The sequence below is a fragment of the Solanum stenotomum genome, chromosome 8 (assembly GCF_019186545.1).
Source record: "Solanum stenotomum isolate F172 chromosome 8, ASM1918654v1, whole genome shotgun sequence".
Taxonomy (NCBI): domain Eukaryota; kingdom Viridiplantae; phylum Streptophyta; class Magnoliopsida; order Solanales; family Solanaceae; genus Solanum; species Solanum stenotomum.
In genome coordinates this window covers 4,107,376-4,230,808 of record NC_064289.1, presented here as the reverse complement: position 1 = coordinate 4,230,808, position 123,433 = coordinate 4,107,376, and the positions used below count along the sequence as shown (strand labels likewise).

Genomic DNA, 123,433 nt, shown 5'->3' with positions numbered 1-123,433 from the left:
CAAACGGGCTCTTAAAGGTTGGTTTTATCAAAAAAATATTGTGATACTAAATGAAATATGGGCATAACTAAAGATTAAAATTAAGTTAAAAATGTTGGTTATCCAAAATCATATAAAGATATCGTATTGCCAAAAAAAAATGTGGTTTAGTGAATGGATTTGTTTATTCTTTAATTAGATTTGAGTTCTAAGTATAGAAAAATATTTGAAAAAACCTTATAAGACACCAATTCAAATATAATTGGACTTTAATGTGGATACTGAACACTAAATAATACCTTAAACTAAAGGATCGTTTGGTTGGAAACAAGTTATCTCAGGATTAATTATCCTGAAATTAATTATCATAGGATAACTTATTCGACCATGTATAAATAACTTATTCCATCACTATAATATAAATGGTGGGATAAATTATCCTAAACATAACAACCAAATAAAACATCAATTTTTTTCCCTACAACTATTTATTTTTATTCCACACACGAAACGACTCCTTGGTTGACTTGAAAAGGACAATCTTTTACGCAGAATTCTCAAATGTGCAAGTCAGTGTTGAGACATCACGAATCTTCCAATCACATTTGTCCATTTTAATATGACATGGCAAATGGATGCCACCCTACTTTACTTTTATAATGACCCCCCCCTATTATATATAATATAATTACAGTACTAGTTCTTTATTTATAGGCGGAATGACCTGAAAGACTCTTGTACTTGACTCATTTTGTCAGTTGAACCCTCATACTCATCACTTTGCCAACTAGACCCTTAAACCCATCAGAAAACAACATTTTAAACCCTTTTCTACTCCGGTCAGAGTGCGTGTAATGGACGCGATTACACGTGAAATTCCACATCATTTTTAGTGCCACATGCGAAATTAAGTGCTAAAAAATTCTTAAAAATCAAATAAATCAATTTTTTAATTTCTTTAACTTTTCAAATAGTCATCTTCTTCATATTTGGTCACAAATTGAGCACTAGATTCATACCCATCAGATCAAATTCTTCTTGATTTAACTTGTAAATTCATCTACAAGTTCACCAACACAAACTCAATGAACCCCAATCAAAAAAATTTAAGTAATTTTACAAATTCACAAGACCCATTTATTATTTTTTAAGCTTTTTCAAACTTATCAATGGAGTTTTAAAATTTTCAATAGTCACAATCATTCTTCACATTATCTGCATCTCCTCGTTGAAACCAACTAATAAAAGAATGATACTAATATTTTTCAAACCTAAAAAACGAAAATTTTAGAAGAAGTTAAGGCTACTGATTTGTATTAAAAAAAAGAAGAAGAAGAGGCGGAGAAGAGTGAATGTGGGGGTGGAGAAAGAAGAATGGGCTGGAGAAAGAAGAAAGGTGAGGGATGTGGTGAGGGGTAGAGGAGAGAGGGCTGGTGGAGAAGAAGAAAGGGTGGGTGTGGGTGAAGGAGGGTTGAAGAAGATGATTTTTTTTTTAAATTTTGTTAAATTATTTTTTTTTAAAAGAAAAATATTGTTTTAACTCGCTTTTAAGCGTGTGTAATTACGCATATTTTCAACTCACCAATATTAATGTCACATAAGCTCGGTCAATGGTCAGAGGGGTTTAAAATATTGTGTTTTGATGAGTTTAAGGGTTTGATTGGCAAAGTGATGAGTAGGAGGGTCCAACTGACAAAAGGAGCCAAATACAGAGGTCTTCCAGGTCATTCCGCCTTATTTATATTAGGCTTGAAATGGTAACTTTAAAAAAGTACATAATCTGTTATATTTAAATCAAATTGATAGAGTCAAGTTCTATGCACTATATGTGCACATTCGAGTTTTGTGGATTCTACCTACAAGTTCAATCTCTCTTAAGGTTTTTAGAGGTTAATAGAAGCAAATCTAAACTTACATTTATGAAATGAGACATATTTTTTGAAAAAAGTTATCTCAAATATTCCATAATTTTTTTAAGCATTCATAAAAAAACATATTAAACTATTAAATAGCTAGCTATTTAACTCAAGTCATTAGATTTTCAAATATTTCATAAACTCTTAGATATTCCTAAAGAGATCATGACATAAAAGATAATCCTCCTCAAAACGGAAGGAAAAATGAACTACATATTCCTTTGAAAAAAACATCTTGAATATCTCTTAAATCATTGGGATAGTTATACTGAGATCAAGAATATATGACCAGATCCTAATTCTTACAATCGTATATTTCAAGAAAAATCACAAAATTCTCATTTCATGAAAATAAAATATATCCCAACAAGGTCCACACCATTCTACTATCAAAAGATACTTGTTTTACCCCTCGGATCACGAAGATAATCAAAATAATAAATAAAATTGTACCTATATTATTTATTAATAAAATTTTATTTCTTAATATTTTATGTGTAATTATTTTTTCTTATCATTTTAAAATTTATTACTTAGCGCTATCAAATTTACATACAAAACCATTAACCATATTATAATTAGCTAGCATGACATATTCTCTTCTTCGAAAGAGCCGAGCCGCCCAACGCGAAATGACGACCAAAAATTAATCTTTATTTAATATCAATACAAATTCTTTTTAAGATATAAAATTATCTATTATAACATATTAAATTATTTTTTTAGAAACCATCGATTAATATATATGTTAAGGAAATAAAAATTATGTTGACCTTCTAAATGACAAGTACATAAAACAAAATTAAATAGAGTGAATTTAATAAACAAAGTAGTTTTAATTATCCAACATAAGTAATCTGAAATGCACTTGCGGAAATAACAAGTTTATGTACGAGGCGGCCTTCGGTCTATTTTTTTTATATTTTTTACGCATTTATTAAAGAAATATTAATTAAAAAATAATTTGATTAAATTACTTTTATTTAACATTTAATTTAAATTTTAATATTTCACACATTAATTTCTTCTCATGTACACAATTATAATTATAAACATGTACTCATACTTATAAAAATTAAACTTATAACACAAATTCGATAGAATTCAATAATTTTAAATTAAAATTATACATTGAGTAAACAAACTTATTTAATATATATATATATATATATATATATATATATTATTTGTCTAAAATCTAAACTCAAACTCAAAATTCTAGATTCATTTACATTCAACACTAGAGTATTAATACCCAAAGAAGAACATTCAGTTTTTTGGTGGACTCGAACCCAAAACCTCTTGTTAAGGATGAATGAGTATTTACCATTCGATCACAATCTTTTTTTTTGGTTTCCCACTTGATATTCGGTTTTCGGTACCCATATTGAAGCCCCACTAAATTCAAATTTACATTGAAACATGAATTCGAGACCTCTAATCAAAGATGAAGGAGTATTTACCACTGCACCAGAACTCTTGATGATATGTAACATTCATTTCTTTCTAATTAACCCAAAATGATACTCCTCTCCACATTTATTTAAGTTGGCATTATTTCGATTTTTAAAAAATTAAATTAAATTAATTCAAAAATTAAATAAAATACTATAAATTATAAATTATAAATAATAATTTGATTAAAAAAATCAAAATATTTATCAAAATGTATACATTAACTCTTACGTAAGTGACAAATAAAAATAAACATAATATAACATAGAGCAACATATATTATACTCGTAAAAAGGTTAAGATAGGAGTAGGAAGAAAAGGCAGAAGAATCGGGTCCGCAGTTTCTTGTTTCTATTAACTCTCACTTCTCTCTCTCTAGTTTTCACAATTTATTTTTAGCGACTTTTCGTTAGAGAGGTCCGAAAAGGTACCTCTAAAACTTTTGAATTCGATCGGTAAAACAAAGCAACAAAAATGGGTACCGATCGAAATTGTTTTGCTTCTTCATCTTCTTTATGTAGCGAAACGCAACGTGTTAATTGTTCAAAAGCGCAGAATTGTCTCTTAAAGATTCTCAAAATTATCTCCACTGTACCACCACACAACAACAATACTCCACCTTCACAAAATCTCAACGGATTTGCTGTTGACTTGAACATTGGGTTTAATTTAACGCCGCTGGAGATGGTGGAGGAATCTGGGTCTCCGGTTGACGGCGGTTTTGTTAACAGTCCCGTTGTGGCGGAGTGCGGCAGTGTTGATTTTGGGAAATGCTCTGATATCGATGACGGTGGAGAGGAATCGTGTAAAATTGATACTTGTGTAGAAATTTTGCAGCTTGAGAATAATGGGGGTTTTGAGACGAGTGAATTGAAAGAAGAAATTGGGGAAGTGAAAGAGCAACAAGGATTTATGGGTTTACTAATTGAAGCAGCAACATTGATATTTGGAGACTTTAAAGACGAAAATCCATTTAAACTTGATGAGAAATTAAAAATGGATGAACATCACTACAACAACGACAACGACGCTACTGCTGCTAAAAAACAGCTTAAACGAAGAGTTAACGAGTATACAGAGGAAGTTATTGAGGATAAATCTTCATATCCATTGGTTCGATCAAAAAGGGGAAGAATTCAAGTTTTACCCAACAAATACAGAGACTCCATTCTCGAGCCATTAACGCCCTTCTCAAGAATCCGATCAACCATTGTACCTACTAATAGACAGCGGTCCAAGTAGTAAGTAAGATCGATCACTCAATTTTCCGGTGAAGTTTGTACTTTTTGTTTTGTTACTGTAATTTTAAGCTATGTAGTAGTAAGGGGAACTGGTTTACAATCCTATAAACACTTGTTTCAAATTCATTTCGTTCATTTTGTACTTTGGAGATTAATTTTGCTAGCGCGAGTTCGCTCACATTATCGATCCCAATTATATGGTAGGCATTGACAAGTTAATTTGTTAATGAATTCTTACAATACAGAATATGTTGGGACATGTTCACCTAGACACGTGTTAAGAAATAAGAAAAGCTAAAGTAGAGCGATAATTGACAATGAAGATTCATATAACTGAGTCCAATTTGGTTTGGATGGTTTATTTGTTGTTTTGTGTTATGAAGAATGATATGCGTGGAAAATAGTTAGTTTTTAGGGTTAAGATGTTAAAGAATGACAAAAGTCTCACATTGATGGTTAATGAGATGAGTGGATTCCCTAAAAGACTTGGACAATCCTCCTCCCTTTGAACAAACTTTTGGGGTGTGAGTTGGACCTAAGATCTAATTTAACATAAGATTCATTTCTTTACAATATGGTAGGTGATTTTTGTTGTTATTAAATGTCGAATTGATTTTACAAACCAAGTTCATTGTGTTACAAGTTGGAATATTTGAAAACGCTTATATTTATTGGTCAAAATAGGTTCTAGTTTAATGTTGGACAAGGCAAAAAGGACATTCAAAGTTGAAATTTTTTGTACTCTTGATTGGGGGCATAAAGGGGGCATAAAAGTAGAGTATGTTTGGTGCTTAGTTTTTACTACGGTGAGGGCATTGCGTTGGATTTAAGTAGACTTAAAAAAGTACTAAATTGTGGTAGCATAGTACCATAAAATGATAGAAATTTATGAAAAAGATACACGCTAAATAGTGAAACATTTCATTTTAGTTTTACTTGCAACAAAATTTTAAAAGTTAAATTTCCTTTTATCATATATTTTTGTTAAAATAAAAATGTGTGCAATGTACCCCTATGCCCTTTGAATTTTGAAATTTTAATCATTTCAGGTAGAATATTGTATTCAAAGAATTATTGAATATAGAAAGTAATATTTTCTTAAATAGACAACAAAAAGTAAAATATGTTAAAGAAGAATATGATAGAGAGGAGAAAGAAACTTCTTACTTCTCTCGAGGGGTGTTCTATAATATATAATAGATGAAAACTTTTTTATTTATCGGATAAAATTAACTTGGTCTTAAAGTAAATGATCTTAATTTAATTTTCTCCAATGAATAAAATAAATATTCATTATAACACAATAAATATATTTATTACAAAATATAATTGAAATAGCAAGGATAATAAATAGGAAATAATTCTACTAGCAAATCTGCATCGCAATGATCAAGCTTAGGCAACTGTTTACCAAAAATACAAAAATATCAGAGTCAAATTTTGAAATAGCAAGATAAAGGTGATGTAAGCATTGTAGTCCATATTAATTTATTTGGAGTGTAGCTAGGTTTTTTCCACTTCTCTTTGCTCCCCCTTTCGTATCCAATGACTTGAACTTTCAATGTACATTCTTAATTAGGTCTAATGTCATATATTATTGGGATAGAGCTAGAAGTTCAAGTACGAGTTCGACCAAAAATTCAAGCATTCAAAAGTTTATTAAATATATATAAATATTAAGTTTTGAATACAGTTATTCATACTTAAAATTATCGTTATAAAATTCAGAATCTATAAATTCAGATTCTGACTTCACATCTCTATATACTAAAATTTATAAAATAAAAAAAAATAAAAATCTCTGACTATTTTTCGAAGTAAATTAAACACAAGGAGCAGCCTTTGGACCAAAAAAGATAACGTGTCCATGGAAGACTTTGACGGGAAAATTGATTGATTAGGTCGTCAAAACTACGAGTCAATTCTCTAAATGGTCACCCAAGTTTAGGGAATTGCCATGAAATATCATTTATGTTTCATTTAAGACTAAAATATCACTCAACTATCACTATTTTCCTCCAAATATACTTGACACTCCAAAAGCCTCACTCTCTCCTAATTGGCATGACATGTCATTAAAGTTTTTTTTTTAATAATAGACTAATTTAATTCATTAAACTCATTTAACTAAAATAATGATCATATTATTTTTTAAAAAAGATATATTAGTTTATTAAGAATAATTTTTCATACTTAAAAATCTTTTATCATAATTATTTTTTTATTTTTTATGCAATGAAGAATATTTTTTTAAAACTTACCATAATATCATCAATTTTGAATAATTATAAACACATATATTCAAAAAGATATTGATATATAAACCACTTATGAATGTCAACTTACATCAATTAATCATATATTATATAATGGATCAATAATATTAAAGGTCAATTTACTATTAAAAAATAATTGATTTGGTCCTTTGAAATCCATTATACTTACAATATCTTTTTTTGAAAAGAAAATAGAAAGTGAATAATATTTATATTAGAAAATAAAATTTTGATCTTTATTTATCACTATATTAATCTCATATAATATGAATATTATTGAATTAAAATAGTCAATTCAATTAATTATTACTTGTATTTCATAAATTTGGGATGAGATAAGAATATATATTGGTGTTTAATTGTATGAGAAGTTAAAATATAATATAATATAGACTAAAAAATAAAAATAAAAATAAAATAAAATTAAAAAAAGTTAAATAATAATTTTCTCTTTCATACCAACTTTTTTGTCAACCTTAGAAATTTATTGGAATACTTTAATGAAAAAAATTGCTTAAAAATTTCAAATAATTTATTAAGAAATTTTAAAAATTACCAGGTAATAATTGCACACAGAAGTTTTTTCATTGAATTTTGTTTGGAAAAATATATAAAGGAATTAGTTTTTTTTTTATAATCTTCATAAATTCTCATGTAATTTATATATTTGTTTTGTAGAGACATAAGTTTAGTGAATTAAATAGGTCTATTATTTTTTAAAATGATGATTTAATGACATGACTAGAATAGAAGGAGACTTTTGAGGTATTTAATACTGTTTTTTAGATTAAAAAAAATATAATATTATTCACTTTCTATTTTTTCAAAAAAATAAAAATTGTAAGCATTAATTTCAAAATACACAATTAATATTATTGTAATAGTTAATTTACCTTTAATATTATTGATTCATTATACAATTTATGATTAATTGATGTAATTTAGTATTTATGAGTGATTTGTATATCAATATTTTTTTGAATGTATGTGCTTATAAGTATTCAAAATTGATGATTTTATAGTACGTTTTAAAAACCTATTCTTCATAACATAAAAAAAATAAAAAGTTTAATTATGATAAAAGATTCTTAAGTATGAAAATTTATTTTTAATAAACTAATATATCTTTTAAAAAAAATAATATGATCATTATTTTAGTTAAATGAGTTTAATGAATTAAATTAGTCTATTATTAAAAAAAGGGAAAAGGGTCTGATATACCCCTCAACTTTGTCATTTAGAGCTGATATACCCCTCATTATGAAAGTGGCTCATATATACCCTTACTTATATACAAATGGTTCACATATACCCTTTTCCTCTAACGGAAATGAAAAAATAATAATTTTAGTTTAATTTTTTATTATTTTTAAAGAAAAAAAACTATAATCCCATACGGGTATATTTAATCTTCCTCAAACATATTTTTTTTTTGTTTCAATGACTAATTTAGATTTATTATTTTGATGGTCAAATTTATTTATGTTTCACTAATATTCTTGTAAAACTTATTATAGATGACCAATTTTTTTTTCTTCAAATACAAAAATTAAATTACAGTATAGACAAAAAAAAAAATTGTTTTAAATTATAATATAGCCACAAAATAATAGTTTTAAATTTTTTTCTTTACACTAAGGAATGAAAGAAAAAAATAAAATAAGAATAAGAAACTAAAATAATGAAAATCAAAGAAGTCAAAAAATAATTTATGTATGAAAAAAATTGAAATATACCTTGAACTTTGATAGAAGAATCCTATATACCCCTAAATGATTTTTAAAAAAAAATTAAAAGTCAAAAATATAAGTTTAAAATTAATTTTTTCACTTCCGTTAAATGAAGGGCATATGTGAGCTCATTTTGTAACTGTAGGGATATATGTGAGCCGTTTGTATAACGGTAAGGGTATATATGAGCCACTTTCATAACGAGGGGCATATCAGCTCCAAATATCAAAGTTGAGGGGTATATCAGACCCTTTTCCCTTAAAAAAAAGACTTTAATGACATGTCATGCCAACTAGGAGAGGGTGGGGCTTTTGGAATGTCAAATATATTTGGAGGAAAAAAGTGATAGTTAAGTGATATTTTGGTCCTAAATGAAACATAAATGATATTTTAAGGCAATTCCCTAAACTTGAGTGACCATTTAGGGAATTTACTCTCAAAACTACCGTCTTCACTTTTTTAATTTTACCTTTTCCTATTTTGTCATCCTTTCCAAATAAACAAATATAGCCTATAGGCCAAGGTTGAAAAAATAAAAATACACTTCTTCTACCCATCATTCATGAATTTTTAATAAACAAAGCAATGTTATGTGAGTTGGTTTGCTTATTGAGTTTGCTAGAGTTTTGTAATCTGCATTATCGCTATTATAAAAAACGTTTTTTTCATTCTATTTTGAGAAGAAGTAACCCAAGTCCTTGACAACAATGAGAAAATTTTAATTTCTTAAGAACTGTTTGAAATATTTTTCTATTTATTGGTTTGAACACAAATACCAACCAGGGTGGAGCTAGAAGTCCGAGTACGGATCAATTATTAACACTTGAAATAGTCCTTCATGAGTTAATAACAACTAGTTAGTACGAACTATGAATAAAGTATATTCTTTGTGTTTGTACTAATGTAAACTGGAGACCAATTATTATGTAAATTTAGTTGTACGTTGGTTGTTGTTCGCAGCAGTTAACCATTGCTACTATAAAGGAAGAGTGCTGAGGTACGTTAAAACTATTGTTTTTATTAAAGTTTTTTTCTTACAAAATCACGCCCATAAGGTGTTTGCTTAAAGCTTTTTTAGGGACAAAAGATCACATTTTGGTATCTTATAGGCTGACCAGATTGCTGTCAGCTAACATTATGCTTAAAATTCATTGCCAACTTAGGCAAGATAATGTGGGATTACAGTTCATGACATGCCTTGATTTAGATAAATGTTGTATTAATAATTACTTCAACTTCTTGCTAGCTTAGCTTGCCTACTTGTTTACAAATTATATGACAGACTTGTCTGATATTCCGGGCTCAAAAGCTTGCTGAACTGAAAGGCCTGTGCCAGTTTGAAGTTTCACTGATACTTGGTTACGATTCCTCAAGAATAAGTTTGTATATAAGTCATATAATCTCTTAACGGTTCCTGAGGTGTAAGGTCTTGCAATAGTGCAATCCTTTTTACTTTAATAGCTCAGAGGCTAGCTAGTTCCCAATGGATGTCTCCACTTTTTTCATTCATTCATTCTACTTTTTTGACATGATATTCATTTGCACCAAATCATAGTGGATACACATTATCAACAATGTCGTCATCAGAATAGGAACAATTAATAGTTTGGTAACATTTTGCATTTTCAGTTTGTAACAACTCCAATTTCACAATAGAAACATTCAAATATTATAATCACTAAACTCGAAGTTACAACGGAAAATGGAACTAACAAAGAAAACTATTGTAGAAGATAACTAAAGGGAGATGAGATGCATAGACTCAAAGAAAGGGGATGAGAGGACTAGACATTTTTCTCAACAATTTGCATAATCCCTAAATCACATATCACTACCCTTTTTGATGGAACGTTTCATGCCCACTACTCAACCCTGATCCCAAATTAATCTGGCCCTATTGCTCGTTCTTGGCCCAATAACAACTTGTATGACATTAGTATCTACATTGGGCTGGACTTGATTCATAACAATACCCTCATCCCAATTAAGAACCTTGTCCTCAAGGTTCAAGTCATGAAATCTATCCATAACTTTCTCAATTATCTGAAGAGTAGCAATTTCCAGTTGCTGCAATGTCTCAAGTGTAAAGTTGGACAAAACTCCTCCATCCAACAATAAAAGCCAAAGAAAATGATCCGATGCAAAGTGCAACTCTATGCTGTCTTCCAAGAGTAGTAAGGAAATTGGCATTACTCCTATTTCCTCTGTAATAACTTGTCCAACTTTAACCAGAATCATAACACATCTAAAGTGGCAGATGTCTACATAAGCAAATTATCTGTGATCTGAAGTCTGAACACATTGTATTTGGTTTTCTTTTAATTAATTTAAGGTGTTACTGGACAAGGTGCTCGAGATTGTTCATCTTAAGTGTAAATGTAATAAGAATAATCCATTTAAGAGGAGGCCACTATGGTATTAATACATAGGCTAACATTTTCAATTGCTCAGATATATAATACAATGAAACACATGAAATTATTTGCTATTATATCTACCTTCACAGTGTTCCTCTTCCCATCTTTCAGCGCGTCTACATTCTCTTGTATAATTCTTCTCAATTTGTCGACTTGCAGGTGGCAGAGTCCAAAACCCTGTATTTTTCACTGTGTTAGAGAACGTTTATTATATATGCTCCTGAAACATAACGTGTATTTCACTGTTATGTTTTGTTTAAGCTTCAGATAACATGTATTGATGATTAGGGTAAACAATGACATAATCTTCACTCTCAGGGTGACAATCATGAAACAAAATGAATATTCTTCGTTCGTAGCTATCTGAAAAATTGTTCGTTAAATGTTTGACCTCTAATTTGCCCCCACCAAGTCACATTTTTCGACACTAATAAATTCAACTGTACCATTTTAAGGGAAAACAGTTTGGTTGTCCCCCGCACTCTTCCTAGAAGGCGCTACTCATTTGTTGGTATGTGGTAATATTAATAGTAGTTTATTGGGAAAAAAAATTGTATTTATTTATTTAAAAAAGAGATGAGTTGTTTTGACTGATTCTTTATTTCGAATATTACCTTTTAATTATAAATAACAGCGTCCTCATTAATTATTTTACCCTATTCCCAATCAAACGAGATCAACAATGGTACTCCACTAACCACCCATATCGTGTCTTCATTTTTTTTTTTAAATGTTATTAAATGAACTGAAAAGAAAATACTACTTAATTTCACCCATGTTTTTTTCTTCTCGTTTAAGTATTCTGTTTTGACGAGTATGGAACTTGTCAATGATATGTTAGATGAAGTAATATATATCCCTTTATGGAGTATAATTGAAGCATGCGACTTTCTTGCTGTTTTTAAGGCCAGAAAATGAGAAAATGGTCGAACTAATTCCATCTTAAATACATCTAAAATCATGTAAAATAAAAAAGTCTCAAGTTATAAATGAGATAAGTAAGAATATTCAATGAATTAGAATATTTTATGAGATCATATAATTTTATCTTCTATATGAAATAAATCGATGCCTAATTTAATACAAATGGTGGGGATTGTCTTTTTTAGAATATTTTTATTTAGATATTAACTACGTAACAGAATGCTCCAATCGTTAAAATCAATAAAAATATCATGAACCAAAAGGACATGAAGTTTTTGCTCCATACAATAGCATTTTGTCGTTGATAAGATTAGTATTTTAATCACTCAAAGATAATGTGATAAGATAGATGACATTTCTTGATATGGAATAATTATATTGATGAATTTATTTTTAAATTTTCTAAAGAGCTCATTGGCTTATTAACAGTGCAAGCGTGTCACCAAATGTGTGCTGTCCCACTAACGTCTCAGTCACGTCGTCTCTCGACTCTCGAGCCGCAACGTACAAACACTACGGTCGTCGTTAATATTAACTGGTAACCGGTAGTTAATCGGTACGCGTTTTGCTATTTAAAGAATACCTTGACTCTGGCGACCGACCTACTCGGTTATAGGTTGACTCATCCACACCAAAATAAATAGGCCTATGCATCCGCCAACATTTTCTTCATTTCTTCTCCACGCTGAACCATGAACTCTACATTTGGCCCTTTGTTCCTTCCTTAATTACGATTCTACCACTCTGGTTATGGTCACCGCCGCTTCACTTGTCCATCTATAAACAAACCGATATTTCTACACTGTGATGGCATCTCCGAGAAGTCATCGGAGAGTAATCGAGGAGAGGAATCGGAAGGGGAAGTTATCGGAGAAATCCATGTCGTTTCAAGGATATAGCCTAGGGAGCACTTCAGAGATATCACGAAGAACTAGGACTGTTCCGGACTTGTTCTCCGGCAAGGGATCTGCCGCCGGTTCTATGCCGGATTTACAGGTTAGGCCGAAGTTGACGAAGTTGCTATTGAATGTGACGATTCAGCGGAGTCCAGGCCCTGTACAGGTGCTAATATCACCGGAATCAACCGTTCATGATCTCATCGCCGCCGCTGTACGGCAATACTCGAAGGAAGGAAGACGTCCGGCACTCTGTTCCACGGATTTCTCCGATTACGATCTTCACTACTCGCAGTTCAGCTTAGCCAGTAAGCACCGTTTGATTACACTTCCTGGTTGAATCTGAGCCGTCCTAATTACTGCAATTTGATTGGACAATAAATTGATTAAATACCATTACCATTGTCATTTGAATAATCTTATTCCACTAATTTCACGGGATACTGATTATTTGATTGGTGGATACAGGCTTGGACAGGGCAGAGAAGTTGATGGCGTTGGGAACAAGAAACTTCTTTTTGTGCCCAAAAAAGTTAGGCTGTGACTTAACGGCGTCGTCTTCAAGATGTAAAAAAGAAGCTCAAACTGAAATCAGTATAGATTTGCCTTGGCCTAAATTCATGGATTTCATGCTCTGAATAATATTTACAGCTTCACAACTTGGTGACTTTTTTTTTTTTTTTACTCCCATGAGTTCTCTAAGTTGATCAATCTCGCCATAGTTATTTTTAAAAAGGTTGAGATTGTTGTGTTGTACATAAATCACTAGTAGTATTTATTTTGGATAGTTATTTTGTAAATATCTCAAGTCGTATGTAATATATATACATATATATACTCATTATTAAGAAGTATAGTGGATTTAAAGGAGTTTATTTTTACTTGAAGTTTTGAATTTGAGTTATAAGGGGAAATTAAACAAACCTCTTGTGTTTGAGTAATAAGTATTGGACAAGCATCCATAAGCGATAGAGAACGCTTTTTTTTAAGATCCATATGATGCAAATTGAATTTAGTCAGGCTAATGGATGTTTCAAAAGTCGTATACTAGGATCCAGTTGTTTTTTTCCCAGATTATTTGCATACATATATATAGTGGTTGGCTCATCGAATTCAACTAATGGATTTGTTTTGGATACCTTGAAAAGGCAGAGAATATAGAAATGGTCATCTTTCAATATGTATCCAATGGATTACTTCTCCATTTCATTTTTACTTAATCCTTGTATCGAAATACATGTTTCGTTTTACTCTTTCAAATTTAGCAAATTAGAGAGTTTACTACTTCCTCCGTTACTATTTATATGTCGTCCTTATTAAAAATAAACTATCTTCAATATTTGTCATTTCACAAAATCCAATGCATAAATGGCAGTATTCTTTATGGGTTTTTTACCCTTGATAGTTAATAGTATGAATTTGACCAACATAAGAAATCTAAATGATTAATTCATGTTCATTGGTCAATTTAATTAGTCAAAATAAATTAATTTATGTTCATTTATTGAAACTTGACTTCAAGAGAATACGGAATCAGAATACAATGGTAATTGGAAAGCTTACATAATATTTAAGGGATATGAAATCTAAAATGGTGACATATAAATAGGAATGAATATTCTTTTCTCATATTATCCTTAAGATTAAATAACTGCATAAAGTAATAGTAATCAAATTTAGAGTTTCAAAACATCATTAATAATGTTAGTTTAATAAACTACACCTTTGATTAAAGTTTTTTTCTCGAAACGTATCAAGTCAACAAGGGTCAAGTAATATGAAACAGATACAAGTATAAAACAAACCAAACAAGAAAATAATAAGAATCGAAATTTTAAACTGCTCTATGATTAGACGAAGAAATTGACTTATCTCAACACAAAAATTTGATATTGCAACTTGCAATTGGAAACGTTCCTAACAAGTCGTTCTCCACTTGTCTAATTTAAATCATTATATACCACTCTTCATGGGAAGTATAAACACCTTTATTTCTTGAAACAGCAACCAGATTTATTTATTTTTAAAAAAAATGGATCACTTAAGTTTCCTTATACATAAAGTTGCACATTTTACCATGAACTATTTCTTTTTTTTTTTCTTTTTTACTTTTACCCCTTAGCAATCGAACTTATGACTAGTAAGGTAGTAGGGTAAATGTTCTTTAGGAATTTAAGTCATGCATAAACATAACTTATGGAATATTATAATACTAAAATATAAACTCATAAGATACGAAAAAGTCAAATACCAGCAATACAAATAGGGACAAAAGTGGTAGTGACCCTACCTTATACCCAATCAAAACAGAAGCCCAATTCCACTTTTAGGACTTTTTAGTCTATGTGTATGCTGAGCTGCAATTTTGATTAACTATAATTAGCAAATTAAATTTGACACTAAGGTGGTTTGCCCGAGTGGTTAAGGGGGAAGACTTAAGATCTTCTGCACATAAGTGCGCGTGGGTTCGAACCCCACAGCCACCAAAGTTTTCTTTTTCTTTTCATTCCTTCTCTTAATTTATCGTTTCGAAAAATAAATAAATTATTTCAATCACTCTTTTTCAAATCTAAATCAGTTTATATTTTGTACCCTCCCCACTTGAGCTGAAGATTATCATGTTCTTTCTAATCTCTTCTACTCAATTATTTTTCGGTCTAACTCTATTTTTGGATAGTCGCTCGGCTCTCAAACCGAATCATTTGGCCATCTATGTGCTTCTCCAACTATTGCATCCTCGCTCTCGCATATTGTCCACCGCTCCAACTATTGCATCCTCGCTCTCGCATATTGTCCACCACTCCAACTATTGCATCCTCGGTCTCGCATATTGTCCACCATGAAGGTCACTCCTACCTTGTCCATATACATATCTTCATTTTCAATCTTATCTCTCTTAGTATATGCATTCATCTAAGCATCAACATTCTTAACATGAGGATTTACCATTAAGTCTCAATGACACATTCTTATTATATAAAACATTAGACTAGCCTTCATTTCATCCATTCCACTCCAATGATAGTTTCAATGTTTTCTTAAAGAAAAACAAAAACCAGGAGGATACAATAGCAAGATGATTGACAATGCATAAAAAAAATTAAAAATTGCGTCTGCCGGGAGTCGAACCCGGGTCTATTGCTTGGAAGGCAATTATCCTAACCGTTGGACTACAAACGCTGTTGCTGTTCCATTGTATACAATTTATTTATAAATAGACTATGAATAACTAATGCTTCTCTATTGTGTATTGAGGAGTGTATTTCTAATACCATAGATTTTTAGGTATTAGTAATGCAACGAGATTTAATACATGCATTAGCATGGTTAAAGACCCAATTAACCCTCACTTTTACATCTTTTCCACCATAATTGTGGAGGATACTTTTATAAATAAATATTTTTATACAATGCCAACTATTTTTAATACACCAAACCATGCATAAGAAAGAATCTATGTATAACTTATACAAGCATTATTAATACATTCTATTGAGCATTATTTTTATACACTCTATCAAACGATCCCTTAGTGTTCGATACGTGCAATCTTATTTTCTCTTTTTCCACTCTAATAGAGAAGAATTAATCCAAAAAAACACTCTTACAATTTCATTCGTAGTTACAGATTACAACTTTTACTTCTTTTTGTATCTTATAGTTTATTTTGTTACCATTAACGCCGTATATTATGAAACTTCGTATAACAATGTGGACGACTGGACGCAATGAAAATCTAGACATTCGTACAACTTTTAAACCTGATTTTTGGTTATCCTAGTTTTCTTTCCTGTACACTTTTTTTTTAGTAAACTCATGTATATAACATGGTGTAAATCAGTGTTCTAAAAGGTGGAGGTGCGAGGCGAGACATTATATACGGTATAGGGCTAGACATAAATCCGAGACACGGGACGTAAGTCTTTTGAATTTACGGGGCGTAGTCTCATATATATTAAATTTTATAATTTTATTACAAAGAAAATAAGCAAAAGTAAAACTTTCAATTATTTTACAAATAAATTTTAATAAATAACCTATAATATATAGAAAAAAAATATATTATGATTACTATTTGAGAAATATCATTACAGCAATAGTAAAAAATATAATTTAAAGCCAAAAAGGTAAAAAAAAAAAAAAAAAAAAGCCTAGGGTGTACGTTTTTACACCTAGGACCTACGTTTTTACGCTTGGAGCTTATGTCCCAAATTCTAGGACCTACACCCTATGAATCTACGTCTTCAATTTGTGCCCCAGAGCGTTTTTGGTATGCCCCACCCAGGGACTCGCCCAAAAAAACATTTTTGGAAACACCATTGTACATTATCAAAAAGTCTAAAATAACAATTTTTTGAGATTATATTTTTTCACCTTTAGTAAAAAATATTTATATAAAAAATTTAGATGTTGAAATTGAAAAATCTATTCACACACGCATTTGATTGAATCAAATTTATATTTGGTATTTCTTAACATCAATGACCATTTCATCTTAATAAAATATACGTCAACTTTAATTTTTGTGTACACATTAAAATAATTATACAAAAAGTGGACAGTAAAATCTTATATTTCAAACAAACTCAATAACTTTTACATAGAACATTTCCTCTTTTGCTTGATTTATTATTAGACATAGGGGAGAATTTATATGCTAAAAATAAAATATTTGAATTCGTGATGTTTTCATAGAACTAATTGTTTTATATGTATATTTTTTTTATAATTAATATATTATTGTCTGATGACATCCATGTTACAAGAAAGCTAAAGAATTTAACTGATTGAGTGTATGAGATATTTATCTAAAGGACTAAGGGATCAATTCACTCTTCACACATTTTTTCCTTCTATTTTTAAGGGTACGCCCATATACTAAAATTTTTAGATCCACCTTTAAATTCAGATTGACACAAAGGAGGAAACATATTTTCCCTTCATCAAAATATTTCATTTTGGATGAAAAGCCCATTAGAGAGCCCAATATAGATATGGGTAATTCGTTGTGGAACTAATTTCTTTTGGGCCAACTTTTAGGCCCAAGACTTGTAGAGGTATATTTTTTTGAGAAAATTTCAGAAATAACAAATATAATAGAAATAGTAAGGTATAGTTATAGTTTCGATAATTGTACTCTATAGTTATAGTTTTATTTGCAATGGAGGCTACGGTTGTATGTTTCTGCCCATTTGTATATTTCGCTTGTGAATATACAAATAGGGTAAGTATATACAAATTATGTATTTATACATTTAGAAATTTTTCAGAACTCTGTTTGTATATTTCACTTGCCAATATACAAACATGGTAATTTATTATGAATGTTTCATAAATCGTATACAAATAGCTAGGGTAAGCATAAACAAATCTAGATTTATATAATCACGAACCGTATTAGATAAATTCTGAAGTTATACAAATCTGCGAATTATACAAATCTGACTAATAGCAAAATTGGGCAAAACTGTAGCTGCGAATTAGAATTTTTCCTAAATAGTAGCTATAGCATTTAATATGGTTTAAATATTTGCTATTCTGCACAATTTCCCCTACTTTTAAATGAGTTCAGGTTTACTTCAAGCTAATAACAGGATTTTTAATTTTGTATGTTATTTAATTTTTATCTTTTATAACTTGTGAATTCAGCACATATAAATCCAATGTCAATGAATTAAAAATTAACATAAATAAAAAACATAAATTTTATTTCATTTCATATGATGTTAAACATATTGAAATATAAAATTAAAATCATAAATATGATTAGCAAGACCTAGTCGATCAAACATCAAAACTTAACGAAAAATTTTACTCATCCTTTGCAGGAGCCAAATCACTCCCAAGGATTTCATATGGAAAAACAGCACCACGCTCCTTCTGTTGCTTCGCCTTGGCTTCAACTTTCTCCTTTGCCGCTATCAAGAACCTTTTCAGTTGTTGAAGCTCATGAAGCTTCAGTTCTTCCATGGGAGTTTTTAGCAACCTTTCAAAGCTGGTAGGCTCCATCTTGGTTTCCACAGCTAAACTTTACTTTGAGGAAGTAAGAAAATGTGATATAGAATATCAATATCATGGGGGTATTTATAGTGTTAGAAAGCCATATTATTTGGTAAAAATGAACTCATGAACAATAATTATGTTGCCATAATCGGTAGTAGAATATCTTAGATTCCTTCTTATTTGTTTTTAGTTGTGAAAAATTTATGTATAGTAATTTAGTGCATTTCCAAGTTTAGATCTTTTGTATAAGTTATTTGACCCTCAATTTCGGACCTTCATATTTTCAATTAATTGGTCAACCTTCTTCAATTGAAAATATAGTAAAATAAATATTTATAAAGGTCAAAAAAATTGAAAATCATTTTGACTTTTATTTTGTCGTTTTAAGTATAATATTCTAATATATATATATATATATATATATATATATATATATTTAACATATAATTTTAAGTAATAATTATGTCAATCTTATTGATTTGAAAAATCAATTTATATTCAAAACAAATGTTTCATCTTGTCAAATAATGTCATTCACTACTTAATTAATGATAAGTTCATTATTGCGAATGATTAGTTACCTTGTTGAGCCAAGAAGTTTAATCATTAATTAAAATTTTAATTTGCGCCAATTTTATCTCAATTTGAATTTAATTTGACTAATATATCTGAAATTTGGTTAAAATTAAAATATAAAAGCTATTAATTATATCAAATATAGAAGTTTTTTCCTCCTATTTTCTCCTCTTTTTAAATCCTAAGAGTTTTTTTATCGACGCCGCACCCCCTTTTACTCAAAACCCTAGCACGATTTGATCATTTTGATTGAAATCTTGTAGACTTTCATTATCTTTAGTAATGATTTGTCCATTTGGGGTAATATCCTTAAGTTGTTTCTCTTCTTCATCAATTAAATGATAACTTCTTCTTCTTTTCGTTTCACTTATAGGTACAAGATTATTAATATTAGTCTTCACTAATCAAAATTTTGAATATTCTTTAAAGAAATAAAATTCAATTTCAAATTCCGCATTCATCGTTGTTTTTCAATTAAAATCCTATCCATTTGGAATTTAATTATAGAACCTCAATTTCATATGTGCAAGTAACAGTTGAATGCACAAAAATAGTGTTCTCTACTTAGATGAACTTGAAAAGGGAAATTTAAAATCCTGAATTCTTATTAGTGTAATGTTCTAAAACCTAACTTCTTGTTATGATTTTTCTCATCTCTTGGCTTTTTAGTTCGAAATAAATTAGGCGATGTGAAAAGAAACCTCAATCCATCGCTTCAACTTGCTATGCTACAAAAGATGGTTTTCTATAATATTTTGATACTTTCTTCATCCATTTGTTTAAGATTTGGTATTAGTCATTTGACAATTAACTATTTTTATGTCGCGATTTAAATGATCGTGAGTGACACTCACACTAATATTCCCGTGGGAGAACCAATCGAATTCAAGTCTTAACCTACTTAAGACCATTCAGAAATAATATAATAGTTGAATTCAATTGAGTTTTTATAAATAAATGTCAAATTCTAAATTAAAGTACGATTAATTCAATATCTAATAACTCCCTCAAGAACTAAATGTCGTCATACAAGAACTTCTAACTAAAGAAAGTCTATAGAAATGTCCAATATCTAACTAAGATAAGGTGTCTCAACATCCGAAAGGATTGACAAGAGTTGTTATAATGATCCACGATAGCTTGAATACAGAGTGCATACTCTTGAATCAAAAACTACTTCTCACGTAGAATTTAGGTCTCGAAGGAATCTTTAGAATATGATTTGCGCTCAACCAAAAAAAGTACAAGATATTATCATTACAAAGTACAAACCATTATATAACAGTAGACATCATAGACCGACTCAAATTAAAAACAAACAACACATAAGCCAACAACAAGCAGACTAGACTTCAGCATATAGAACAACTCACCATCAACAAATATAAACCAAAAGGTAACCATTTAATATAGTCATCTAATCACTCAAATACATCATGAACTCTCACAATCAGAGGCGAACCTTGAATTTGAAGACTTCGAGTGCAGCAAATATGATATCTAAGCTAAACTTTAAATAAAACTAATAAAAAAGGCTCTAGTTGGATTCAAATCGTGATCTCGTGGGTGAAACATCTAGCGTGTACCAACAACACAAAGACATTTTTATGCTTCTCATGGGTGCACTATTAATTATATACTAATTTCTGCCAATTTCTCAAGATAAATATACATATATACACAAAAAAATTTATGAAGTTAACGGATGCACGTGCTCCCCACCCTAACATATGGGTCCGCCTCTGCTCACAACAATAATTTAAATTGTACATACATGTTAAAGGTCTTATTTATTTCAATAGCCATGACATGCAAGGATTCAACTTTGTCCACATACCATAGCTTATAAGTTTCCATTGTGTCAATGTTTCACTATGACTATTTTATGACACCAATTTTTACCGTACCTCTCACAATGACTATTTCAACAAATTTTGATCAAATTTTTTATTTGAGGTCTGATTTTGTGGAATTTTCTAACTATAGTGAATCGACAATTTTTTAAGCGTAGCAGTGATATCTGAGCCTGAAATTGCATTAGATTTTGTCTATAAAGTTTAGATCAGAAAACTTTATATCATGTTGAGAAAAAGGGTGAAGAGAAATACCTCTCTACTTCTATTATAACTGATTATGTTTTTGGAGAAAGAGAAAGTGTAAATAATTCCTTTCTTAGCATTCCATGCCAAAAGAGCATAGGGAAAACAATCCCAGGATTATTTTGGGCTTTCACTCTAAATTACACCGTAGAATGAATATGCACAAAGGCCTGAGACTACCAAACAAGTGTAGCCCAAATAATGTCACAAATTGGATTAAGGCCCACATGATACACTACGTTGCTAACTTACATGATTAAACTCGTATGCTAAAATCTTTACCGACAATAGTTAATTGACTCTGGATCCAATGTCGCTAAAAACCTTAGAGATATTTACAAATCAAAGAGTGTTAATTGTCGCTAAAGATCATTTTTGGTGTAGTGAAGGTTGATGCATCAAGTACAAATCGATTAATACGTGGCTAGAAATGAGTCTTTATATCCATATAATAACTTCAATAATTTATTTAATTTCATATGCATACACTATATTTGATTTATTAAGGAGAGTTATATGTTGTAACATGTTGGTGTGTAGAAAAAAAAAAGGTTATAAGTCAGCCTGGCCATGAAAGTTGTTCTCTTGAGGCATGGATGTAAATCAGTTGGAAGTTAATAAAGTATGGAAATCATGTTAAATTAAAATTAGAAAGAGAATATTCTGTGGGGATATTGTATATATAGACAACAAAAAGTGACCCTTTGAGCCAGCATTGATGGGGTTGGGGGGGGTTAATTAAAGCACTTAGAATTGGAGCTATCATGACATTAAATGAAGGAAGTATATACTAGCTAGCTAGTACTTGTAATATTGCAAATTATCAATAAGAAGAAAAAAGACAGCAAAATGAGGGAGACCTCTCAACCAACAAATTAGGTCTTCCTTAAAAGTTTTAGTTTTCTTGTTGAGTTGTGATTTATGGTCTTGGATCCCACCTCACTATACTTGTCATTTGTCAATGTTTCTTGTAAGTTAGGGTTAAAATAACTTAAATGCATCTATCTTTAATATGGTGTGATATTGTTCATTTTAGATCAAGACCGTGCAATTTTTTAGAAAAGGCCTCAAATCAATAACAAATTATGTAACAAAAGAAATTGAGTTATTGCAAAGCTCATGCCACCCTTTAAAAGTGATTTCGATCCGACTAAAAGATAAATTGTTATGGCTGATCGCTTTCCAAGATTTTACAATATTTTCAAACACATGCACTTGTGACTGAAAATTTAGAGAGGTTGCATAAAATACTGTATAAGCAAAAATGGACGGAGAGAGTATTTTTTCTAAATGAAATATCAAGTCATTAACCTGAGTCAAATAAAATAAAACGGAAAGAATATATGTATATGGTGGACCATTCTAGATAGGGATTTTTGCGAATTGTGGCCATTCATGATCAATCTGAGGGTGAGGGTGAGGCAGCAGACAGAACCTCCAGAAAACATGTTATCAAAGAGAACTCCATAAACTTGTGAGTTGTGAGTGTGACTTAACCTTTGTAGCTACACCTAAGGAAGTCATCAAAGAATCCACTAAATATAGGAACCCCTTCTAAATTTATTAATTATAGTGCTTTTTAGACAAAGTCAAGTGATTTTTCTTTGTTATACAAGAAAATAATTTAATTAACTTTTAAAATAAAAATTGAATGATCATATATAAAATTTCACCTACTTAATTTTAATTGTTATTTAGGGGAATTTCGTGCATAAAGTCTCTCTTTAGCCATGTGGGGATCAGATTTGCCATTTTTCCCATTGAGGTATAAGATATGATTATCTCAAGATAAAATGTAGGAATATTTTATATTATATTTTGTTGGAAATATTAGATAGTCTTGAGACTATTTATTTCATAATTTATACCATAATAATGAAATAAGTTATTTTATATATATAATAAAATAACTTAATTCAAAATAATTAATCTCAAAATAACTTATTTCTAAGTAAACGATGCGTCTCTCTATACTTTTCTGTTTCTGACCTTGTCAGACGAGTGGCTATGCATGTTACTTGTACCCAACAAGAATTTTAGTAGGCGTATGCATGTTATGCCAAACCTTGCGTTTGGCGCCGACAAGTGGATTACCTAGTGGTATAAATATTTCTAGTAACTGCTCAAACCCTGTATAAACTACAAGTCTTAAGAATAAATCATAAATAAATGATGATATAATGAGTGAGAAAAAATAACAGAAAAAAGTATCATTACTCATAGAGAGACCCAAAAAAAAGTAAAACTAATCTAGGTCTACATCATTCTACCGACAAAGATAAATCTTCCTTTTTTATTTCTTAGAAAAAAAATAAAATTGTATCGTAATTTTTGTTTCATTCAATAGTAAAGTTATTATGTTAGTCTTTAAGTTTCATTCAATATTCAGTATTTGAGTTAAAGTTTAGTGATTCGATTTTTAAAGATTTGTAGATATATTAAGAAATTAAATCAGTATAAAAATACATCAAACTCGCACCACATAACGAACATTAAAAAAGAAAGCGCTTTCGGTCGAAATTCTTTCTATTAACAAACCTTGAACATGAAATCTTTGTGATGGCCTAATATCTTTTGCTTCAAACGTGATAATGCTGACATATAAAAAGATAAAGCACCTTGTCTCAAATTACCACAAGACATGCAATAATTTGAGGGTCCTAGGATTTTGATGAATATTAGTACTAAATATTTGTCTCCATCATCAATGTTTTGATTAGAACTTGGAAAGCGACTATTAAATTAAGAAAAATTAAATTCATGTAGGCAACATTTTGCACTGTGTAACTTTATTTAAGTGGACACCTGAGAGAAAGAAATTTACCCGCTTATGTGGCAATTTAAAATGATTATTTATTTGAATGCGTGGTCGAGTTGATTGAGCAGATGATCTCCAAATGAGAATCAATAATTCAAAAACTCTGCATGTTTTTCAATCGAGCTTGTTACACAGGACTTGTCTGGTATGATTCTCTTCTATGTGATGCACGCTATTACATAAAAGCGGGATATATTATGCGCACCCAAAAAATAGCGTGTCAATAACAACAAAAAGGTATAGATTATTTCAAGTCCAAAGTTTTAATTAAAATATTACAAATAAATGGAAAATACAAAAATATCAAAAAATCCCACCATCATGAAAAAAAGTGAAGCTCTTTTGAGAATAAATTGTGTATAGTGAAGGTGATTTTCTTGAGCATGAAGCTTAACTAATGGAAGACTTTTAATTTATAGGTTAATTAAACATATATATATATATATATATATATATATATATAATTGAAAAATAGTAATAGGAAAAGGCAAAGACAATGAAACTTCATTGTGACCCCAATAGCTAAAAATAATGTACTCTATTTAAGTATATATATCTGCCGAAAGCATAAAATAATTGCATGCACTAACAAAGTAGCAGGCTAGCGGCCTTATATATGACACATTGAGTTTGCTTATAGAAGTTTCCAAAATCTCAAATCAACTAATGATTCAACTGCTGTCATACCAAAATCTTTTCTCTTTTTTACTATTATGTGGTAGGACAATCTTACATTAAAATAACAACTTTTGATTCCTTATGCATAAAAGCTATTAGCAAAAGTTAAAGATTCTACTCATGTGCTGATGACAGTACTCTCTTGTTATAGAAGAAAAGCACATCAATCAATTTATAATATCAACAATCTGCTGGATAAAGAAGGGGCATAATACCTTGTGTAAGCTACTGTACATATTAGGAATTCTCTTTTCACGTTAGCCAAAAACAAAAATATATATAAAGGGAAGGTAAAAAATACTCTTAATTATAATTTCTACGGTAATATATACTTATAAGAAGAAATAATAATTTAAAGGGGATAAAGCTAGGTACAAATTTGCCTCAGAACTTTGCGAAATGGTCCAAATTTACCCCGTTAATAGTTAGGGTTAAATTCTCCCTTGAAGAGAAAAGGGTTCAAATTTACCCTTAAACTATGCGAAATTGTCCAGACTTGCCTCAAAACAATCACGGCTAGAAGTCTACAGTTTTTTTCACAGACGTTCATGTTGGAACACCATCAGAAATTCCGTGGTAAGACGGAAAGAGACTCATTAAGTTGAAATACCAAGTAATAGCCAATATGTGAGATGTTCCTGGCTAAAGTGCAGAAACTTCACCTTAAAGTTAAGGGAAAACTCTGTTTTTGCCCCAAGTGTGGCTCATTCATCACATATTGGTGAAGCAGAATTGTGATCGAACTCACGAAGATGTTCAATTTCTACCAGAAAAAACTTTCTGACAACAGTAATTTACTGAAGCTGACATATTATATAAAATACTAGCTCCTGTTATATGCATATACGTGGATTCTTAATGATACAATGAACCTCAAAAGAAAAGAATTGAAACTAGAATGACAAAAACTTGATTACAAGTTTCGTCCTTTACGCAATATCCTGAACTTTTGTCCCCTCTTGAAAGACAGAGACAAAGGGAACAAGAACAGAAAGAAAAATTCCTTGCAAGCTAATGAATTACAATGTCACACAACTAAAGAGCTTCTATAGAAGAAAAATACAAACTATCTATTCACTAATTCATCTGTTTTATCTTCTTCTGTGTTCTGTGCTAATACAGATATCTCTTTGCTCTTCGTTCCTCTTTATCAGCACAGTATCTCTAAGAAAATTCTCCAAAGATTTTGAGTTTGGCATCCTCTGAAAATGGTTGCACGAAAGCACTCAAACATTTATTTTAGTGTACACGAGTCAATACAGGACGATTTTTTTTTTAAGTTTCTGCTATTACGAGGGGACGATGATGCCAATGTAGCCAAATCCAGCAATTGTGAAAGTGATGACTTGGAGGAAGATGTAAAGGAAGTACTGGCTTTTCCCATAGAAGACATCATAGCATCCACAAAAGAAAAGGAAAACTGCGAATCCCAATTCTTGTGGAAGAATCCTGTACAATTAGACCAACCGATAATGCATGGTTAACAAACTGATGCAATATTCTAATGGTTCAATGATATCAAGAACATGAAAATAAAGCTTCATTCAAGAGAGTTTCTCACCTGTCTCCAAATAGAGATCCTCGGGGTTTCTTGGTTTGTTTTGTTTTTTCTTTGTTCTTGAGAGCATCACCTAATTTCTCCGTGACAACCCATTCGTTGGCTCTTTTTGCTTCTAGCAAACCGATAAATGTAGCCTTGGTTCGTTGGAAAGCCATAACGTTCTCAAAGAGAATCCAGTAGAAGAGTAGATGAATTGACCTGTCAAATTACATAATCAAATTAGAAAACTTCGGGAGGAAAAAATTCAGCTGAGAAGTAAACAAAAGAACTTGTTAGGCATATTTATTATATAGACCTTGGAGTTCCAACAGAATTCAATGCGGTGATAATGCAGGGGATGTAGATGGCACCCCATGTAGGGATTTCAACTTCAGGAACTAAAAGGCTCAACGGAAGAACAACACAGAAAAAGAAAAATGTGACCATGTGAGCTATGATCTTTCGGACGAAGAAGAAGCTGTAGATCACGTAAAACTTCTTCCAAATATTCACTCTCTGCAAACACGAAAATGAAACAATTCAGAATCTTTATTCAAACAAATTTAACTCTGATACCATGTAAAAAATGAATCTTGAACCTAACTCAACCCCAAAAGCTAGCTCATAAGGGGAGGTTTACTCAAGTCGATATAAGCAGACTAATTAACCTCATCCCACCCAATATGGTACTCAACAACATTTCTACATTGCATACCTTATTCCTAACTATCTCCATCACCATTTTCCTGAACAAATTGGCGGGACCACACGACCAACGATGCTGCTGAAAACGAAAGGCTTTGAATGTACTAGGTAGTTCACTTTTCACCTAGAGTTACAAAATTCAGTTTAGTAACTAGATAAATCTTCAAGTAAAATAAGGCAAAATCAGAGTTCTTTTATGAGGAATTTTATCAAACACCTGGAGATCACCAAGATAAAGAAACTTCCAGCCTTTAAGACTAGCTCTAACTGCAAGGTCCATATCCTCTACAGTTGTTCTGTCTTTCCATCCACCAGCTTCATTAATTGCTGCTATTCTCCACACCCCTCCTGTTCCTATAAAATTGAACGAGGTTCACTATCAGACCTCTTTATAACAACAATCATGCTATGTTCTTTTTTATGTTACTTTTAGCAATAAAAATATTTACAATAAATAACGTTGTTATAAAAAAGTGTGACGTTACCATTGAACCCAAAGAATGCATGAGTAGATGAACCCACTTCTTGCTCCACAGTGAAATGGTAATCTAATGACATCTCTTGCATTCTCGTTAATAAGCACTCATTTGCATTCACTGTAATAAACAGAAGGATTAGCTCAGTTAATTACAAGTTACCACATAATTATTACTATTTTTTAACTCTAACAATATTATAGTCACTTGGATGAAATGAATTAAAGTTTATATTCCATGTCATCAGACAGCCTGGAAATATCATTTTCAGTTTCGATTTTAATTATGTTGTCTCATTAAATTTTACTAATGTACACATCATACAACATGTTGTTCGAATGGAAGTGTCGGCGAGAATTGTAGATAGTATAATAGCACATGTAGACACTAAAAATGACGAATCTACCCTTCCATTGACCTCACAGTTGACAAAATGACAAACCTACCCCGGATATTTAGCAGTTCCCCGCCGGTAACTGCGGGGTCTATGACTCGGTCTCAATAAAGGGACAGGATAATAACGTCATTAGCAAATGTTGACGAGACTGATACTTTAAAATAAATAAACCTCTGACAAAGTCTTCACAAAAATCTTTTTAAATTTCCCAATATTAATTGCGTTTAGGAAATCTTAATTCGGACTAATCATTAAAGAATGAAACTAATCATAAACTATAATTCTTTGTTGCATGCTATATACGACCACACTTAACACTTTAAGTTCGCATGTTTTTATTCTTTTAAGGCGTCCTAAATCACTGGGCTTCATTATATTATTATGTCAAGGCTATTCAAAATATGTTATTTAATTATTTTATTTATCATTTTACTTATATATACAATATTCACTATGTTTTATTTTATGAGGTAGTTTTACTTAACACGAAATTTAAGAAAGAAAGCAAGACTTTTAAAATTTGTGGTTTTAAATAAACGATAGAAATTTGTGTAACTGTAAATCATTTCATTAAGGATAAAATAAATATTTTATAATTAAATTGTTACTTAGTATAAAAATGTGTCATTCTTTTTTGAACTGACTAAAAAAAAAAAAAAAATCACATAAAATAAAACGAAAGAAGTATAATTTTTCAAACAAAGGATGTACAATTGAACAATTTACATGAGTGTAGCTATGCCATGAGTTTAACAAATTTAATGAGAGTTGAATTGGAAAAAATAAATTAACCAATTCTTAATTATTGTTCCCACCACCGTGATTGATGGATTCTTCTTGGACCCACACAAAAATAATTAACCAATCTTCTTTAAATAATCCTAGTGTCACTTCCAGAAAAGAAATTGAGAAAAAAAAGTTTCCCCAACGGGCACGAATATGCGTAAGCATAAACGTACAGTAAAAGTAATTAGTAAGTAAACAGCAACAGTATGTGGAGTAAAAAGCACCGACACTTTGGTTTAGGAACATAATGTAATTTAATTAATTCAACTAATTGAGTAAATGATTAGCTTAATCATGATTAAAATTTGATCTTACCAAAACGCCAACGACCTTGAACGAGTGCAATTTCCGAGTTATGTACAAGAAAAGGGATAGATCGCCGGAGAAAATCCGGTTCAGGCCGGAAATCAGCGTCGAAAATGACGACGTATTCGCAATCTTTAACATAATCACGTTTTAATCCTTCTTTAAGAGCTCCAGCTTTGTAACCTCCTCTGTTCTCTCTAATTTGGTATCTAATGTTAATCCCTTTGTTTGCCCACCTTAAGCATTCTTTCTCTACCAAATCCTTTAACATTAATAAATAAGTCATTAATTATTTATTCATAAATAAGAAAGATAAAATAATAATAAAAAAGATAACAAAGGAAGGGTACCCATACTCATTTATTGAGTGTATACTACATGAAGAATTTGGAGGAAATATGTAGGTTGTGGTAGGTGAAAAATGAAATGTGTGTAGTAAAAGCTGGACATTCTTAAATAAATTATAATTAATAAAAATGACCCAATATTATGGAGCTTAGAATATATATGAAAAGAAAGAAACAGAGAATTTTAATTAATAAAACTTTTGCTTGTTTTCCACTAGGGTTAAGTATTTGTTTTGAGGGCTGACTAATTAAATTTTTCGTCTCAAGTACTTCCTATCATAATTTATTCTAACTAAAAATAGAGTGATCATATCCATCCCACCACGACTCTGATAATATATATGTTTAATGAGATACCTTAATGAGAGGATCAGTAGAATCATCAAGAACTTGAATGACAAGTCTATCAGATGGCCATGAAAGATTACATGCAGCTCCAATGGAGATCTTGTAAACCTGTCTCGAAACACCATAACTCAAATATTAGAACACTCTGTTTCTACAACTCAAAAACATAAAACAGAGCAAGAGAAATTTAGACCTCTTTTTCATTGAACATAGGGATTTGAACAAGAACCATAGGAAAACCTTCATTCCCAATCTCCAAATCATCTCCCATTGGTTCCCATTTATACCTTTTATCTGGTTTTTTCATGAAGATTTTAACAAGAACAATGACTATACCCATATAAAGCCTTTCAATGAAAAGCATGAGTTCCATAGCTAAACAAATGTACACAGCAGCCCTTAATAATGGAACAATTAATGGAGCTTTAATCAATTCCCACATTAACCCAATTTGCCCTGCTATATCTGGTGCTGTCCCCTGAAATGTCTCTGGAAACAGAGCATTTGTAGAAACCTCTGTCATATTTTACTTTCTTTAACTCAAAACAGAAACAAAATAGATATCTGTTTTAGCCAAAAAGCAATACTCCTCTAATCCTTTTCTTTTTCTATGTTAAGATAGAAGAGGATTGCTTCATTATGTAGAAAGAGAGAGAATATGTATGTGTGATTTGTTGAGTAACTGAGAGTGGGAGAAGGGGCCCTGTTTTATAGGCAAATTTTGAGCTTATTTTAGACTCGTCTACAGTACACTGACTTTAATTCAGTTTTTATAATATTTCATATGGTTACTCAACTTTCAATGGTTCTCTCAGAAAGTTACTCAACTTAAAATAGTTTACTTGGAAAGTCACCCAACTTTGTTTTATAACTCAAAAGTTACTCAATTATAAGTATTTCACTAAGAAAGTCACTCAACTATTGATATTTTACGTAGAAAGTCACTCAACTAATTTAAATATTTTTTAATTAAATTTTGTTAAAATCAATTTTTATTTAACGCTTGGGTTCGCTCAATACAAGAACTACAGCCCAACCTAGCTTAAGGCTAAAGCCGTGGACTACACCCCCGTGAGAGCCCTCTATTTGACTAACATAATTTTAAACTTATTTTTAGAAATTAATAAGATGCTAATTTTAATTATTTTATTAAATTTTGTTGAAATATATTTTTTGTTTTAAACTATTTTTTTAATAAAATAATAAGATTGCTACAGTTTTTTTTTTTTTTGGATTACTTTTTAACTTCTTGATTCCAACCTTTTAAAAAAACAAAAAAATTATTTTTCAGCATTAGTTCCAGTTAGACAATTGCTAGAATAGAAAAGAGAATTATTTTTTTGGCAGTCGCTACGGTACGTTTTTCACAAGAAAAATATAATTAAATAATTAGAGTGGGTGATAAGATAATTAAAATAGATATTTTATTTCAATAAAATTTAATGAAAAAAATATATTTAAATTGATTGGGTGACTTGATAAATGAAATATTAATAGTTGAGTGACTTTCTAAGTGAAATATCAATAGTTGAGTAACTTTTGAGTTATAAAACAAAGTTGAGTGACTTTTTAAGTGAACAAAGCCTAAGTTGAGTGACTTTCTAAGTGCAGTATTCAAAGTTGAGTGACCATATGAGATATTACCTCCTCTCCTAGTGTTTCTCTTCTCTCTTTTTTTAACAAGTGGTTTGTGATCTTTTGTGTTAATTACTTTTTTTTGTCTCAATTTATGTAGTATCTTTTGACCGGGCATAAAAATCTAAGAAATAGAGGACATCTTTATTATGTTTATCAAATTGTTCTTATGAAATCATTTTAGTTCTTACTTTTAGTTGATTTTTCTTCACAATAAAATGTTAAGTAGGATTACATAAGGGTAAAACGAAGATTGTGCCGTAAAATATTTACCAAATGAGGAAATGTGATTTCTTTAGACTGTAAAAGAGAGGATATCGCATAAATTGGGACAAATAGAGTAATAATTTAAAGTGTTAAGTAAAACTACTGATGAGAATGCTCCACATGGATTAGGACGAGAACTCTGGCCTCATGTAAGGTTCAAAAAACCTTATTTCTTTGAGCTAGATTTTAGGATGTGAATTAGGTCAAGACCTAATTTGATATGGTATCAGAGTCAAGTTCATTGTGTGTGATTGATGTGAGGCCATGGATCGTGTGGGGTTGTGAATATAGTATAGTCCTTGAATGTCATGCTCCCTATCAAATAAATAATATTTGGATTCGAGCATGTAGGAGTGTTGATGAGAATGATCTACATCGGATCGGGACAACAATCCTGGGCTCCTTTAAGTTAGCTTTGGCGTGAGTCAGACAAAAAACCTAATTTGATAAAAACTCATATATTCATTTTTTTTTCTCATTTGGTGTGCTTTGAACTCCCTACTAATTCAAATTTATCTTCATTGAAAGGGAAAATGCTCCCTGATAAAATAAAATAAAAAGTCAAGGCTCAAACTCGAAATCTTTGAGAGATTTTTATCTATCCTACCAATTTTTTCTTTACGTTCATGATCCATTGGAAGGTAAAAAGAAAAGAAAAATGAGGCACTAACTCTTTCAACCATTCCAATTTCTGGTGCTAACCTACCTTTCTACCAAAAACAAACTGAACCAATAACGAATAGGTCAACTTTTTGCTTTTGGTCATCTGAAACACCTTATGGGGTGAAATTGAACATTTTAATAGAAATAAGTACAAAACTTAATTCATTAATGATTTTTTACACAATTATTATACTTAAAACATATTAAATATATCAATGTACTTGCTAGTAAATCATGGTAATGTTACATCTTCACCTTTTTTCTTGATCTTACATTAATAAGTGCATATTACTTGCTATTTATGACAAGTTACTAATTGGAGCTAGCTATCATAGAATTATCTTCAATTAGCTTATAAATAGGTTAATTATGTAAACATTTTTTGTGTCATCAGTGTGTAGAGAACTTAAATTCATGTGAAGAGTAGTTTGATTGGATCAAGATTCATGTGAAAAACAGATAGACAAGTGCATATGAAGTTTTCCACAACCTACTATGCTGTCTCACCTTGTTTTTTTTTAATGTTAAGCCGCCAAATTTTTCTTTATGTGAACTACATGCGTCTGCGTATTTAATTTCCCTTTTCTTTGGGTACTTCTTTTATATCGGTTGAGGGTGATGTGATTAGGTATATTTATTATTTTATGATTTTTTTAAAAATAAAATAAAAATTGGAATTTGCAAGTCTGACACTCGTAAAGCTTTTTGGAAAATTAGAAGGTATACTAGTATATAATTTGGAGAATTTCTTAGCTAAATATTTGATAAAATATAAGTAATTCTAGTAGCGAAGACCATCCAAATATAATAAATCTTAATAAACAATGGATCTTGAATTGTCAAAATTACTTTCTAATAACAGTATTAAGCAGTTGAAAATTGATTGAAAAGACATGCTCAACCAATTTTATAAGCGTCAAAGATCGGTAATAATATTGTCATCATAAATGTGGCAAGTTGATTGTCTCATATAAATGGTGTTTTTTTTTTTGTTTTGTTTTATTAAATCATGAAAATGACTAATGCTTCTCCAACAAAGCAAAGGACGATGCTACGTAAAATGATTTAAGAAAAACTTTTAAGGAAGAAGGGAGAAAAGACAATGATACTATTTCCTTGAATTAAAATTCTGTCTCACCGGAAAATAGTACTAGAAGGTATTAATTATTATTGTCTATCTATTAAAAATTAAGGGATTGGCAAAATTTTACACAAATTAGCTTCTCCTAAACAATAGAGGCAGAAGTAATAATAGTGTTGCTTTTTTTTTTTTTTTTTTTTTTAATTCTGTAATAATTATTAAAAAGTTGAAAAATAAAAGTAGCAATAGACACCAATAGTATTGCCTTATATATATATATTCTATAATTAGTATATAAATATTGCATTTTTATCTTTGGCAAGAAATCATGACAAGGAAGGCCGCACTAGTTTGGGCGTAATTTAAGCATGGAGCTTTGTGTATGTGTCTCCCTCATGCATGCGCCTTATATTACTTGAAACTTATCCCATTAAATCCTGGAGAAATCATTGAAACTAAAAAATATACAAAAAAATAAAATAAAATTGACCAATTCTTTTGGCCCTACTCAAAATTCAAAATATAAAATACAATAGATGAATGTGAAGGAAAGATAACCAAAGTAGTTCAAAAAAGGTTTTGGATTCGAGCTTCTTAAAAAAATCTTGATAAGAATCAATATTCCTTTCAAAGATCTTATGCTACATAAGAATGTGAATTATTCACAACACCGAATGAAAAATGAAAAAAGTTTGACGGACCGTCAAAGTGGTAGACCAACGACCATAAAACCGTCCACTAAATTCCAATCACGTTTATTCATTTCCATGTAGTTATAATATAACTAATCTCATCGGCGGCACAGAAAAGCAAGACCTTAGGAACTGAAATTATGCAACAATTGATGTGTACAATAAAGTCTTCTATATATAGAAAGAAGATACGCATGTTTTACTTTTTCTTTTCGAAAATTGCTGAGTCAAAAGAAATAAAGGCCCAAATGTGTATGAACAACCGCAGGAATTGGCGCAATTTGCTCTAAAATTTTGGATACTCCACAGTACAATTTACTGTGCCCAATCAAGTTTTGTGCACCAAATTACATTTGACCTATAATTATTGAAAATACATCATTTCGAACTTAATATCATGAGTATATATATATATATATATATTTATTGTTTTTTTATTGCCTTGATTGTTGCTGTAATATATGCCCAACTGCTATATTATAAAATAGCATGGGAGGATCGTGGTTGAAGTATTCTATTTTTTGACTTAACCCTTTAACAAGATATGGCATGTCCGTTATGCCTGTAACATGAGTAGGGGTAAAGGGCTGCAGAATCTTTGAAAATTTAGTAAGTAGGAGTAGGAACATAAAAATATGGATAAAATATGGGTAATATGGGTAAAATATGGATTAGCCAAATGAGTTAATGTTCTAACTTTTATTCACTCAAAATTCATGATATTACCAAATATATTGTAACTTCTCTTCTTCTATAAAACTAATTATTTTTCTGTATAATTGAAAATGTGAAGTCTTTGGGCCTTCAAAAATATCTATTTTAAATGTACATTTCTTTTGTTAATTCTATTTTTTTTATTTGTTTAATTTTATATTGGATAATAAATAATAGTGTAAAATAAGCAAATCATGTACTAGTATTGACATTGCTTAAAGTGCATTAAGCATGTTTTAGGGTGTGTTTGCTATGAAGGAAAACATTTTCACCCCTACCCTCGACCCCCCCCCACCCCTTACCACCCCCCTTCCAAAAAAAAGTATAAGTTTATTTTTAAAAAATATTTTGAACTTCACATTTTTTCAACCCTATCCTCGACCCCCCACCCACCCACCGCCCTACCAGCCCCTCCATCCCCCCAAAAAAAATAATTTTAAGTTTGTTTTTAAAAAATATTTTCAACTTCAAAATTTCATTTTTTCATCCCTACCATCGACCCCCTACCAGCCCCCACCCACCCCCCAAATTTTTTTTTTAAGTTTGTTTTTAAAAAATATTGTGAACTTCAAAATTTTNTTTCAAAAATTATTTTCTACTAATAATTACTCATGAAAATATGGGTAAACTAGTATTTTACCCCAATTCATTTGTTACCCAATCCATTTTTACCCATATCAAATATGAGCGGATTGAATTATTACTCATTTTATGTTGACCCATTTTCAACCCACCCAAATTTGACCCAACCCGCCCATTTGCCACCACTAATCTGAATATGCACGAGAAATTAATCTGAATGCGCACAAGAATTCTACTTTTGTGAGGTAAATTTGATTATATGTGTTCAAGTGCATATTCTTAATTCGATCATAAAATTGAAAGTCTGACTTGATTATTCTTGATAACTTGTTACTTGTCAACGATTGTCCAAAGAAGAGTATTTGTGTAATCGAAACATTATGGATGGGTCATTAGATAGTAATGGAAAAGAAAGAAAGGATCAAAATATTTACTTAAGCATCTCCATTAAGCTTAATTAAGCTAATTAGGAAATCAATAAATGCTGACAAAGGAAAACCGAATATATACGAAAGGTTTGATAATATTTGGATTGATATTAACAATAGACAAGCTAGTGCCTAGTGATTATATTAAGGAACAAATCTCATATCTAATGTTAGTACTTGTTAGTTTAGTATTACAAGGTTTACATAATTGACTCAAGAGTCTATAATTGCCAGCATATTAATTATGTATAATGCTTATTTAGGGAGTAATAATTGTTAGTAATCCCATCTGTACAAGTAAAATAAAAATGTACCACTACCAGATACTAATACTATATGGCATTCACAAGACACCTAGCTCATATATATTATTACCAACAACTTTTGGTAACAAACAGATTAAGCAAACTACATATATGTAAATCTTATATCACTCCATGTCCAAAGAAGTAAAAAATATGTTTCAATTTTGATAAAGCAATTCTAGAGCACACTCCTCTTCCTCTAACAAAAAAAAAATTCACGTCTCTTGATACCTCAGGAGGTCGGTTTTTATAAAGAAAAATAAAAAATAAAAAGAGAAAAAAATGACGACGTCACTTTTTTCGACCTAAGGTTACTTATTTTTGGTCGATTTTGATTGTTTTATTAGTAGTGAATTTTGTTGGACAATATTTTTTTGTCTTTCTTACTAAACATCAGAAAATAAATTTAAAAATTATTTATTTATTATAGCAAATACTAAAGTTACACGTCTTTTCATTATTTTGTTAAAAAGAAACTCTTTAAGTTGCTAAGGTTACTAAGTCAAATTGATTCTCCTTTCTTACAAGAAAAACTTTTATTTTTTTAAAAAATAAAAAAATCCTTCACCATATTTTACCATCTAATAATACTAAATAAACCCATGAGCTATTTCAATGACATAAAAGGCTGTACTCTCATCTTATGTTTCTCATGAAGCTTTTTTCTTCTTTATGTCAATAATGTAATTATTAGTATATTACTAGTTGAGTTTAAGTTTATATACAAAATAAAAACATATTTATTGATTGGATCAAATTCATAAATTCATTTTTTTTCACTTATGGGTCCAAGTGTATGTCTAATCGCATGAAGAGCAAATGCTATCTTATGACTTTTGAAAATTAGAAGTCAAAGAAAATGTGAACATTTATAGATTGGAACATGAAAATAGAATTACAACTATAGCTATAATATATTAATGTTTTCTGAAATCCTAAATAAATTTGATGATAATGTCACTTAATTCTTTTTTTTTTCTTTTGCAAAGAAGGAACTAATTTTGGTATTTATAAAAGATACCCTAAAAAGAGGTTCAATTTTTCAGAGGCATTTGCACAAAATTAATGGACACAGAATTCAAAAGGTTGCCTAAAGAGGCCGTTAGATGCAAATAACCAACTTTTCTTTAGCCCTCTTGCTGGGCTTGACTTACTTCTTACTTAGGCCCAATGGACATGATTAAGAGAATCAAATCACGTTGTTGGGTTTAGACTTGGGTCATGCTTTCGCTAACCTTTTCAATCTTTGGTATCGAATAGTGGCGAAGTTAGAAATTTCATCAAGTGTATTCACGATTAATATATACATATAAAAATAATCTTGGTATTATCACTACATAAAAAATGGTCATTAGCGGAAATAGCTTAATTGCCGCTAAATATGTATTTTTAGCGGCAATTAGCATTCTTTGTATATGTCCCTAAAACCTTTAGCCACATTGGTTCTAACGACACTTAACTAATGTCGATAAAGACTTTAACACTCTTTATTAATGGTTATGTTTAATGCCGCTAAAAGTTATTTTTGTTGTAGTGTATATACATTGTGCAAACTTTTTGATGAAGGGGGTAAGCAGGTCATCCTGCACTACATGTGGCTACCTACGCCACTTATGATCAAGGTGAAAACCACAAATGTTAGTACACTATACAAAGTGTCATATATTTGATTTTTTTAAGGTATTAAACGTTTTGTTAAATCATGTAAAATTATTATATTTGAGTAATTTTATAAAGTGAACATCCAATTTGACTAACCATGGTCAACTAATAAGAAATTATAGGTAAATACCTATCATCTATTTATTGATTTTATTTAAACAGCTTGTGTGGATAATAGTATGAAAAGAGAAGAAAAAAAATATAAAATATGAATAATACTTTTTTTTCTCATTCCTTTGAGCACTAATGCATAATCGTAAATCTTTCTCGCCAACATTTTTTCTTTAATCTTTTTCCTTGTCTACCATAATTCTTCTTCATATCATGTTATTCTTTCATATTCTTTGAATATATTTGGTATTTCTTTTAGTATTAGTATCATTTATATGATACAATTAAATAGTTTTATATGTAATTATGAAATCTTTAGTTGTAAATTTTATAATGTTTTCATACTTTTATAATGGATTATAGGGGTTCAATTTTTTTTAAAAAAATGATCTTATATTATTTAATAGCTTGCTTTCATAAATTTGTAAAATACATTATAGTTAATTATACTTTAATAATTAATTATTAGTATAATATTTCTTGTACTAATTCATAAGATATGAATAGATACATATAAATTATTGTACGTTATATAACATAACAAATGTTTATATTTAAGTTTTTTTATTATAGTTTTGAAAACCTTTTTCGATTGAATTAATTGTTATACAAACAAACAAAAAAAACTAGAAGTGGTAGAAGTATTTAAAATAGAAAATTAAGGCATCACCTGTTTGAGCATGCCAGCTAGAATATATTTTTTTACTTGTATAATATTTTGTATTAGTATAAAATAGGTCTAAATCATCAATATTAGAGTGATTGTTACGATTCAAAAGACATTCAAAGTTAAAACAATATCCTTTTAAATTTAATTATTTGATATAGTTGAATTTGAAATGTTTGAGAAGATGACTCAAATAATTGAAGATGGTTTTACAATGCCAATGTTAAAACATGATTGATTCAAATTGAAGTTAACAAATTGAATCTTGCTCAAAAGCAAATATACCTTTTGAAATGGGAAAATTACGCGGAAAAACAAACATATACTAGTTAATTAGCTAACATAACTATAGTTTGAATTAATTACAACTCACAACTTAAATTTAGTTGTAATTACGTCTCATGTTCTCTTTTATACATATACAAATTATACACACATATATACAATGATATGATAGATATAGAAATACAATTAGCCTCTCTCCACTTTCTGCCCTTTCTCACTCGCCCCTCTCCTCTCTCTCCCATTCTCGCTCGCGTCTCTCCTCCCTCTCCCAATCTCGCTCGCCAGATATACAAATACATAAGTATATCAGTTATATATACAATTATCTGACAAATATACATATACAATTCGTCTCTCTGCCCTCTCTCCTCCCTCTCCCAATCTCGTTCGTCAGATATACAAATACATATGTATCTCAGTTACATATATATAATTATTTGACAGATATACTTATACAATTCGACAGATATACATTTACAATTTGCCTCTCTCCCCTCTCTCGCCTCCCTCTCCCAATCTCGATCGCTTCTCTCCTCGCTCTAACATGTAGCTACAAATCGTAATTAGCAAACTATAGCAATGGAGCATAATTAAATTATTTTTGGGTGACTATATGCAAAAGTTCCTCCTTTAAAATAGTTGAGAGTTTGAGATAGTTAAAAATTAAAGTAGAACCAAACTCTAACTTTATATACCGAATGATATAAATATAATTTATGATCATGCAAGAAAAAATCTCAAACCATTAAAAATCAATAACCTGAATTTTTTTAAAGTTATTACCGAAATCTTCAAACCAATAACTAACTATTCATAAATTAATATTAAAAAATCAATTTAAATTATTAATTTCACTTCATTTTAACGAGAGGGAGTTGCTCGGATGGTAAACACCACTGTGAGTTCGAGTCACCAAGGGAGCAAAAGGATTAGGAGCTCCTAGGGAGGGTAAAAAAAAAAATTCACTTCATTTTTGAACCACTCTTAAGTTGGAAACAAAAGAATCATTTAAATGGATTGTCGATGAAAAAAAAGAAGAAGAAAAGAAGACAGTTAAAAAAATAGTAGAATTTCAATTTTTTTTTAATTTCTCGGGATTCAAATAGCCTCACACACCGCCAAATTCGCCCGAGTCACGAGTTTGAAACTCAGAAAAACTGAGTTACCATATATTTCTAAGCCCACTAAATATATAAATGGAGAACCCTATTCACTATAAACTCCTTGTAGCAGAGTGTGGTTTTTCCGTTTAGGGCAGAGAAGCCTCGTCACCGTTCACGTTACAACTCCTCTCATCGCCGGAACCGTTTCAGCTCTTCATCACTGGCGCTGCATCTTCTTTAACAAGGTATGTGTATGTGTGTGTGAATGTTCAATTTATATATCAGTGTAGTGCCTATGTATGTGTGGATGAACACATTATTTTTTCATTCGTATATAACGGTAGCCGGAGACTTATATGTTTAAGTTGAGTTCAAACCTTAATATCGACTTAAATATACAGATTGAATGCTTCATAATCTGCTGATTATTTTTTGTTGTTGTTTTGAGTTATTGCCATCTATGGAAAAAACCCTAACATATTCGTTGTATATGTGAAATAGGTGCAATCCAAACCAGTATAAGTAACAAGGTGATCATCACTGTGGTGAATAACTGTTTTGTGTTGTGTTTTAAAAACAAAATAAATTGGTTTATGGTGTGATTTGGATAGATTGTGATTTGATTGGTAGAATGAGGGCTTCCGTGGACAGATCAGTGAGGCGAGGCAGAAAAAGGCGTCAAAACTATGTTCAGAATGATCAGGTGGATCCGAATGGGAAGAAACAGGCTACAGTGTTGAGGCCTAAGGTATTTTTAGGAACATATGTTAGGAAGGAGTTTAAGGGCAGTGGGAAATACATGGGGAAGATCATATCTTATGATACTGGTTTGTATAAGATTGTTTATGAGGATGGAGATTTTGAAGATATGGATAGCAGTGAAGTGAGGGTGGTTTCGTTTGAAGATGATGAGTTGAATGGTCAATGGTTGAAAAGAAAGAAGAAGCTAGACAAATTAGTTGCTAGGATGGAGGCAACGAGTACTAAGTCTTGTGTTGAGAATCCAGCTGAGCCACTTAATGGCGTAATTGATAAGTTTGAGACAAAAGATCGGGGCATAGGTTGTACAGATAAACTTGAGGTCAACCACCAAGGACGTGATTCTGATTTCGTGAGTGATTTGTCTGAATATTATATGGAGCAGGATTTGAGTTCGGGGGTAGAAGTGCCTCTAATTCCTGCACCTCAACTGCCTCCTTCATCTGACAGTATTGGTATTCCAGAGGAGTATGTATCATACCTCTTGTCTGTCTATAGTTTTTTACGGTCGTTTAGTATCAGATTGTTTTTATATCCATTTGGACTTGAAGATTTTGTCGGAGCACTCAACTTCTCTGCTCCAAACACATTGTTCGACTCTGTTCATGTTGCCCTTATGTGTGCTTTGAGGCGCCACCTCAACAAGCTGTCGTCTGATGATTCTGTGCTTGCATCAAAATGCCTAAGGTAAGCATATCTAATTATTTCATGAAGGAGTTTTTCATCATGTGGTTGATTGTTTAAATGAAATTTTTGATTGTTGAATACTTCTAATGAAATTCTGTTTTCATACTTATTCCTTGAGTGCTGCCACCAGTCTTCCACAAAAATATATGAAATCAGAAGAATGTCTAGAGATCTGCTTGCAGAAAGAAACTAAAAGCTAGATAGTTAGACAGGGTTATCAAATTGACAAGCCCAATTTACCTATTGCATTTATGACACTATACAGTTTCATTTCTACTTGGTCTGCTGTCTGCCTGCACTTGCACAGGGTTGTTCTGCCGCTGATACCTACCTAAAGACATTGGAATGTCATGATTTTCTGATAGCCCTTTGGCTAAAAGTCAATCTACTCTAGATTGTGAATGAATAATTTCCACAATTCCACTGCAATCATGCAACTTTATTAGCAGAAGCCAATTGCCTTTTGGTAATGACATGATATTTCAACTGTCCTATGTTATTCTTATTGATTTACATTGCTCATATATCTTTCTATGGATGAGCAAAAGTCGGGGAACTTCCCTTTGCATTGCATATTTATGCTTATTATTCTTAGATTATTTCATATCAGGTGCATTGTTGAACACTGACCGATGAAAAGTCTGAATTAACTTATGCTGCTTGTTGATAGGGGCATTGATTGGGGCTTGCTTGATACAATGACTTGGCCAGTGTTTTTAGTTCATTATTTAACAGTAATGGGATACATAGAACAACCTGGTTGGAAAGGTTTTTATCCCCATACTTTGCAGAGGGAATATTACTTGTTATCTGCTGGAAGGAAGATCATGGTTTTGCAGATTTTGTGTGATGATGTTCTAGAATCTGAAGAAATAAGAACAGAAATCAACACGCGTGAAGAATCAAAGTTAGCTATTGAGTCAGATATACTTACAGATGTTGCTTGTGTCAGTGCACCAAGAATAGTGCATCCTAGATATGCTAAAACTTCTGCCTGTAAGGAACAAGATGCAACCGAGCTCTGTAAAGAAAATCATGAAAGAAAGCAGGGTTGTAGTACCGATAGTTTAGGACCCAAGGTTAGTAACCAAGATTATGTCTCTGGTGTAGTTCAAAACAGTAACAGTGATGAGTGCTGTCTCTGCGCTATGGAGGGGACTTTGCTTTGCTGTGATGGGTGTCCATCGTCTTACCATGCAAGGTGCATTGGAGTTAGCAAGACACATATACCAGAAGGGGAATGGTATTGTCCTGAATGTACAATCAACAAAATTGAACCAAAAATTACGAGGGGAACAACTCTGAAAGGAGCAGAGCTTTTTGGTGTTGATTCGTATGGACAGATCTTCATGGGTACTTGCAGTCATTTGCTTGTGTATGTCTCTATAACTTCTTCTCGGATAAACTCTGTTCAGTTTCCTTATTTGGCTGTTGGATGATCTTCTATTTGGAGATATAGAATGCACTTAATCCTTTGTAGTTTAGGCTGCAATCAGCTTTAGCCCTGTCTCTTTCTGAAACACATTCTGATCTTTGGTTGTAGGTTGAAGGCCTTGGCTGGCGCAGACTCTATTTTCAGATACTACAACGAGAAGGGCATTCCCAGAGTCCTGCTAGCACTTAATGCAAATGCGCAGCACAGTACTTTATATCTGGAGATATGCAAAGGAATAATGCAATACTGGAAAATTCTTGGCAATGTCTTTTTCCCTGATGGTGAACTGTCTGAAATTGGTTCCGACAGACCAAATGGAACAAAATGTACTAGTTTCTCTACATTGTCACTTAGTTCATTGATCAAGGGAAGTGCTGAACAAGCTGGAGTGGAATATATTGCACCTGGTGGTTGCTTTTACATGGGGTCATCCTTTAAACCTCAACAATACATAAATAGTTATCTGCATGGAGATTTTGCTGCATCTGCTGCTGCAAATCTAGCTGAACTTTCTCCCGGAGAAAACCAAGGTACTGAGAGTCATGCTTCAGACAATAGGCAGAAACTTTCTGCCAATGCTTTACTTCAAGCAAAAGCTTTCTCATCAGCAACAACACGCTTTTTTTGGCCGAATACTGAAAAGAAGGTTGTGGAAGTACCAAGGGAAAGATGTAGTTGGTGTCTTAATTGTAAGGCTGCTGTGACTAGTAAGAAAGGATGCTTGTTAAATGCTGCAGCATCAAATGCCATTAAGGGGGCAGTGAAGATACTTGCTGATCTTCGTTCTGCAAGTGTTGGGGAGGGAAATCTACGTGGTATTGCTACATATATTATATTGATGGAGGAGGGCTTATGTGGTCTGACAGTTGGTCCTTTTCTAAGTACAGCTTTTAGAAAAAAATGGCATAAACAGGCAGAAGAAGCTACTAGTTGCACGGTGATAAAGTCTCTTCTGCTTCAAGTAAGTTATTGAGGAAATTTTATTTTGTTGATTTTGTTAGCACTTTGTGTAAGTGTCTGTCACAACATGCTTTCTTCATCAATTTCAGTTTCTTGGTTGACTAGATGAAAACTAGGTTTGTTTCGAGGAAGGATGTGAACACCAAAGAAGGAAAAGTTGGTTAGTTCTCTTAGGGGTCAGAACTTGATGTGACCACAAATAAGGAAAAGTTGGTTTAGTTCTCTTAGGGGTCAGAACTTATAATTTCACATAATTTATTTTGTTATAAATGGCAGAGCTGTATACCTATCTAGTTTTATTCCTTCTACTTCCAAACTACAAGGGTAATATCAGTTATCCCCTCTTCTTACCTCCTCTCCTCTTGCCTCTCTTTTTTCACCTAATCCAAACATTATTCTTTTACTGGACTATAAACTAACCAGTATTAGACATTGTAGTGGTTTTTAAGATAAACAACATTAGCATTCATTGTAAACAATTTACATTTAATAATACAAGAAAATCTAATAAATTAATGTTATTGCTCAAGGAAGCGACTTGTTTAGTCTATGTTTTATATTATTAAGACAAATGTTGTTGGTATTAAATAATGAGAGAATCACATGGGAACTGAATGGAGGAAAAGTTACCATCAGGCATCAGCACTGAACAACTTCTAAAAAAATCTGTTGCTGGACGAAGTTCAGAGGTGCATCCACACTATTTGCACATGAAGCTTTTGCCCTCAACTTTGTGCTTGTTCATTGAGGAATTTTTATTTTACCGCAAGTGCAGTAGTGACAAACTAAATTTCAATAATGAATCTGGCATAATACTACATTGCAAAATCTAAATTTTCTTAAGTTGCACTCTTGATTTGATATTTTACGAATTTATGTGCTAAGAACTGAATACTTGTTATTTATAAACTGGTAGCTTTGCATATAAATAAGAAGCCTTATCCCAGTTTTAAACTTTTTCTATGAGTCCCCAACTGTTGATTTTCCAAAGTGCTATTGGATCCTACTGTATATTATAGCTATTATTTACATATGATATTACCTATACAAAGTATGTTCTTCATGCTCAAGAACATAGTGTATGCACTGCAGTTTGAGGAGAATATCCGGTTTGTTGCTTTTTCTGGGGACTGGTTTAAGCTTGTTGATTGTGGGACATCTGAATCTTCCATCACTCATTCAACTGCTGGTGTTGTGGAATCATCTCATAAGCATAAATCATGGAAGCGAGGTAGAAAACCATCGTTAATGGTTAAAGTAACAGCTGATGATTGCAAAAATAAACTGAAGGACTTCACTTGGTGGAGAGGAGGCATACTCTCGAAGCTTCTCTTCCATAAAGCAACTCTACCTCGATCAATGTTGAAGAAAGCAGCGCGTCATGGTACCTTGTGTACCCAATGAACTTATTTTTGTCCTTCATAGAAGATTTAATATTTTTTGTTTTCATAAATTCAGTGAAATACAAATTTTGGAGTGGGGAAGAATCCACTAACAACTTTTACTCGAGCAGGTGGTCTGAGAAATATACCTGGTATTTATGATGCTGAAGGGTCCAAGACTGCCAAAATAAGCAGGCAGCTTGCATGGCGAGCTGCAGTTGATCTGTGTAAGACAATATCACAACTTGCACTTCAGGTGATTTATGACATTGCAATAGATGATTTAATTCCTTTCGTTCTGCAGAAAAGTCTGAGTCAGGCTATGTATTCTGATAATGTTTGGTCATGTAACAGGTCAGGTACCTAGATATGCATGTGAGATGGAGTGATCTTGTTAGTCCTGAACAGAGCCTCCTGGATGGAAAAGGTCCCGAGTCAGAAGCATCTTCCTTTAGAAATGCTTCCATATGCCATAAAAGAATAGTTGAAAATGAGATTAGATATAGTGTTGCTTTTGGAAATCAGAAACATCTCCCATCTCGTGTCAAGAAGAGTATAATAGAAGTAGAGCAAAGTCAGGAGGAGGGAAAGGAAAAATATTGGTTTTCTGAGTCGCGGATTCCTTTGTATTTAATAAAAAATTATGAAGAAAACTTGGAAAAAGATCTCCCCTCAGCCAACAAGTTTGCTGATGCACTTCCCAAGTTGCAGAAAAGGTGCTTGGTGGCTTCTTGTAAAGATATATACTCTTATCTTGCACAGAAGAGAGATGGCAATGCTAAATATTATTATGCTTCATGTGAAGTGGATGTGTTACTTAGGTATCCATTTAATGTTTATTTCAAATTTCCTTTCAGCTCTTTTATACAATCCTTTATTGATGTGATCTCTCTTTTCCAGAAATGTAGTCAAGTGCAATACATGCCAAGGTACCAATTGATTAGCTACTTAATGTATTATTATTTTTGGCTTGCACGTCAGTCAGTGTATCAGCAATTGATCTATTAAACTTCTGAGAATTTTTCTTGTAGGTCTATGTCACAAGCAATGTACCATTAGTTCAACAGTTATTGCTAATGAGGAGACTGAGTTTATGACCTCCTGTAAACAGTGTTATCAGAATACAGCTTTAACACAAGCTGAAAGTAGTCATGAATCTCCTACTAGTCCTTTACTGATGCAAGGAAAAGACATTCCAATTCCCGTGTCAGCCAGAAAAGGAGGAAAAGTTGGTAGTTCTAGCAATCCATCTGCATCCACTGCGACTCTAAAGCATTCTTCTAAGGTGAAGCATGCTAGTTCAAATTTGGTGACACGATGGAAGCACCACTGGGGCGTTATTTGGAGAAAGAATAATGAGGATACTGGTGATTTTAGATTTAAACACATTCTTCTGAGGGGAAATCCAGATTGTGGTTCAGTAAGACCTAGTTGCCGCCTTTGCCGTAAGCCATATGATCCTTATCTAATGTACATCCATTGTGAAACATGCACATGTAAGTTTTTTCTATGCAGGAATCTTGTATGTTTGTCTTGAGTTTGTTGGTTACCTTTCTTTGGGTTGACAATTAATCTTGTGAGTCACAGATTGGTACCACGCTGAAGCTGTTGAACTTGAGGAGTCAAAGATTTTTGAAGTGGTGGGGTTCAAATGTTGCAAGTGTCGTAGGATTAAAATGCCCATCTGTCCTTACTTAGATCCAACAAGCAAAGAAAAGAGGATGTGCGCAAGGGCTTCAAAGATGGATAGACAAGGAATTGATTCTGGGTTCATTTCAGAGCTACAGAAAGATGAGAATATGGCCACTCCAGCTTTAGAGGATAATATGCCTCTTTCTGCTGTTGAAGAACTTACTGAGCACTTTCCAGTGGGTGATTGTGAACGGAATGTGGAAACAATGTCTGTGCCAGGTCAAAGAGAACAGTCAGTCAGAAGTCATATAGAGAATGAGACTGATTTGAAATCTTCTGAGTTATCCACTCCTCTTGGAGGAGGAAACATAGTGTTCCCTAAAGATGAAATGCCAACTCATGTTGAACCGGGTGCTAAGCAGCCAGTAAGAAGACATGTAAGACTTGAGAAGGATTCAGATACCCCTTTTGCAAGCGATCCCTTGAATGTTCTGAGGAATACTTCAAGGGAGAATTCTGAGGAATATGGTCATGGATGCAAGTATATGGAGTTTGAGCCTCAGACCTGTTTCTCTTTCAATGAATTACTTGCATCGGATGATCTTGGCCCATTGGATGGAGTTGACTCGTCTGCCACTTTAAACAAGGATGTTGACACATCATCAAGGTTTCTACCCAATAAGAATGCTGATACGTCTTATGTTGAGCACGAGCCTGCAGTTAGTACAATACCTACTGCCGCTTTTGCAGTACCATGTAAGATGTGTTCACGTAAAGAACCATGCCCTGATCTTTGTTGTGAAACATGTGAAATATGGATCCACCGTCATTGTTCACCTTGGAATGACGAGGAGTCTGGAGAAGATGATTGGAAGTGCGGCAACTGTAGGGAATGGAGATGATTGATGCTTAATCACTATGTAAGGTGGTGCATCTTGGGCATACACAATGGCTGATTGAAGGGGCTTACCATTGCTACTTTTCATCACAATTGGAGAATGAAACAAAATGAGAAAGCCCCTCGTGATGTCTGCCAAGTAAATTAGTCAGCTGCAACTTTTAATCAAGTTCCATCATTTGGTATCACTGATTTTGTCATAAAAAAAGGTATAATTTCCCCATGATACAGGAGTAACTGGGTTGATTCAGAAAGACTTCACCATGCACAGATTCTTCGAGAAAAGATTATTAGGAGGCTGTGGTAATTCGCTCCAGCCTTGATGGATAAGCAACCTTTCTCATTGGTGCTTATCTGATATTTTTTACTGTAAAAAGAGGCCCTTCAGTTACCAATTCTTTTCGTTATCATTGAAAGATCTAAACGTTTAAATAGAAAGAAGACATTATGATGGATATGATATATTTACCAGTTGTTGTCCTGCATTTTCATCCACTAGCCTTAATAGCTCAAGACAAGCAATAACGAAATGAAAAAAAATCCTACGCTGCTGAATTAACAAGCAGTCCGACAGGACAAGTTCAATTTAGATTATTGAGTGTTTATCATGTGAAACGCTTTTAACACATCTTCAAGACAACAATGGGCAAGAAATTCAATCAATGCTCTTTCTTTTTCCTAAGTATAATTGTAGGAAACTAAAATACATAGGGGCAAACCAATGTGTAAAGCCTGACTAAAGGCAAATATAAAATTTAAAGGAGAAGAAAGAAAAGAATTCACATCTAAAGACTACAGACCTCACAAAAGCACAAGATATATGTGCAAAAGAATCTCAAAACTCCGATTTAACGTCCCAGAAATCCAATGATATGCTATGCCGATCAGAAGTCTCACCCTCTCTTCCGCCAGCCCTGGCATCCCATTTCTCAATGTCCATCTTGCCTTTGGGACTGGTGGGTGTGCAATATAAACAAATTTTACAGCCGTCGTTTGTGGACAAAGTCCACCACAAATTGAAAACCACTTAAAGCAAACCAGCAAGCAGTGCCCCAGGGTCTGATACTGGTGGAGGTGGAGAGGTTGGCTGAGGAACTGGTGGTGCAGCAGCCGTGGGAGCAGTAGGGATAATAATCAATTGTTCCTTAATGAACTCCTTCAACCTACATAGTAAGAAGAAAGTTTGAAAGTTAATAATAAGTTGGTTATGAACACCAAAAAGTCACATTACAAATGCACATTTTGGTCGTACTCGAGTGTCAGAGTAGGATCTCCAGAAGCAACTGTCATACGCAGTTGAGTTCTATCAGCTGGATCTGTTTCTATTCTTACCTGTATACAACCATAGAAGTTAGATAATAATAACCATATGATACATTATACCACTGACATCCTATGTAAGGTACAACAATTACCACCTCCAACAGAAGGAAATGACAACTTTTGACTACAGGCTAATGTAAAAGTTTGTGAACAGCTCTAACCAGTCACAGTTACCATATCATACAAATACAAGTCATACAATATCCAATTGAATCACTTTCAGATTAAGGACATTTCACAGAACATTGATGCCCAGAAACCACAACCCTTAGCTTACCAAACACAACATGGCACGTGTACTGTCAGAGTAGAAAGTTGTGCTAGCAACCAAATTATTTGCATTTGGATCCTGAATAAGAAATCAGAAGGACAATTTAAGAAATAAATTCACATGGACTGAGCCAAACTAGAGGAATGATAAAAGATCAAAAACTTACAAGCCCTGGACAAACCATCAGGCGTAAACTGTTGAGCAGGTTTGTCATTTCCAGAAGTGACATTGGTCTTACACCTCTAACCTGGTCATATTAGCCAAATAAAGGGATGGTGATTGGGATTACAATAGAAACTACATACACACAGAAAGAGAGAAGTTCCGGATTTTACTAGTAACGTTCTTATTCTAGTACATACAGATTACAGAAAGATATGTATATTCTACTAGTCAAGCAAGAACTAAAAAAAGACGTACCACTTCTTGGAGCTTCAGTGGCGGCCCAGATAGTGATCTCCACTGCGGGAAAAACTCTTCGGCAGATACTGTAATAGGCTGAAGAAACTTATTCAAGATGGCAGGGAGTCGAAGTTTAACATTGACCTGTAAATGCAAAACTACGTCAATACACATAACTATAAGAACTGTGGATTGATGATCAGAAAATAAAAGTCTCATACCAACTGCACCCCAAAATTATATGAGAAGTCAAGAACCGCCACATCCCTACTTGGACGGAGGTTGACTACTTCAAGAGGACATTGAACCTGCAGGAGTTCATTTCACTAGGTAATCAAAAGGTGAAAAATGACTTACAAGAACAAAGTGCAGGAAGTCCAATCCTAATAGAAGCACAACAATAATCTAACCTGTGCACGAGGAGGAATTGTCTCGGGTACTAATGACAGTTCTATTCTCAGATGAGATGGGGGCAATATCAGAGCCTGAACTGAAACAAGCGGAGCCGTATTCTTGTTTCCCAAGAAGAGGATCAGTCGTCCATGATGTGCTCGCCACTCTGCTTTTGTGCCAATCTGGAATTGCATAAACAAACTAAGCTAAGAGCTGAAAAGCCCATCAGTGATAGTACCAAAAAAATGACAGAGCAAGTACCTGAATATAAGGATCCTCATACAGTATACCACTGTCTTTGAGGACCAAGGCTTGAAACCTTTCTGCAATATTTCCTATTGGCTACATCCATGAATCATAAAACAAGATGCTCAGAAGCATGAACTTAGAGGTGACAAGGAAACTGAAGCAAAATTATAAATGTGGCAAACAAGCTCTCTGAGTTTGGAATGTGGATCATGTCAGTCTTAGACTAAAATCAGTTAAAAGAACTTCCACTGGCCAGAGCCGTGTATTTGTGGTCATGGTAAGAATGCCCCTATTACTAGCCAAATACTATTTGGATCATATTTTGAATTTAGTTAAATTACCATGGGAACCACAGACAGAAGGAGAGGGCAGAATCTTTCTTTCACATAATTATAAGTCATCACATGAAAGCCAGAAGGTAAAGCAAAATTACCAAAGTTGGATGGAAGCAGTACCTGGACTGTTGCAGTCTGTTCTTCAATAGGTGCAAGTGCTAGCGCATCCTCTGCATTTGGAGCAATGCCGACACCGGAACTCAAGTTATGGGCAGGTTGAGGACCTTCAATAGCCAATGGACCTAAAAGATCTCCCAGGACATCAGGTGAAGGTACTGAAGGAGGTTGAGGATCCACAACAGTCAAAGTTCCATCTGGCTCAGTCTCCCCTTGATCTGCTAAGTTACGATCCTGACCATGTAGTAAATGTTAATTACGGTCTTATACTCACCGTTAAACAATTAAATCCACACTTCAGCATAATGGTGCAAGAAACATCTTACCGTGTTGGCCATGCTGGGAACCTTCACTAAACCAAGGTGACTGACTGGCGGAGTACCATTAGCAGAGGGTTGATCTGTTACTGCTAGAGCATTAGAGGTCTGCTGTTGTGTACGCAGCCTGATTGCGCTTTGTTCAGCAGTATCGGCCTCAGTATCTTCAGCCTTTTTAATTAATGAGGACTACATCCAAAGAGAATTTGTGGCTAAAATCAATGATAACTAAAAAAGGAAAAGAATAAAACAATATATTGTACTCTTGTGAGGGAATAACAATGTAGCTGAAGGCCATCCCTCAAACCAAAAAGGTCAATTATGCAAACACAGTGTAGATAATAATTAATCAAACGTAAAGTTGGTTTCATACCTGTCGCTCAGGGAACTTAGGCATTTCAGCTAAGACATCCATTAAAGCTGCCCCTTTCTTACTCAACTCTAAGTATTCCACAGCTCGTTGCTGTATTTCAGCATCGATGCAACTCTCATATCTAGGATATTTGTGCAATTTTATCCATTAGCTGAATATATTTGGATATATTGGCACACTGAATAACATAAAGGATGCACAAATTACATCACTCTTAAAACTTACTTTCTGAATATTGCCAATATCTGATTCTGTAGCTCCGGATCTGGTGGTTGTGTGTGCATCAAAATTTTTGCATATGTCGAAAGAAGAATAGGAATTGTTGAAGTCCTGAACAATATCACTGGTGTAAGATAACAGAAAAATGATGGCAAACTGAGATCAAATGTTAAAATGCCCTTACGAAACAGTAGGAAGCTTCTCATGAATGAGGCTGAAGATTTCCTTCGGACTACATCCTGGCCTTCTGGCAAGAAGATGGCTGTATTCTCCAAGGATATATGAACTTACCTGTTCCATCATACAACACCCAAATTAAATATTCCATTAGCTTCGCAATAATGTTTTGTTTCCATCATTGACATGAGGTAGGACCCGCACACATCAAGATTTAGAGTAGAAACATGTGGAAAAGAAATTTTGCTTGTTGGGAGTTCATGTTTGCACTATTGCAATTAGTCTGTAAAACTTGAAAAGAAACTGAACACTAGGCAAAACTCTATTGACACATTTTTTTGTTTGTTAAAATTACATGACAGGGTTAGATATTGTAGCCAACAATGAAATACAAGGCAACCCATGTTAGTTAGAGGAGGCCATGCAAACCTTTTTTTTAGGTGTTATATGCTTGAGCTGCAATCTTGAACAAGAAGAGGCCCATGCAGTGTTATTAAAAACCATCGCCTTTTCGTTTTAAGGCAAGTGTGCAAAGTGAGGTTATAGCTTCATGGATTAAGTCATGCGCTTCAAAGAAGTGTGCACTTCAAACAATGGCATGCAAAGTGAACCCTAATACGGTTCTATGAACTCTCAACTTCAATGAGTTGAATTAATACCGGCATTATTGTACATTGAATATAAATTAATTATTTTAATTGCAACTTGATAAAAAAAAAAATTTTATGACAAGGGAAACCCTCAGTCGCTACCCTTTGGGTGCGCACAGGGTAAAACCCCCGCTCCTATGCAATAGCTCACAAACCACATAGGAGAGGTAACCCGCACTAGGCAAGCCCAGTGCGACAAGCTCGACCCAGAAGGCAAACCCCTTGCTTTCGCTGGCAAGGGGTTTCGAACTTGAGACCTCCAACATGGAAGTCCCAAGCCCAAACCACTAGGCCACCCCGAAGGGTATTGCAACTTCATAATTATATCATTATAGTACTAAATTTATATATGTTTGGTTCTTTTAGATGTTGTAACAAAAAAGAATTGTGTTTCACATATCGCTTTTCACTTCAAGCCCCTTGACCTGGTCACTATTTGCACTTTTCCCTATTAAAAGCATTGGGCGCATTTAAAAGAGAGACATGCAAAATCGTAGCTAAAATTGATAAGGACATGGCTTAACTTTTGAATCTTCAAGAGAAAACTATTCCTGGTATAGGGTATGCACTAGACCAAGGTGAAGATCATAGAGAAGAAGTTGTTTACTTGTTTCCAGTGGTGTATTGACATCTTAGGGACATCTCAAGTCAACCTCTCTCTAAATTTTGTGGGAAGGGACACGTTCAGCTACTCTTCCACCTGGGAATCAAATATCTAAGACTTGGTTTTCACAACTAAGCATGTGTCTTCAGGTGATCGGAGCAACCTCTAGTATTTTATATGTCAATTGCCAATATTCAGATGTTCCGAGCGCTCATGAGTTCAAATAGGTAAAACAAAATGCAATCAAGCCTATGCAAACACAAACCCCTACATTAGATTAACCCCTTCAAACAGTTTACTCCAGTAGTTAGATTTCAACAATTTGAATTCCTGTCATAGTAGACACTGCACTGCAGTCTTAGTATAATGTGTTCTTACAGCTCATGCAAGTGTTCAGCGTATCAAATTACGGGGTTAGCCATTCCTATTTGCAGCTAGCAATGTATTGCATCACAATTACGCAGCCAAAATATCACAATTATGCAACAACAACATCCACAGGGTTTATAATTTATTATTTTGAGAAAGTAACATTTGTTGTATAATATTAACTGCAGCATATAATGTTTAGCTGTCCATAATTACAGAAGAAGAATATAGAAAGATGTTCTAATCTATTAACAACTTACAGAGAACATCAACAAAAGATTCTGACTTCCATATATTCATGTTTACACCAAAAATAGTAAAGGACTAAGCAATATCCTCAGCTTCTGGATGGTTTATAATTATTCATTAACATTAACAGGGTAAAGTGTTATTGCAAAAGAACGCACCTTGACCATTGTTTCATGAATGGCAGGCTTATCAAGATATTCTCTGGATTTCAAAGCTGCATAAGGCTGAGGAAAGAAGTTTGAAAATAAGACACAGAGAAGACTGACCTCCACCTATATAGAAGCTAAGACCACACTGCACCAATGGAAGGACAACTATAGTTACCTGAAGATCTTCATTGTTTGTAACAAACTGCACAACACGGAACCAAATGTCATCACTGACAAAATCGCCGGCCTTGTCAATTAATTGAAGGATGACATCGACATACCTGCATGTGAAACAGGAATACACTCTTAGATATCATCACATCATATACCAAGAAGGAAACACAGTTCGCAGAAACATCTAGATCTGAGTACTCAACAAAAACACGAGATCTTTGTATGAAACAATCTCTCAAGCATGACTTCACATAGTACATGAAAACAACGTGCATTTTCTGTTCCATATCAATTTCATACCATGACAGATCAGGAGCAAACTTCTCTGCAAGAATTGCTATTTTAAGTGACAGTTCTTCACGCATCACGAACTCCGCTGTACTGAGATACTGGAAAGACATAAAGTTAGTTGCATATTTTCTCTTAACCTTCTTCAACATTTTCATTCCATAGAGGAGAAATCCAAATACATTGAAAAGAAAAATACAGAAAAATTGAATATAACTCAGAGTCAGGTGGTTATATACCTGTAATAATTCTTCTACTATGTCCTTTGCATTAGAAACATCACACATTCCATAAAGTAAATCAAGGGCACGTCTCCTAATGCTGTATAGAGAGTAGTTAACATCAGTAAAGGAAGCAATTAAAACTCTGAGTTGGAGAACATGTGCTAAACTGAGTCGTAACGTAACAGGCGACAGGCTTTACAAGGAATCTCTTTCCCTGATTTTATCAAAAAAGGGAAACACAATTTGAACAAAGAACACTGCAGATAATCAAATAAGACTCCAGATGTATTATCAGACAAATGATAAGCAGCGATAGCCAACGTGATTTCTTTAAGAAGTTACCAATTTCCAAAAGAGTTCTACTTTTGCTTACACGCAGATGTCATAATATAAAAATCTTAAAAATAGAATACTTCCAACTTAATACCCATACTCCACCTGATATCAGGGTCCTTCAGTGAGGTAATAATTTGAGCTTGATGTCGTTTTATAATGTCCTGTACATCTGTAACCATCAACATCCGAGTCATATTCTCCTGCATTTTGGCAATAATAACATAAGGGGAATCAGACAGTCGTCTAGGCTGGCATGCTGTTAACTGGATTTATTTGCAAGTTAGTTTGTGAGAAATTTGGCATATATAGGACCAACGTATTACAACATGCCACTGATGAACTATAAAACCTCTTACACAGGCAAAAAAAATTAAAAATAATAGAAGAAATAACAAGAATAAACATGCTGCTACCACTTACCAAGCCAAGATAACGAATATTAGGTTCGCGGACAGCAATGAATTTCCCAAGCAATGCAACACACTGAGACATCATTTCCTTTTCGGCATCAAGATGCATGACCTACAGTAAAGCGCTTAGAATTCAACCCTCAAATGTTCCAAGAAAGCAGGAGAAACAAGAGAATTTAACCAGCAGTCAAGTTTTTGAAAATCTGAACAGTGCCATATAGCATGTCTTAGCACGTAATGTGCACAAAGGGTTAAGAGTGCAATTTTTTTTTGATGAACAAGCAGCAATTTGATAAAAGGAGCAGCTCTCAAAGTGGAAAGAAGAGAAGCACAAGATCAGTTTTGAGTTTTGACTTAGAGATAACCATGCATTATATAAGAAGAGAACTGTTCTCCATAAAGAACGAATTTACTAAAATGTCATTTGTCATAGCCAATAGCACTGAAATTCACAAAAAGCACGGAACTGTACCTCAAGAATGTGCAAGGATAAGGACTTGATAATTAGAAACTTACAAGAGCAAGGGCTTCAAATAGGACTGCATGTGACGCATTATTTTTGTTCACATTTTTCACCACATCAGTTCCCATCAATATCCGTTGTAAAACCTAATTGATTAAAATGAAAATGAAATGAGTTCTAGGACATCACTCCAGATTATTTTTTTTCCTGGCATGAACAAAAATATGATATTTTGCAGTAAAAAAACTTCTTATAGAGATGATTTACCTCAAACAATGATCTTCTAGTGCTTGGATCTTCAATAGTCGGGAAATATTGAAGAGACCTCATAGTCTTCACCTGAGATCAAAATTTAAGATGATATGTGAGCAGAGATGATGATCCTGTTCTTAAATTACTGGCATCGGTGCATCAAATTTGTGATTTACAGTACCAGTCCATCCATTCGCGCAATTTTCAATTTAACTATCATCCAATTGGGAAGCATAAGTGTATTTCAATGTTCATGGGATCAATAAGCAGTTTTTATCCACAGTAAATACTGGCTTCGGTATATTCAACAGTAACGAGTAAACAAACCTGAAGCCAGGGAGACGGTATCCCATAGTAAGTGTATTCTTGTGGAATATCTTGGTTCCTGGCAAGCCTTTCCAACACTTTAACACATTTTGGAAGACAACTCCAATATGCTTCATGGTTACTAGCCACTAATGCAACTAGAAGGCTCATGGAAGATGTCAAGACACCAAAATCCCGTTCATCTAGTAGTTGTGCCATCCTATCTGACCTGGAATATCACAAAAACTCCAATTGTTGAAGGACAAGTTAAGTCATCCCATAAACCATTCAAATACAAAATTACACGTACCAGCCATCAACATTCACAACATCAGGATTTTTCCTAAAAAGACGCAGGAGACATAGGGCAGCCTTCTTCCTCACAAGTGGCCTACAACTACTTGATATCTTGCAGCAAAAAAGGAAGGACAAAGAAGAGAGTCAACATCACTTTCAGACTCTGAAGTACCAGCTCAATGCTGCAAGTATCACTTACGAGTAACTTCTGAACATCAGGTGCCAGAGATTCAGCAAATTCCCTTCCCCCAATATTTCCAACCTGCGCATATACATGAAAATTTATAATTTGTAAAATATGATAAAAGAACCTCAAAGCTTCAATTCACTTAGCAATCAAAAAAATCCTTCTAGGAAAAGTAAATAACTGCATAAGATTTGCATATATGCAACTAAAGAACCACAAAACATTTGCAAGTCATACCAAAGTCAATGCTAGACACTGGAAAGTTTCGTTGCGACCTATTATGTCATTCCGTACTGTATTAATTGCTAATCTCAAAAAATCATGGTTCTCATTGAGCAAACATGATGTCACTATGTACCCAACCTGCAAACCATCAAAAAGAAAAAATCAGTTGAACCTTTAGGTCCTTGCTTCAAATATTTACACAAAACAGAAGCTGCAGCATAGGGAAGACTAGAACATGCACCTCCTCAGTCTTATAACCAACTATTTCAATCAAAACAATATCATGATTTCAATAGTTTTTAGAGAAAGTACAGCTGAATACATATCTCAACTTCTACAAAGAAATAGGATTACCTCATATTACCACAACATTCAAAGGTGATTAGTTATCCATGTGATTGGATGAAAGAAGAATGAGGAGATACCTGCTTCTCGGGATACTTTGGAGCAGATATCAGAGATACAGCTTCCATGTGACCAAAATCCACATCATAACCAAGCATATAAATGTAAAGCATTTTCCAGACATATTTCTTCTTCTCATAAGGTGTCAACCCCTGTTGGAAAATAAAGTACAGAATTCCATCAATAGGATTGAAGCCAATTAAATTTTGCAGACAAAACAGCTCTGACCACACCAAATAACAAATTAAGAAACACGGAAAGTAAATGAGAAAACAGAGTAAAGTATAACTAGAATGGAACAGATAAACAGCTCTAGCCACATTAACTAAACAAATTAAGAAACACAGAAATTAAATAAGCAAACAGAGCAAAGAACAACTGATGGAGCATCTGCCCCAGGTATTTAAGTGAGAAAGAAAGGAGCTATATGGAAAAACATTGTGATCTGTTGTCTGAATATTCAGAAAGAAAAGATGTTAGTTTTAAGGTCTGAACTTGATTTGTTTTGGTAATTCATAGAAAACAGTTCAAGTTATAATACAAGATTATGCTTTTATACATCTCAATATCCTTAGCAAGGTAAGGTGATGTACAACAACAGCAACAACGTTCCCAGTGTGGTCCCCGCAACGAGGGGTCTAGTGAGGGTAGAGTGTATATAGACCTTACCTCTACCTCAAAGGTGGAGAGTTTGTTTCTGATAGACCCTCATCTCTATTGTGACCAAATAAAGCTCTTGTTTAAATCCATATATTTGTGTTGGTACTATACTTTGGGTTTTTCCTATCTTAAAAGAGTGTTGTGGTCTACAATGGTTGTGAATGATGAACAATGGTATTTGTGTTGGTGGCAGGTGGCAGGTATCCTGTGGAATTAGTCGAGGTGCGCAAGTTGGCTTGGACACCATGATTATCAAAAAAATGGTTGTGAATGATCAAATTCACTAATTTCAGGGACAGCGAAGAAAATGAAAGTATAACTGCCTTTTCCATTTCCATGCAATTCAGATACAACATAATACCAAAATATGAAGACCACTACCTGCACACCAACCGTGTGTAGGGATCATATTGTTTCATTTGTCTCCAGTTTAGAAATCTCTTTTGTCTTTAATTTGAGCACTAATTAATTATATATCTATAGATTACTCAAATATATATATATATTGGACTATTTGTTGTCAGAACAACACATCCCAAATGGCGTGCATTTTCTTAGATTCTGTCAGTATGAAGTTGTTTTTGAAGATTATTAGTTCTCTATAGTGGTGGAATAACGTGACTATCATAGAAAAAGGGATGTTGTTTTTGCTGTACCAACTGAATAAAAGTCTCACCTTATCTTTTTTTTGAGAAGGATAAAAGTCTCACCTTATCAAGAGAAAAAAATGGCAGACACTTACTTTCATCCAAAAAAAGCTTCATTTCCTATTAAAAAAGTTTATTTTCTGATAAACCTAAATAGTTTTTAAGCTTTCTATATGAGTATATTGGTTTGGGCTTGGGACTTCCATGTTGGAGGTCTCAAGTTCGAAACCCCTTGCCAACGAAAGCAAGGGGTTTGCCTTCTGGGTCGAGCTCGTCGCACCGGGCTTGCCTAGTGCTGGTTACCTCTCCTATGTGGTTTGCAAGCTATTGCATAGGAGCGGGGGTTTTACCCTGTGCGCACCCAAAGGGTAGCGACTGCGGGTTTCCCTTGTTACCAAAAAATAATATCTAGTGAATAAAGACATGTTAATTCTAGTTCATAAGCACCTTTCATCCTATCAGAATTTTTTGGACTGATTAAAAGGATATACAAGAATATTTAATGAGGATATGCTACCGATCTTATTCAATACTTGACCTCTTAGCATCCTAAAGGGTTCTTTTCTTTTGGTTTTTGCTGACTAACTTTTTTTAGAACCAAGAAATTCCCGAGGACAAATGCGTATGGTTCAAAACTCAGTGAACATGGCCCACCTTCTCTACTCTTTCTGCTTAACAATACAGGCTTTTTTTCTTCGACAGAATTTGAACCATGCTCTTACCAGTAGACAGAATCCCTACGGATAAAGGATATACTGGCATTCTTATTCAATGCTTAGCCTCTTAGAATCCCTACAAGATTAGAAATGCATTCTTCTTATAGTTTTTCCTCGCTGTAATATTCAGCACCACCATAGTGCTGCTTTTATAATACACCTTTCTCTCTCTTAAGAGAAAAAAAAAAGAGATATACCAGCATTCTTATTTCTTGAAAAAATATTTTCATGTCGAGGATAAAGAATTCCACAAGTACTGACTACAACTTCCTATGACGTACAAACTTCTGGCATTAATATGCCCAAGCATAATGAAAAGGAAAAGTTTGTAAAGGGTTGAAATATTTGTCTTATTTCTTGAAAAAGAGAAGTTCGTAATGGGTTGTAATACTTGTCTTATTTTCCTGTCGAGGACAAAGAATTTCACAAGTACTGACTATAATTTCCTATGACGTACAAACTTCCGACATTAATATGCCAAGCATAATGAATTTTCAGTCGCCTAGAAGAGAAAACTCCCAATGTCTTGTACTAAAATCAGTTCTTTTTATCATAAGGATGGCCTAAAGAGCAGGTCAAAAGAAAAATACATTAAATAAACCATTCTAAGTATTTCTAGAATGTTGAACCTCTGTGAACATGAATTATGATACTAAGCATCAGTTATGACATTGACCAACTCAGGGAAATGAAACCCAGAAATTATTACACTACAAGGATCCAAATGTGTTGCCTAGTGATCAATGAAGTGGGAGGAGAACCATGAGGTTTCAATTGAAATCCAATTTCTTACCTTCTGTTCAAGCCTTGATAGACAGAGTTACCTAGTACGTGACCCTTCGGGGTGGCCCAGTGGTTTGGGCTTGGGACTTCCATGTTGGAGGTCTCAAGTTCAAAACCCCTTGCCAGCGAAAGCAAGGGGTTTGCCTTCTGGGTCGAGCTCGTCGCACCGGGCTTGCCTAGTGTGGGTTACCTCCCCTATGTGGTTTGCGAGCTATTGCATAGGAGCGGGGGTTTTACCCTGTGCGCACCCAAAGGGTAGCGGCTGCGGGTTTACCTTGTCATAAAAAAAAAAAAAAAANAAAAAAGAGTTACCTAGTACATGTGCTGGTGGAGGCAGCAGGAACCAGCAAACCCGGATACTACCGTCATAAAAATAATTAATTAACTAAATAAATAAGAAAAATATTACACTACAAAAAATTGACTTAGTTGATAAATTCAATCATTATAATTTCACTAATGCATTTGCCTTGTTTATAGCTAACTATTCTCCAATTCAACTACTATTTAAATAGAAGAGTATCAAACAACTATGAGCAAATTAGGCAGCTAAACTCCTTCCACTCTAATTTTTGCCCCCATCTGCCCGAGCCTTGGTGGGCAGAGTTACATGGTACCTATGTTGGGAGAGAGAGGTAGCAAGTAACCGATAAGAATAATCGAGATGCACATACATGAACACAAATATCACTGTTTGTGAGCTATTGCATAGAAGCGGGGTTTTACCCTGTGCGCACCCAAAGGGTAGCGGCTGCGAGTTTCCTTGTCATAAAAAAATTTTAAAAAAAATTCCACAGTACAAAAATTGAACAAATGGATAATTCATTCATTATAATTTCACTAATGCATTTGCCTTGTTTATATCTGATTGTGTCGACTGTCCTCCAGTTCCACTATTTGTTTAGAAGAGTATCAAACAACTATGAACAAATTAGGCATCTAAACTACTTCCAATCTTAGTTTTACCCCATTCTGTTTGTAATAAATAGCCATATGTTGTGTCACAAACATTAGCTCAAAAAGAGTTTCGTAATTCTTCTTTGTCAAAAAAAAATCCTCCCTCCATCCTCTAATATCCTCTTTGATTGAATAAGAAAAGGAGGCTTCACGAGATGTTTTATAGTCTAGAGACAATGCCTTTGAAGATAATCAATGCTTACGAAATTGCTAACCAGTTAACTCTTGCCCCTCCTTAGAATAGCACCTCAATGAATAAAGACTTTGAGAAATCTTCATTAAAAATCTAATTCTACATTTGACCTTTTACGATTTTATTCCAATTAAAAAGAAATCTAATTCTTCATCTTTCTTTGTGTTTAAGCTTGTTCAATGTCCCATATTTGAGGCATAGGATCTATGCTCAATACCTTACATATGCAAAAACAGAAGCAAAGATAGATTTTTTGGCTAGTACAATATTCTCAGTAGATGAATACATACTACCGTGCCCCTTAACAAACAATGTGGGCCTAGTGAGATCATTATCTTGTATCAACAACATAGTACAAAGACCTCGACACTGTCCTGGTTGTAAAATCCTGCTCATATCCCTTTTACCTTACACAATATTCTAGTAAAGGCTTATAATTGCAGAATCATTGCACCCTCGGTAAGCAATACTCCCTCCATCCCAATTTATGTGACACTCTTTCCACTGTTATTTTTAGTCCTAAATCCCAATAAGAACGATACATTTCTATATTTAGTAACAATTTAACTTTAAACTTCTCATTTTACCCTTAATGAGATGATTTATAGCCACACAAATGCCTATGACTTATTTTAGACTACAAGTTTAAAAAATCTTCCTTCCATTCTTAAATGTGTGCCCTGTCAAACACCATCACATAATTTTTTCTTTGAGAGTTTCAGAAATATCATCACATAAATTGAGGCAGAAAGAGTAACTATTTTAGATGCTACTTCAAAGTCTTTAACTACTCCCTCCGTTCATTTTTACTTGTCCACTATTCCAAAATTAGCTTTTCATTTCTTTTTTTTGACAAAGGTAATGTTGACATAGATTTTCACTTTTACTTGTGACTTTTAACATATCAAGAAAAGACAATTATTTTTTTCCATGTTTTACCCTTAGCATTAATTACCTTTTCCCCAAATCATTTTCCAAGAGCTAATACTAAACATCAATTAGTATGGGTATTCTAGTAAAACACTCATATCAATCATTATTTCTTAAGGGGCGTGCAAAGTCCAAAGTGAACAGAGGGAGTATGTTGCACGGTAAGAGAACACCATCTACCAGCTCGGATCGAAAAAGTTCTACAGCTTATACCTAGAGTTTGCTTTAAACTTCTTGACTTTACATGATAACGCATATAAGGAATTCGGATTTCACTCCAGTTTAAATAATAACAAGCGCTCAATATTTTTCCTTTTGTCGCCTAGGGGCTAGGTCCAGCTAATAGTGTTAGATACGTCTACGAGAACCATTTCAAAAGTTAAAGTGAATTATGTGGATATATAGATCCACATTTAGATAGGAACAGTCAGCTTTTGCATAGACGACAAAATTGTTCCATTTCCACAATCACCACAAAATGATTCCACACAACTCTAATTGTTAATCACGCTAATGAAATCATTACAATTCACTATCATCCGTTAGAAAATCTAAGATATGTCTTTTCCTGACAAGTGCCGTTACGATAGTGAATGAAGCTGGACAACAAGGCTCACGCTTCACACTTCTATCTTAACTAGCCTATCGGGGCATTATTTTCCTAACAAGCAAATAATTAAGCATCTCGCCAGTTCAAAACCGGAGTAAGCATCTCGCAGGTTCAAAACCCTTATACTGTAAAAGACAAGCATGAATTCAATAAATGCACTCTGCTTTCTAATTAACTACCAAATAAACCCATTCACTAGTGAACATTCAATTTAACCCTACAATACCCCCTTCCTAAGCAGTTTAAACCTAAACCCGAAATCAAACAACACCATTTACCATTTATATCATATAACCCACAGCATAGCTCATAATACCAAAAACCCAATAACCCTTCAACTGAAGCTAAAATCAAAGGAAAACAAATTAAAAGGCAAACACATCACATACATCTATCAACACATCTATAACAGCAAACAAATCCAACCCAAACTAGTTTAGGATATATTAGCTAAAGGGAGAAGGCGTAAAGTTGTTACCTTTTCGTTTTTGAAGCGAGTACGAACATTGCCAAGCTCTTTATCTACACGAAGACGTTCCTGTTCTTTGTTCTGGCAATTACGAACATCGCTGATGAAAACTGACAAACCTCTCATGCCGGATAACGCCATTTCCGTTCAGATCCAACCCGAGAGGCTTTTTGTAGATCCCTCAAATATTAGCACCGAGATCTTCTCCTATAAGATCGACCCTCACAATTCACCTAAATTCAAGTATAAATTCCTGTTTCGCCTATACATACAATATCTATGTATGTATATGTTGTACAGAAGGGGGGGTGGAGTGGGCGTGGGGTGAGCGCAGGAGGTGGACTGAGCAATTTAGAAAAGCCGTCAGGGCAGTGGAGGAAGACGACTTTTAGTTTAGTTTAGTTTAATTTGACGAAACACAAAGGCATAATTTCCATTTTCATTTCTGGCAATTTGAATTTCTAATTTTTACTTTTTCGTTTTTTGCATTGATTTTTCTTTCTTATTTTCTGTTTATTATATTTATTATTAGAATTAATTGCTCACTGTTCGTCATGTCAAAGTAATGTTTGCCCCCGCCGCTCTCCCTCCTTTTTTGAATTTTGCATGGAAATTTTCGGTTCTTTTCTTGACCCGAAAATAAAATGTGGATCCATAGATCCGGAGGGGCTGTAATTTGCTTTGTATGTAGCTTTGTTTTTGTGATTTATGATAGTTTCAACAATTAAAGTTTTGCTTTAGACATCAGTATATTGGAAGGTGGATAAAGTATTAGATAACATGAACGATAAGGTTTATCAAAAATGAATCTGAATTTATAAAAGATGGTCCCCGCCAATTACTTTTTTTTTTCCCTCGCATTCCACTAAAAATGATGCGTATGTTTTTTTCTCAACTCTACCATTGCTTTAGGATTATCTTCTCAGTCTCTTAGGGACTCGTGTATGTTCAATAGCAAGAACTTAGTTTTTATGTCATTCATTAAAACTTATTAGAGGTATCACAACACGACTTGAACTTTTTGCTCAATTCTTAAAAATGATAGAGATTTTTTCTTAAAATAATATTCTTATCTTCCGCCTATAAAATAATTTTTCACATATATAATAAGATAAAAATTTGTAAAGTGAAGTCGAATACAATACGAGACCTGAAGGATAAGTTTATAACGGTTAGCTTGTAACACTAAATATTAGATATCAGACATTTTGAGCTGAAAGGAGACAAATGAAGGGATGCCTTTGTATATGACAATAATAGTTAAAGGATATATATAGTATTTTATAAAATCTTTTAACCCAAATTGAGAATAATAAATTCACCAACTCTCTCAACATGTATCAGTGATTGCAAAGAACCTTGAAATGATTTAGATGGATGCCTAATAAAAGTATTGGCATGTGGTAGTTGGATCTGATAACACAATGTTTCTGGTGAAAGGTGCCAAATTAAATTTTAAAAAGAAAGGGAAAAGTAGCATAGCAATAGGAATTTAGAAAGGATGTGTGTCATGATTATTCTTCTATCAAAAATTCTTTATTAGCTGGCTAACTCCAGGATAAAAGACACCTAGATACCATTATTAAAATTTTGCCACTTCTTCCCTATTTTGGACATTTCATTTGGGTGTGATTCACATATTTTCTTTCTTTCTTTTATTATAAGTATATACATATTACATGTAAATAATAACATCTCCTTTATTTGTTTTAACATATAGTATTTGTTATTTTCTAAATTTCAAATCACAATATAAGAAGATTTAATGGTAAATGTCTTTTAAAATGATTTAAAACAAAAACATCACTATCGTAAGCTTCCTTTGGATTAAGACAAATATTGATCAAAGCAAACAAAATAAAAATGAAAAGCACACCCGGTGGGACTCGAACCCACAATCGCCTGATTAGAAGTCAGACGCCTTATCCATTAGGCCACGGGTGCTTTTTTGGCATTCTTAACAGTTTTAGTTATTTTATAAATTATAAAACTAATAAAAAATTGTCTTAATCAAAACAGTTCTTATTCCCTGACACTTAACTATTAGGCATAATATATAAATGTGTCATTCAACTTAGCTTGAGTTGACATCTATGTCGTCTAACTTTGGGTGTGCACAAGTAGACACTTATATTTGTACAAAATTAAACAAATACACACATCTATCTAACGTGGCATCCCATATATTGTCATACACGGCGTCCTACGTGTTTTATGCCATGTAGGACGTGTGTTTACTTGTTCAATTTTATCTTGAGTTTAAGTGTCTACTTTTGTGCACAACAAAAAGTCGAAAGGCATAGATACCAGCTGAAGTCAAGTTAAAAGACATTTATGTATTATGCCTAACTATTTAAGTAAATATGAAAAGGACACTAGTGCTGCTAGCAATCCGAATTGTGTGTATTAGGTGTGAATGTAATAGGGATATTAACGGGGCGGGTTAGAGGCTTAGAGCAGGTAAAAATTTTATTTTGCCTTGACTAATTTTATTTAGTATTTTAACTTTCAATTAATTAAATTTAACTACCATAATAACCAATTTAATATAGTCACGTACAAAAAATATTTAAGGATTAATCCAAAATAATATTAAGCATATTACTACAATCTAAGGAATAAGAAAAAGCATTCGAAGACTCACAGACCTAAATGTTATAAAAGTCACATCTTCAATACTCTTAATGTAATTCATAATAAAAAGCGAAAAAGAATGCAACATTTCCCATTTTCAGCTCCAACGACTAAGACCATCCAATGTCATATTTAGGGCCAATCATCTCACAATGCCATTTCAGATAGATATTATAAATCATTGTCATATATCTCTGACTCTCACCTATCAATTTTGGAGATTCAGAAATGGCTCAAAGTTACTTATTCTCCCTGCACCTAGCTAGTTTTACCCTCCAGTTCACCCAACACCCCCTGTAAAGAAACCAGATGCCGGTTTGTTCCTAAGGAATCAGTAAAGAGCGACACTTCAGCCATTAGTGCAACGAATCAGAAGGAAAGCCCAGTAGCCAATACAGCCATAAGCACTTCAAACCAACAAAATGCCAACCCCCCCGGTACAAATATCTCATTTCCAAACAAACTACCAGTAATATTTCCACACAAATCATTTTAAAAGGACAAACTGATATAGATGAAACAAATGACTACCGGAGACAGCAGGTCTAAAAAATTATACAAGATGCTTTCTCATACAGAAGAATCAAAAGAATGAACAACACAATACTAAAAGGACATTACTACAGGCTTTCCTTCATTTTAGTGCCTGATAACTGTTGTTAGCAAGTCTCTCTAGTAACAACATTACATCAACCTATGACACAATTCCCTAATGACTGCTGTCACGACTTACAACATAGGATACATGATGCTTACAACCATCAGCTATTATAGATTTTCAAAATGTGAGTGGCAAAAAGAAGTTAAACGTATATGAGGCAACTGCTCCACCTTCCCTCAATTTGCAGTTGACTTTGACATGGCCTGCTTGATAGCCTCAGCATATGTCCTGTGTTGGTAGGTGAGTGTTGATTCAAGCAAGTCCCATAGGGATGTTTTCGGGTTCCAAGCTGGTCAAACAACAATTCAAATGTCAGAATATTCTTAAAACCTGCAAAATGTATAAATTATTCAATAGATGAGAAAATACATGCATACCAAGCTGTTTGTTGATTATAGTCATATCCGGAATTCTCTTGTCACTGTCATCATACCCTTCTCCATAAAATTCTTTGGAACTTACATCAATGGTAGGCGTTTCAAGAGAAGATTCTCCACTCACCTTCGAATAGACCTGTTATGCAAGAATAGGAGCTGAGGAAATGGATGGACAGATGCCACACTGAAATGTAGAACTAAAAAAGCCACCACACCAAGAAATATCGAGGGAAAAACACAAAAGTAATCACTCAATTAACCTTAGTCATCATTTCAGCTAGCTGTCGCACAGTAACTTCATTGTTAGGATTGCCCACATTAAAAATATGACCATTGGCCCTCGCAGGATTTTCCTGATAGAAAAATAATTGAATCAGCATATAGTTTTATGCATCTGAAAAATTCACATGAAAGAAGATGGAGGGCAAACTAACAATCATCAAGAGAACAGCTTCAATAGCATCCTTGATATATATAAAAGTTCTCTGTGATTCCCCACCATCAACTAATTTCAGTGGTTCACGTCTTAAGAGGTTCTGAAAAGAGAGAATGAAATAATAGGAAGTGAGATTCAAGTGAACATATTTAAGTTTCAATTCAATTAAAATAAATCAGAAAACAAATCATTCGTACATTACTAAAGCAAGCTAACACTCTTGGAACACCTTCACTAGGACCATCAATGCCCGGAATGAAATCCATCCTGGGACCAATCCAATTGAACGGCCTTACAATTGTGAATTCTAAACCATTCTCAGCACCCTCAGCTGCAAAATAGTATGCATAAGAATTATAGGAGAGAGAATATTCAACTTTAAAAACAGGCAAAACTCCACATACCATATATCAACCTCTCAATCAATTGCTTTGCACAGGCATATGACCACCTCTGCTTCTCAATAGGTCCAAAAATGCAAGGGGAGGTGTCTTCCTTAAGCACATAGTATGCAGGATCCTAAGAGATAATCAGGAGAAAGAGTTAAAACATCTCCAAAATTTGAATAATACCAGAAGATGGTAAATGAATGAGTACTACAGCATCCATGATTCTACAACAAAAGTAACCATATAGTTAAAAATGCACAAGACTGAATGATTCCTCATCCATTATAATTCAATCTACATGATAATCCATGCAACATACAAAAAAAGAACACATTGTTGTCAGTTTTTAATCACTTAGTAATTACTCAAAACTCCCAAGAACTGTGTATCAGAGAGGATTACAAATATATAAGCACACAAATGTTAAGTATCAAACACTTCCTTAAGTTTTATTTTGATATTAGGAGGAAAAAGATGCTTTGTAGAACAAGTTAAATCTACCTAGAAGAACTATGGAACAAAGCAACTTAAACATTGTATACTAAAGTTGTAATAGTATAAACTAAGCCCAAGTAAAACCTAAGAAGAGCTCTGGGCAGGACCTATCAAGATCACCCCACACATAAACACAACTTCCTCAAGTCAGTGAATGTCAAACCGATGTTTATAACTGAAACTCTGTGACAACACAACTAGAACAACTTGAGCCAACTTTTCTCTAACTACTAAAATATCTTTGTCCACAATTTGCTGAATCAATCATCAAGCTTTACACAAGCTGTCATAGACAAAGATAACTGGCTTCATAAGCTTTTCCTATAATTGAACATTTTCAAGGTAATTCCTTAGTTTCTCCTCAACTGTACTCATTTAACAAATTCATGCAGTCCAAATATATCTTAAAATTCACAGAAATATCAATGTATGCCGAACATATTGCAAACATGGCTTAATCAGTAAACTAAATAAGCCAAAATCTCAATATTTATCATTGAACGAGAAAGGGGGAGGAAAAAAGGACCAACAAGAAAACAAGAACCAGAGGCAGACGATGTTTTTTATCAGGAAAGTAAGATTTCATTAGCAATTGCATCGAGAAGATGCTAAAATTACAAGTTGTAGCAAAAAAAATAGTTCCTGAAAACAAAAGAACTATTTGCCCTTTAACATTGAATAGTACTAAAAAGAGAAGAATGAGATAAGGAACTTCATTCCAAGTCATAATACCTAAATAGAAACAAACTTCCAAAACAACTTTACTTAATTAACATCACTAACACGTTTTGTTATAATAATACCAAATTCAGAACATCCAAGTATGCTATAGAAATATCAAATAACCTAGTGAACATTGATAGGACACAATCTCCCTGAAATGACATGATATATGAAGAAAACAACAAAGCAAGATTTACCTTAAGTTTTGCATTAAATATGGCAGAAATAAGATGTTAGTGAAGTTTCACCTGCCGCAGTGGGCTGTCTTTGGGTAAAAAGGCTCCTATTGTTTTCCCATAAATTTCACAGGTGGAAAAGTGAATAAGACGCTTTCCATTTTCTGAGCAGTACTTCACCTGTATTAATCAATTCACATAAAGTTCACACAGTAAATTCAAGAGAAAAGTAATATTCAACCGTCAAATATTAACCACCAGAATCAAAACTATCTATCTCAACTAGATTCATTTCCAGTAACAACCATCCGCTTCACTAAATATGAGCAATGAAAGGCTGCATGAAGTTAAAAGTGAGAGATGCATACCACTGGAAGAGCATCAATGAAGTTGCTGTAAATAGTATCAAGTGGACGAGTGTTGTAATCAGCTGGAGTGCAGATCGCAGCAAGATTGATGGTCTACATCACAAGAAAAGACAGAAGTCAGCAACAGTCAATGATTTGACCGGATCAGCATTTAAAAATTCAAGGAAAATGGGTCTAAAGATGTGTCGGTGCATAAAGTAGTCCATGATTACAGCAAGATCACACTAAAATGATAAAATAATCCAAACATACAGGATTAAACAATACATTCAAGGACATGATATTCATGGACACAAAAGCTTTAGAGACCAAAAATAGCCACATGAAAAAGCCTCTGGAAATTCTCTTTCATTTTGAGAAATCTGTGAAAATTGCCTTACGCAACACGACAATGACGAAACTCAGATCCAATAAGATCTCAAATTCACAAAGTAGATCCCAATAAATGAATATCCAATACTTATTTCAGAATGTTATGCATTAAGCTAGCTATGAACGCTGCACATAATAGTAAGAACAAAATTAACGAACAGAATTTCGTGATAACACGATTCCCTATTCACAAGGAATAGATCCATTTTCATGCAAATGAGAAGCAAACAAAATGCAGAAAACAAGAAGAAAAATAAAAATGCGCGGGGAAAAAAATAACAATAAGAAAGAGCGAAATGAAATTACCAGATCTGCCATCTTGATAAGGCCTTCAAGACGAGAATCGTTCTTAATGTTGATACGGTGGAACTCAATACGATCAGCCCAGGCGAGAGTAGCCGGTTCGAGGAGATGCTTGATCTTGTCATTGCTAACATCGACGGCGAGCACCTTGTGCGGCGTCTCCGACATCAATTTCTCACATAGATGCGAGCCAATAAAACCTCCGGCACCAATCATACATATTGTAATCGGCTTAATCGTATTTCCGTCCAGATCTACCCTTCCTGCCATTTCCAAAATTCTCTAGAACTGCTACTTCTTCGTTAACTTTCACTCTAAAAGATAGAAATTCGTTGCTTCTCTGAAGGGAAAATGGAAAAAATGACGGTGAAGAAGAGGAAATAATTTGAGGGGATGTATTTAAAGGAAGTAAAAGGAGGGAGTGTGTGGCTCCATTCATTGCTTGCCTATGTACGCGTTTAATAAAATACTGCACACGGAAAATGTTACTAGCCACTGGATTTTCTCTGCTTTTCTTCATCTCTCAACAATTCGTTATAACTTGCTATTGCTAGTAAGATATTTTTCCTCTTCACCTTCCAATTATTTATTCATCCTTATAAAAGTAAAATTGATTTTCTATCGATAATCGGATAAGAAATAACTTATTCACGTAAATATATTATGACTTATTATATCCCTTTTTATATATTATTTATAAATATATATAAATTTCATTCTTTGTTGAAGGTTATAAATTCAATTTTTCATCGAATTTAAACTGTTTAACTCTTAAAAAATAAAAAACGTCACATAAATTAGGCAAGGGAAAAAACATAAATACATTTTTTTAAAAATATTTAGTCATCATTATTATTGACTTATTAGATAAGTGAATTTTATCAGACTATATATATTTGAATGTTTGAAATAACATGCAATCACAAATTTATTTATAAAAAAATATGTAGAATTGTGATTTATTAATACGACATCTTAGAATATTTTAATAATTAATAACTTATTTATAAGCATGACGTGTTCATCTAATAATATTCCTGTTTGCATATAAATTGGAAAAGCTCTGATAATTTCATGAGAAAATATTTAACTTTTGAAAATAAAATTATACCGTTTAAATAAAATTTTAATTAATGTCTATTGAGCAAGACACGCCATAAAAAAGCTTCCAACTGTGTCATGTGATTGAGCAGCAGTCAACCAATGAGCTGTCCACTCTTCATGCTAACCTGTCCTACACGCAACCATAAATTTTTTAAAAATTATTATCATTTTATTTGTAATTTATAAAGTTAAAATTAAAGATTTAAGTTATAGATTTCTCAAGTTCATTATCTATTAAAGCTATCAAAATTAAATTTACAAATATAAATACACACGTGAATTCTGAAGTTGACACTAATATCTAGTTTTAATATCCAAATTAATGATTTTTTCTACTTATGCTTCATCTCTAATAAATATGTGCTTATAATTAAAAAAAAAACTTAATTGACAATTAGGTAAAAGGAGTATGATTCATATGTAAAAGATGTGGAAAATTGACGAATGGGTTGTAAGATAGTAGTAAAAAAATAATTAATATATTTTGAGATCAATAAATTATGATAGGATTTTAAATTTGAACTCATAAATCATAAATTTACTTTTAAATATAGTGTGAAAATACAAAATATATAACTAAGGACTAGACACTTCCCTATCCTTAAAAATAGTCTTAAAATCATTAGTTTAAATTATAATAATCCTTCTCCTTAGTTCTTCATTTGTGGGCCATAGGGATTAGGAGGTTGAATCAAAAACTTAGAATTAAGCAGAAACTTATCACTAGCAGAACCATTTATCATTCAAATTAAAGTTGCTCTTACTAGTTTTCATCACGAATACTTAAAATAAATTTTTGACAGCAATTTAAAATAAAATGTGATAGATAGAGAGTATGGGATCATCAAAGACGAGATGTACTGAATGAGGCGACTTCACCTTTAATTAAAGATCTAGGTTTGTATCTTGGGTATGAAAAGATTTTTACCCTAATGAGCCTTTAAGCGGTGCAAATCCAAGTGATCGGCTCCATTATGGATACGAAATATGAAAAGCAAAAAAGAAAAAGAAAACAAAAAGGAGTATGGGGCCATTTTGGCTATTGGCCAAATAGTTTAATTGCAGAAATGGCCAATATTTAAAAAGTGGCCATATTAAATAGAACTATTTGGCGAAGTTAGCTGATCCAGTACTCCGACAAGGCTAGTACTTGGGCCGATCTACTAAGCCCAGTTAACCGTCCGAAGCCTAGTCCCCTTCCTTTTCAAGGGCCTTTCCGATTTGGATCCTTCGCAAACAGATTAGATCAACTATCAATTAATATGGTGCAGTGAATATAACTGTTTCTTCTTTAATTAGAGTTATCGAATTTGAGCAGCAAAATCCTTACCGAGAGGTTTACCTACCTCTGCATTACAGTCTTCATCTTATAATTTATGTGTAAACCAAACGACCCCTAAATTATATAAAAGGGAATTAGCTATTCTACCTCTATTTTTTTACTTTATTTTTCTGCTTGTTTCCCACTAGACTATTTTAGATATCTGTGTTTTCTAGTAAGGTGTGCTATTTTCCCGATAATCCGGGTTCTACTCTTGGAATTATCTATTTATCTCGCAAATAGAGAAGTGTTGACGATTGAGTTATTGAGATATGTCATCTTTTGCATGTAATGCACAAGGCAAGGACACACGTCTTTGTAGACAACCCTCGATTTCATCACACAACAAAACGTTAAAACTTGCCAAAAGACAAAGACTCCATTCTCATATCATACTCATTATATTTATACCAATAGTTCAATTAGACACGAAATTTAGATATTATCTCCGTTCACTTTAATTGTTATAATTTCTTTTTTAGAATCAAACTATCAATTTTTTTTGACTAATATTATGATGTATTTTTCATCATATTGATGTGTAAAAAATTGACATTTATGGTACATTTATATAGTTTTGAATGTCTAAATTTTTTATTTAAAATATCGAATTAATATAATTTTAAAAATTAGTTAACATAACAAATAAAAGTAACACCTCTGACTCCATCTATTGCCACGTGTTCCTAGCGCTTACTACTAACTTATCACCTTGATCACTTCTCTTGATCCTTCTTACACTTATGGAGTTTCATTATTTTCCAAAATTTTGTTGGTTACTCTGTTCTTCTCAATTCTGCATTCTGAATTGATGGGGTTCTTCCATTTCCTGAAAACACAGCTTACTACAGTTTTTCAGGTCAATCTGAGTGTTATTTCTAATTATATTGATGGTAAAGTTAGAATCTTTAGTTCAATTCTTCAATTTTGTAAGCTCTGTTTTCTTGAACCAGTAAAGTGTTCTTCAGTGGGCATTCATGAATCATTTGACAAGAAACAAGAAAAGACTCTGTATGTTTATGAAAAGCCAAAACACAAGAAAGCTAGCAGGGACGCTAATGAATGGAGGTGTATAGATCACTGTTTTTGGATAATTGGATTCTTGTGTATAAGTTGGTGGCTACTTTTATTTCTATGCAATTTTTTGCCTGCTATTTTGCCAGGTATTAAATTGGCTGAATTACCTGGGAGTAGGCTAAAAAATGAAGGGTTGAATGCTCATCACCCTGTTGTTTTGGTGCCTGGAATTGTAACTGGTGGTCTTGAACTTTGGGAAGGCAAGCCTTGTTCTGAAGGATTATTTCGTAAGAGACTTTGGGGTGGTAGCTTTGCTGAAACATTCAAGAGGTTTGTCTTTGTAGACCCCATTAATTTCACGTATGATCATTGAACTTTAACAGTAAAATTACACCGTCCCAATTTATGTGACACTTTTATTTTTTTGGAGACTTAAATTATGTAAAGTTTGACTTCCATTTTACTGAAACGAGAAAAAATTGCAATTTATGATACTTTTCGTATAGAATTTTAAAATCTTAAGCTGATCTAATTCAATTTAGCTTCGAAAATTAATCAATTTGAATCTCGAGAAGCAAAGCATCCCACATAAGTTGGAAGGAGGGATGGAGTAACAATACTAGGTTCTTTGTGTCTGGTAATTGGAATGAGTACAATCTAAACCTGAGCATCCTTTGGAGGCCAGGTCTGTTTCCCGCTTCCATAGCATATATTTAAGTTGGTTTGGTTAAAAAGCTTGTAGTTGGACTTTAGAATGACTAACTTTATTATATTAGTTCGTAGTTGGACTTTAGAATGATTAACTTTATCTATTAATATAATATTTAAGTTACAAAGTTATGTTGTGTCACGTTAAGTAATTGTATTTTACCAGCTATAATGATAAAGTTCAGTGATCATTCGTGAAATTAACCATTGCAGAATTGGAATTACCTTTGATTCAATCGGATAATGTAGAGTTTTAAATCTGAGTTGAAAATCTTTTCTGCAATTGAATTAGGCCATTATGTTGGTTGGAACACCTATCTTTGGATAATGAAACTGGGCTTGATCCACCGGGAATTCGAGTACGTGCAGTTACAGGACTAGTAGCAGCTGATTATTTTGCTCCTGGTTATTTTGTTTGGGCTAATCTTATTGAAAATTTAGCAGAGATTGGCTATGAACAGAAGAATATGTACATGGCTTCTTATGACTGGAGGCTATCCTTCCAAAATACAGAGGTATTAAATTATTTTCTTCATTTCTTCGTTTTTACTATTACTTGCTGTTTTCGTTGCTACTATAATCCTGTAACTGCAAGCAAGTTGGGGTCGGCCGTATGAATCCTAGGTCACTCCATTAGTTGCAAATATTTTTAATAGACATATCAATATTTTGAATGAAAGAAAAAATTGTTTCTTCGTACATTTAGTTGAAAAAGTCTCAGGAAATTCGAGAATTTGAGGTTTCTTGTGGTTGTTATCCTTCTTGAGGACATTGTAGAGATAATTCTGATACAGTTTTAAAATTTGGAAACAAGCAGATCAGGGACCAATCTCTGAGCAGGCTAAAGAGAAAAATTGAGCTTTTGTATGTTAGAAATGGTAACAAGAAAGTGGTGGTAGTGCCTCACTCGATGGGCGTCAACTATTTTCTCCACTTCCTTAAATGGGTTGAAGCACCTTCCCCTGTTGGAGGGGCTGGTGGCCTAGGTTGGTGTGCCAAGCACATCAAAGCAATCATGAATATTGGTCCAGCATTTCTTGGAGTACCAAAGGCTGTTGCTAATATATTGTCTGCTGAGGGAAAAGATGTTGCGTTTATCAGGTTTGTAATATAATTTATCCATAATTATCCTCTCTTATGTTTTTAGTTAGTTCTTAATGGCAGCATCTACCTAGGGAAGTTCCTTTTTTTTTGTTTGTAAAGACGTCATTTTGATCTGCTGCGAAGTGTCATTTGCATGGTCTATTTTTGCGTTATAATCACAGAAATGAAATTTCAACCAAGACAAATTCCTTTACTCTCTTTATTTTCTGCATATAGGTTGGTCTATCACTGGTTAGTTTGATTTTGAGATAGCACTTGTCATCTATAGATTTTGGAGAAGTAATTCTGCATGCAGCACCTCCAATTTTTCATTTGAAGGAAATTCAATACTACATAGGTTTTACCTAATTGTTTGAGAGATTACATTCTTCAGTAGTTAAAATTCTCGATTTATGTTTTCTGTCACAAAATTTCTTTTGAGTTTATAATTGAAGGCACCGGTGAAGCTGGAATTTGATTTTTTTCTACTAGCAAGTGAGGTACTCATCACATTTACTTTGCAGAGCCATGGCTCCTGGTCTGTTCGATTTGGAGACCTTTGGTTTTCAAACCTTTCAACATGTTATGAGGGTATTTCGAACATGGGACTCTGTCATTTCATTGCTACCAAAAGGAGGAGAGACAGTCTGGGGCGATCTGAATAGGTCCCCAGAAGAAGAAAATGTATGTCATTCAGCAAAGACACAATACCTGCATTCCTCTTCAAAGGAGAGCAATGGAAATGATACTGACACTCAGAGGAGTATCCAGGAAAAAGAACTGGCAAAATATGGAAGATTAGTATCATTTGGGAAGGTAGCATCTGAGATACCTTCGTCACAACTCTCTTTAATAGATCCAAAGGTAAAAGCTATGAGTTCTACCTTTTTATCTTATATTAATATTCGGAAAGAACACTCTTTGATCAGACATACCTCTTATTCCCTTTAAATGTGATTAACAATGGAATGAGTGGTTTTATAACAGGAAATCTTGTATGAAAACGCGCCCATTTCCAGCACATCATGTGAGGAGTTGATGACAGAATATGATGGGATGAGTCAGGAGAGCATCAAGAGAGTGACTGAAAACAAAGCCTACACGGCAAGAACTCTAATAGATCTTCTCAGGTTTGTAGCACCAAAGACGATGCAGCGTGCTGAGTCACACTTCTCCCATGGATTAGCAGATAACTTAGAAGACCCAAAACATAGTCATTATAAGTACTGGTCAAATCCACTTGAAACAATGTAAGTGTGAACAAGTAGTGAATTTACTATTCCCCTTTTTATTTTTCCATCAAATGCACCTCCGTGACTTCACTTAATCCTAGTGCAATAAGTCAATCATGCGCTAATATGATGAAGCATGCTTCATTTAGGTCCCTTGTGTTTCTTAGTATGTTAATAGTCAGCATCATTTTTCAGGTTGCCAGATGCTCCGGATATGGAGATCTTCTGTTCATATGGAGTGGGAATTCCCACCGAAAGATCATATGTCTACAAGATATCACCTTCTGATAGATGCAAGAGCATTCCTCTTCAAATTGACATCTCTGCAGATGGAAGCGACAATGATTGCTTGAGTGGTGGAGTATACTTTGTTGATGGCGATGAGAGTGTACCAGTCGTGAGTGCTGGCTTCATGTGTGCAAAAGGATGGCGAGGCAAGACACGCTTTAACCCCTCGGGCATTGCTACTTACATAAGAGAATACCAGCACAAGCCATCAGCTAGTCTGCTAGAAGGGAGAGGCACAGAGAGTGGTGCCCATGTTGACATTCTGGGGAACTTTGCCTTGATAGAAGATGTTCTATGAGTTGCTGCTGGTGCCTCAGGTACAGAGTTGGATGGTGATAGAGTTTATTCGGGTATCATGGAAATGTCAGAACAGATAAATATTCAGCTATGACATCAAAGATGTTTTGATACATGAATGAAGAACAAAGTAAAGGTCAGAGGAAAGAGTTCAAAAGATGTTGGGAGTAAATATGAGTACACTAGTGTTGTTACTAGCACTGCGGAACACAACTCAGGAGAGGAACTTGAATGACTTGAGACACAGCCCCACGAAAGAATCACCGCAAGTCAAGTTGGTAAATGGGGCACCGTTGGCATTGATTGTAAGTTTCTAACTCGAAGAGTAGCATTTCTGACTTATCTAATCTAATTCTAAATTTTCTATAGACAAGTTAAGTAAAACTCTGGTCGCCTTAAATTGTTTAGGTCTGAGGGGCGTTGATCAGTGTCACTACTTATGCAAATTTCTATTACGGATTACATTGACGATTGGCCTCAACTTAGTAACATTTGCATGGGCATCACTTGTGAAATTTAAAATTCTGTTTTGCTAAGAACTACAAAAGCAGAGAAGAAATTAGATGTTTGAATATCACTTCAACCGTTAACTGCTGAAGAAATAATTATACGATTGATGCAGAGTCTTGTTTTTATTTTTTCTACTAACCAGGTTTCATTTAAAGAGAAATTACTTGAGTACCATCTCAGGTTCGAAATTCCAATGTGAGTGTGACGTATCTCCTCTTACAGATGGCCAGATGGGAAAAAAAGATGTATGTTCTGTGAGAAAAAACCAGCTTAAAATCCCCACTACCAACAAGAAAATCGTCTCCTTATGTATCATCTTGGGGTCAAAATCACGTCATTGGCAAGCAATAAATAAAATCCAAAGACAGCTTATATCATAGAACAAAGCTTGCTCTTTCCATTGACCACCAAATCCAAAATTCTATAAAGGTATATACAAACAAGTTAGAAATGAAGATCAGAAAAACAAGTTTTAGTTTGTCCATGATAAATAAACTTAAGCGGATATACGGACAACAGAAGAAGAGTACTGGACGGGAACTCCATGTTTTTCCTTTCCACCAAAGAGTAACCCAAACGACAGTACCATGCAGCAAAATTGGATTCTGAGTCCTGCCCGATTTCATCATAGATGCAACCGTGTCATCACCACCAACCTCTGGAACTATTCTACAAGTAAACAGCGAATTGGGCAAACTGCACAACGCTTACAAGAATTGTTGCATGGAATGGCGATAACCTCCACATGGGACAGTTTTCCAAGCCACCTAAGTTTCAAGGCCAGATACCTAACAGTAAGCTGGGACGAAGGCTCATAGAATCAATCAGTACCATGTATTGCGAGTGAAGAAGAAGAGATTCTCCAGGATGTTAAACCAAGCCAACACTTTTATATTGTGCCACTTCTACAACATCAGCCAAACCACTTCTCCACGGATCCTTTCAGAGAGATATCCTGAAGTGAGGTCATTCCCTTTTAGCTGTTTTACCACCCCTAGATTGCCCAGATAAATCATGAGCATGCATCATACTTCATCATGTTAAAATTTATCAATCAATGGTTGGATCTTTCATGAGTTCTCGTCCCACAGTATACCTGTGTCATTTACTTGGAAATGAAGATTGTATTAGCAGCTTAGCAAACATTTCTCTTTTCATATACAGTAGTATCTAACAACCATGAAAAAAAGATATAGAGCAAAGATAATTCTGAATTCATTTGTGAATCAGTAAGTGGAACAATAGATGGATCTGAAACCAAATACAGTCAAATCGCCAAACACCAAACAGGAATGAGAATTCTCAAGCATGTCTGAATTCCATATAGGATGGTAACCAGAGAAAAAATAGAAAAAATAGAAAAAATCTTACTTGGTGTATTTGCAACAGTAGTGCAACATTTTATCAACATCTCCTTCATTCACATAGCATCCCTCCATAGAAAGGGCTCCCTTCATGTGGTCGTCGAGGGTTTTCCATCGACTTAAAATTTCAACAATTCCGTTTAGCTATTCAACAATGAAAGAAAACAGAGAATTCGGAAGCTAACATATAAATCAATCAATTATGACCCAATTCCAAACTAGGTTGTGTCCGCTATGGGAATCCTCCATATCCGGTGCGCTCTACTCAGGCACATTCCATTCCAACACTACCAGAAGGTAACATCAGTTTAGAAAAAGAAATGCAGACACAAGTGAGGAAAATTCTTTTATCTTCAACAAAAAAAAAAAAATACTTCTGAATATATATGAAAAGGATACAGCAAATGTTCTTGCTGTTAATTTGGTGGAACTTCTATGGTCCTCGCTGGAATCATCAACATTGTAGATAAGAAGTTCATCCTCAACCACCTCTGACTTGCTTGTGAGAACTGAGACATGCTGGTGCAGATTTGACGGATCAGTTTTTTGAATTCGCACCAGCAACCTTGCAAGAATGCTCCAAATTGCACTCCGTGCTTCAATATCATCAGAAGCAAAAGGAAACACACCAAGTAGACCCTGTAAGAAAAGTGTGTCTGAAAAGATCCAAGTGTCATTACTGATTCGATAAATTGAAATAAACTAAGGCCAAAAAATTCAGGCTAGCATATGTTGGTGTAATTATGAACTCACCCTGTGATATCTCTAAAGCCAGATCAGTTGCATCAGTCAGAATATTTGCTGTCAAAACTGAAGCAGTAACACAAGAGTTGGCAAACTGCAGGCAATGCATATATTAGGAAATAGCCTCTGCTTAAGGACTCAAATATTGCAGTAATATTTCTGCACTACCTTATTCTTCTTCTTTTTGGGGGATAAAGTTCTATGCAGCCTACTTTATTGTTTACTTCCACATTTTGTTCTCTCAAGTTGTTTGATAGATGCATAATAAGGGAAACTGTGCTTTCACTGATCTTTGGCTCAATTTGAGATACGTAAGGATAAAAATGAGAAGGTTCTGCAAGCTGTTAACAGCATACCTCAGCTTTATCTGGATGCTTGATCAATTGAACAAGTAGTTGGAAGAGTTCCCTGTTTGAGCAGATTTCTTGTGAATAATCATCAATGACTGAAAGCGCTTCAACAGTCTGAAGAATCGAATCTAGAATGGAATACCTGATGTAGCACATAGCCACTATATCAGTTGATCAGTGAACTGCAACCACAGAGGTTCACCACAATGATAATTGAAAGGAAAGCCTCATGCATGGGCATGAGGGGGGAAGGAGGATGACTGCAAAAATGATGAGCTGCAATCTGTTTCTATGTTATATAATTCCCAATTCTTGCACAGAGAAAACCTAGTAATGTGAACTCCAAAAAGTAGAAAATCTATTCACCACACACGATACGAATAAAGTTTAACATAGAAAAATATTAAAGAGAAGTACAACATGCCAAGGAATAAAGTCCTGAAGAATTGTGGCACAATAATCAGCAATCATATTAGCAGAAAAATTTTTTAGCAGTGAATGGAGAATAAATTAAACTACTCCTAGAAAAGGCCATCCCAAGATAAGAAAAGACCAGACCTTTCAGGTGATCTTTCTTCAGGGGTTAACTTGCTTATCTCAACAGATAGGAGATCAACCAGACTCCGTGGGAGACCTAATTTTATCAGTGGTGGTAGTAGTATTGCAACCACATCCTGCTTACTTTCTGCTATTGCTAAGAGAAGATTAATGCTCTGTAGACAGGAAAAAATTACATCAGATGCAAATACTGAGCAATAGCAGAATAGAAAGCAGCACAAAGACCATTAAAAAGAATAATAGGAGAACATTTCAGAAGGACAAAAGATGGTATCAGATCTCTTTCAACAAAATTAACAGATTAGGAACTTAATGACTTTATCTATCGGACAGATACTATTTCCAGATACCATCCTCGAATTGCGTTTGATTCAAAGACAGTTGCTATGCCACTAACCATAAAATAATTTATATTACAAAAAGAAATTCAACCCTTTCGCAACTCCTAGAGAAGTTATTGGTAGAAGTATTTGGAAGTGTGTCATCTATGAATCAGTGATGGTAAAAAAAAAAATGATGATGGTGACCACAATAACAGTGAGTATGCTACTTTAGCATCAAGTTTGTCTTTGGAAGGAGACATTTATTTGATATAGGGTGAAAGTCAGAGAAATACAAACAAACGCCATATATACTCATCCAATAAGGAACATATATACCACTTTTTAAATTGCAAGACCCAGATTCAAGAAAGTCAGAAGCAGAGACAATACTGAAAAATGAAAAGCTACATGGAAAATTGAAGTGAGTCATTGCTACCTTCTCAAGAAGCTGAATGTTCAAAGTGTTCTCTACAATCCATAAAATACGACATAAAATATGTTCAGGTTGCAGTGCTTCTGCCAAAAAACCACTTTCGTTGCTTGGAAGAAATAAAGTTATCAGCCTGTAGGCAATGCCAACTATAAGAAAATTTCGTTGCTTGGAAGAAATAAAGTTATCAGCCTGTAGGCAATGCCAACTATAAGAAAATTTGATTGAGATAAAGCAAAGGCTACAGGAAACTATGATGCATCTTATCACATGTTCTTAGAATAGAAAACAAACTCCCATACATTACTATACTGAACTGGGATCATCAAGTCAACGGTAGAGGACTTTCACAGTGACATAATGTGGGTTGCAATTTTATAAAAAAGTAATACTTAACAGTAACAAACATAACGATGATTCCAGATTAATAGTAACAAGCATAAGAATGATATCCTCCATGATAGCATTGTAATATAAATATTACTACCATTTATATTGCCCCCAATTCCCCAATCCCCCAAAAGAAGGTTGAAAGAAAAAACAGTGTGGGCTAAGTTATACTCCCTCAGTAAAGTTACTGATATTAGCAACAAGATAAAAAATATCAGGGCAGAATCAGTAACTAAATTCTATCATAAAATAATATTATACCGGCATGCTTCACAGAGACATGCTGTGTCATCTAGAAACAATTGTTGCAGTACTGCTCCAATCAGACCATCTGTAGTAGTGATTTTTTTCCGTGACACATCATGGCAAGCTAGGTTCCCAATAATACCAAGGTTAATTTCCTGTTTACATGTAATGACTTCATCAAACCATCTCTCAAGTTGAGTCATCAGAATACCTAAATATAATGAAGTAAACCTCCAAAAAGAAGGATCCAACAGAAGAATAAAGGAAGACTTACAGTAATCCGAACAGATTTTGAGACCATCAGAGTCGCCAAAAGCACTTCAAGAGCAAAGTTTTCAACCTGCACATAGAACTTAATCATCCCTCTAAAGACTTGAGTAGTGAACATGTGCATATGGAAGGCTATCTTCCCAATAAGCATATTCAACCCCCCTGACCCTTGATCCTCTTTTTCTTTGGATAAGTTTATAGAGCTTTGATCATCCAAATGGGAAGTTTCTTTCCTAAGCTGTTGGAAGCTCTTCTCTAATTAGTATATACAGCAGGGTACACCAAGCACCAACCATCTGAAACGGAAAATTTGGATGCCAGTATCTACAGAAGAAACCTCATCTTCTTTCCTGAAAATATTCTCAATGACACAAGAATTCCAGTGTCTACGCCTAGGCCTAAGTCTCTTCAGAATAAATGCTTCTTAACCAGAGCTTCAACTAAGAAACTGGAAGGCCTCTTTTGCAAAGCCTTCAAAATGCCCCTGATTGTACAAAAATTCTTATCACAGCTATTAAAAATACACAAGGAACCTCCTCTTCTTTCCTGAAAATATTCTCAATGACATAAGAATTCCAGTGTCTACGCCTAGGCCTAAGTCTCTTCAGAATAAATGCTTCTTAACCAGAGCTTCAACTAAGAAATTGGAAGGCCTCTTTAGCAAAATCTTCAAAATGCCCCTGATTGTATAAAAAATTCTTATTATAACTATATAAAAAAAATACACAAGAAACCTCCTCTTCTTTCCTGAAAATATTCTCAATGACATAAGAATTCCAATGTCTACGCCTAGGCCTAAGTCTCTTCAGAATAAATGCTTCTTAACCAGAGCTTCAACTAAGAAATTGGAAGGCCTCTTTTGCAAAGCCTTCAAATTGCCCCTGATTGTATAAAATACTCTTATCATAACTATAAAAAAATACAGAAAACTTCTGCTTTTATTCTTAGGTAAATATCAAAAACAGAAAAGAATGGGTGAAACGACCCACTCTTCCTCCAGCCAACCGAAAAAGATCAAGTTCCTAGACAAGTAGAAGTTCTAAATACCATGAATTCAGCGTGAGTTTTACTAGCTGCTAGATCCCATAAAATACAGCCAAACTCTTCCCAAGCCTCTTCTCCTACTGCCACATCCTCATGCTCATTTTGACAATAGAACTTGTCATCTACTGATTGTTTGACAAAAGTTTCAACATTCTTCACATTTTCAGACTCATCAATAGACCAACTCTGGCCTTCTTCATTCTCAGGTGGAGAAGATGTGGTTATCTTGCTTCTCTCTCCATGCTTCACATTTTTTTCTGGTAGGAGCTTCCGGATCAAAGATATTATATAAGCAGGATCAACTGTGGTTGTTATATCAAATAGCTGCAGAATAAATCATAATGCCTTGAGAGAAGAAGCCAAACAAATTGAAAAAAGAATCTAAAAAACAAATGCAGGCATAATCTATCAAAAACTTTTGAGCAGGAAGTAACAAGTTTCTGACATAAAATATAAAGAAAAAATAAGAACACACAAGTAATAAGTAGCAGTCTTCTATTTATGTGATGCACAAGCATTGCTAAACCAGCAGTCAGAAAGACTCAACATGCAATATTGGTCAATCTTCCACTTGTCAATGTTAAGCATGAGTAAGAGAAGTTTCAAATGGGTTACAGTTAGTGCCTCTGTATTTGGAGCTTCTTACAACCTACCAGATATTCCTGGATTCCAATAATTTATCGAAAAGGCCAATTTTGTATATATAGTCGTTAAGCTTTTAGCTGATTGTACCAACCAAAAAAACCTTCACTTAGCCACATAGTTCTTTGTTGTTGCCCTAGTAGTGCAAGTAACAAAGATGAAACATTCTCTTTGTGCAGTTTTCCTTTCTCACTACACTAATGCAAGGATTCTTGTCAGTCTAGAAGTATCTATCTTTGAAAAAAAAAGTTGATTAGCATTAGGGGCCAAAAGTCTAATAAGGTCAGCATCAACATAATATGAGTCAAAATTGGTAAAACATAGACAAATTTTGATGAATTTCCCTTCATTTCAAAGACATAATCCAGCAAAAGTGCAATCATTTTTCCTCACAAAGGCGAACAGGGTCAAGTAATATCTTTCTTTTTTTTATAACCAAAAAATCTGTCTGTGACCCGCCCTTAGGACCAATCACGGCCTTCTACACTCGGTGGATAATGGCCCCCCCTCTACCCTTCTCCACTTAAATACCGGGCTTCGCTTTGCGTGGTGTGGAGCTTGAACCTGCGACTTAAGCCACAAATCCTCCACCTTTTTCCACTCGAGCTAAGCCTTGGGGGCAACTGGGTCAAGTAATATGAAACGGAGGAAGTGTTAAATTATAGAAGAAAACAATGAGTCCTTTGTCAATCCAGCAAAAGTGGAATCATTTTTCCTCACAATATATCAGCTTCTAGATATGGAGTTAGCAGGAATTGAGTACGCGGATGACATCATTTCAAGCAGATTCCTTACATGATGCATTAGCTATTGCATAGAAAAATAAATAAAGTAAATAAATTGCAACAAACGTAAGTCTCCCACGAGTATTAACCAATAGAACCCTAATTAATTCACATCTCAGACCATTCAAAGACACAGTATTAACATGAATTGGTATATTTCTGGGTGATGAATACATTTTCATGGATTACCTCACCGGAAGGAGCAGGAGGGTGATGAGTACTGCTCTGAAATTCTTGTTCCGGTGCTTCTTCGTTATGTTCAGAAGGAGATTCCGGTGGAATTGACATGCCGTAGCTAGAGACTATAAGCTAGGGTTTTCGCGCTCTTTTATCCTTCTTTTTCCCTTTTGAATGGCGGAATTGAGGAAAGACAGCTTATATAGTACCTGATAGTGTATTGCATTTATACATTTGATTATACAGTGTTTAATTACGTATTGTTTTTTGGGATCAAGATATAGAGTAGACTAACCATTTCCCTTATTCAAATACTATATAATTCCAATCCAATCTCACATATATATAATATTTTATAATTGTAGTGTTCAAACCAGCTTGCATGCACAGATAAAAAGAATTTAACAGGTATTTTATCTTTACTGAAAATTGAACGTAAAGACTTCTTGATGTCCAACCTACTTCATTGACCACTATAGCACACCTTTGGGTGTCTATCTCATACAATATAATTACTTATCCGAACGTTTTTAGATTTATTAGATTTTCATATGAAGCAAATTTTCTTACCCTCAATGGTTGCGTTGAAAATGACTATAATTATGCGCCTTACTTTTAATGCGTAATTTTCATTTACATTTCGCATTAAGAAATTGCTTGAATTGGCCGTCAATACAAGGACAAATGGATCGGTGATTCACTATTCAAAAGACAACATTAGTAATTAGTATTCATATATGGATTGATAATGATCTCAAGGGGCGGAGCTATTACGTGTCCACCTTCATCGGAAAAAAATGTCATAAATACAAGTAAAATAATATACAAAGTGATTAAATAACGTATTTTGAACACCTTTGAGTTTGACATAACAGGTTGTTGTAGCCTAGTGGTGTCAGACAACCCAAATGAGCTAGTACTCACGTCTTCGAATTTGACTAGCAATAATTGTGCCTGGAGACCCTTCATGAAATTCCTGGCACTGCCACGGATTATGATCCAATAAATCACCATTTAAACGGCAACATGATTCATAGAACTTGCCTCAACAATTTTAGTATTGAGGTTCAATTGATTGATGATAGAGTTGTTCCACCTACAACCTCGTAAATATACATTGAATAGATCTTATTTTTGTTGTTGTTTCAGCTTTGTCCAATGTACTCCTATAATATTGTTAGTTAAGAGCCAAGGGAAATACTGTATCCAATTGGCGATTCCCAGTTAAGCCATTTGAGATTTAGGTTTCCATTTGGCTATGAGTAGATGGCTCTGCAGCATAATTTATAGCTAGCGCCATCATGTGTTTTGTGGGACTTGGCATATACTCTTGTAATTTGTTACAGTAACATGAATTCGGTATTCATTTTCATTTCATCCATAAGCTAGATCCTATGATTTGCTAGGAGCAAAAGAAAAGACAGTTGCTGCAGAAACCGCATGGGCAGTAAGTTTATACCACGGCTGACAACAATATTGTAAGTGTAATCCTACAAAGCGAGGCATGTAGAGGTTGAGATTATACACTGATGTAACCTTACATTAGAGGTAGAGAGTGGTTTCCAATAGACATTCAGCTCAAGGAAAACAATTCAAAGCAGTTTGGAAGAAGAAATAACGACAGTGAAGGAGCCAAGTCAAAACATTATAGAAAACGTGACAAAACATTCTAAACAGTAAGTTAAACAAAATAAGAGATAAACAAAGTACTAGAAACAACAATAAATAGTTGAAGCGAAGCATAAGATACTTTCTTGTTATGTAATGCAGCAATTAGCATCCAACCATAGGTCACTAGATTTTGACATCAAAGATTTTAATGTGTTCTTTCACTTGCATCATCAAAGGAAAGCCAAAATAATAAGAATCCAATCGAAGGGTGGCTCATAAATTGTCCACCAGAAGTTATACAACCAAAAGAATCTGTTTCACTCACCAAACCAACACCAACGTGCTGCTTTGGTACATGTTTAAACCTGCCTGCTCCCCTAATGTTTGAGAAAGAAATTCTATCAGTCAGGACCCAGCCAAGCTAATGGATAGTTATTAGTATTTGCTTAATTCAACTCACAGTTCATGTAAGGATGTACGATTCTACCCACAGTGAAGCAAAGGAGTCATTCCTTCATTTTCCAAATGCTCACAGCACTGCATTCACCTGAAACAAAGCTGTCAATTGCAGGCGAACAGTATCAAGTGTTTTTTTTTTCTTTTTTCCCTGTTTGATAAATTAGAACTGCAGTAGCACTAATGAACACCACATGAACGTAGGATCAGGAGAAACAGGGACAGAAATGTAACATCACATGGATGGTAGGACAACTAAAATACAATGATTTAAGACTAGTAAGTTCTCAAAGAAGCCAAGAGTGAGTACATGATGTTCAACTTAAAGTACAATTTCCAGATAACAAAGAGAGTAAACGAGCTGCAGTTTGCCCAGTTACTCTGACACACTAGTAAAATGCTTCAACCAATGACACAATGCCGCTGAAGATTATCACCTTCAGAGATTGAAGAGGGGCAAATAAAATTGGCATAAAAGAAATAAAACTAATCATGGTCCATTTTCTAACTTTGATAAGGGATCAAAATTTAAATGAAAATGTTAAGTAGCGCAACCTGGACCAGTCAACTATGTCTTCTTAGCAAGATTTGAAGATTGAGAAGCTTTGACTGGGCCTGGAGCCCCATCAATTGCAATATTACCCACTCTAACTTCCATTGCCTCCCTTTCATCCTTCTCTCGGTTGTTCTTCGGACCATGGTTTTCAGTTGCTTCAGATAGAGAATTAGTCGAAGAAGTAAGATGTCGAGGGCCTCCAGTAATCCATGGATGACTAAGACATTGAGCTGCTGTCGGTCTTTTCTCAGGCACAAAGTCGAGCATAGGTATAAGGAAATCTGCCATCTCATTCGCATCTTGTTCGCATAAATCATACTTTTCCATGAGCACTTTACTGAGAGTCCAGAACCGCAAGCGCCTGATGTGCCTCAGTTCTCCATTTCGGTTAAAAAATTCTCTCGAATGGCGTCCACCTAAGGCAATCTGCAGGAATATTGATAATTAGATATATTGCGGGGTTATTTCAATCAGAATCAGCCTTTGGTTGCTTCTTGCCAGACATAGAAACACACCTTGCGTGGCATCGTCCCCAGAAGCTCCATCATGAGGGCCAAGTGATCCTGTCAACACCATTTAAGTGAACAATTAAGTAGGTGTTCGGACATTAAAAATGTGATATTTGTAAGAAAAAATGGAAAAAGTTATTTGGAAATTAAATTGTGTTTAGACATGCGTTTAACTTGAAAAAAAAAGAAGTAAATGTTATGCAAGTACAAACAACATCATTTACAAAACTGGTCAAAACCACTTTTTCAACCTTGAAACTTACTTTTAAAAAATCAGTCCAATGTATGATCAAAGACCTATTTGATTTATTTTTTTAAAAAAAGGAAAAAAATACATGTCCAAAATGAACCCTTAAAAGAAGCATTAAAAAGTAAAGAATTATTTAAAAAGTTTCTACAATGAAATCAGACGGAAGCTAATCTACCAATAAAGATAGCACAGAGTCTGGCATTAGAACATTGAATAGAAGTAAGCAATCTAGTATAGAATAGGGTCACACGAAAAGAAAACATGTTTATCAGAAAGACTTGGCAAGCTAGGGCCACTAAAAAGAATTCTTGCTTTCACTGAAAGTGAGTCAGATTTTTATAAGCAAGCTACAATGACAAACAATAAATTTTAGCAAAACCATTAAAGAGTAACAATAAATAATAGTCCCAAGTGACAAACAATTTGAGCATCCATGCAAAAACTGAAGGCAATGGATGGAGTGACCGAAGAAATTATTAACTCCCTTAGATCTTTAACAATGAGGACGGTGGTATGCCCCTAGCATCCACCCCGCGCATGTAACATGGTTCTAAAGTTTATCTGATCATCTTTGAAGACTTAAATCTTTTATGGGGTTCCCACGACATTTTGTTTGCTAGGTTAAGTCAATATCTAAGAGATGCTATTGGAAATGTATAAAGACCTAAACTAGTTAATGGGACCCAAAAATCTAGCTGTTTGAGCGATCTTCGCTCTTTCTTCCTATACAATGGACAGCAAAAAACATTTTCATAGTTATCAATGCAAGAAGTACAGAACCTCAATCTTTTAGTTATAAAAGACATGTCAAAAGGTGGGGGATGTGGACTCAGCCTATCTGAACATTTTTTAATCATAACAAGAAATCCTGCATGCTACTGAAACAAAGTGGGTGTGTAACATTTCTTCAATGAAGCAACATGTTTTTAGTTCCAAGATTCATCATTTTCTCACTTTGAATCTTGTTGGTGAACTTAAGGAATTGCCTAGAGTGTGCTTGCTTCTTTTACCTCACCAAAACCACAACACTGCTGACATAAGTTTCAAGAATCATCAAGCAAAAATAAAGCACTTTTGATATACCAATAGGCTTCCATGACATTAGAGTCCATCAAATTGGCACATCATGCTCATAACATACACATAATAATTAGCCTAAGCCACAAATAGATTTAAACACTAACCAAAGTCCTACCAAAGAAAATTGTTTGTGCATGTCAGAATGGAAATGGTGAAATGATCAAAAGTAAAGTTGTTGTACCTCATCTCTGTCATAATTGTCTCCACTGTGAGGATCAAAAAGAACATCACCTGTGGTGAGCTCAAAACAAATGCAAGCAAGGGACCAAAGATCTGCTGAAGTAGAATACTTAGCGCCCAGTATAACCTCCGGACATCTATACTGTCTTGTCTGGATATCACTTGTAAATTGTTTATACGTCCAACATGCATTACCAAAGTCAACTAATTTGCACTTAAGGTCAACATCAGCCAATAGCTTCTGCCTATCAGACCGGCTGCCTCGTTTATGTCTCTGAATTCTTTGACGCCCTTCCTTTGTTGAGACATCTCCACTGGCTTCAATACTAGTTTGTTCCTCAACTGAGCTCGCTTCAGGTTTTTCATCACAAGTAGAGTCTTCAGGACCAATAGTTTCATTATGTGGTTCAGTCTCCTCAGAAGCTTCCTTGTCGGCACACTTTTGAGCTACCCGCTTAGCCTTTTTTCGAATTTTCTTTTTCTGGTTCTTGGTCAGGTCACCATTTAAACTCTTCACAGCTTTAGAAGCCCCAGATTCAGAGAGAATCTTACTTTTATTGGAAGGAAGAATGACAGGAGTCCCTGACTTTGTAGGATCTTTAGCTGGATCAATCATTGATAGAAGCAACACATTTTCTGGTTTTAAGTCTGTGTGTATGATGGAAAGTTTGCGATGTAAATAATCCAAACCCACCAAAACATGAAAGCATATTTCTTTAACTTTGTGGATAGGGAGCCCTCGGTAGTCTGAATACTTGATAAGTGTCAAAAGATTATCTCCCAAGTATTCAAATACCATACAAACATGCTGCCCATTAAGACCAGAATGCTTAAAGTGATCCAATAGCTTCACAACACACTTCTTATCATCTGGATCTCCCTCAGCAACCTGCTTTAATATTGCAATCTCATCCATTGCCGCTTCAGTATAATGCTGAGCACTCTTTTGAACTTTCAGAGCTACATATGTCTATTTCCGCACAAAAACATAAGCAGCAATTAGCTGAACAATCCTAAGCCTGACAAGTTAACAAAATTTAAGCATCTTTTCTCACGACCATACTCTAAAACTCACTATCTACCACTAGTTCACAGATGCAGAGTACGGAGGATGAAATTGCATCCTCTAAAAATTAGAATCAAAGCGAATGAGGGGAGCTTCTTATTTGCACGTGAATGTCCTCAAGATCCCATTTTCAAGAAAAGAGTAAAGCTATATAATGCAGGATTACAATAACAAAAATTAAGTTGGGACTAGCTATATAAATCCTCTAAATCCATTCCGCTCCATCTGAACCTATTTCCTTCCCGTAATCAGCATTTTTATCTTTTAAAACAAATAAGTAGCTCTCCAGAACTATAGATTCTCTAGCGACACACTTGTCAGTTGTCATTACACTGAAATATACATCTCTAAGTAAACTACAAGAAGACTTTCGGCTATCACCAAAATGTGTAAAAGACCAAAAAATAAATCACGATAAGCAGAATTTACAGAGAAACCAGAAACGAGCTAAACAGGATTTACTGATAAATTATGAGTAATTAGAAGAACATAGAATAAAACTAACAGATTTTTGGATGTCCCAAGCGAGCCAAACAGTTGAGAAATGGCCCCAACCGAGCTTGCTCTGCACAACGTATCGTCCGAGTTTGAATGTATCTCCGATTCGTACAGCGTGGTATCCTCCGCGCTTGTAGTCTTCCGTTCCTTCGTCCTCCGATGTGTAGTCACTCGTCTCACTTCCATCGCCGCCGTTCCTCTCCTCTTCTTCGGCCATAGACCGATCCAATATCACAGAGATCGAACACACAAATACTGGAGCGGATGTCAGTGATTATGGAAGAAAATCAGCCCACTGTGAGAAAGGAGAAGGCTCTGCAAATAAGACAGGGAGAGGGGAGGGAAGATTTTTATTTTATTTTTTCAAGGAAGAAGAAGTAGGGTTTCTAATGTTATTTGAGTGGAGAGGGAAAATGACTTAAATTAGTTTTTATTTTTGTTATTCCTAGTTCATTAGTACTTCATTATTTTTTTAAAAATATTTATTATAATAAAGAGAATTTTTAAAAAATATTTATTTAATATTAACTATTTATTTTTCCTCTCCAAGATGTGCACTATATTCTTTTAGTTTTCCTCATCATCGTTTCATCTTTAACCATTTTGATAGTCGGTGGTTGGAGTACAGTATCAATCTAATGAACTTGTCAAAATTTAGATTGAAAGAATCGATTATTTCTAATGAGATTATTTTGTGTATTATTATTTGAAGCATACATTTTTCTGAAGAGCAGTTTTTTTTTTTTATTACTTAAAGAATTGTCTGATATGAAAGTTTCATGCATGATTTTTGAATGAGACAAAAAAGTGACGACCGTACTCATGAAATTGTTTCATGTCGATAGCTTTTAATACTACTCACACACCACATACGTATATTGCATACAAAAAAGTGACGACCGTACTCATGAAATTGTTTCATGTCGATAGCTTTTAATACTACTCACACACCACATACGTATATTGCATATGTATAAGTATTTCCTTTATGCATGGCTCATATTAAACAGAAAAAACGTGAAGCGAAGCAGTGGCGGAGGCAGGAATTCTATCAAGGGGGTTCAAATAAAACATAGGCGAAATCCTGAACCCCATAAACCATTGAGCTACTCCTTTGACATATGCTCAGGGGGTTCAATTTTAAATATATACACATACACAAAAAAATTGATCTTATATATATAGTGTAATTTTTTTTTCGAGGGGGGTCGGAACCCCCCTGAACACACTCTACATCCGCCACTAAAGCGAAGCCGTAGAAAAACATTTAATAATTTCTGATATTTTCTCAGATGAGGCTAAATTGTTATCAAAGGCAAAGCTAAGTGGGTTCATGGGTTCGTGCAAACTTAATAATTTTTTTCGTAGACCTTGTATTTTTATTAGAAAATTAAATAAATATATATGTATATTAACTTGTGAATTCCCAATCAAACCGATTGACGGTTCAGTGGTAAGGAATGGCCATGTAAATGCTTTTCATGCTATTTTTCTCTTATGTCTCACAATTTAGAACCTCAAACTCATAATTCTGATTTTGCATCTGATTGTTATGCATCATTATAAAAATTAATAATGGACACAATTGTTATGCATCATTAAAAAAGTTAATAGATGCCAAACCACAATATCTTCTTGCTACACATCCAGTTCTCTTTAATACTTCTAGGCCAATTTGGCATCTTGCATACGAATTACGATGGGCCAATTTGCCATCTTGCATAAGATTGTATGTAAATAATGTCAACTTGTTGTCACGATTCTTTTAGTAAGTCCATCTAAATTATGTTTACTTTGTCATTTTTTTTCAAATGATATCTCCTGTCTTTTGCATGGGTGCATATTTTTATTTTTATTTTGGTGAAAATATAATTTAAGTGAAATATATGATTGAAGAATAACAAAAATGATAATGCGTAATTGCAAAATAAATGATCCATGCATGTGATGTGCGCTGTGGAGATCTGTGTAACAAACAAACTTCAATGTAATCAAGATACTATTTCCTAGATGAATGCTTCTTTTCTACCAAACAAATACAGTTCATTTGGGGTTACGTATATATTGTATCTGTTCTATATTAGTTGATCATTATATTAAAATATTTATTTCATATTAATTGATCATTTTACTAAATTAATAAAGCATTAATTGCTGTAAAAAATTTCATTTATTACCCTTGCAATTATTTCTTTTAAAGTATTCATGTTTGTTTGTAAAATTCAAAAAAAAAAAATTAAAGAATAAATTATTAAAATTACCTTCTTATTTATAATTTTGCAAACATTGTACAAAATGAAAAGTGATCAATAATATGAAACCGAAGGAATACTAACTAATTTTTCCAATTTAGTGGACAAGTGCACAAAATACAAATACCAGGGACGCGGAAATATGGAATCACATTATATTCACGATTAGTCAACCTACAATCTTGCTTTGATGGCCATCAACGAACAGGTCAAAGACAGGGGTTGACGAGTTTCTAAGATAACAAGCTTTTGAAAAAATGGTGCGCGTACATATATTTTAGATGAATTTTATATCAAATAAAAGAGAAAAGTAAAGAACTTTATAAAGTATAACATTAATTTGTGTATTTAGACTTTGGGTTGTGACATTTTTCATATTAGGTCGTCCCAGCAACAATGTAGTGATTAAGATGCCGTAGGTATAACTATATGCATGCTTGCAAAAAGAAAAAATTCAACGTTAACATATTCATTGAAATCTACAAGTATAATTTGAAAAGGATAGAGTATACGTAGACTTTATTCTTATCTTGTAGAAATAAAGAAATTATTTCGATAAACCCTCAGCTTAAATAAAACATATCAAAGCAAACAACAGTATAGAGATGAAAGTAACAACAAAACAATGAAATAAAGAACAATGTGTACCCATCGAAAAACAACAACGAAATAATAGGAGAACTGAATCATAAAAACTACAAGGGTTAACTGAAATCATAGAACAAGAAACTATGAAAATAGTACTAATACTACTGGTAAAGGTAGGTACGTACAAGCTAAGTACGACCACCAAGTATATTCCTCAAAATAAGTGAGCAATAGCTCAATTATCAACTAACATTTTATCTTAATTTACGACCTTCAAATCCTCCTATATTGTCATATCATCGACTAGATCAAAATATAATACACCACACCATGTCTAATCACTTGCCCCCATACTTCTTGTAATTGGTACTTTTAAAATGACTTTCAAACGTTTTTTAAATTCACGCGTGTAATAAGATGAATTGTTTTCTATTTCATGATATATTTTTCGTCTTCCACATGAATTATGAAAAAAAGTTAAATAGAATGATGTATGAGATGAGGTGTTTACTCATATTTCTAAGCTTATCCATTGATCAAATTTGCCTAAAATTCAGGAGCGATATATACATTATAGGGTAATGCTAAATGGCCAGTAAATTTAATCAGAATTTGACCAAAAATTTAAAAAATCTATAATATTTTTTTTATTTTAAAATAACTAATCTTTTTTCCATTTTTTAATTAAAAGGTATTAAAGTTAAAAAAGTAAAAATATTTTAAAAGGTAAAATAACATAGATAAAATACCATTCTGACCTTTTTACCATTCTGGCCAAAAGGATTTTTTCATATATATAAATAGAGAACTTGAAATTTGAACTAACTAACATGTGATTATCCAACTACATCCCAACAAATCCTATTATTTGCCTAGCCAGATCTCAGTATAAATTCAAACAAAATAAGGCAAGAACAATAAAATACTATGGCAATAGATTATTGAAGAGCATCTTGAAGTAGTTAGAACCGTACCAAATTCTTAATTCCCCCGGCTATAAACTTTTGTTTATGAACCATGGTATCGGAGCCAGCTTTCATGCAACTATACTTGCCACCTCCCATCAGGGACCAGTAACTCTATTACCCAAAATTAGGATAAATGAGAAGAATACCTAGTAATTTTTGTTTTCGCTAAGTTTTAAACTTGAAACCTTAGGGTCAATCTCAATCACTTTATTGATTACTAGGCTACACCCTTAAATGCTCCCGGCTATAAACTTTATTCCACCAATAATGTCAAATTATTAACAGATAAAAGAGAACTGAATAAATCTTAAATTTAGGATAACTTATTTAAGCCATGCCATATTATAAATCTTAATTAAATTTGCTAGTAGCTAGCCGACTACTCCAATAATCCGTATGTTGAATTAATTAATCACTTTATTAGCATAGTTGACTGCGCATGTTCCATAGTTAAATCACAATTAAAGTTTTAAACAATAATTAGATTAAAACCATCGTCGACCACAATGTATGTGGACATGTAATTAAAAAATCTAATGGACCGACAGAAATTATTCTCTAGAAAATAGATAATACCTTCATTTCCTCATTTTAGGCAAGCAGATTAAATGAGGTAGTACAAATCATGATAGATTATTAAGGGTGTGTTCAGTACAAAAGAAGATGATGCAATTTTTTTAAAAAAAATTTCACGTTCGATTGATGAGATAAATTAGAAAATATATAGTACAGTACTCTTTGAGCAAAGGAATTAGTTACCATGGCATAACACGTTAATTAGTTTTTCCATGAAACGTGCCATACCTGCTCGTTTTAATTATTGAATTCACAAATTAAATGATTATATATATTATATAAATTATCTACTCTAAATATGATATATAAATAAAAATTATTGAGTTCAATTAAATTCGTAGCTATTATTATGTACAGCTCTGTCCATATTAGCTTAACCATCCACTAATTAATTAGGTTGACAACAATATTCGTAACAGTACCAAGGCGCCATCCAGTATAACGTGGAACAGGACCACAGGGTCCAATTGTCCAAGAATAGGTATATAAATTTGTTTTACTATTATATACGTGACAAGCTTCAACTTTACCAAATCATTAATTTATGAATTATCTCCTTAATTCAAATAATATAAAAGGACAAAGAAGTAATTAGGGGACAGAAAAAAACAACAGTGATACAGTAAAACATAAATAGAAATGGGCTTATTTTGGGGTATGGGGATACGAAAAAGAGAAATTTCCGTCTTTATTTTCCGTGTTCAGTATTCATATTGAAGTTCGATAAAATTTTACATCTAGTTAAGATTTAAAAATGAAGTACTCCATATATCCATAATTACTTGTTCACTTTTTCTTTTTTAATTGTCTCTAATTACTTGTCCATTTTGACAAATCAAGAAAAGATAATAAAAATTTGTCTATTAGACTATCAATTAGTTACTTTGAAAAAGGTAGAATTTCTTGGAAAATCTTAAATTTTTAATTCATCCACTTCATAATTAATAGAGATAAAATGGTAAACACTATGTCAAATCATTATTTTCTTAATAGGTATGTCAATTTAAAAGTAGACAAGTAATTACGGATAGAGGAGGGAGTAGTATTTAACATTTCACCGCAGTCTTTGTTGTTGGTATGAATAGATATGTTAGTTACAAAAAATGAACTACGTCTACCTGTCTTTTTTAAAAAAAAAAAAGAAAGTTGGCATAGAAGTTAAATTTATCTTTTTAAGCCGAGAGTTTATCAAAAATAATTTCTCGATTGGATCTAAATAGTCGTAAGGGTGTTCGATCAAACTAGATATTGATTCAATAGCAGTTTAGGAGTTTCAAAATTCACCATAAGGTTCCAAGTTCAGTTCGTATGTTAAAATTCGTTCGAAGAGATCCAGTAGAGATCGCTAGTTCTATTATTCAACAACATATATATATATAGAAATATTTCCCATCCTCCCTTGCGCTTAGCAATGAGGAAGAGTAAAAGATTAAAATTTAAAAACATAAAATGGAATTAGCAAATGAATTTTCATATCATCACATAGTTTAGGATTAATATCATTGAAGTAATTAATTCTCAAGCAAGTCTAAAGAATAGCAAATTTTCTTGAAGGTGGGCAAGTTGTCTTGAAACAATGGAATGAAAGCATCAATGCTTCCATCTCCAATGAATGATGGTAGAAGAAACATCATGCCTTCTGTTGGGAAATATGAAGGCATGAACATGTACGGACACCCCGTTCCAAAATCTAAGTCGTAGAATGGAAACCTTAACCAACTATCAACTTCGAGATTAGGACATAATATGTGCTTGCTCATGTCTGCTGTTGGTATGAGATCTTCTTCTTTGTGATTAGCAAAGTCTATGAACGATCTGAAATAGTTGTTGTTTACTTTTGTAACCGCGTCATGAATGAGCTTTGTTGCATAAGGAAGAGGCTCTCTTAGAAGATCCTTCACTTTTGATGTTGGAAATGCCCAAAGTACTAAGTTTCCAAAGTACTCATTAGGTACTCTGGGGTTCAACCTCATTCTACCATTGACTGAGATTCTTATATGAGTTGTCTCGAAGCCACTTAGGCCTCGCGCTTTAGTGATGGCCCTCCATAAATGTGCAACAAGGCTCTCAAATGTGCTATAAGGTTTATTATTGTTGTTATTCATCGAAGAGGCTTTTGCCTTGAGTTTCGCTAGAAACTCAACGGTGAAATGGACTTTGTGCACCACTATATCTTCCGTTACATAATGAGTACTTTCATTGAGTGAATTTTCCTTTTTAACTGATTTTGACATAAACTCCGTCCCCTTATGCTCATACTCGATGAGAGGAGGGTTTCGAGGGTTGAAAATTGTACGATCATGTAAAGGAAGTGGATTAATGCCAAGCCCTCGACAGGCTTGACCCCATGCAACTAAAAAGTTGCTAGTGGAATGGCCATCAGCCACAGTATGGTGGGCGGTGAACCCGACCACCAACGAGCCACAAGTAAACCTCGTGACTTGAACTTGCACCAACTCGACCACATTGTTCAAGCTAGGATGTAAGTTAAGCAAAGAAGCCGAAGGCTTAAAGGGCATAACTTTATCAAGAGTGCTATCGGCTGATGCCTCAACGAATCGAACACCCTCATCGTTGAGCAAGATTACTGGATTATCATGTTCGTCCTTACCTAATCTCCCTGCCCACTCCCTGTAAATCGCTAGGGCCTTTTGAAGCCCCAATTGAATCGCCGCGTTTGGTGGAGTGGGAGGGCGATAGGCATAGATGATAGCAATTTGGGCTTCATACGTGACCTTATCAAAGACACTAAGGGGAATACAGGTTCTAGTAGAAGGAGAGATAATGTTGTCTTCATAGAAAGGCTTAATGATTTTTGAACTTTCTGTTTTGACCTTCATGGTTTTCTCTAATTCTTTGATTTTGGATAAGTAGATAGAGAGAATTAGAAGAGACGAATGGCTAAGCTCGAGTTATGATAATGGCATGACTTTGGGTTTATATAAGTATATAATCATTGCAAAAACAGTCCTATAATATAATTGGTTAGTTAGACGTGTTTTTATGTTATAGAGAAGAAAGAAGAATATTAAAAATTGGCAACAGAAACTAGTGGAAGAAAGAAGAATATTAAAACTCCCGCTATGTGCAGGGTTCGGGAAGGGTCCGACCACAAGGGCCTAGCATTTTTGTCAGAGACTGTTTTCGAGGCTTGAACCCATAACCTTATGATTACATGACAGAAACTAGTAGAAGATAAAAAAGTAAAAAAGACAAAGGAGGAAATTAAATAGTGGACCTATATTATATCATTCAATTAGTGTGGAAGTGCTTAAATCTTAATTAGTTGTCTTAGTCAGCTAGTTGATTAGTGGCTCTTGAAGATGCTGCATACACAACTAAAATATTACTCATATTATTTTTATTAATTTGTGAATTAGGGCTGACTTTCTTCATTAGTGTGGTGTTAATTTTTGATAATTGAATTACAACCTTGTGACTGAGTTCAGTACTGATAGTCATGTGATACCAACAACCTTCTTGTTAAATGTACAACTCATTGGCAACTTCGAATTGTTTTTTTCGTACTTAAATCCATCTTTTATTGTATTCCCTCCTAAAAAGACCAGGTCTTTTTTATTCTGTTTTTTTACCAAAAGAAAAAAAATTAAAAAATATGCCTAAAATAAAAAAATTCGACCTTAACGAATCGATAAGATAGTGTGAATCCTCAATTATTAACGAGTGTTGACTTACAATGCATTGAACAAAATATTCATCTTTAAAAATGTTAGGTAATGAGGTGCCCCGTGCCTGCAGTAAAAGTTATTCTAAATTATTACTCTATCTCCTAATTTATGTATTAACTTTAACTTGATAAGATTTGTTTTGAAAAAAAAGAAGACATTTTTTGTATATTTATAGTCTACAACAAACATTAGATATGTATTTGACTATAAATTATTTCAAAGCTTTAATAGGAATTTGAAAGTTGAGTAATTATTAATAATAATAGAAAAGTGTCATTCTTTTTTAAATGAACTAAAAATCAAGCATGCCACGTAGATTGAAATGAAAGTAATAATATGTATACTCACATAATGAGCCCTACCAAACTAATCATATTCAACAAAAGTCGTTATTAATTGAATTTCGAAACTAACTATTAAATATTTGATGAGGAAAAAAAGAACTCTATCGTCGTGTTATGATGGACATCTAAACGTGTGTGATCGGCATATAGTCGATAATTACAGCTATGTTATAAAAGGTAACATGTGTTACCTTTACTTCTTAAAATTTCCTTGAAATGAGCCACCTCAAATAGCTAGTAATATACAGTAAATTCTCCTTTTATAACGCAGTAAGAAAAATATTTTTCAATTTTCTTATGTTTAACTAATTTATATATTTTGAAAAAATATTTTTCTCAAATTTTAAAAAAATAATTTATTTTTCAGAGAAAAAAATATTTTCCAAAACTCTTTTCGGAGCTCACCCCTCAATTTTTCATTCTAACTCAAGTCTACCAGTCCAAATACTAATCCAAAATTCTGACTCTTAATTCTCGAGACCCAACTGACAACTTTTTATCGGTTTCTTAATGGCAGCTAATATGGTAACGAAAGAAGAGTTGCCAGATGCCCATATCCTAAAATAATTCATTAAGGCAACAATATTAAATTAAGAAAAATGAGATTTTATTTTCACCTATTCGAATACTTTAACTAACTTTGTAAGAGCACACTAAAGAATTTTCAATGCCATTTTGCACTTACGCGGATTATAACAATGATGACAATTTTTTAATCTCTTCTTTACAAAATCTATGAAAATGACTTAGATCTTAATTAGATGAACTATCTTGGCAATGTTGACATGATCACACTTAAAAAATATTGTTTAATTTGTATAGTATAGTTAAGTTTTGCCAAATTACTTTCTCTTGGCTAATTCTACTGGTGAAATTTGAAAAGAGTGAAAGGTGTACAAATCTTATTTCTTTTTTGGAGATGATAAAATTATTTTCAAAAGATATCCAACAAACTTGAAAAACACATTCGAACAATTAATATGTCATGCATATTAGTGTAAAATAAAACTCACAAAATCATATTTTTTTCATTATTATTTTTGAAAGATGGTTTTTTTGCGATAAACTCTCTAAGAAAATGAGTTTAATATATACATTCTGACAACTCAAAACATTCTTATTATTCGCATATATATTTCTTCATATTTTGAAAATACAATTAATATTTTGTCAAGAAATGTTTATTTTTTCTAATATTTTCTCTCCCCGTGACTTAATTCTTTCTCTCAATTTTCTTCCTTTCAAATTCCGTTTAGTACCCATCTACTTTGAATTTCTTGATTGATATCTTTGAGAATCGAAATCGCTAGGAGTCAAATTATTACCCCTAAAAGCAGCTGAATTAGGTGAAGACAATAAATACCTTAGTAGAAAACGTTACATTTGGCAAAATATATCTTTCACTTTAATTGGGTTGGACTTTTAGACTTCTGGTACATGCGTACTGCTTGAATAAGACTTGTCCGTCTACTCCTAAGAATTAAATTGGCATATTCGAACTGGACTTCCTATCTAATCAACATAATAAAATTAAAAATGTTCACGTATCTTCGATCCACGTGTCACAATGTTAATAAAAGGACAGCAATTCTCTCTCTATATATATATTGAAATTGATAAATGATTACTAATTGTAAAGCAGGTAAAATTAGTTACAAACTTTCGTACCTATAGCCTATAGGATTTGCTTTTATAGTAATAATTATTTTATAGTAGCACTTCATTTTCGTACCCCCAATATTCACATTATATTCATGCAATCTCACAATCTTAAAAGTAATTCAGGTGTATACCATTGAGCTTTGATAGAACTAACAATCTCAAGTCGAATTGAAAAATATATTTTTTATGTGGATTTTAAACACATGATTTTAATTAGTTGAAATTTCAAAATTGATACGAAGAAAACAAAAAGTGAGTAGAAAATAAGCGATCGATAGTGATCCTGCACCAGACATGTTGACAATGCATGGAAAAAATGGTGTGGTAGGTGTCATTGTTGTACGTATACTATGACTCTTTATCTAAAAAAAATTCAAGCAAATTAATGCACGTAATTTGTTTTTAAAGAAAAAAGGTGGTTAGCAAAGTCCTAATCTAGGCCACCCGTGATATAAATGGTCCATATAAAAATATGTAGTACTCGATGTGACAAAGAGTCTAGACGTGGCATTTTATATAAGAGACCAAAATCTTTTTCTTTTGATAAATGATAATGTGTATATATGTTACTTTGTTGGCCACAAAAAAAAGTATATATTATAACGCCTTGAAAAATTTATAACATACATATCATGAACTTACGTTGTAACAAGTATACTATCAAATCGAATTCCATAATACAATAGCAGAGTAGCGGACCTTAATTTAGCAAAGTGCATTGAATTTAATCTCAAAGGAGTGTTTGTGATCATGTTTGCGGTGGAGCACAAATTTAGGAGATCAAAAGACTTTTAAGTTGATAAATATTCGAAAAAATAAAATGTGTATGGTATTCAGAAAATTTTATTATAAAAATAGGGGGGGGGGGGGGGNGAGTAAAATGTGGTATAAGTAATTGTACACGTACGTTAACATGATACGCACATTTTAAGTTGCTCATATATAAATTAATTTAGTTTATTAAAGGATAATTTTGTAAAGTTTCTCGCAAATACTTCTACGTAGGATTGTTCACGTTTAGATAAAAATCGATTCAAGTCGAAAAATTAAATCAAATTGTTTAAATAACTCGATTTTTATTTAGTTTGATTTTGATTTTGATTTTGATTTTATTTTTAAAAAATCAAAGAAATAAATGATTCGATAAATTATATACATATTTTTATAATATATTACTATATATATATTTTTATGAACAATTTAAAATTTCAAATATATGTTTTCATTTAAATTTAGTAAAAGGACCAACTCTTTTTATAATTGTATATACATATTGGGTTAACTAATTATTGATAAAATAAGTTGGCAAACATGAAAACAATGATGCTAGTTGCTCAAAATGAATGGTGTTTCATAAGATTAAATAGCAATATGAAGTTAAATATAATTAATATTTTGATATAAAAATTATAAAATCCAAAATGACATGAAGATAATCCAGTTCTTTTGAAATGATCAATTGTTGACTTCTTTTCTCCTTCGAATGAAATGTTTCTTTTACTTTGATTTGTGAGTAACAATCGAATAATCAAAGCAAACCAATAATTTCAATCAAATCAGTTAAATCAGTTGATTTCAATTTTTAAAATTTAATAATTACTTAAATTAATTTAATTTTAATTTTAATCTATAACCAATTCAAATTGACCGGTAAACACCTTACTCCAAAGTGTGAGGCACATCAATGAAGGGACAAAGACGTGGGAAGCGGCGGCATACAGAGTTACAGACCATAAAATAAACATAACATAATTAAAACAACTTGTATAAATTTTACAATTAGTACTTAAAATTGTTCTTTTGCTAACCAATTAATAAACTCACATAACTCCAGCCCTTTTATTTATTTATTTATTCGTCGGTCTCCTACTTCCAACGCCATACGCACGTCACTTTTATTTATTTCGAGACATGTCATTTTTGATAAATTGTGATTATTTTCATAGGTAGATTATTTTTTTCGTTTCTCAACAATTCATGTGTTTATCTTACAAAAATCAAATATCAAATTAATTGACATTCGACCAATATATTGAATAAGAAAAAATTTAATTTATATATTTTTCATATACTTTTTGAATAATTAAATTTTAATTTAAAATATTGGAAAGAATAAGTCAGCAGTAGGTTTATTTCTGTATTGACTTTGATGTCTACTTGTTTATATATATATATAAGGAACTGTAATTATATTATTATGGTCAAAAAAATTTAGGAGCTAGCAAGTACTATTCATTTATATACTTCAAATTGCTAATTTAATGTTTGACAATTGACATAATCAAATTTTGTCTTATTTTATAATGGAATTGTCACTACTTGCTTTTAAATCGATTTTTCCACATATAATTCCAGTTATTAAATAACTTTGACTAATTTTTGTTTATTTTTTGGTTGAAATAACTTTGATTATCGAAGTTATAAAGAGTTACAACTTCTGGGGTTAATTAACAAGTAATCGCCTAATTTCAAATAAGACGTCGCATAAATAAAAGGTCATCTTCAATTTAAAATCCAAGCATTGCAATTTTTATTTATATATATAAATAAATAAAATGTTTAAATCCCAAATAAATTAAACATATATCTCCGAAAGAGGCACTATCCAAAAAAGATAAGAATGAGATTTTGATAGTATGTTTTGTATTTAATTATGTATGAAAATAGTATCAGCATATTTTATAATATTTTTATACATAATTATATACCTTTCTTTAGTGTGCATTTTTAAAGTATTTTCTCTTTAGAGTAGTTGGTGTTGGTGATGTAGATTGAGAAGCAAACCCTCATATCGAAAATTAAGTGTTCTCCAATAAATGTGCTAGCAATTTTTATATAGGATGATTTTACTTTTCAAAGCAAATAAACCGAACTTTTTTATTTCGAAAAAAATAGTGGGCAGTTACCAAGGTCTACTATTATAAGTTATAACCATGTTGTATTGTTTATTTATTTTAAGTTACATATTGAGCAAGCTATTTTTTCTAATGAACAATTTCAATTGTACGATTTTTATTTTTTTTTTATTGATGTCTTTTCGATCAAATTCATCGCATTAAACTTGTCTAATATTATTCATTGCTATTCTTTAAGTACGTATATGATAAATTTCATTTTAGTATATTAGACTGTAAAATATCGAATGCGTAAATTATATTAAGCAAGTTTTGTGCGACGAGCTTGATCAAGAAAAAATACTGAAAAATTTAAGACTCCTTATTTTGAAGATCACATGCTCAATCTGCCATCCTCAAATGAACAAGCATCGTGTATAATAAATACGTATTATTTACTATTTTCTTTTAAAAAGAAAAAAGAAAAAAAGTCCACATAAAATGTGAACAATTATCTAAATATTTACAGTCGCTATGGTCCTATAAGTCCATGGAACTTGGAAGGACAAAAATATGGGAGGCGGCATACAGATCATACTCCTACATAACAAACATAAATTTCAAAAAATATAATAAAATTGGAACTTTGGACTTTCTATTCTACCACCAATGTAACACATACAAGTAGTGGAACGAACAGGAGTTTTGAACTTTTAATTTGAGATTTCGATTCGCAAGAATTGTAGAATCATTTGTTCTTTAGCTGGTCTTATGTGGCACGATTTTATTAATCGATTCGATAAATTTCAAACAATAGATAATTATACTTTAAAACACTCAATTCTCGGTGTGGTGTCACACACTATATTTTGTTTGTTTTAACATTTAATTTGTTGTAAGTAGTTTAGGAACGAAAATGTTGTGCCTCCTAACTTTAAATTTTCCATTTTCCTTTAATTGACTATTTCCCTATATGCATTTGAGAAATACTCGTGGATCATTATTTTACATTATTTGGAGAAAAAGATATTCATATTAGAAATATCTCTGAACTTACTTTGATGTACACTGTTTTTCTATTAAGAATTCCTTAAACATTGTTTAAGATTGCTCATTCTTATTTAGAGAAAAATTAAAGCTATACCGAAATGTAATTTCATTCATAACAATTTTTTTTGTAAATAGTCACTATAATAAACTTAATTAGGCTCCTTGGCTATAATTTGCATATTTACGGGTTGTATAGCTTACTCGTTTGTATAATTCGCGGCTACGTTTATATAATTGAGTTATTTTCATCCGTATTTATATAGGTATAATTGTGTTGTAGACTTTTGTACTTATATATTTTGTATAAGTAAAATATAGAAATATACAATTAATAACTATATACAGTTACAAATTTATACAAATATGGGTGCAACTATAGATCTAAAATTGGAACTGTTTTTTCGGAGTAATACAAATTCCGGAATTATACAAATATGATAAAACTGGAAATAACAAATTTATACAAATACAAACATCTGAACTTTAAACAGTTATACAAATTACATTATACAAAAGTTATACAAATTTCGAAAGCTACACGTTTATACAATTCATAATAAGTTGGGCAGTAGGGTGATAAAATTAAGGGTAATTTATGGAAATCACGCTAGAAATTAAACTAATTACTTATATATACACTAGTTTGCAATATTATGAATCTTATTAGATTTTGATTCATCCAGATACATGTATCTCGGTATACACGAAATCTAAATTAGGTGTAATTTATTCTAGATACAATGTATTAAAATGGATTTGCATGTATCTGTGATACATAGACAAATATCCCTCGCCTCTTTTTCATCTCCCACACCCCTGTCATAGATATCTGGTATTCCAAATACACGTGAATCACACTAGATACATGTATATAGTGTGAATCTAGTGTGATTTATGTATATCTGAAATATAGAGACAAATCTCGCTCGCCTCCCTTAGGTTCTCGCTTGCCTCTCTCCCTATTTCATTGTACTGGTAGCAAAAATATGTGACTTGACTTGAAATCTGGTAAGAAATTATTAATTAGTGATATAAAATGTAATTCTCTCAAATTATATGGAGAATTAATAAATATGACAGAAATATTTGTGTAATTAGATAGTTTCTTCTAAAATGAACCCATGAAAAATATACTCCGTTCAATTCACTGAAGTTTTAGTTAATCATCAACTTGTCTATTTATTAGCTCAGTCTATTTCAATCAAAAAATAAATGGGTTGCTATACAATTCATAGTGATTTATGCAATTTTGTTATCGAAACATATTCGAAAAATATATTTTTGAGGTATTAACATATACATACAATCCCTAGATAAAATCGACATTTTTAATCAAATATTTTATTTAAAAAATCAAACCTAAACGAGATTCACGTCATCTCCTTAAATCTTCCATTTTTTCCTCTTTCATTTCATTGTTGTCTCTAATCTCCAATTAAAGTTGTTCTGTCAAAATATATTCCATGTGAATATGGTAATGCATACTAATTTCAGCTAAGATATGTTATATACATAATAATTCACATTGTATATTTGTATGTATACTAGCATAATATATCTCAAATGAATGAATTATATACATATTGATATAAATTAATATATACACATATTATTACAATTATACAGTAGACGAGTATGTATACATATTATTCCAGCTATACATACTACTAATATTTCTCATATTTTAAAAAAACTGTGTACTAAGGAAAAAATATGGGATACATTTTGATAGATTGTGAATTTGATTAATTGATAGGTTTTAACTTTTTATTTCAAATGTCGTAAAAGTTTGTCCAATTATTTCTTCAAATTGCAACAATACATTAGAGAAATATGATTATGAATGAAGATATTCATTAAGACAAAGTGTGAGTGACTTTCATGCTAGACAAGATGAGAGAGGTGAGATTGAGATGGTTCAGGCATATGAATAGTATTTGCACAAATGCCCTACTGAGGAGGTGAAAGAGATTAAAAGCGGTAGGTATAAGAAAAGGTAGACGTATGGCAAAAAAGTATCAAGGAGTTGACTAGACAAAACATAAAACACTTACAAGTTATTGAAGATACGATCTTAGATAAGAAGATACGAAAGTCGAGGATTAAAGTATAAGATTTATAAATAATCACGTGTGATCTAGTTTCATTAATAAATATTGTTATTTCTACTCTCATATCATCGTATTCTTGTACTTTAATATTACATGTAATTCCTTTGTTTCACTTATTTAGTTCCAAACTTAACGGCGAATATTTTACCTTAATTCCGCGTGCCAAACAACTAGTAAAAGGTATAAGTCACGAAGGGGTGTCAAATGGGAGGGTTGAGTTGAAATTAGAGATATTCAAATGGGTTGAAATGGAAATTGAGTTAGGTCATGACCCGCCCAAGTTTACTTTGGACTCAAATGGGCTAAAAATATGATTGGATCACGACCCACCCAATTTGATCCGCTTAATCTCATTAATTTTAACAAATTGTAATTTAACTTTTATACCACAATTTGAATTTCAATTCAAGAAAAAAATAATACAAATGGATAGATAAATTCCAAAAGCTATAAAATAGAAAATAAGTTGAGTTCAATTGAAGATTCTTTTAAAACAGGTTAAAGCTTGAACTCGTTGAATTTGAACTCAATTCAAATTATCTTGAGCCCAACCCACAAAATATTGGGCGGATTACCTATATTGTGCTCATTTTCAACACCCTAGTCACAATTAGAGTTGTCAAAAAGGGTCAGCCCAGCCCCAACGGACCCAAACCATACGGGCCAAAGAATTTGATGGGCTAGGACGGGCTGACCCTCCATTTGGAAGGGTCTGAAAATGCTCAACCTAATCCACCCATAGAAGGACCGCGGGTTAGCCCTTTTTTTTCTTTTATTCATTTTTTCTTTTCAAACTTAAAATTTTATGACATCAGGAAAATAAGAAGATTTTCAAATCAAATATGGCAAACAATGATGTTGTTTCAATAACAGTAGCAAAATATAGTATGTAGGATACTATATACGCGAGATACATGTATCTAGTCTAATGCATTCCAGATACGTGAGTGGGATATAAAATGGCGAGTGAGATGAGAGGGAGGCGAGGGCAGGATTTGCTTATATATATATATATATGCGAATCCACTTGGATAGAGTGTATCTAGAACAAATTACACATAATTTTGAGTCCATGTATCTAAATGCAACAAAATCTGGTAAAATTCATAATATTACAACATAGCGTGCATCTAAATAATTAGCTCATACACTAGTAAAATTCTATAAGGTATCCTTAAATAAATATTTTTGGCCCATGGATCGATCCTAGCCCGGCCTTGATCAAGCCTCAATGACCAATGACTTATATGGATTGAACTTGAAAGCCCTAGTTTTATATGGGCTTAAAAAATCCTATCTCAATAATGGGTTAGTTGGGCCGACCCACGGGCTAATCTCATTTTAACAGCTCTAGTAGCTCTTTTAGTTCTGACCCTGCAAAATCGTCGGCGGATGGTTCGACCCGAAAATAGAAAACGAGAGGATCCGAACACAGGGTTTAGGGTTTAAGTTACCGCGCATCTGCAAACCAACTTTTTCCTCTCTCGCGCTTGGCTGCTCCGGCGAATTCATCTGCTTATCTGTCACCGTTCTCCGGAGAAGTCTACTAAGGCTTATAGCTCAAGTAATTTTCTTCAGGTTTCAATTTTCTTTTCTGTGTTTCTGTTTTTATTTGTGCAAAGTGCTTGACGTTTAGTATGATTATGTAAACAGAGATGGGTGTTAAAGCAAGGAAGAAAGCAATAACGAAGAAATTGAAAAAGGGAGCAAGCGATTTTTCTGCTTCTTCAGCTTCTAAAGATGAAGCCCGTGAGTTTCTGGTACGTTATTTGTTCGTGCGGCTCCATCATATGAGCAGTTCATCCACTTTCTTCGAACTATATAGATGTATATAAATATAATGAAAACTGAAAGAAAATACCTCAAATTATGTATATATAGTTAGTGGTGAGCTCACTCTCTAGATTACTGTTTCTTTCCCTCGATAAGAAGCAATTGTCTCCTTTATGGGATTTCGTGTTAGTAGATGCTTTAGTTTTTATGATTTTTGTGCTGTATGTACTCCTTAATTGTGCAACTTGCTTGGTATATGTGTATAAACTTTGATTGTCTGGTCTGTGATGATGTGGGTGGGCAATGGTCTTCGTTAGAATTGTTACTGTAAATTTCTCCATGGCAATTGGTGTGCTGCGTATGACTTGTTTTTATCCTTCAAATAAATAGCCATTAGAAGGTGGGCCAGCGCAGAAGCTCCCAAAGACTGAAGTAAGGGAAAATAAAGCAACAGTGTTATACATCGGGAGAATCCCACATGGATTTTATGAGAATGAAATGGAAGGTTTGCATTTCTCTCTTTGAATTTGTCTGAGATTGAGCCTATTTAGATACTTGATATTTTCCTCTTATGTTTAATAAATGTGGTCTTCAGGTTTCTTTAAGCAATTTGGTACCATCAAGAGGCTTAGAATTGCAAGGAATAAAAAGGTTAATTTTCCAGGCTAATTATTATTGGTCAATTGTTCATCTGTTTGGTTAGAGATTTCTTTCATGTTTACTCTTTAACTCACTTATTTGATGTTTTATGGTTATATTATTGTTATGCTCATTCTCCCTTGAATGGCACTGTGCCATTAATTTTGTAAACCATTGGTCAATTATGTTTTACATGAGTACATCTTAACCAGTTGAGGTGTAACTCACCTTGCTTGCATGGTGGCAGCCTCCTTCATTTTTTCTTTTGTTAGTCTCCTAATGATTTTGTGTAATTTTGAAGAATCGTAAGCAATCAGCAAACCAGAATGCTTCTTACTAGAAAAAAAATCAGTAAACTAGATGCTTCTTAACCCTGACAGAACAACTCTTAACACTTCAAATCCACCGTAAGGACAGTAAGGATCTCTCCACCCCGTCCTAATCCACAGTGCAATTGTCTTTCTCTCAATCTGGGTAATAGACTTTCTCGTGGAACCCTTAACACAATCGTGTTGGACATCCAGCTACTTTTTATAATTACTTCTATTTCCTCAGCTACCAATTCTCTGTTCCACCCTATGCTCTCTGTACACCTTATCTTAGTATCTCATTCATTAGTGTAGTGATAGATATTTCATCTTTAAGAAACAATAGAAGTCTGATCAGCTAACATCTGCCTGAAAATACCTTTTTTTTTTACCTTTGGATAAAGGAAATATCTTGATTGTAGCACCTATTTTTGAACTTTATGAAGTATTTTTCATCTAGAAAAGAAATGAAATTGTAGGCCATAATTATGTAGAGGAGTATGGCAATTCATTGGCATTCACTTCATTTTCATTTTTCAAACTACTCAATTCATTTCTTAGTCCATTGACAAATTTATTGTTCTTTCATTATGGGCATGCACTGCACTCCTTTAAGCTACACATCATATGTTAATCCACTGATTTACCATTATTTTCATTTAAGGTAATTTTCTTTTTGTTCATTGATGACTTATCCTGGTTTCTCTTCCTCAACAGACAGGAAAATCAAAGCATTTTGGCTTCATAGAATTTGAGTCTCCTGAGGTAGTACTTGTCCTAGTGGCTTTGTAGTGTCATAGATATGCTTAAAAAAATCCGTCTGATCATTATCTTCCCATTTTCTGGTTGTCTTTTTGGGTAAGTGCAGGTTGCAAAAGTTGTTGCGGAAACTATGCATAACTATCTCTTGTTTGAGCACTTACTGCAAGTTCAGCTTATTCCTCCTGAACATGTACATCCAAGATTGTAAGGACCCCCCCTCCCTCTCCTTTTTCCAATTTGATGGAGGGAATGGTAAATTAATTATTTTATGTCCAAGTGTGAGGAGATTGTCAAATTTCTTTGGTTTCTTCCATCTTTTTCTTTTTCTTATGTTTATGGTTAGGTTGTTTTTAGGGGGTTCAGTGGTCTGGGAGCTTCTTGTTGTAGGAGGTTTATAGGCACTTTGTAGTCTTTCGTCACTACAAATTGGAACAACAACTAATAAAATACCAGATCTTTTTTTTTTTGACTGGATTAAACTTTAAAGAATATATTGACCTGCAAATTTGCTCCTGCTTATATATCGGGATCTCTGTTTTATAAATTTCATGCTGCTAAATGCTAATGACAGAAAACATGAAGTCTGATATTATTCTTAATCTTTCCCCTACATTATGAGTTATAAAATGAGTTCGGCATTGCATTTGAGCTGCACAAGTTTTCTGGTTTTGTGATCCAATGATTGGCGACCACCTAATCTCATTGTAAGGGAGCAAAAGATATGTCTAGAAGCACGGCATTCTCCTGATTAATTTTTAACTTTACAAGGAGTGTGAAGAGTTGAAATTTAGTGGTAGGTTTATGATACTTTCTTAGCATGGAGATGCAAAATTGGGTCATTTTCTGTTGGTAGTTAACAACTTTGATTTCTACATAGGTGGAAAGGAGTGAACCGCTGGTACAAACCCTTGGATTGGGTTAAAATTGAAAGGAAGCGTCAGGACAAGGTAATATTCAGTGGGATATAACATTTTTGCTTTTTGTGTTATGCTAAATGTGGTAAGCAGTTTAGTATTATGACGTCTGATTAGACTTTGCAAACATAAACTTGTTGAGTGTTAATAATCGTCCAGGAAAGAACACTGGATGATCACAAGAAGTTGGTTGAAGGAATATTAAAACGTGACAAGAAGAGGCGAAAGAGGATTGAAGCAGCTGGAATTGACTATGAGTGCCCAGAAATGGTAAGACATGGCTTTCTTTAATTCAACCCTTTGATGCTGCAAATACACCCTTATCGCTGCAGGTTACTGGTTGGAGTATGGGAACCCTTCTATTTGGTGAATCTAACTGTTAATTAACTATAATTTGCTCTAGATGATGCTTATAACAGGATTGTTGCGTTTTGGCTAGTGTGATATTGTTGAACAATTGTTGAGTAGTGTTTGAGTATATTTGTTACAAGAATGCTAATTACTTCCTAAATATTAGAAATAACTAGGATTAGGGAAGTGACAAATGAGTTGCACTGAGCACGCAATGAAAGAGTTGTTAGTTAAAGCTGAAATCACGCCGCACTCCATCAGGAGATAACATACGATGGTGCATGTCATTTGCAGGTGGGTTCAATTCAAGCTGCACCAAAGAAGATCAGATTTGATGCAGATTAAATCTTTCCAGCAGAACTGAGACAGCATAAAGATTAGTATTTGGCAGTTTGCATTTCAATTCATGGTCATGGCATTGGAACTGTGCTACTGATTGGATGCTGTGTGCTGCTTAAATTTACTAAATTGTCAACGAAGGTGGAAAGATTGCTAGCACCATACATTTATCTGATAGAATTAGCATTATCATAGACGACACCGAGGCTGTAAGACATTCCAAACATCTACTTGTATTAGCTTTAATTTTTGTAACTCCGACTCGAAATGACTAGTGGAATTCTTTGGGTGATAAAATGAATTCTGTCCAGGCTCTGGCTGGTAATGTATCTCAATCAAAGTGTTTGGACTTTGATGTGCCAGCTTTGTGGTTTATTTTGATCCTTATGTAACATTTCCTGCGGAAGGTACAGTTAGTGAATTACATAATCTTAAATTTGTGAACCTGCATGTTATATTTAACATCTTGTAAATTTGTGAATCTGCGTGCTATAATTAACATCTTGTAAAACAAAGCATCGTGGGGACCTAATTTTTTTGTTTACTTGCAAATTTTAAGTATTACTTACTGCATGAGCGAACCAATCCTGTTATAATACGAAAGGTGATTTTTTTTCTCGAAGTCAATAGAAAATTGGAGCATTTTATTGCGAACATAATAATTTTCGGTTGATCATGTTCCTGAAAAAAGAGAATTTACCCATTAACCAATTTGGGCTTATTGCAGACTGGGCCTGTATGTTCTGTTAATTTTCTTCTCCTAGAATCGGTAAACATTCCAGTGGGAATCTTCATGAAGGTATGACATAGTTTTAACTTCTAAGGACCATTTCGCCATAGATTTCTCAAGGAGAATTTGACAAATAGCGTTTGTTCATATAATTTGTCATTATTTGGCAAATCTTTTCAGAGAAAATGACCAAAATGGTCCTTGATATATGAGGGTTGGAGATTTTTGGTCCTTTATATATATATCATCTTATTGAAATAGTCCTTGATGTATAGAAAAAGATGACTCTTTTGGTTCTTAACCTAAAACTAACCATAGAAGTGGAAATTTCTGTTAAATTTAACAGATGACTATTTTGGTCTTCCTTCTTTCACCACCATTAGAGGTGATGCTCCATTTTCAGTTCACTCACTTATCATATTCTTGTAATAGATATACACTACACTCATTTGTTAGTTCCCCTTTGAAATAATAATTCCCAGCAACTCTCATTTTTAGACAGACAAAAAAAGCGATCCATTAAAATAAAGAGTATGAACTAAGTAAATTAGATAAAACACTCCATTTCTCTTTTACGAGATTTCCATAAGTAAACTCTTTTCAAGTTTTAAACAACTATTCTCTCTTGTTGAAGGGATCTATGAGAAGAATATAGCTTTTTCTTATTTTGTCATTTTTAAGATTAATAACTTTTTTATGTATTATTTTTTTATTCCGTTGTTGACATTAAAGGGTGAAAACGGAATGGATAAAGGTGGAAAATAGAATCTTAAAATTTTCTTTGAGATTTGAAGAGATTTTTGTGTGTTGGTTTTTTTTATTCTGGTAAAATTTGGTTTAAAAAAGGAGGAGGAGGTAATGGAGAGAGAATAAATCAATTGAAAATTGAGCACAAGAAAGAAGATTGAGGGAGAAGGGTTTGCCATGTGACAATTTTATGGGATCCACAGTTAAGTTTAACAAAAAGTATCACTTGTATAATTAGTTTTAGGGTTAAAGATCAAAATGGTCATATTTTTATATACATTAAGGACTATTTTAGTAAGATAATATATACAAAGGACCAAGAATGTTCAAGCCCCATACATCAAGGACCATTTTGGTCGTTTTCTCAATCTTTTTACAAATAATCTAAATTCCCAAAATATTAGAAAAACTAGTATTTAAGTCAAATCTCATTATTTGGGAGCGCTTTTAAAAATTCAAATTCTATACAAATTTTTTATTTTGTACACAAACACCATTTATAGTAATTGTTTGCACTGTATTATATAATTTTTTTACATGAACATCAAAGCAATGATGGAATACTCAGTGAATATGAAAGTGATGATATGATTGTTGATGAAAATGACGAACAATCGGTTTAGGATAACAAAGTCATTTGCTTTATCTATTTCACGATTTATGAAATGATGTTTGTTGCACTCACTTCGAACTACTACATTGCTCCAATGTGATGAACACTGCTTGTTATTTACTGCAACAAAGATCCATCTGACTTGTTGCGAAAGTCATGAATCTTGTTACATCGACATTTCTATCTTGCTATGTAATATAAACTTATGGTTAGTTTTGATAGTTTTTAAAACTTATGGGTATAAATCATATTTCTTAAAAAAGTGAAATATATTTCTCAAATACTATGACCAAACACATGTTGAAATTTCACCCAAATAATGTTTGTCAAAAATATTTAAAAATTTATGATCANTGTTGCACTCACTCCGAACTACTACATTGCTCCAGTGTCATGAACACTGCTTGTTATTTACTGCAACAAAGATCCATCTTACTTGTTGCGAAAGTCATGAATCTTGTTACATCGACGTTTCTATCTTGCTATGTAATACAAATTTATGGTTAGTTTTGATAGTTTTTAAAACTTATGGGTATAAATCATATTTCTTAAAAAAGTGAAATATATTTCTCAAATACTATGACCAAACACATGTTGAAATTTCACCCAAATAATGTTTGTCAAAAATATTTAAAAATTTATGATCAGATGCTAGCTAATTACGTTACACTTTGCAAAAAAATAATAATCAATTATACAATAATATGAGATAGTTCATAGGAGTATTAACTATCAAATAATTTTAATAGCATGTTGTGCTCATTGACTACATTGCAGGCATTAAGTAGACTCTCTGAATAAGTTTCAGTTACAAGCAAAATAAGACTACTATTTGGGGTGGGTTGGGGGGTGGGGGCGAAGACCATAAACTAAAGGAAGCCAAAAAAGAGAAAAGAAATACAGTGCATAAAGGATTCTTGTTTCCTTTTCTTTTATCCAACTAAAGTAATGAGTACAAATGTAATTAATTAAAGCTGGAGGGACCATGTTTAGGACTGAAAAAAATACTGGAGGAACCTTGTGTAGGATAAAGCAAATAGTACCATAAAGATGTTTGTTTCATTCCTTAGGGGTCGTTTGGTAGAGTGTATAAGAATAATGCTTCTATGATGTATTCGTAATGCATGCATTAGTAATGCAAGCATTAGTAATGCTTGCATTAGTTATGCTTGCATTATTTCTTATACATTGTTTGGTTTGATGTATTGGAAATAGCAAGCCTTGTATAAAGACTATTAAAAAAATATTTGTTTACCAAAATACCCCCACATTCTTTTACAAAAAAAATAAAATAATAATAATAATAATAATAATTATAATAATAATAATNAAAAGTGCATCATTTCTCTGGACTTAGCTTTTTGTGTTATTTCGTCTCTTTTGGACAATATTTGTATTGATGAAGTTGAAAAGAATTGATATGTGATTTGGAATTACAATTTCATGTCAATATGTGAACAAGTGAGTGCGATCATGATTTTTTAAATCTCAAATTCTCCAAAAAAAAAAAACATTTGAGATTCTGAATTGTGATTTCATTTTTTAAAAATGTAAAACTTGATATATAAGTTTATTTTTTTGTAAAAAATAACTTATGATTGATTAGAAGAGATTGAAGAATTATATTGGAAAAGGACTAGTTACTACTTTATTTCGAAAAACGCAACATGACAATTAAAAGTGGATTGAGCGAATATTAACTAATATTGATACTCCACTAAACTTCTGTGGGGAGAAATTACCTCAAAAGAGTGAATCCCTTATTGGTCAGAAAGAGCTACAAGGTGGGTCAATTATTCTAATCACCCGTTTGAAAATTAGCTTATATATACGCAATATTGTGGGAGAACAAGATATAAATTCTTACACTTTATAACTAAAGTACTTATTAAATTTCGAGTCATTTATCAAATTTACTTATTTATTATATAAAGATAGTATATTCAAAATATTTAAAAGATCTATGAAAAATTTACGGTTAAAGATAGACTTGTTTGAATCTCAAAATTCGAAAAGTAACACATAAAATGATACAAAGAGAGTCTAAAATAGTATATTCAGACGCCTCAAGCTAAATTATATTTTTCATACTAATATTTGTCTAACTTGAACTTGTAAATAATAAAGCTCCCTATTCTTACTACTATTAATAAAGGAAGACAAATTGACAACATCATAGCTCGCAAAATTTTTAGGGAGTGATTTCGATTTTTAATATTGAGTTATAATTAATAAATTTCTCAACGTTCTGTTTGAAAAACATAAAATATAAATACAATCTCACAATAATTGCTTTATATTAAAAAGAGTGAAAGAAAAAGATCAAATATTTTTCAATTGCCTATAAGAAATAGGGTTAGTATGTGTACTCAAGTACCATTAGTGAAGATAAAGAGTAAAAAATGATGCATAATCCAGTTCCGTTGGTTTGATTTGTTTTTATCTGATTACAAGTTTTAAGAGGTGTCATGTAAGATTATATTTTATATTAAATAAATAATTAACATTGAGTTTTAATTAATAAATTTAATAATATTCTGTTTGTTCCGTTTAATTAATTAATGTGAAATATAAACAAATTATCTCACATTAATTGCTTTGTATTGAAAAGAGTGAAAAAAAATCAAATCTTTTCAATAGCTTATAAGAAATAGGATTAGTAGGTGTAATCGAGTATCATTAGTGAAGATGAAGTGCCAAAAATAAAATATAGTCAATTTATGTCTGTTTGAATCATTTTTTTTCAGCTAACGTGTTTTAAGAGTTTAATTTACATTAAATAAATAATTAACGTTGAATTATAATTAATAAATTTATTAACATTCCATTTAACTAACTCAAAGATCAACAAGTTTGAAAAATACAAAATATAAACACATCATTTTCACATTAATTACTTTATATTAAAAATATATCACCTCACAATAATTTATGTGGCATCTTTTCACTTCATAAAAGTCAATTTAATTAATCTTTGAAACTAAATTGAATTAGATCAATTCTATATTTTAAAACTCAAATTTAGATTTTAGAAACTACATGAAGAAATATCATAAGTTGTAATTCTTCTCATGTCAATATGATTTAAAAATACATTTTAATATGTTAAAAACATACTTGAAACTCGAAAAGCAAAAAGTGACATAAATTGAAACAAAAAGTATTTAATTACATGTTAAAATAGACACAAAAAAATGTAACACTCCCATCCAGTTTTATTTGTTCAATTTAAAAAATTTAAAAATAATTTATCATTTAATTTTCAATTTATCTTTAGTATTAACTATAGTTATTTTGAAATGCATTTAAAAAATATTAACTTTATTATATTACAAAAATGATATAGTAAAATCATTATTTTATTTATTATTTTTTAAAAGATGTAAGCGACGAGCATATTAATTGCTATACTCGAACTTGTTAATGGAATTCTGAATTCTAATGATGACCTTAGCCTATAAGTAATTAAATTACAACCTCAGAAGCATTAATGAAAACCACAAAAGTTAAGTATTTGATCAATAAATATAAATTATTCACTTAATTTTTCTATATTGATCGAAATGTATGTTTTCAAGGTTAATAACCTATAAGGATAAAATAGGAGAATATTATAATTCATGCATTAATTTTATGAAATGATAAGTATTATGGACCAACTATTTATAATAAATGTGACATATAAAAAGGAACGGAAGGAGTAATCGTTATTCACTATTAATTTAGCATAGGAATTAAGAAACAATAAATTAAATGAGAGGGTATTTTTTTTTACCAAATCACCATTATTAAATATAAGCATCTAAACATTGAAAAATAAATACTCATTTGTCCAACAATATTTGTCCACGGTTAACTTTGCACACTTCTTGAGAAACTATAAATAGAAGAGTATAATAAATACAATGTGTTGAAAATGTAATAGGAAAATGAATATAATTAATAATAAGGGTAAATTAGAAAGTAAGTATAAAGTTATCCATTGATTTCATAAAGTAGATAAGTATTATTGGACATTCTAAAATAACATAGTGAACAATTATTATTGAACGGAAGAAATAATATTTGACATCCAAAATAAAATAGTCACAAAATGATAAGCTATTAATCGATTTTATAAATTGAACAAGTATTAATGTATTATTAAACATCCCTAAATACTACTATAGTGCACAAGAAAGGATAGACAGAGAGAGTTGTAAATGTTTTCCAACGCTCAATGTATCTACATCAAATTTATCACTTAATCATATGATAAATTAATATACATTTGTATCTTACTTTCTCCATTCATTTTTATTTGTCATGTTACGCTTTTCGAAAATCAATTTAACTAATTTTCAAAGTTAAATTAGATTACATTAATTTGATATTTTAAACAAAAATTCAAAACTATACGAAAAATATTATAAATTGTAATTTTTGTATATCAATATGATAAAAAAATACATCGTAAAATATTAGACAATTTTTTTATAGTTTAACTCTAAAAATGAAACTATTACAATTAAAAGTAGACGAATGAATTATTAAATTAAATAATCATAACAGACTGATGTGATTTGTTGTAATCATGTATATAGGTAAAGTTTTACTACTCCCAATGTCCAACAATAGTTATCCACTATTGACTTGATACATCCCTTAAGAAATAATAAATAATAGAGATAATATTACTCCCTCCGTCCCATTTTATGTGGCAACATTTGACCGGGCACGGAGTTTAAGAAATAAATGAAGACTTTGAAATGTTTACTAAATTGCCCTTTAAAAAGTAGTCTCTTTTTTCTCTCTCCTCATAAATGTATTGGAGTATTATTTTAAAATTAAGTGGGACCAACAAGGATAAAAGAGGAATTGTACCTTTATAAACTTACCATATAAGGAAATGTGACATTCTTTTTGGGACTGACCAAAAAGGAAATAGTGCCACATAAAATGGAACGGAGGGAGTACTATTTTATCCTTTGAGCTTGTTAAATTTGATGTTTACAAAAATGTGGTAGAAGTACTTATAGTAAGAGTTAAATAGACACAAAAAGTAAATTATCTTTTGATTTTCTAAACTGAACAAATATTATTATACAATTATTTTTAATATAATAGACAACTACTATTGAATGGAGAAAGTACATATCATTGTCGATCATTTCAATCGTAATGAATTCATTTGTAAAATCAACTCATCATAAAAGGGCATAATAGTTGTTTTAAACTATAATGCAGGATTAACAATTATTCGTTTATTAAATTTCTTCGAGATATTTTTTATTAAATGATTTATACGAATCATTAATTTTCCTTTTGTTTTTTGAGTTTCTCCTTCATTCATATAATTCTAAATTTTAAAAATATTCTTATTTTAAATTAAATAACTGTCCCTAATTATTTTCATTCTCTTACCAACTAGAAGTAATTTGTGTTATACTTTTTAAAATTTTGTACACTAATATAATATGTTCTTACTTGATAAGTTATAAACTTCTTGCTAGATATATGAGAACAAACGAGAGAAAAAAGAAAAAGAAAAAGAAGAAGAAAAAAGTGGAAATTAAGTCAAAGTCAATAAATAGAATTCTTTATCACAAAATAATTACATGTACATTAAAAGTTTTATAAAGTGGGAGAACTATATTCCTCAATCAGCTATGTACCTATCAAACAAGATTTTATCAATGCTTTCAAACTTTCCTAAGGGTGGTTTGGAAAGTCACTTGGTAATTAAATTTGATATAACTGAATATAATTACATTGTTTGACATATTTAGTTGATTATGTAATTACTTAGTCAACAGATAATTCGATGTAATTGACATGAATAATTATACTTTTCAATTCTTAGGACAGACGGTAAATTACTGATAATTACTGGGTGTAATTACAAGTTAATTACTTTTTATTTTTATTTTTTGTTTTAATTTGTTTATTATTTCTATTTATCGTAAAAAAAAAATATTCTAAACATTATTAAAGGTTTATTTTTTTTATTATTATTAACATTTCATTTCCCTCTCATTCTCAACATTTGATTTCATGTAATTTTCCGTATTTAGTGAAATTATACATAGACTTAACCACTACCTCTCGTGAAGATAAAAATATTATTTACCAAAGACTCTAACTGAAACAAAGTAATACCAAATACAAAGAAGCTGAATATATTTATTGCATCATTTTTTTTCAAATTTCAATCTAATACTATTACATAGTTTATGTCAGGTATAAAATCGTCTGTCACAAGTGACAATATTTGAAGATTGAAGGGGCAATTGGCAAAGTCACGTGTTTGGGAAACTGAAAAGTTGATAAGAGCGCGTGGAGGCAAAAGAAGGGTCTCAACTGACTGACAGTTCCCTGCTTTTTCGCGCGATGCACAAATCGAATAATTGCTTATCATCCTTGGAAACCGATTAATAACATCCCCACTCCCACCTTTCTACCATCTTGTCCTTTATCCGTACATATATTAATTCCCTTTCCGTTTCTATTTTATATTACTCGACTCATATTTTGAAAATTTTTATATTTTATGAAATCAAACTACAATTCTAAATTTTAGTGTTCTTATTTTATTTTAGTATTTAATACTAAAAAAAAAAACAGAAATAACAAAGATTATTAATAACTATAATAAGACTTTATAGTTATAGTTTCGATAATTGTGTTGTATAACTAGAGTTCCATTTGTTATGAATGTTGCGTTTTGTATATTTCGTTTGCAAATATACAAACAAGATAAGCATATACAAATGAAAGTTGCAATTTATATATTTCGCTTGCGAATATACAAACAGAGCAAGTATATACAAATTATGTATTTATACAAGCGAAAATACAAACATAGCAAGTATATACAAATTATGTATTTATATATTTAGGAATTTTTTCGAATTTCGTTTGTATATTTTGCTTGTCAATATACAAACATGATAATTTAGCATGATTTTTTCTAAATCGTATACAAATAGTTAGGGTAAATATATATAAATTCTAGACTTATACAATCAGAAACCAAATTATATAAATTCTGAACTTATACAATCATAGACTGAAAAATTCTAGGCTTATACAATCAGGAACCGAAGTATACAACTTTTGAAGGTATACAATCAGAAATCAAATTATACACATTCTAGTTTTATACAATTAGGAAATTGAATAGCAAAATTTTACGAAACTGTAGATACAGATTAAAAATAATCGAAATTATAGTTATATTATATAATATACCCTAGATGTTTGCCATTTTGTGTAATTTTTCCCTAAAAGAAATTTAATTTCATAAATTGAAATAATTGAGTACCTATTATAGCATGAGTATCGAGCAATATGAAATGAAAGAAGTATATGCCTCGTTTTAAAAAGAATGATCTATTTTATTTATTTGCAATATTTTAATTTCAGTTTTCTACGTAATATATTTAAATCTACAATATCAAAAAGCATTTTGATACATTTGAGATGATTCTAGTTTAGAGCACAAGATTGAATTTTTTTCTTAAAACTTTATATTGAGTCAAACTATGTCATTATTTTTTAAACGGATAAAGTATTATTTTATCGTTTATTCAAACTTATCGTCATATAAAAAAAAGTTAATTTGTTTTTTTATGAGCATAACAAAAGAATGATGCGTTGGTAGGACATTCCATACGTCTGACACGATTATAGTTATGAAATATTTAAAAAGCTCAATAGTTATTTTAATATTTGATTTTTGCTATTATCTATAAAGAATATAACTTGAATTAGTAAATCACTCTAGGGATTACCATAAGGCAGCATTTGCTTCAAAATTTTGATGAAACTTCGTAAATATTTTTAAGAAAGAAAATAGTCTTTATTTTAATTTATATGGCATAGCTAAATTTTTTACAGGCAAACTTTTAAATTTTGATCAAGTAATTTATATAGAAATTTTATGATTTTTAAAATATAATTTATACATCAACTACGTAAAAAATTAATATAAATTATAATAATCAATACTTTTGAAACAGTTTTGTACGGTTGAAAACAGTTTTTCTTAAACGATAAATTTTTTAAAAATTACTGTATTTAAAATAAACCAGATAAGAGAATTGGTGGTTTCATTTGTCGTTTGTGGATAAGGGTCCACTTGAGTCCTCGTAAGCAAAACTGATTTTGTCTTATCTTCAGACAGTTACTAACATTCGAAAAAAAAATGAAAAAGGCATTCGATTTTTTTTTTTTGAGTATTTAAATTACTTATCAATATTTTCAGTAGCCGGTTGGTGAATATTTATTATTCCCTTTTTAATTTAAGTGTCTTATTATTTATTTTAATTTGTCTTGCAAGAGAATGTCTCTTATATTTTTATTAAGTTATTTAATTTTTATGTGGTACATGTCAAGTTTAGATCACATTGACAAAATTTAAAGGGCTAAACTCATATTTTATTTAAAATTACAAGATTTAAAGGTTTATTTTACTTTTTCCATTCACTTTTATTCGTCGATTATTTTAAAAATAGATTTTAATTTCTATTTGTCACTTTTAAGACATTAAGATAAAATAAAAAAATCATGTTTACCCTTAATATTAATTT

General features: G+C 32.6%; 10 protein-coding genes, 1 long non-coding RNA gene and 3 other non-coding genes across 20 annotated transcripts; 5 read left to right on the top strand and 9 right to left on the bottom strand.

Annotated features, from left to right (window-relative positions):
• The first annotated feature begins 12,601 nt into the window (after window positions 1–12,601).
• LOC125873211 (uncharacterized) lies at window positions 12,602–13,662 on the top strand. Its single transcript, XM_049554111.1, has 2 exons — window positions 12,602–13,142; window positions 13,303–13,662. Exons 1-2 carry the CDS (start codon window positions 12,746–12,748, stop codon window positions 13,470–13,472), a joined length of 567 nt encoding a protein of 188 aa, XP_049410068.1. The 5' UTR covers window positions 12,602–12,745; the 3' UTR covers window positions 13,473–13,662.
• A 1,575-nt stretch (window positions 13,663–15,237) lies between these two features.
• Window positions 15,238–15,320, top strand: TRNAL-UAA (transfer RNA leucine (anticodon UAA)). The gene has a single exon. It is a non-coding gene; the product is annotated as a tRNA-Leu (tRNA).
• A 622-nt stretch (window positions 15,321–15,942) lies between these two features.
• TRNAG-UCC (transfer RNA glycine (anticodon UCC)) lies at window positions 15,943–16,014 on the bottom strand. Its single transcript has one exon. It is a non-coding gene; the product is annotated as a tRNA-Gly (tRNA).
• A 9,828-nt stretch (window positions 16,015–25,842) lies between these two features.
• On the bottom strand, window positions 25,843–30,587 carry LOC125873202 (glucomannan 4-beta-mannosyltransferase 2-like). Its single transcript, XM_049554101.1, has 9 exons — window positions 30,107–30,587; window positions 29,923–30,021; window positions 29,228–29,480; window positions 27,739–27,849; window positions 27,471–27,607; window positions 27,264–27,377; window positions 26,865–27,064; window positions 26,570–26,767; window positions 25,843–26,457 (listed from the first exon to the last, which is right to left on the bottom strand). The coding sequence occupies exons 1-9, from the start codon at window positions 30,434–30,436 to the stop codon at window positions 26,298–26,300; spliced, it is 1,602 nt and encodes a 533-aa protein (XP_049410058.1). The 5' UTR covers window positions 30,437–30,587; the 3' UTR covers window positions 25,843–26,297.
• Window positions 30,588–40,154: 9,567 nt separating this feature from the next.
• On the top strand, window positions 40,155–48,299 carry LOC125873215 (DDT domain-containing protein PTM-like). Its single transcript, XM_049554115.1, has 10 exons — window positions 40,155–40,353; window positions 40,610–41,554; window positions 42,225–42,929; window positions 43,098–43,950; window positions 45,042–45,333; window positions 45,463–45,587; window positions 45,686–46,152; window positions 46,232–46,260; window positions 46,363–46,827; window positions 46,919–48,299. The coding sequence occupies exons 2-10, from the start codon at window positions 40,740–40,742 to the stop codon at window positions 47,863–47,865; spliced, it is 4,698 nt and encodes a 1,565-aa protein (XP_049410072.1). The 5' UTR covers window positions 40,155–40,353; window positions 40,610–40,739; the 3' UTR covers window positions 47,866–48,299.
• On the bottom strand, window positions 45,264–45,797 carry LOC125873216 (uncharacterized). The gene is made up of 3 exons (XR_007447195.1): window positions 45,695–45,797; window positions 45,481–45,629; window positions 45,264–45,366 (listed from the first exon to the last, which is right to left on the bottom strand). It is a non-coding gene; the product is annotated as an uncharacterized LOC125873216 (long non-coding RNA).
• Window positions 48,300–48,385: 86 nt separating the features above from the next.
• LOC125873200 (AP-2 complex subunit alpha-1-like) lies at window positions 48,386–64,028 on the bottom strand. 2 transcript variants are annotated; one of them, XM_049554095.1, is made up of 27 exons: window positions 63,600–64,026; window positions 57,646–57,777; window positions 57,233–57,358; window positions 57,008–57,070; window positions 56,822–56,919; window positions 56,533–56,740; window positions 56,221–56,292; window positions 56,007–56,099; window positions 55,501–55,602; window positions 55,183–55,280; window positions 54,760–54,841; window positions 54,533–54,621; window positions 54,234–54,339; window positions 54,068–54,133; window positions 52,045–52,151; window positions 51,867–51,971; window positions 51,642–51,762; window positions 51,278–51,457; window positions 50,955–51,185; window positions 50,512–50,592; window positions 50,268–50,432; window positions 50,079–50,165; window positions 49,876–50,001; window positions 49,622–49,702; window positions 49,462–49,533; window positions 49,114–49,193; window positions 48,386–49,024 (listed from the first exon to the last, which is right to left on the bottom strand). In XM_049554095.1, exons 1-27 carry the CDS (start codon window positions 63,729–63,731, stop codon window positions 48,889–48,891), a joined length of 3,039 nt encoding a protein of 1,012 aa, XP_049410052.1. In that variant the 5' UTR covers window positions 63,732–64,026; the 3' UTR covers window positions 48,386–48,888. The 2 variants fall into 2 exon arrangements, 1 of the variants encoding a protein (XP_049410052.1); XR_007447194.1 differs by lacking the exons at window positions 48,386–49,024; window positions 49,114–49,193; window positions 49,462–49,533; window positions 49,622–49,702 and having other exon boundaries at window positions 49,900–50,001; window positions 50,079–50,183; window positions 63,600–64,028.
• Window positions 64,029–65,461: 1,433 nt separating this feature from the next.
• On the bottom strand, window positions 65,462–65,534 carry TRNAR-UCU (transfer RNA arginine (anticodon UCU)). The gene has a single exon. It is a non-coding gene; the product is annotated as a tRNA-Arg (tRNA).
• A 1,208-nt stretch (window positions 65,535–66,742) lies between these two features.
• LOC125872804 (UDP-D-apiose/UDP-D-xylose synthase 2-like) lies at window positions 66,743–70,959 on the bottom strand. The gene is made up of 9 exons (XM_049553593.1): window positions 70,528–70,959; window positions 69,850–69,942; window positions 69,554–69,661; window positions 68,103–68,217; window positions 67,896–68,029; window positions 67,697–67,798; window positions 67,523–67,615; window positions 67,263–67,398; window positions 66,743–67,174 (listed from the first exon to the last, which is right to left on the bottom strand). Exons 1-9 carry the CDS (start codon window positions 70,792–70,794, stop codon window positions 67,062–67,064), a joined length of 1,161 nt encoding a protein of 386 aa, XP_049409550.1. The 5' UTR covers window positions 70,795–70,959; the 3' UTR covers window positions 66,743–67,061.
• A 2,736-nt stretch (window positions 70,960–73,695) lies between these two features.
• Window positions 73,696–78,158, top strand: LOC125875158 (putative phospholipid:diacylglycerol acyltransferase 2). The gene is made up of 6 exons (XM_049556251.1): window positions 73,696–74,296; window positions 74,967–75,189; window positions 75,492–75,775; window positions 76,282–76,621; window positions 76,745–77,007; window positions 77,185–78,158. The coding sequence occupies exons 1-6, from the start codon at window positions 73,761–73,763 to the stop codon at window positions 77,573–77,575; spliced, it is 2,037 nt and encodes a 678-aa protein (XP_049412208.1). The 5' UTR covers window positions 73,696–73,760; the 3' UTR covers window positions 77,576–78,158.
• Window positions 78,159–78,541: 383 nt separating this feature from the next.
• LOC125874649 (uncharacterized) lies at window positions 78,542–85,622 on the bottom strand. Of its 2 annotated transcripts, XM_049555635.1 has the most exons (11): window positions 85,420–85,622; window positions 83,807–84,127; window positions 82,764–82,829; window positions 82,505–82,644; window positions 81,860–81,986; window positions 81,101–81,255; window positions 80,549–80,684; window positions 80,202–80,286; window positions 79,848–80,104; window positions 79,456–79,592; window positions 78,542–79,192 (listed from the first exon to the last, which is right to left on the bottom strand). In XM_049555635.1, exons 1-11 carry the CDS (start codon window positions 85,516–85,518, stop codon window positions 79,186–79,188), a joined length of 1,530 nt encoding a protein of 509 aa, XP_049411592.1. In that variant the 5' UTR covers window positions 85,519–85,622; the 3' UTR covers window positions 78,542–79,185. The 2 variants fall into 2 exon arrangements, with proteins under 2 accessions (XP_049411592.1, XP_049411593.1); XM_049555636.1 differs by lacking the exon at window positions 80,202–80,286 and having other exon boundaries at window positions 79,848–80,087.
• Window positions 85,623–87,133: 1,511 nt separating this feature from the next.
• Window positions 87,134–91,997, bottom strand: LOC125872703 (uncharacterized). 3 transcript variants are annotated; one of them, XR_007447154.1, is made up of 6 exons: window positions 91,621–91,997; window positions 90,051–91,019; window positions 88,546–88,593; window positions 88,030–88,456; window positions 87,479–87,565; window positions 87,134–87,395 (listed from the first exon to the last, which is right to left on the bottom strand). XR_007447154.1 is itself a non-coding variant. In XM_049553469.1 (4 exons), exons 1-4 carry the CDS (start codon window positions 91,828–91,830, stop codon window positions 88,043–88,045), a joined length of 1,641 nt encoding a protein of 546 aa, XP_049409426.1. In that variant the 5' UTR covers window positions 91,831–91,997; the 3' UTR covers window positions 87,802–88,042. The 3 variants fall into 3 exon arrangements, 1 of the variants encoding a protein (XP_049409426.1); XR_007447153.1 differs by having other exon boundaries at window positions 87,479–87,555; XM_049553469.1 differs by lacking the exons at window positions 87,134–87,395; window positions 87,479–87,565 and having other exon boundaries at window positions 87,802–88,456.
• A 5,351-nt stretch (window positions 91,998–97,348) lies between these two features.
• Window positions 97,349–98,913, bottom strand: LOC125875150 (agmatine hydroxycinnamoyltransferase 1-like). Its single transcript, XM_049556243.1, has one exon. The coding sequence runs from the start codon at window positions 98,835–98,837 to the stop codon at window positions 97,509–97,511; it is 1,329 nt and encodes a 442-aa protein (XP_049412200.1). The 5' UTR covers window positions 98,838–98,913; the 3' UTR covers window positions 97,349–97,508.
• A 10,166-nt stretch (window positions 98,914–109,079) lies between these two features.
• LOC125873062 (uncharacterized RNA-binding protein C1827.05c-like) lies at window positions 109,080–113,135 on the top strand. 3 transcript variants are annotated; one of them, XM_049553921.1, is made up of 9 exons: window positions 109,080–109,223; window positions 109,341–109,447; window positions 109,851–109,965; window positions 110,056–110,111; window positions 111,125–111,172; window positions 111,276–111,373; window positions 112,047–112,116; window positions 112,243–112,353; window positions 112,729–113,135. In XM_049553921.1, exons 2-9 carry the CDS (start codon window positions 109,343–109,345, stop codon window positions 112,777–112,779), a joined length of 654 nt encoding a protein of 217 aa, XP_049409878.1. In that variant the 5' UTR covers window positions 109,080–109,223; window positions 109,341–109,342; the 3' UTR covers window positions 112,780–113,135. The 3 variants fall into 3 exon arrangements, with proteins under 3 accessions (XP_049409878.1, XP_049409876.1, XP_049409877.1); XM_049553919.1 differs by having other exon boundaries at window positions 109,105–109,251; XM_049553920.1 differs by having other exon boundaries at window positions 109,174–109,265.
• The last annotated feature ends 10,298 nt before the right edge of the window (window positions 113,136–123,433 follow it).

Coding starts and splice junctions, on each gene's coding strand:
- LOC125873211 (XM_049554111.1), top strand. CDS start 12,746: ATGGCATCTCCGAGAAGTCATCGGAGAGTAATCGAGGAGAGGAATCGG. Junction 13,143..13,302: donor CTCGCAGTTCAGCTTAGCCA/GTAAGCACCGTT, acceptor TGGTGGATACAG/GCTTGGACAGGGCAGAGAAG.
- LOC125873202 (XM_049554101.1), bottom strand. CDS start 30,436: ATGACAGAGGTTTCTACAAATGCTCTGTTTCCAGAGACATTTCAGGGG. Junction 27,850..29,227: donor TCAAGGTCGTTGGCGTTTTG/GTAAGATCAAAT, acceptor TGTTTATTACAG/TGAATGCAAATGAGTGCTTA. Junction 27,378..27,470: donor TTTATCTTGGTGATCTCCAG/GTGTTTGATAAA, acceptor TTGTAACTCTAG/GTGAAAAGTGAACTACCTAG.
- LOC125873215 (XM_049554115.1), top strand. CDS start 40,740: ATGAGGGCTTCCGTGGACAGATCAGTGAGGCGAGGCAGAAAAAGGCGT. Junction 46,153..46,231: donor GAAGTGGATGTGTTACTTAG/GTATCCATTTAA, acceptor TCTCTTTTCCAG/AAATGTAGTCAAGTGCAATA. Junction 46,828..46,918: donor CCATTGTGAAACATGCACAT/GTAAGTTTTTTC, acceptor TGTGAGTCACAG/ATTGGTACCACGCTGAAGCT.
- LOC125873200 (XM_049554095.1), bottom strand. CDS start 63,731: ATGGCGTTATCCGGCATGAGAGGTTTGTCAGTTTTCATCAGCGATGTT. Junction 56,293..56,532: donor TACCGTCTCCCTGGCTTCAG/GTTTGTTTACTC, acceptor TTTTGATCTCAG/GTGAAGACTATGAGGTCTCT. Junction 50,002..50,078: donor ATAATTTTGGGGTGCAGTTG/GTATGAGACTTT, acceptor TTGCATTTACAG/GTCAATGTTAAACTTCGACT.
- LOC125872804 (XM_049553593.1), bottom strand. CDS start 70,794: ATGGCAGGAAGGGTAGATCTGGACGGAAATACGATTAAGCCGATTACA. Junction 69,662..69,849: donor TCATTGATGCTCTTCCAGTG/GTATGCATCTCT, acceptor TGATTAATACAG/GTGAAGTACTGCTCAGAAAA. Junction 67,616..67,696: donor AAGCTGTTCTCTTGATGATT/GTTAGTTTGCCC, acceptor TTTTTCTATCAG/GAAAATCCTGCGAGGGCCAA.
- LOC125875158 (XM_049556251.1), top strand. CDS start 73,761: ATGGGGTTCTTCCATTTCCTGAAAACACAGCTTACTACAGTTTTTCAG. Junction 74,297..74,966: donor TTTGCTGAAACATTCAAGAG/GTTTGTCTTTGT, acceptor CAATTGAATTAG/GCCATTATGTTGGTTGGAAC. Junction 76,622..76,744: donor TCTCTTTAATAGATCCAAAG/GTAAAAGCTATG, acceptor GTTTTATAACAG/GAAATCTTGTATGAAAACGC.
- LOC125874649 (XM_049555635.1), bottom strand. CDS start 85,518: ATGTCAATTCCACCGGAATCTCCTTCTGAACATAACGAAGAAGCACCG. Junction 84,128..85,419: donor CTCCTGCTCCTTCCGGTGAG/GTAATCCATGAA, acceptor TTTATTCTGCAG/CTATTTGATATAACAACCAC. Junction 80,105..80,201: donor GGCTTTAGAGATATCACAGG/GTGAGTTCATAA, acceptor GGATCTTTTCAG/ACACACTTTTCTTACAGGGT.
- LOC125872703 (XM_049553469.1), bottom strand. CDS start 91,830: ATGGCCGAAGAAGAGGAGAGGAACGGCGGCGATGGAAGTGAGACGAGT. Junction 91,020..91,620: donor CTTGGGACATCCAAAAATCT/GTTAGTTTTATT, acceptor GTGCGGAAATAG/ACATATGTAGCTCTGAAAGT. Junction 88,594..90,050: donor ACAATTATGACAGAGATGAG/GTACAACAACTT, acceptor TGGTGTTGACAG/GATCACTTGGCCCTCATGAT.
- LOC125875150 (XM_049556243.1), bottom strand. CDS start 98,837: ATGAAGGTCAAAACAGAAAGTTCAAAAATCATTAAGCCTTTCTATGAA.
- LOC125873062 (XM_049553921.1), top strand. CDS start 109,343: ATGGGTGTTAAAGCAAGGAAGAAAGCAATAACGAAGAAATTGAAAAAG. Junction 110,112..111,124: donor GAATTGCAAGGAATAAAAAG/GTTAATTTTCCA, acceptor CTTCCTCAACAG/ACAGGAAAATCAAAGCATTT. Junction 112,354..112,728: donor ACTATGAGTGCCCAGAAATG/GTAAGACATGGC, acceptor TGTCATTTGCAG/GTGGGTTCAATTCAAGCTGC.